We start from the raw sequence: 110,988 nt of genomic DNA, 5'->3' as shown, positions 1-110,988 counted from the left end.
CTCAAAGTGCTATATTAGCTAACGAACTTTTAAAGTGCACTCTGGGCACATATGTCGTCATCTAATTGAAACATTACCATAGGTATGGTGGCATACAAGATCTTCAGCTAATGTAAAGCTGAATCCAGAGTTAGTTATTTTTTTATTACGATGCAGTAGTTATGTATGCGAACCGAAGTGATGCCTGTAAAAATAAAAACAAAAAATATAAATAAAAACATAGTGATAATAGTATTTTTATGATATATGATATTTTATGATATATTATTATGATTTTTTACATATGAATTTTATTTATTATTCATACTTATATATTTTTTTATTATTCATATATTTTTCCTACGGCAGGGCATAACGACGACATTTTTCCATCTGAGTTTATTGTCGATGGTCCTCGAGTTAGGAAATGTTCTTTGAAGGGTTGCACAGGAGCATACCCTTCATCGATCATTTCCTACCGACATACAGGAACGGGAGAAATGGATGTAAGCTGTAATCGTCGGTGAGACTTCAACAGATTTGAAGCAGCTTTATATCTGTGGAAAACATTTTTCCGCCGATATGAAGTACGCTAAAAAACTGAAGAAGGGGACATTGCCAATCTTTTTCACGGGCCGTGAAAAAGAAAAGGAGGACTACGATGGTTCGGGGTTAGGAATTAGTTATGTAGGTGGGAAAAGTGCTATAGGTCGTTACGAGGAATTGCCGCGTTTAAACGTGAAGCGATATCGTGAAGAGGATTTAGATTTAAGACCATCAACGTCAAAGGGAATTCGACACGACGATGACAATTTGGATTACAGACCCTCAACATCGAAAGGAATCCGACGAGAAGATGATGGAGCAAAAATGGAATGGAAGCAGTTGCAAACAGGGAAAATGGAACATCAAGAGGAAAACGATATTATGATCGGTTTTTGGAACGACCATGATTATGCCAATATGCCAAAGACAAATGAAGACCCAAAGGCTGAAAAAGAAGAGTTTGGGTGCTATAACGAAGACGTTATGATGGAAGAAATAGAGCGCCTCAAACAAGAAAACCAGCGACAAAGAGAAGAAATCGAAATTATTTATAAAAATGTTATCGATGCACTACATGCGAGTGAGAGTGCAAAAATATTTAGCAAAGTTATTTTTAGCACCAACCGCAAAATGTTCTCCAAGGAGGAGAAGGAAGTAATACAAAATTTGTATTATGTCTCCCCGAGAGCTTTGGCATACATGAGGGATACTGAACATTTTCATCTTCCAAGCAAAAGTACCCTGCAACGTTGGAAACCTGTAAAAGGATTAAAAGCTGGTCTTAACCCTATCGTTATAAATGGATTGAAGCAGATGGTAGATGGCAGCCATCTACCATCTGTTTGACGAAATGTCAATAAGGACATCATGCGAATACAACACACAGCATGATCTTTTCGATGGGTTGGAGGACGATGGCAGAGGTATGCGAACAAAACACTTTGCCTCAAAGGTGATAGTATTTATGATTAATGGATGCTTCCGGTCATGGAAGTTTGTATTATGCTCTCCTTTGTCCATAGTACTTTATATGGAGAAAAATTTCGTGACATGGTTGTGGATATCATTGAAACTTTGAAGAGGAAATGCGGACTTACGGTGAGATGCCTCATAAGTGACCAAGGTCCGTCAAATGTGAGCCTTTATAATTCATTAGGATATTTTGATAATCAATATTTTATCTTCGACGGCCATAAAATTTATTTGCTATTCTACGTTCCCCACATGTTTAAAGGTGTACGCAACGGATTCCTGGCACATGATATTGAAACCCCAAATGGAATAGCAAAATGGGACGTGATAAGAGAGTTTTATGAAGTAGACAGTTCTTCAAACTCTGTGCGATTGATACCGAAGCTCACGAAAGACCATATAAGTCCATGTCATTATGCAAAAATGCGTGTGTACCTCATGGCGCAAACGTTTAGCTGGACAACAGCCAATGGCATAGAATTTGTCCATGTTTCAGAAGTCCTAAAAAGGAACGAAGGCTATGTTGAGGCAACTATAGATTTCCTCAAAAAACTCAATAATGGGTTCGATTACCTTAACGGTACATCATTTGGGCATAAGAATCCTAATAAACGTCCAATAACGCGAACAAATAAAATGATGGAAAATATTTTGGAATTTGGAAACTATATTAGAAATATAAAAGTTAGCAAAAACAAGAGTTTCCACAATTTGGCAAGATTCGCTGAGGAATTCGTACAGATGGCTGGCGAAATGTTCTCCGAAGACGAAGATCTTGTATTTATTTCTCAAGGAAGATTTAATCAAGATGCCTTGCAGAACCATTTTGGCATGCTAAGATCTCGCGGTGGCAATAATAACAATCCCTCAGCCAGAGAAGTATCAATAATGGAGTCAAACATTTTATCCATGTCATTCGTGAGACAGCATTGCACCCCTTTTACCAACTGCAAGGACGATGGGGATGAATATTTGACATTCGATTGGTCCAAAATAGTTGAAAGCCAAAAAGTTGCCGGTAATGCGAAACCATGCGCAACATACGACTCTGATGATGATAATGAAAAATCAATCACTGAGGGTGCCGCACAGAGATACTTTGGAGGGTATGGCATCAGACGCCTCAAGAACAAAATAAAATGCACGAATTGCGAAAAGTACCTCTCAAAAATTGGCGATATTTCTGATTTGTCCGAAATATTTTTTTCGCTCAAAAATTACACGGAAGAGTTGCGGCTGGCAAATCCCACAGATGAGTTTTACCAAGTTCTCCAGAGCCACTTTAATATTTTTAACGAAATATTTCTTCAGCATTTCCATGAAGCGGGGATTAGAAGGAGAATAATGGAGGAATCAATAAAAGTAAACGCAGAACGTTTTCCAAATTTTTTCCAGGGTGATTGTTCTACACACAGGATGGACATTTTAGAACATCTAACTATTGTTCTTTTGCGGAGGAAAGGGAAATGGATGGTCGAAACGGAGATGACGAGAAAATCGAAAATAAAAATGGAACAAAAATTAAAAAAAAAAACACGTAAAAAATTAATGTTATGACATTTGTGCGGACCCAGGGTTATTCACCTCTAGCTTATTTCGCGTTAACATAAGATAGAATAGGTTTATAACGAAATACGTCTGTGCGGACCCAGAATCTTTTTTATAGTAGATATTGCGTGTCAAATATTTTGGGGGCGATGGTAAGAATAGTATCAACAGGACTTGTTGTGGGGACCCAATGCCAATAGCATATGGAACCAACTGTGCGCACCCAGTATCATCAACAGTACTTTGGCATATGTGCGGACCGATGCCAAAAGGATATGGAACCAACTGTGCGCACTCAGTATCATCAACAGGACTTTGGCATATGTGCGGACCCGATGCCAAAAGGATATGGAACCAACTGTGCGCACCCACTATCATCAACAGGACTTTGGCATATGTGCGGACCCGATGCCAAAAGGATATGGAACCAACTGTGCGCACCCAGTATCAACACTAATTTGGCATGTGTGCGGACCCGATGCCAAAAGGATATGGAAATATCTGTGCGTACCCAGAATAAATAGAACTTTGGCATATGTGCGGACCCAATGCCAAATATTTAACAAAACTTGGCATATGTGCGGACCCAATGCCAAAGACTTCGGAAAATCTGTGCGCACCCAGAATGCAACTTGCTTTCTTGCACAAACCTCTCCTTCTCAAGTCAACCTCACCCTCCGTCACTATGGTCTGGCGGTCCCCGTTTCTACAGACGAGGCTCTGGCGAATATATTAATTTATAACCACATAGAAAAGTTATAAAACACTCAGAGAAGTCACCTTTCGTCCGGTTGAAAATGGGATTTAGCCCGTGGCCCTTTGTATGGGAGACATGCCCGTAATGTGCCAATGTAAGTACATATTTCAATGTCATATATATGTATATTCAACGCCAGTTCTTTTTCTCCACCAGGTACATAAACTACAATAAATACAGGACCACACTCACCGGCTTACTGGGCATACACCAACATCTAGAAGAGATTGCAGCCACGTTCCACAAACATCGATGCTTCCAATTGCTTGTGTCCATCACACATATTTGACAAATTTTTAACTTTGTCCATAGTAAAAGGTAAGATATATTCACACTTAGTATGCAGGTAAACCGAATTATTCCATTTTACTATATTATATTATTTTTTCACTTCTATAGCCGCTATGTTATTTTATTTAAATATTTAAGCAAAGTTTTTCTTCTGATTCTTAGTGACGCTGTTTTCTGTTTTTATTATTATCAAACTTCTAGTGCATTCAGAATAGTGATCCAGCGTTGTTTATAAAAGTGCTAAATCAAAATTAAGAGAAAAAAGTAGCGAATAGTCGTATTTTATACTCCCATTTTCACTACTTATTCCATTCGCTGCTACTGAACATTTGGGTTTGACACATTTCGTTCATCTATAGCAATATAGAGTCTATGGGGTTATCAAAGAAAAGTAATCGTAAAAAATACGATTCTAGCGGCTATACTCGAACTTAATACCAACCTTAAAGATGTAAAAGCTTGTAAAGACCAACATTTGGCGAAGCTTGGTAACTTATGAGACATCTCACCCTAAGTCCACAATTCTTCTCCAAAGTATGGATGATTTCCAGGACCACGTCTACAAATTCTATGCCACTTACTGGGTAGTCGACAAAGGCTTACAAAAAACAAACTTCCATGACAGCGGTTGCCGCTGCAAATAGCATTGCTAAATGTTCTAGCACTCTCACTCGCATGTCTTGCGTCAATAACATTTTTGTAAATATTATCGATTTCCTCCGTTTGTTTCTGATTTATATATTTGTGGCGCTCTATATCTTTCATCAAAACATCTTCGTTATAGCACGCAAAATCTTCTTTTAATGTCTCTTCTTTAAATACGCTATGATGCTCCATCTTCTCTGTTCGCAACCGCTTCCATCCTTTTTGGCCCCATCATCTTCTCGTCGGACTACTTCTGATATTGAGAGTCTGAAATCCAAATTGTCATAATCATCGAATTCCCTTTGGCGTTGATGGTCTTAAATCCAAATCCTCTTCACGATATCGCTTCACGTTTATTCGCAGCAATTCCTCGTATCGACCTATACCATTTTCTCCCCACCTACGTAACTAATTCCTACCCCAGAATTATTGTAATCCTTCCTTCTTCGTCGTTATGCCCTGCGGTAGGAAAAATGTTTATAATAATATACAAAAATTATATAAATTATGAAATAAGTAATATTCATTAACTATTAATAAATCATTATTATTCAGAGACTCAATATCACATAGTTGCGCTACAGATAGCAATAAGAATGACGAGTCGGTAATTCAGTTACAACTCAATGACCTCAACAATCAAACACAAGTACAACAAGATTTACACCTTTGGTGAGTAAATATTAAGATCACTAAGTAAAATGTTTCGACATCCTCTACTAGTACGTCTGCCCAAACTACTGGGTCGGAATCAATAAATTCGCAATATCGCCATAATAGCGCCAACGAACTTACGCAACAATAATTATTTTTTATAACTAAACCTCGTTTCTACTTTACATTAGCTAACGAACTTTTAAACTGTATTATCGACATGTGTGCCATCCTGTCTATAGCAAAACTTTAAGTTAAAAGTTATCTGAAATTTAATTTCTAAATACTGTCAGTTAAAGCCTAACTTAGCTACATGAAAATTGACATAAATAATTATTTATTCTAACAAATTATAAGTGCATATTATACTATAGAAATGTAATTGTCAAAATTATTGATTTTCTTGGCAAATATTTGATACAAGCCACCAACACACAGCGAAAAACACTAACCACTGTAGTGTTTTTCAGACTGAAATATTAGCAATAAAAGTGGTGGCAAATTGGCTGAGAAGTAATGTTCCAAAAAATGTTGGCATTAATGGTCTCTGTGTTCCTTAACTCGAAAACGGCCATTGACTACCGCAAATATCTCAATGAGATGGCTGAGCAGCACAATATTCACCTAATATGAGTGCCTGTCCATAGGAACATACCGGGGGACTACGAAGCGGATGAGTTGGCGAGGCTAGGGACTACCTTATATATTCCAGGGGAACTAGAATCTGCAAGCTCATACTGCGTGAGAAGGCTGTTATGATGGCAAATGTTCGATGGGAGAATTGCAAGGGTTGTAACGACACCAAGCAAATATGGCCCCATTTAAACTTAAACCGCACACTAGATATGCTAGAGTTCTCGAGACGTCAGATATCACTCCCGATATCTGCTATAACGGATCGCTGCCTTATAGGCGATTTTGCAAAAAGTATTGGCGCGAAGTATATTGACTATTGTATGAGCTGTCATGATGCGGAGGAAAAGAAATCAATTAAACACCTCTTGTGTGAGTGTCCTGCATTTTGTGTAAGGCGTAAGCAAATTTTAGGGGCATATAGCTTTAGATTACTGGCGGACCTGGAAAACGTTAACTTTAGCAGTCTGCTAATTTTTTTTGGAACAATCTGGTTGGCTCAACAGAAGAATATAACCGAGAAGGTTCAGCGGTTAAAACTAGAAGTGCCCATATGTAATAGGTACTTTTAGTTAATGTGGTATCACAATGGACTGAATAGTCTAAGTGAGCCTGAATCTTAATAGGGCCACCACTCTAACCTAACCTACGAAAAAAATATCTTTAGCGTTCTACAAATTTCAAGACGGACAAAATTTATGTAAAATTTTATTAATTTCATACACTCGTTATTTTATTTTAAATATTATCTAATGTTAATAAGAGATCAATTTATAGAGTATATACTAAGACTTGCCTGAATAATTCGCCAAATGTGTAGTCCCTTGACTCTCGAATAAAAAATATATTTTAATTTCAATGGAATCCAAGATTATCAAATTTCAAACATGTGAGCATAAAAAATCAAAAATACGTATATATATATATATATATATATATATATATATATATATATATATATATATATATATATATATATATATATATATATATATATATATATATATATATATATATATATATATATATATATCGTTAATTAAGGCTTTATAAAAGCATTTATTTAATGCATAATATGATAAAACTATTCATTTAAAATGTCATTATTATTATTTTATATTGGTTTTGATTTTTTAATAAATGCTAAACAATGTTGATATTTATATATAATCACCACAAATTACATTGTAATTCGTTAAATTGGCCTTTTAAAGTCTTTGCATGTTAAGGTGGGTACTATGTTTGTTGGCACGAAAAAAACTTCACTTAACCATTCTTTCGCGTTGAAAAATGAGAGTATTGACAATACATTTCGAACGAAGAAAACAGCTATTTTGGAGCTATTCCGCGTTTATTTCTCCGCAATTTAATTGACAACATCGCCAAATGTCATACTATTTTTACTTATACATACGCAGCAGCTGATTGTTTACATACACGCATTCATGATAATTGTTTTGAAAAGTGTTTTTCTACCAGTTTTTGGATTGTTTTGCAAAAAAATCTCATACAGCACTGGACACTAATAATTGTTAAGAATAAAGCTCCAGCCGCTCTACTCCTGGTGTCTTACCACATTCTGCAACAGCTTTTACAACATGTGGTACATTGTCTTCTTCAGCTTTTCCAAATGGATACCGTCAATTTGTAACGCACATCAAAAAAAACATATAATTCCGGTGTTATGCTAACTTTTACATCATGCGCAGCAATGGACTCATTCATCAACAAACTTAATTCGTTGGTCTCCACAATATCTACACAATCGCATTGCAATACCATGCTGTTGCCGCCTCACTAGCAATTTCAAATCCAGTGGTCACCACCACGGTTCCCACAAAGGATAATAACGCCATTTCATTTGCCAATGTTGTTACATCGGGGGGAACAACCAACTTAAGCCCATAACTCAAGTTCAAGGGTAGTCCCTAAGCCAAAGTCACTGTTCCCGACTTATATTTCGTCACAAAGGGATGTTAGTGTTCTATACCAGACTCTTCGTTGACTGAAATTAATACATTGAGAAGCAATTGGCTGGTTTACTGAAGGATGTTATACTCTCCCAATGTATAAGTTCCAATAACTATTTCAGTCACGTTATGAAATTCAACCAGTGTTTTGAATTGATAAAATGCAAGAATGCCGCTAACTGAAATTTAAAAGCCACAACGAAATTAAATCGTTTCATTCCAGCCTATCGCAATCATTTTGGACAAATGATGAATACAAGAAAATTATTTTGCTATTTAAATAAAAATTATTTAATTATTTGCTATAAACATTTATTTTGGATATAACTTTGTTCAGAAAAATTTACTAATTTTATATTAAAAAGTATAAAACGTATAAGACCACCCAATTACTTATACCCCGGTATATAAAAATAAAACAAGTTCGATTATAATTTTATTATGATTTTTTATTAATTTGTACATTTATACACTAATTAAAGACCCTAGAACAAAATGTTTTCTTTTCTGGATTATCAGCTTTCTTTCATTAATATTGTTATATTTAAAAATTTTTAATTATCATTTCTCATATTTAGCTTTCATGTAGTTTCCATTAAAAATTAAAATTGCATTAACATTTCTTTTGTTCAGTTCTCATTCATTTACGCCTCTTACACACAAAAAACGAGCTCGCTTAACAAATAGAAAAGGGAGCAATTACGAGGAGCGGAAAAATAAAAAAAAAAATACAATTCATTTCTTTGTAAAAAATGGGTGTTGAAACATTATGTAGCATAACATTAGTCAATTCTAAATTAGCAGGGGATGATGATAAATGGTGGCCTGGTTGTATCTCTACAATATGACGCTGATGGAATGCTATTGTTGCTGATGGCTGAAGCGATGATGGTACTGTTGTAATAGGCGGAGTTTCCAAAGGGCACCGGTCGCCGATTGGAAACTCCTAGAAGACATTCCTTAGGGGTAAAATTTCACCCGGCCACTTCTTCGCCAGCAAAATCCAATTTAACAACATCACCTGGTAAACATTCCTCCACATCAACTTCATTCTCTGCCGTATTTATACGGTTCAATGTCATTGTAATATCTGGACCAGACTTAAGTCCCACGGTAGCTCCTGCTAAAGCCATTGTAGTGGTGGGAACAACAACATTCGATCCAGCTGCTGGTGATACTATTGTGGATGATTGTGAAACCACCATTGCATTAGTATTGCATTTGTATTACTAACGGCAGCAACAGTCGATATTGCATTTGAAGAATTAGTAATAGTGGCTAATATTGGAGTAGTATTTGCTGCCACCCCAATGGGACCACTCACTACTTGGGCGGCCGTTGTATTTGGTTGTTGCAATACAATATTTGCGGTCACAGCCACTGTGGTCGTGGCAGGTGTTGAGGGTGCTATGTTGGAGTTGTTCACTGTAGCTGATGTAGTGGCTGCAATTGTGGGTGTCAGGGATGTGAGGGCAGATGCTACTGTGGCAGAAACGGCTACAGAACCAGATGCTGTTATATATGTTATATACATATAGCACTCCGTTATTTTTATTTCGTCAATCTAATTGCATTTCTAAATAACAACGCGAACCACTTTTGTATTCTAATTTAACACAAATCATTTGAATAAATCAATTATTTCTTAATTCACATTACAAATGGCGCCATGTTTTGAAACTAACTAATCTCAACATATGGAAGGATTTAAAGCCGACCTAATTAGGGACTATGCACTTTATGTCAGTTTTTCAACTCGAAAAAAAACAAAGTACCACAAATGAAAAAATATTTCGGTAGTTTTTCGCATTTTTGGTTTTGTATGGGATTTCGCTTCGGAAACCGAACATAGTACCTACCTTTAAAGCCAAAAAGGTCAACTATTATAATTTTTTATGTATTCACTATTATGTCTCAAAAATTCGTTTAAGAAAGAATTAGTTTTCTTTCTAAATGTAGTAGTATTACGCTATTATCACGCCATATTGACAAAAATAAATAAATATTTTTCTTCAAATACAAAAAAAAAAATTGCGTTGAGGCTTCGAAACCCACTTTTTTTTTCAATTACATCCTACGTTGGAGGAATGGAGATATATCCACTTCCTCATATTGCCATGATGGAGAGAGGGGGGTCATACCAATGAGGGATTATCATCTCCCACCCCTATTCTCTGTCCAACGTTGCGGAGACAGTGACGTTTGCTATGGAGGGATATACTTCTCCGATCGCAGGTCTCCTCAATTTCTCACCAGAAATATAAAACGTTGACATCATGGAATCCTGCAACAATTGTGGTGATAAGCCACGTTTAGCCGCAGATACAACGATGCAACCATTTTATACTGACAGAAATTCTGAAAGAAAAGAATTGATTAAAAGTTATTTCATAAACGTGTTTAGCGTAATATGGAACGAAATCTGCAACATAACCAAAAACCTGAAAAGAAAAAGTAAAAAGCTGAAAAGAAAAAGCAAAAGATAAAAAAATATACAAAACCTAAAAAGTGTAAAAACAAATTACTTTAGCAATTTTATAATGTAATTGCACGAGTTCGACTTTCTTACTGACATTCAAGGCATATTAATTAAAGGTAAAGTCAAGAGCAAGCGTGTGTACCCCCCCCACGATATTAATAATGTCAAACTAAAATGGCAGATCACTTAAGTTGACATTTTGTGTATGTGTAGTGTTGTTGTATTGTTGAATGCATATATAAAGGAGCAAGTAGTTGAAGAGAAAACATCAACATTGTTGGATACTAACAATGATTCTCCATGTAACAAAGAAAGTGCTGGATACGCATCACAGACCAAAAATGCTAAGTAGTAGTGATGGAGAAACATCAAAAAGAAATCAAGAGCCAACAAATGGTGATTCTCAAGTGACCACCACCCAAGTTGGCAACTTGGTTAAAAAGGAACCACAAGGCGATTTGGAAAATACAATGGCACTTATCGATGCACGAACCACAGATGGAACAGAACAAACTGTAACTACGTCAAGACTTAACATTCTACCAATTCAAATATACAAGAACAACCTTGCGCATCGTAAGTAGGAAGATACAATGTGGAAAAATGGAGCGATTCATGGGGTAGATAACCTAGTAGAGCGCTCAATGTTTTAAACGATTCTCGCCTTGGCTCTCGTTCCTGATCCAAATAAACGGCTGATATGAGATCACTAAGACTTGCCAGAGGTCCCACATGATTTATTGCTATTGCATGTCTTACAATCCTTAATGCATCGATTCAGTTTAGCGATACTTTAATTAACATTTATTTGCCTTATGCCATATTGTCATTCTTTGAGCTGTTCCCGAATTGTAATTTTGCGCACTTTGAATTCGGTTTTGTGAACATAGTATATATAAATAAGAGTTTTTTTGAGAAAATTCTTTTATAAAACTAACGCCATACAAATAACACAATGTATATAAAAAGCAATATGTATGTAAACAAAGAATGTACACAAACCTACTAAACGTAAACAAAGCCTTTGACATTATGAATGTCGATATTAGTCATTGCATGACTTTACCTCTTTAATATGCCTTGACTGACATTCTGCAATCCATTCACAGAATTGACATATTGCCTCTACTGTGAATGAAACATTTTTCAAAAATATATATATTTAATTTTCTGACATTTCGTTTTGATTTTTTCGTAAAGAGTCAGTCGTCCGAAACATTAATTTTCGTGCATTTTCTTTTGTGTTGTTCGTGAAGAGCAATGCTGCTCAAAATTAAATTTCGTATTATCGCGGTTTTGGTCACAATTTTTTGTTCAAATATGAACTTTTAATATATTAATTTATTTATAAATCCTCTGCATTATAAACGTTCTAATTTTGTGTAAAATTGGCAAACTACAAAAAGGAAAACGAAAGAGAATGTAAGTGTGCTCTTATTTTTCTCGTTTATTCTTAATATTAGGAACTGTCAAACATAGTTTGACACTCATGGCTCATCTATATGTATTATATTGTCTAAGGGACGGGAGATCTATATTTTTGCTGTCTACTGGTTGCACATACGCTTCTTTTCGGGCAACTACGACAACGCTACTTCTTCTTGTTTAGGTATAATTTTATTGAAATGCGCTCAGAGGAATGAACCCCTATATAATAAAAATGAATGGATGAATCTATATAAAAATTCCTTATAGCTGGCAACCCCATCACATTCACGCCCATAGACAGTAGATAATATAGATTACCCGTCACTCTCACGGATGAACCGCGGATGAACTTACTCGAGAAGCAACGAATAATTTTTGTGACGTTTGCTTTAGTTTCATTCGTAAGAGAAATTAAGAGAATTTTTGACATTCACAGTAGGGAATAGACCCGATAAACACAAACGTTTGAAAAATGCTAAATTTCAACAATTTTTCAAACATTTTTTCAAAGGATTAGGGTAATATTCAAGTTGAGAAATTGTTGAGAAAATCGCGTTCTCAACAAAAAACAGACATTACCCTCAACAGTGAAATTCAACACATTAGCAATAATATCTCAAGTGTTATCCTCAAATTGAAATGCATCGCTACTCAATAATTGGTCAAACAATTTTCGATGCGAGTCAAATTCAAAATTAACATCGTTGCAAATACTTTTCAACCTAAATTTGTATGAATGATATCCCCACTTCAAATTGAAAGTCAAAGCCAAAATTCTATGAATTTTGTATAATTTATTCATTTTCATCAAAATAAAATATATAATAATACACTACACTGCATAATACACTACAATACCAATTGATAAATAATAATCTTATTAAACATATCAATAAATAAGAACAAAAAAAAAACAAACAACAAAACTTTAAATATCTTAAACATTATTAGTAACACTTTTTCATTGATAAGTCGATTTCCTTCTTTTTGGTGTCATAAAACAGCATTAAAATTTATTAACATGGGGGCAATTTGAAATTAGGAACTTACTGGACCGCGTGTTAGAATTGATTTCTAGCAGAAGGAATTCACAAAATATCCATTTTAAACTGATAATAACATATGAATTAAACTGACGATGTGATGCACATTGTCATCCAGAAGTTGTTGATTTCAACAATTTTTTGTTTTTAACAATTTTAATTGGTTGCACTTGTAATGTTTCTGGAAACTTTTTCTTGTCGATAAGCCACTCATTTTTCATTGGTCAGCTTCTTAATGTTTGCAAGAATGTAGCATCCAAAGATTTTAGTTTTCTGCAAAGAGATTTAAATTTAGTGACTTCTCTAAAGTGTTGATTTAATTTTTCATATTGACGTACCAATTATTATAAACTATTTGAAGCAGTTTCAGTTAATTGTCCACCATTTTTCATCGGCCAGCTTTTTAATGTTTTCAAGAACGTAGAATCCATAATTTTAGTTTTCTGCAAAGAGATATACATTTAGTGACTTCCTTAAAGTTTTATTTCATTTCTTATTTTCACTTACCTATTTTTATAAACTATTTGGTTATTTGTCTAAAATTTTTCATTTTTTTTTAATTTCTTGCAATTGACCACGAACTTCGTTGCACAAGTAAGTATTGAAAACCACATGTTTTTTCCTTGCATTTTAGGGTAGTGTTTTGTCAAAGTTTTCTCATATTATCTTCAACACCTTTTCAAAGATTTTGTCAACATTTTGGCAAATTGGAAGTAATACGCAAACAATTTGAAGATGTATTGAAGATGAGCTATTTCAAGTCAAGTTGAATTTATGTTAAAAATTATATTTACCCTCAAACTGAAAAGTTGTTGCATTTGAAAAACGCTCATCCTGTGTTTATTGGGGAATTTTTGAAATTCACAGTAGAGGCAATATGTCAATTCTGTGAATGAATTACAGAATGTCAGAGAGAAAGCCGAACTGTGAAGACGAAATCACGTTTGTTCTAAAATTGGTAAGTAATTTGTTTTTACTATTTTTCTTTTCAGGTTTTGTACATTTTGTATATATTTTTTCATCATTTTGCTTTTTTCTTTACAGGATTTTATTTTTTCTTTACTTTATCTTTGCAGGTTTTCTTCTCTTGTTGTCTCCACGGATTTGGTTATGTTGCAGATTTCGTTCCAAATAACCTGTTTATGAGATAATAATTAATCAATTTTTTTCTTTTTCTTTCAGAATTTCTGCCAATGTAAAATGTTTGCATCGTGGTATCTGCGGCTAAATGTGTCTAATCACCACAATTATTCCAGGTTTCCATGATGCAAACTTTTTATTTTTCTGGTGAGAAATTGAGGAGACTTGGGATGGGAGAAGTATATCCCTCCATTAGCAGACATCCCTCTCTCTGCAACGTTGGACTGGGAATAGGGGTGGGAGATGATAATCCCTCACAGGCATGACCCCCCTTTCTCCATCATGGCAATATGAGGAAGTAGCTTTTTTGCCATTCCTCCAACGTGGGATAATATAATTAAAAAAAGTGCAAAGTTCCATAAAAAAAAGATTTGCGTGGGACTTTGGCGAAAAGGTGGTTTTGAGGCGCCCACAGGGTCAAAAATGCCTCACCTCTGCGAAGCTCCACGCAAAATTTTTTTTTGCATGGAACTTGGGGTGGGGGGGGGTTTATTTCATGCGGAGTTGCGCGCAGTTATTTTGCGTGGAGCTTCGGTTTTTTTTCAGGTTTAATGTGCAATCCAACGTTTTGTTGGATTGCTGCTCATGCGGAGTTCCGCGCAAATTTATTTTGCGTGGAGCTTCGGTTTCTTTTTCAGGTTTAATGTGCAATCCAACGTTTTGTTGGATTGCTGCTCATGCGGAGTACCGCGCAAATTTATTTTGCGTGGAGCTTCGGTTTCTTTTTCAGGTTTAATTTATGTGAATATATTTATGTAAGTATTTAATTTTAAAATAATTATTAAATTTTTTCAAATTTAAATTGGGTTAAAAAAATGAGGGAAGAAAAAGAGGGGATCTTTTGATCAAATTTTAAATTTTTTTTAAAGAGAAAAATCTTTGTAGGTGGATTTCTTAGTTTTTCTGCAAAGAAACTCAAATTTAATTTTAGCGCCAAATGAAAAGTTCCATTTTTTATAAAAGAGAGCGTAATTGTTTTTGCTTTTTTTTAAGTTTTCTGTAAAATTCAATTTTGGCGCAAATTTAAAAAAGAAAAAGAGAGTGAAAGACTTAGTTTTTCTGCAAAGAATTAGAGATTTGAATTTGAAAGAGTAACTGAATTTGATTTTTTTGCTTTTTCTGCAAAGAGTTAAAGAGATTTCCAACCAGATTTCGCGCCAATTAGAAAAAATCTTTAGTCATTGAAAAGACTTCAAACCAATTGGAAGTTTAATAATTTTTCATCCAAAAGGTTTTTTTAAATAAAAGAAAATTATGGAGTGTGTTGTGCATAATTGTCCCGGTCGGAATTCTGGCCAAATAAGGCTATACGGAATTCCGACCGATTTTTTGGACAAATGGTGTTCCAATATTAAATTGAATGTGGATGCAGTAAACTGCTACTCGAAAGTGTGCAGTCGGCACTTCGATGAGCAGTGCTTCTTGGACAAGAAGCTGAAGAGGGGATCAATGCCGACCAAATTACTGGGTAAGTGTAATCATCATAACTTAAAAGTATATACAGCAGTAAGTTCGTCCGGGCCGAATCTTAAATACCCACCACCATGAATCAAACATACTAGTTTCCTTAGAAAATTTCATGGGGGTTTGGAGGCCTTACCAGCGTTGCAACAACGAATTTTTATTTTGGACCAAATTTTTCCAAAATTCGTACTAGTTTTCTAATATAAATTAATATTGTATTTACTGCACAAAAAATTTTCCAAAATTTCTATTGATAATTTTTTCAAATTTTTATACCCTGCGCCACACTGTGGAACAGGGTATTATAAGTTAGTGCATATGTTTGTAACACCCAGAAGGAGACGAGATAGACACATGGTGTCTTTGGAAATAATGCTCAGGGTGGGTCCCTGATTCGATATAACCATGTCCGTATGTCCGTCCGTCTGTCTGTGAACACATTTTTGTGATCAAAGTCTAGGTCGCAATTTAAGTCCAATCGCCTTCAAATTTGGCACATGTTCCTAATTCAGAATAGAACCCTATTGATTTTGGAAGAAATCGGTTCAGATTTAGATATAGCTCCCATATATATCTTTCGCTCGATATGCACTAATATGGACCAAGCAGTCAGAGTTTTATACCGATTTGCTTGAAATTTTGTACAAACATAACAATTAGTCGTATAGTCAAGTGTCCAAAATTTGATTGAAATCGGTTCAGATTTAGATATAGCTCCCATATATATATATCTTTCGCCCGATATGCATTTATATGGACACAGAAGCCAGAGTTTTATCCCGATTAGCTTGAAATTTTGCACTAGGAGTACAATTGGTAGTGTAGTCATGTGTGCCAAATTTGATTGAAATCGGTTCAGATTTTGTTATAGCTTCCATATATATTTTAATTTTTTTTCTGTCTGTCTGTCTGTCTGTCCGTCCGTCTGACTGTCTGTTCATGTATTTTTGTGCGCAAAGTACAGGTCGCAGTTTAAATCCGATCGTCCTCAAATTTGGCATAGGGTCGTTTTTTAGGACAAAGACAATCGCTATTGATTTTGGAAAAAATCGGTTCAGATTTAGATATAGCTGCCATATATATTTATCCCCGATCTGGTCATAATTGGCGTATTTATCAACTGATGTTCTTCAAATTCAGTACATCCGAATATTTTATGAGTCTCGAAAAACTTGCAAAATATCATCTAAATCGGTTCAGATTTAGATATAGCTCCCATATATATCTTTCGTCCGATTTAGACTCATATGACCACAGAGGCCAAATGTTACTACCGATTTTCGTGAAATTTTGCATAAGGAGTAGAATTGACATTCTACCAATGCTTGGTAAATTTGATTGAAATCGGTTCAGATTTTGATATAGCTCCCATATATATCTTTCGTCCGATTTGCACTTATATGGCCTCAAAAGCTAGAGTTTTGCCGTGATTTAGTTCAGATTTTGCACAAGGAGTACGTTTAATAGTATCGATAAGTGTACCAAATTTGGTTTTATTTACTACACAAAAAATTTTCCAAAATTTCTATTGATATTTTTTTCAAAATTTTATTTCTATAGAAAATGTTGTCAAAATTTTATTATTTGTTTGGTCTACGTTTTATTTCTACAGAAAATTTTTTCAAAATTTTGTCTCTATAGAAAATTTAGCAAAATTTTCTTTCTATAGACAAGTTTTTCAAAATTTTATTACTATTGATATTTGTTATAGAAAATTTGATCAACATTTTATTTATATAGAAAAATTTGTCAAAAATTTATTTATGTAGAAAATGTTGTCAAAAATTTATTTCTATAGAAAATTTAGTCAAAATTTTGCTTCTATAGAAAATTTTGCAAAATTTTATTTACTACACAAAAAATTTTTTAAAATTTTCAAAATTTTGCTTCTATTGATAATTTTTTAAAATTTTTTTCTATAGAAAATTGTGCGAAGATTTTGTTACTATAGATTTTTTTATAGAAAATTTTAAAATGTAGTCTAAATTGTCTTTCTGTAGAAAATTTTGCAAAATTGTATTTACTACACAAAATATTTTCCAAACTTTCTATTGATATTTTTTTCAAAATTTAATTCTATAGAAAATTTTGTCAAAATTTTATTACTATATTTTTTTTTTTATAGAAAATTTGGTAAAATTTTTATTTATATAGAAAATTTTGTCAAACATTTATTTATATAGAGAATTTAGTCCAAATTTTGTTTCTATAGAAAATTTTGCAAACTTTTATTTTTCTAAAAAATATTCAAAATAATATTACAATATAATATGAAAATATAAACCTAAATTAACGTTATTATACATACTATTATTTTATAAAAAAAAAATCATGTACATTTGATGAAAACCGAATTTTCTTATCTATTTTGAGCTGGTGATTTCGAAAATAAATTAAAAAAAAAAAATTAAATTAAAAAATGATTTTGAGATATCCCGTTTTTTTTAATTTTCACTAAACACAATATATCTCGAGTTAGAAATGTCCGATTATTGATACTTAAATGAAAGGTTATAAGATAACAAATAAACGTGTCCAATTGGATTTGTGATAAGTTAAGTGGTTCAAAAAATACAAATTCGAAAAATGACATAGTTATAAGCAGAGTACATTTTGAGTGTTAACTAGTGTTATTATATGTTCACATGTTTGATATTTGATAATATTGGATCCCATTGAAATTATTTTATTATTATTCGGGCAAGTTTTAATATATACAAGAGACTACTCTTTTGGCTAATCATTAATTAATGTTAAACAATAAATAAAGACTCAAAGCTAGCTAACTAACTTTTAAACTGCACTCTGGACACATCTGTCGTCATCTAATTGAAACATTACCATAGGTAGGGTGGCACACAAGATCTTCAGCTAATGTAAAGCTGAAACCAGTGTTAGTTATTTTTTGATTGCGTAGTTTAGCCAGGTGTACATGTTAACCGAAGTGATGCCTGTAAAAATAAAAACCAAAAATATAAATAAAAACATAGTGATAATAATTTTTTATGATATATGATAGTTTATGATATGTTATTATGATTTTTTACATATGAATTTTATTTATTATTCATACTTATATATTTTTATTATTCATATATTTTTCCTACGGCAGGGCATAACGACGTCATTTTTCCATCTGAGTTTATTGTCGATGGACCTCGAGTTAGGAAATGTTCTTTGAAGGGTTGCACAGGAGCATACCCTTCATCGATCATTTATTCATTTCCTACCGACATACAAGAACGGGAGAAATGGATGCAAGCTGTAATCGTCGGTGAGACTTCAACAGATTTGAAGCAGCTTTATATCTGCGGAAAACATTTTTCCGCCGATATGAAGTACGCTAAAAAGCTGAAGAAGGGGGCATTGCCAATCTTTTTCACGGGCCGTGAAAAAGAAAAGGAGGACTACGATGGTTCGGGGTTAGGAATTAGTTATGTAGGTGGGAAAAGTGTTATAGGTCGGTACGAGGAATTGCCGCGTTTAAACATGAAGCGATATCGTGAAGAGGATTTAGATTTAAGACCATCAACGTCAAAAGGAATTCGACACGACGATGACGACAATTTGGATTATAGACCCTCAACATCCAAAGCAGTCCGACGAGAAGATGATGGAGCAAAAAAGGAATGGAAGCAGTTGCAAACAGGGGAAATGGAACATCAAGAGGACAACGATATTATGATCGGTTTTTGGAACGATCATAATTATGCCAATATGTCAAAGATAAATGAAGATCCAAAGGCTGAAAAAGAAGAGTTTGGTTGCTATAACGAAGACGTTATGATGGAGGAAATAGAGCGTCTCAAACAAGAAAACCAGCAACAAAAGGAAGAAATCGAAAATATTTATAAAAATGTTATCGATGCACGACATGCGAGTGAGAGTGCAAAAATATTTAGCAAAGTTATTTGTAGCACCAACCGCAAAATGTTCTCCAAGGAGGAGAAGGAAGTAATACAAAATTTGTATTATGTCTCCCCGAGAGCTTTGGCATACATGAGGGATACTGAACATTTTCATCTTCCAAGCAAAAGTACCCTCCAACGTTGGAAACCTGTAAAAGGATTAAAAGCTGGTCTTAACCCTATCGTTATAAATGGATTGAAGCAGATGGTAGATGGAATGGCAGCTAGGGACAAAAACATCATGTTGCTGTTTGACGAAATGTCAATAAGGACATCATGCGAATACAACACTCAGCATGATCTTTTCGATGGGTTGGAGGACGATGGCAGAGGTATGCGGACAAAACACTTTGCTTCAAAGGTGATAGTATTTATGATTAAAGGATGCTTCCGGTCATGGAAGTTTGTATTATGCTACTCCTTTGTCCATAGTACTTTATATGGAGAAAAATTTCGTGACATGGTTGTGGATATCATTAAAACTTTGGAGAGGAAATGCGGACTTACGGTGAGATGCCTCATAAGTGACCAAGCTCCGACAAATGTGAGCCTTTATAATTTATTAGGATATTTTGGTCATCAATATTTTATCTTCAATGGCCATAAAATTTATTTGCTATTCGACGTTCCCCACATGTTTAAAGGTGTACGCAACGGATTCCTGGCACATGATATTGAAACCCCAAATGGAATAGCAAAATGGGACGTGATAAGAGAGTTTTATGAAGTAGACAGTTCTTCAAACTCTGTGCGATTGGCACCGAAACTCACGAAAGACCATATAAGTCCATGTCATTATGCTAAAATGCGTGTGTACATCATGGCGCAAACGTTTAGCTGGACAACAGCTAATGGCATAGAATTTGTCCATGTTGCAGAAGGCCTAAAAAGGAATGAAGGTTATGTTGAGGCAACTATAGATTTCCTCAAAAAACTCAATAATGGGTTCGATTACCTTAACGGTACATCATTTGGGCATAAGAATCCTAATAAACGTCCAATAACGCGAACAAATAAAATGATGGAAAATATTTTGGAATTTGGAAACTATATTGGAAATATAAAAGTTAGCAAAAGCAAAAGTTTCCACAATTTGGCAAGATTCGCTGAGGCATTCGTACAGATGGCTGGCGAAATGTTCTCCGAAGACGAAGATCTTGTATTTATTTCTCAAGGAAGATTTAATCAAGATGCCTTGGAGAACCATTTTGGCATGCTAAGATCTCGCGGTGGCAATAATAACAATCCCTCAGCAAGAGAAGTATCAATAATGGAGTCAAACATTTTATCCATGTCATTCGTGAAACAGCATTGCACCCCTTTTACCAACTGCAAGGACGATGGGGATGAATATTTGACATGCGATTGGTCCCAAATTGTTGAGAACCAAAAAGTTGCCGGTAATGCGAAAACATGCGCAACATACGACTCTGATGATGATTATGAAACATCAATCACTGAGGGTGCCGCACAGAGATACTTTGGAGGGTATGGCATCAGACGCCTCAAGAACAAAATAAAATGCACGAATTGCGAAAAGTACCTCTCAAAAATTGGCGATATTTCTGATTTGTCCGAAATATTTATTTCGCTCAAAAATTACACGGAAGAATTGCGGCTGGCAAATCCCACAGATGAGTTTTACCAAGTTCTCCAGAGCCACTTTAATATTTTTAACGAAATATTTCTTCAGCATTTCCACGAAGCGGGGATTAGAAGGAGAATAATGGAGGAATCAATAAAAGTAAACGCAGAACGTTTCCCAAATTTTTTCCAGGGTGATTGTTCTACACACAGGATGGACATTTTAGAACATCTAACTATTGTTCTCTTGCGGAGGAAAGGGAAATGGATGGTCGAAACGGAGATGACGAGAAAATCGAAAATAAAAATGGAGCAAAAATTTAAAAAAAACACGTAAAAAATTAATGTTATGACATTTGTGCGGACCCAGTGTTATATCACCTCTAGCTTATTTCGCGTTAACATAACATAGAATAGGTTTATAACGAAAGACGTCTGTGCGGACCCAGAATCTTTTTTATAGTAGATATTGCGTGTCAAATATTTTGGGGGCGATGGTAAGAATAGTATCAACAGGACTTTGGCATATGTGCGGACCCATTGCCAAAAGGATATGGAACCAACTGTGCGCACCCAGTATCATCAACAGGACTTTGGCATATGTGCGGACCCAATGCCAAAAGGATATTGAACCAACTGTGCGCACCCAGTATAATCAACAGGACTTTGGCATGTGTGCGGACCCAATGCCAAATATTTAACAAAACTTTGGCATATGTGCGGTCCCAATGCCAAAGACTTCGGAAAATCTGTGCGCACCCAGAAGGGGATTCAAGGGGAAGTGATGCGAATGCAACTTGCACATATAGCCTCTCCTTCTCAAGTCAACCTCACCCTCCGTCACTATGGCCTGGCGGTCCCCGTTTCCACAGACGAGGCTCTGGCGAATATGTTAATTTATAACCACATACACCCAGAAAAAATTGACCCCTTTTTTAAGTTAAAATGAACTCATTGTGAAGAAAGTTGAACTTCGTATAGCGCCAAAGACATTTTTATTTTGTTTGAACGATGAGATTTTCGTAGAAATTGGGTAGAATGCTTTCCATATATTAGTAAACATTTTCCTACATTTATGTACCACTATACTACAAAATGAAAAAATTTGACTGACTTCAATTCATATTTGGAATTATTTTACTGCATTTTTTCCATGCATTTGTACAAATCTTACAAATTTGTGGTAAACCTTTTACTTCAAAATTGAAACTGCCTTCCTTCGTTTCTAAATACAATTATATTTATTTTTATAAGCAAATTTTCTTCAATATTAATATATTAAATATATTTATTAAGTATATTAAATATATTTATATTAAATATATTTATTAAAAATAAACTGGAAATTTCTTTTCGCATTTCTTTCTACTTCTTGTACCTTTTACTTTTAATACGATTGATCCTCCTTTTAAACAAAAGGTTAGCATCATTGAATGTTACCTGATAATTGAAGATTCCAAAATGAAGACGAATGAAGGGGTTGTTATTCTGCTGGTGTTGTCTTTCTTTATACACCCACATGAACATTGATAGACTAATTGTTTGTTATTTGTGTTTAATCATTTTCAGAAAACGAAAATTGTTCTCACTAATTTAAAATAACAAATATTTTATTTGTTATTTTGTTTTGAAAGGATGAACTAAATAAAGGAAGTCAGAATTATCATTTTATAAGAAACTAGCGTAACCCGGCCCGCTTTGCTGCGCCTTCCGAAGCAGGAACAAATTCGAAAAAAATTGAATTCTTTCAAAGAAATCGGACTATCAAGCAAACCGGAGAAGGTTAAATTTTGCTCTATTGTTTAAAAGGGACGTCACTTTTCCCGATGTAATATCGACATACAACGAAGTGAATAGCACACTTAACCTTCCCTGAAATTTCCAAGAAAATCTGGAAACTTTCCTTCAATGGTGGAGCAAGGAGGTTGCCTCCCCGTTCAAATACCCAAATAATTTCATAACTTTAAAAATTTCAAAAAAACTTGAGAATTTTTTTTTTAGTTTTCAAGGAGGTTCTGCCCCGACCAAATATGGAGCAATGATGTTGCGTATCTTGTGTAAACGTCCCAGAAAATATCAAACAAATTATAAGCCCAAAAAACAGATAAAATATCACAAATTGAGGCATCCAATATTAATATCGTAACCTCTCCCCACGTCTTCTGTAAATTTCAAGTAGCTTGAAAAAGTTTATTTGTTTCTCTGTATGTACTTAGGAGAAGCTGATGTCTCTCTATGTCCTTTTATTTTTCTCCGACCAAATATTTAAAACCCTGAAGGAACCTGATATAAATTTCATAACCTCACCCATTTTTCCCGTAAAATTTCAGTCGGAGGAACTTAGTTTCACTGTTTTCACTGTACTTTTAAAAAGTCGAACAAAGGGGAGGTCCACTTTCGCGACCAAATATCGAAAAATAAAGTAGTGGATATTTGTCTAGATGCCAACTCCAACCTTCAATGAAAATTTCAAGCAAATTGGTCAACTTTGGTCCAATTTTCAAAAAGTCGGACAAAGGGGAGGTTCCTCTCCGCGACCATATGTCAAAAAATGAGGTACCCTATTTTCAGCACATTAGTGCCCCCCACGATCTCTGAAAGTTTCAAGTAAATCGGTTCAGCCGTTTCCGCGCCAACCCGGAACATACAAATAAACAAACATAATTAGAATTTTATATATATATATAGATTTTACTCAATTTGAGGAAACTAGGTTTTCGTTCGGATTTTGTTTATTTTTAGGAATGCTTTGTTATCCGTGAATAAAATTGCATAAAATTTCTTTTTTATACCCAGCGATGAAAACAGTATAAGTAAGATCCCATGCCTTATTCTAGTTAATGAACTATTCCTAATTGCTTTCAATTTAGGATGTTTTTACTGAAACAAGTAAACTTTATTATTTCACACAAAAATTTAACGCAGTGGAAATAAAATGACTAAACTAAATTGATGAACATTTTTTCCTTTAAGGTGGGTATTAAGTTCGAGTTTAGCCGCTAAAAACGTCATTTTGTTCACGATTACTTTTCTTTAATAATCCATTTTAAGGAATACAAACTTTGTGAAAATTTGCTTTGGGCTTTCCCCATCAAGTTATAATAAAATTTGCAATAAATATGTATAATTTCATACATTTTCTTACTGATTTAGTTTTCACTTTAGCGATTTTAGCGGCTAAACTCGAACTTAAAACTCACCTTTAGTTTCGAAGGCACTTTTTTCTGGGTGTAGAAAAGTTTTAAAACACTCGCAGAAGTCACCTTTCGTCCGGTTGAAAATGGGATTTAACCCGTGGCCCTTTTTATGGGAGACATGCCCGTAATGTACCAATGTAAGCACATATTTCAATGTCAGTTCTTTTTCTCCACCAGGCACATAAACTACAATAAATACAGGACCACACTCACCGGCTTACTGGGCATACACCAACATCTAGAATATATTGCAGCCACGTTCCACAACATCGAAGACTTGGCTTTGGTATTTTTGGTTGGACTTGATTATTGTAGTCGAGGCTGTTTCTGCTTCCAATTGCAAAACAATTGGAGCACACTCAAAACAAATTGAACTCTCTATTTCACTAAAGCCAATTTAACTTTATGTTTGTTCATGGAATTATTATGTTTGGAGAAAGTTTCCTTTAACTCTAATACTTTTTTGAGTACGATACGATAACAAAAAAACGGGAAAAAATTATATACAAATTAAGCATCAAGATTTAGTAAATTCGTATTTCTCACAACATAGTCCATTATATCTTTAAATTTGTAAATTTTACTAGAAATGCGTTCATCATGAACTTCGTATGTCATGATTTCAATTTTGAACTCCAATTTTTTCCTTCAAACTACAAAATTTTCTTTAACATGTGAAAAAACTTAATTATTATAAATTTTCTTGAACTTGTCGAAAAATATTTACTTATTTTTGTGATATCGGCGTGATGCCAGCGTTTGCAATACTGTTTAGTTAACATTTACTAAAAATATTCAACATTTTCTAAAATTAACCACAAGTTTTCTTCCTGGTGGGTTCACTGTTTTTTCAATGCAAATTTTTTCTTCTTATTTTCTGTTTTTGTTATTATCACACTTCTAGTGCATTCAGAATAGTGATCCAGCGTTGTTTATAAAAGTGCTAAATCAAAATTAAGAGAAAAAAAGTAGCGAATAGTCGTATTTTATACTCCCATTTTCACTACTTATTCCATTCGTTGCTACTGAACATTTGGGTTTGACACATTTCGTTCATCTATAGCAATACAGAGTCTATGTTCACGCCTTTTTCGCTGCTTACTGACAACCCCCCAACACGTCTTACCAATAGACAATCAACGGCCCTTGGGTGTCGATGTTCTTCGTTAGGCCAGACGTATTCGTGATGCGGTGAGAGGGACGATGGAACGCTTTTGAATTTGATTAGAAACATGAATAAGTGTATTGTTTAATTGCCAGCAACTGCAAGTAGACGTCCTGTCGGTGTAAAATTATTTATTTGGCTAAAAACTATGCAAATAAAAGTTTATAACGCTGTACATAAATTATCTTTGCATAAATAAACTAGTGTTAAATGGATATTAGTGTTTGTGTCGAAACAGCAAATGAAATACGAAAACCCTGAAGTAGTGGTGGGGGCATTAAGATAAAATAATCGATCGAAATACGCATACAGCATACACAGTGTAGAATTGCTCCAACTACAATCTGGATTAAAAGAATAAATACCCGATATTATTTAAAGTAGAAAACATGCTGTAAAAATAAATTAACAATTAAGAAAATAATTGTTGGGTGTATTCTATTTTCTTGGATAGGAAAATCTTTTTGATTTTTTCTGTGTACGTGAGAAGTTGTATTTTCATCAACTCCAATCTTGTGTTGTTGGTTACTCGTGTCTTTAGGGGAGGAGTAGGTGAAAAATATAAAAAGTTATGTGATTTTTTTTTATTATTCCATTAAACCAGTCAAGAGAATAATACTACAAAAATGTGAATACCAATAACGACGACAACGTTTATTAAACGAAGAAAATATATGTGTATATATATGAAATAAAAAAACAACAACAACAACAGTAGAAGTGATAACAAATAACCAAGTTAAAAAGAAAAAGTCTTGGAAAAAATATACGGTTGCACCTGATCAGACCATATCGGCTTAGGAAAAGTTTTGATAAATGCGAAATTCCAATTGGTATCTCTTGGCCAGTTAAATACAATTATATTTGGCCTTTGTTAAAAGTGTCTTGCTATGAGAAAGTGGGTGCCACCGCCATTATTTGAAGTATAAGTCATTCACCCGGAGAAAAATTGATTTTCAACATAGTTTATAAAAGGCGACACACAGAAGTTGTTTCTGAAATAAAAGCAAAATAGGTAAGACGAATAACTAGAGTGTAACAATGTCTACTATGTATTTTTGGGCTACTTTCAAATTTATTAGGCGTTGGTCGTCCTTTTTGGCATCAACGAGCATTTCTTCTGTCCTTATTGTCCATAAAATAATGGCTTTTTATGAGGGGGTAACAAAACCTTCAATTTGTCGTAGAGTTATTTTCCGCCACGCCCAGACAAAATTTTCGAATTGATGGAAATATTTTATTAAAACTGTCAATTTGCTAATAAATATTAGGAACATTTATTTGTTAAGAATGCACAGCTTCATTTATTGTACATAACGCAAGTGTACATGTACGTGTGTGTGCGTATGTTTGGTGTTAATTTTTCTTATTATTTTACGAGCGATAGAGTGGGTTTGCAAAAACCTTCATTGCATTGCTAAACGTCATCACAACTTTTGACGTCTGTTTAACTTCTCTCTGTTTGCACTTACTCTACACCCAGCAATCACCGGCTAAGGATTGTAATCTGTATAAAATTGTTGGATATTTCGATTTATTTTTCATTTATTTACGCACATTGACATTTACTAATTGGAAAGCCATAACAATATTTGGTTTTCGCACCGAAATCCTGTTTAATCTTGGAGTTGGTTTTTTTTTCAATCATTTGCAAATATAGAGGAAGACAAAAATGTTCAATGTTCCCTATAAAAAAACTATTTAAAATTGATTGAAGCTAAAAACTTTTTCAATTAAAAATTTAATTGATACAAGTTACTTTTTAATCAAACTAAAACATCAACCCACATATTCATAAAAGTTAACTTTAAACCTACTATTGCTATATAAATTCCTTCGATTAATTACTATGAATATGGGCATAAATCTATGATTGAAGCTTTTGTAAAGTTTTAATTAAAAAATTATTTGATGCAAATAATTTTATAATCAAACTCGGAAGACTAAGTCGGTTAGAAAACAACATGGGTTTTAATTAAAAATGAAACAATAAATTTTTTAATCAAACTAAAAACACAAACTCAGTTAAGAAAGTGATTGATAATAGTTCTGCCCTGGATCATCTTTATGTGGAGACCAAGATCGTCTAATTGCGTAGACATAGTTACATGTTGTGCAAGCAGTATATTGTGGTTTATTATCCCAGTAACCATATTGATCACCATCTTGTGGATAAACAACCACCTCCCAGGAATGGTTCCTCTTTGCTATAGCGCGACATCCAGCGCAACAAAAGTAAGATCGAATGGATGAAACTCTAACCTCTTAGGCCATCAGTCCGTGATAAACTGCAAGTGGGTAAACTACCCGCACAATGTCACATGCAGGAGGGCACTCTTAAAAAGAGCCAAGGTCATACCGTCCATGTTGAAAAGGGACTTACAATCAATTTTTTACCAGATCAGCGATGATAGTGATGAGGGAAAAAGGACAACATTGGCATCCGTCCAAACGGCAGTAGTTCGGGAGGCGATCTCTTCCTACCAATACTATCTAAGCATAGCTGAACTAGTTCAACACAAGATTAATAGAAAGACTTCCCCTATCGCAGTTTGAGGTTGAGCGTTACAAATGAGAGCCTCTATGCCTGACTACGGTAGCAAAGAGGTTTTTGGAATCCCAGATGGGATGGCTATGTCAAAAATAATTTACCTACGCGAATTATTAAAATTAGCAGTTGTTCGAGTCTCTGCTGGATCATACATACCCAGACTAGACATTTTAAAAGATTCAAAGCAGCCCAAACACCAACTAAAACAAGTTCAGGCGGCATTGGATCTGTGTCTTGCTCTTACAACTGTATAACCATGGCATATCCTACTTATAAGGAAAAATTGAGCCAGCGTCAATTTGGACCCTAAAGTCAAACGACCCGGGTGGTGCCCTCAGATAAGGTGTCTTCGCATAACTCCCCTGGATAATCCTCATGTGGAGACTAAACCATCATGAACGGCACTAGACAGGTTTGAATAGGTAAAGGTTACTCCTGGTCTCGTAGCCTCAGCACCGACTATAGCGCCGTCGCTACTATATTACAACATTTTTATTTTATGAATAAAATTAAGAAAAGTTGTATTTTTCGAATTATTAAAAAAGACGAAAGAATGTTTTACAAAAAGTCGGTCTAGAAAAGTTGCCTTTTCCAAATTAGATTTTCAGTATTTATTTAGCTCTTCTTTCGGCTAGAGGGCCTTTAAATAAAAATTCATTTTTATGATTTTTGATTAATTGTTAAATTTTATTCAATATACCGTAAAATAATCGTTAGTCTTCGACAGGAATATAAAAATTTTGTAATCAATAAACAAAAACAATACAGAACGATTTTACGTCTGTTTTTGTTTCATAAGTTATTTATTGACATTTAAATAATTTTAAAATTTAGAAAAAAGAAAGTCGATTTTTTCAAAATATGAGAAAGTCAATTGTTTGGATTGAGATTTCCAGCCCTAGAGTGTGTAAATGTGACCGACAACCATTAGTAATCAAATAAGAAACATAAAAAAATAAAATTATTTAATGTTATGACTAATTTGAAGATCATATAGATGGTGCTAGGGTGTTTGTAATTCATTTCAAACTCAACTGAACTATAAACTTTTTGCTCTTCATACGACATGAGATCAACTTTTCTCTCATTTAAGTGTCAATTTATTTATAGATTGTGACAGCTCATTGTTGTCAACCTTGTTGTTGACTTTTCAAGCGACAACGATGGCTGGTTATGACGATTTGTTTTGTTACTTGAGAATGTGCAAGCAAATAGTCTATGGTTGATTTTTAAAGTTTTTTTTAGTAAATTGGCTTTACGTAAAACGGTCACTTAAGAAAAGAGACTACGATGATGATGTTCCACTATTTAAATTTATTGTTCACATAAATACTACTGAAAATGAACGTAGTATGTGACTTTTTAGTACATGCTCATAAAGTGATACAAGTATTACAGAAGAAATAATAATTTATTGACATTCTGATAGTTAGTCTGTATATAAAAGAGTTTTTTTCTAAAAATTTCAAGTTATTTCTATTCTTGTATAGTTAAAAGTAGAAAATTGATATACTTAACATTGTGTCTAAATATTTGTCGCAAACATACCTTACGGGGTATGTAAGGGGAAATCCGTATATTAATACTCGTTCAGCGCCACCTAGTAACGAGAACAAAATGAATGAAAAATGATTGAAGTTGAAAACTTTTTCAATTATAAAATGAATTGATACTATTAACCTTTTAATCAAACTAGAAACATTAACGGTCATTTTCTTGTAGCTCCGTTTGGCTTTAACTGCCAGTTAACAAACAGTAAATTGCAAATATCTTCTCTCCGGTTAACTTTAACTGAAAATTTTTCGTCAGTTAAATGTCTAACTGGCATGTGGAATATGTAGGCAAGATGACAGATATGTCCATAGTACAGTTTAAAAGTTCGTTAGCTGTCGGAACACTAATGGAGCTTCATGAAAATGGGGGTAAGACAGTTAAAAAATTATGCGATTTTTTTTTTAAATTTTTTAATAATTTTTTTTTGAATCTATAAATTTTGGAATCAAACTAAAAAGGAATAAAATTGGTTATAGAAATTGATTGAAAAATGGTATTGTAATTAAAAATATAAAAATTAATTAATTGAATCAATTAAAAAATTAATTGAAATTTGCTAATGAAATCAATTAATTTTAAGCATAATAAGAAAATTAAACTCGTGTGGATATCAAGTGATATTGGTATTAGTGGTAATACATATGCTGACTCAAAGAAAACAACTACAAACATAAATATTATAACCAAATTAACACTGATTGCAACTCCAGTTTACCCAACAAGCATTAATAAAAAAAGATTCGTGTATTCTCCCGGCTGCGTATGGGACATACCACTACAAACTACCAACGCCTATTGAATAACTCCAACACCTGTGAGAAATGTAATGCCGTGTTGACCGTGTACCATATTCTAACAATCTGTACCCACTTAAATAATCTTAGGAATAAGGACATATAGAAATGCTTAAAATCCCCAGCATTGAAAATATTAACGCAATCTATAACTTCATATTAAAATCCAATACATCTATTTAAACATGCCTAGAATGTACAAATGATTAGCTGATGGCCTCAGTTGCCAATGCTTCATTTTCCTATTCTATACTCGTTCGTTACTATAAATTTATTATTAAATATAAATAAATAAATTAATTTTTTAATCATGTATTTTATTATGCTCAATTATAATTTTCGTGATTGAAGACATTTCAATTAACGTGTGACAAAAAGGTGGCACAAAAATCAAAAAAGGATTAAATTCAGTGGCACAAAATTAAATGGTTCAAAGGAAACATTAGTTATATGGCATACTTTCCACAAAAAAAAAAATTGCATGCTCTTCCAAAATACTAAATTATTTTTTGCAATGAATCCTAGAAATGGTCTCATCAGGGCAAAGATGTTTAAAAAAATACATTAAAAATGTTTCACGAACTCATTTTCTTCCAATACATAATTTCCCCAATTTATTTTCTTCGAAACCAAACGAGCAATGGTGTACAAATTTATTCTTGTACATTTTCAACACAATAAAGTTTTATAGAATATTTTTCTTTCTAAAATATACAATACAAATTATTTTTATTTTATTTTTAAGACTCTACCATAGATACACATAACTTTCGTGCTGCTAAAAGCAACAGAAATCCGTATTCGTCACGCCAGCGATGGATGGCTATTCCCATTGATGCTAACATACCTACATATTTATGTTGTATACATGTGCAACCTTCTTGTACTACATCCATCCACCACTTTGACTTGTACAACTTTCTTTATCTATTCAACTCCCAAATACTCCCCTTTTTTGCCTTCCGGCGGTAGCATAGTACTTTTCCAGCAACAATGCGAAATAATTGTTGCCTAGAAAATGTAAACATTGCGCAAGTTTCTAACTGCTGGCGCTTCTTGGCTATGTTGCATTGCACTTGCTGTGGCGGCTGCAGTTCTTGGTGTGTTGGTCTAGTTGGAGAACATGACTAGGGACGGCGGTTTTATATTTCTTGCTCTTCTTGTCTGGTATATGATTTTGATTTGGTAAATATGCGTTTCCATGCTATTCAAAGTGTATTTTCAAGCGTGAGAAGTGAAAGAAACATACGAATTTTTCATCCTCCTACTGATTTTTATACTTGTATCTGTTCGTTTTTCCTTCCTTTTACTGCTATTCTCTTATTATTATCAAAACTTTTTTGATATTCTTTGTTCTGTCTATGTTTTGCAGATTATTATTAAAGCGTTACATTTTTCTCTACGCAGTCATTCGTAGGTTTCTTTTGTATTTATTCAGTCTGGAAATCTGTTTGCGGTTGATGCTTCTGGGTCGAGCTAAGCACAGTTTTCATAATAGTCATTAGTTTCTATTAAACTGAAGTGGGACAGTTGGTTTTTTGCTTTTGCAATTTGCTTTAGATTTATGTGGATTCCCTTGGCCCAATGTTTGTTATTTAAAGTTACAGAGGTTCACTCTTTCTCTAAGGAAAGAGGTAGTATATCTGTAGAAACTTAATGGTGTGTAAAGGTTCATACCTTAAGATCGTTCGTTTCCATATTGAAAAATTTTAAAATATTTATTTTAAAAATACAGCATTTAATAAGCCCTTCTAGCTCGTTTTGAGACGTCTTCATAGGAAGTGTGACATTGTTCTTCCTCCGTATACTTGTAGATTGAAGATGATGGAATGTATTTAGTATTTTATTAATTGTATAGTTTCACATACATACTTTATAGAGCCGAACGACGATGTATATAGTCCGACATTAATGGTCGGAATGGGTAGGAAAGTGAGCGATGGGACCGTTCGAAAAAAAAATAAGCAATTTTTATTTATTGCCAATATGTGAGACACACATATTTATTCACATATATTGGCCATGATAATAGTATCCCGGTATTGGCAAGTCTTATACTTAATACGGATATAATTTCTTTGAATTATTGTTGTTGTACAAAATCCAACCCAATATTACATCGATTGCTTTTAGAAATATTTTGATCTAGCCTTCCTAGTTCACTATGTGATTGATTCACTTTTATGTCCCTTTGACCTGACACCCTTATTAAGTCGTTTTAAGATCTTATTTTGTTGTTTTACGAATTAAAGCTCTTTAGCTTCTTTACATATTCTCACTTGCATATGTCCTACATAGGCCCATAAAGCTATCATCTGCTGTGGGCTACATACAGCATTGCCAATTTAGCTTTTTTCCCGCTAGATTTGGCTTTTTTTGAAGACGTTTAGCGGGAAAAAAATGCATTTAGCTTTTAGCTTTTTTTCTGGCTTTTTTTCATGACCCTTTTAGCTATTTTTGGCTTTTTTTATTTTCGACATGTTTCTATTGAAATATGGATAAATCGTCGTTTTTATCTAAGCCTTGCTGCAAGTATAAGGGTTTCTACATATTTCAAAGCACAGTTGAAACATTAATAATGAGTCCAGCCATTATGCGGGCATTTTTGTAGCAAATACACCTTGTTGTAAAGTTTTTTCATTATATACAAAAAAGTTATCGTAAACTTTAAATCTACTATTACCATACAAATTTGTTAGATAAACTGTCAGTAAATTATTGGGAATATTATCATTTGACTCGTTTATCCTTTTTATGTTATTATAATATTCTAAAGTTATTACGATATTACTAAATTAATATAGTAGATGTGAATAGCTTTGTGCACTGAAAAATATTGTCGTCTCCTTAAAATACGAACGCGAATTTTGGTTATAATAGCATTTGTGAATTTCTTTTATGTTTTCCTTGTCCAAAAGACGATAAAGTCGTTTTGTCCTTATAATTAAGCGATTCAACTTAAAAATGGGTATGTTTTCATGAAAGAAGGAAGAATTAATGAAATAGTCTTTAAATGTGAGGAGTTTTTGCATCTTAACCACAAACCAAAATAGCGTTCAAAAATAGAATATGTTTTTCAACACTTTATTTTAAAAACGTATATATACAATAATTTCTACTTGAAGTCGAGTCTGAATTTGGAAATTGAAGTTGGCGTTAGCACGTTTTTAAAGCACTTTGATAGCTCATGAAGAAAAGGAAAATGTTTTTACTGGGAAATGTAAACTATAGGTATTTTCTACAATTTAAATAAAAGTAATGTATTTCGAATTTTTCACAATTTCAAATCCAAACTAAAATTTTATTTAAAAAAATGACAAATCATTTTTTTACCAAATCCAAAGCAGGCTTAGATCATTTACTATTTTAAAATAACAAGTAAATAAAATAGAGGTGTTGGGAAGGTAGCTCCCACAAAACGAAGGACTTCCAGTAAAAAATTTGTGATAGTAATCAAAATGTATCGAATACGCAAACAGAGCTAATATGCCTTAGATATTGTTACAGTCTCACAGAAGTGGAACTAAAATGAAAATAATATGCATTGTAAGTGAAATAAAGCCTTTAAGTTTGTTAAATTTCAATCAAAAATGTGACTTTTGATACAAAAAAATTTAGCTTTTTTTCTAGCTATTTTTTAGCATTTTTTAGCTTTTTTTAGCTATTTTTTTGGGCAAATCTAGCGGTTTTTGGTGAAACAATTCTGGCAACGCTGGCTACATACATCAGTCGTTTGGTGCTATTGTTCTATGATGCCATTGCAATTTAATCTAGTTTGTTTTTGCACAGATTCTGCCGCTGGTTGTTTTGTGTGCCTCAATGGTTCGAGGGTTTGTCATTCCTTTTGATGATTGTAATAGGAGGTCTGTCGTCACTTTTATCCGTGTTTCTGTACATTTTCTGTGATACCGGAAGACCCAATTGAGTTCTTTTTTATGTATGTAAAAAGGGGTTGGTAGTTGCAATAGCATAGAAAATTATCATTATGATTTAAAATGACATAAATATTGTAAAGCGTTTATAATTTATATATAGTTTTCACTTTATTTATTTAAAATTAAATTTTGTGGTTTTGTTATGATCAAAAACAAAATGTATCGTTTAGTGTACACCCAAAGAAATTTGTTAGTAGGGACAGCAGAAAAGTCTGCTAAAACAGCAGAAAGTCTGCTGAAAAAGGGACAGCAGTCACTGTTTGCTGAAATAGCAAACATTTCCTGCTATTTTTGAAACTAGATTACACTTAAACCTGTTTTATTTTGGCTAAAACAAATAAAAATGTCAACTTAGGAGCTATCCTAACATAATAAAAACAATATTTTATGAATATCTATAGTATTTGACCAAAAATCTGAATATTTATAAAATTGAGGCATAACAGCAAACAAAATGTTTGCTGATCGTATTTAGGAGCTTGTAAGTATATTACAGTGCAAAAATACAACAAAAACTACTTTTGGTTCTTAAATATGCTTTGGGGAAAAATTTATAACCTAAAAATTTTATAAATTGTTGTTCATTAGGCCCTGAAGTACAGAAATATAACAGCAGACATCGACTGCTGTTTTTAGCAGACTTTTTTCTATGAGTGTATGCATAATACTTGGCCTTGAAAATAACGTTTTATAAATTTCTGTTTTTTTTCTAAGCCACACAAAAATGATTGCATCTTTTGTGTTTAATGTTCAACATTTTATTTAATAATACAAATTTGTGCTCAGTCCAAATTTTGACCATATAAAAAATATGCGAAACTTTTTTTGTTTTTTAAGATTGCAGTTTTGCTACGAGAATCTAGCGGTCTTATATCCGAACTTTTTTTTAATATTGATATGTGCCATTATGGTATCAGTATAGTTTTTTCACACTCCTACTTAGTTCTTGTTGTACTCCTATTACCATTAATAAAAGCTCAATTTGTGGGTTAAACAAAATAGCTACAAACTTTTATTTCACAAGAAAGTAAAAACTAAAAAACTCGCGCTTCGGCGGGAAGAAACTTATATCCAAAAAGAGATAGAGAAAAAAACAAAAATTGTGTATATGCATCCTTGTCATATACGGCGATGCCAGATCAGTGTGAAGTAGTGTTGCCCCCAACATCTCCCTGTTTAAGTCCTGTGTGGTGACCTGGATAGGGGTTCCACAGGATGTCTCCTAGAGGTAATTCGTTGAGGAGCAAAATGAGGTGATGATGGAGGTGTTTCAAACTCCTCATTGGAGGGCGTTGTAATTTGGAATTCTTCGAGTAGGACATCTAATGGAATTCTTGCCTCAGATCTTGGGTTGTCCTGGTGAGTTTCTCTAGATCGCAGCTGATCCGCATGAGCTCGCACAAGAATGTTCCTGTCCTCAACTTGAATTAGGGTGTTGTACGTTACATTTCCAATTTTCTCGATAATTTCCCCTGGCACCCAGTAAAATTTATTTCCTTTAAAATGTTTGGCGAATACCAGTTCTCCGTGTTTGAAACGTCTATTACGTGTGCCATGTTTACGGTTATATTGTTCCTCCATTCGTACATCTCTCTCCTGGCTGGCGACTTGAGGCTTCAGAATGAGATCGAACACTGTTCTCATTTTTCTACCCAAGAATGCTTCAGCCGGTGATAGTCCGTTGGGTGAATTTGGATTGGGGGTGGAGCGATAAACCTCCAGAAAGGTTTGAAGAGCCTCTGGTGCCTTCTCTTCCCCTTCTGCCTTTTTCAATGCACGTTTGAGTGTATCTACAAACCTCTCCGCTTGACCATTGGAGCTGGGGTGATAACGGACGGTTCTGGTATGTTCAATACCCCTGTGGTTGCACCAATCCTCAAACTGTGTCGAGCAGAATTGCGTCCCATTGTCCGATACTATTTGCGATGGGTTTCCAAATAGTGCGCAAAAATTCGTTAACAATTTCAATGTTGCTGTTGTCGATATTGATGAAGTCTCTAGAATAGCTGGGTATTTAGAGTGTGCGTCTATTATGATGAGGTAGTATACACCATTTACTGGTCCAGCATAATCAATATGGACACGTTCAAGAACTCTGGTTGTGGTAGGCCAAGGACAGAGATTTGTTTTTATTGGGCTCTTGGCTGCGAGTTGACAGTTGCCACATTTCCTACTGTTTTCCTCAATGTCCTTATCGACGTTTGGCCAATAAACGTAACTACGAGCGATGGATTTACTCCGTTCAGCTGCAATGTGTCCACGGTGAAGTTGTTTAATAACTCGTTTTCTATATATTTCAGGGATGATTACTCGAGAATTCAGCATCAGGCAGCCATCGACGTTAGAAATTGATTCCATACGGTTAAAATACGGAATTATAGAAGAATCAATGTCCTTTTTGTTATGTGGCCACCCGTTTTCCACGTAGTCTGCAACGATTCTTAGAATTGAGTCCTTTTTTGTAGCTTCAACTATCATATTGAAATTCACGGGAAGTGTACAAACAGCTTCGTTTATGTCGTAGCGAATGTCGCTTTCTTGAGTGATGGATGCTATAATATACTCATCCGATGGTTTCTCGTGTGTACTAATCAATCTTGACAAAACGTCGGCATGACCGAATTCATTAGTACTTGTGTACTTTATATCAAAGTCGTACGTTAGGAGAATCAAAGCCCATCTTTGTAGACGATTAGCTGTGTACACGGGAATACCTTTCTTAGAACCAAAAATCGTAAGCAAAGGCTTGTGGTCCGTGTAAAGCGTAAACTTACGACCAAAGACCATTTTGTGAAAACGCTGGACTGCAAACACTAAAGCTAACCCTTCTTTTTCGATTTGGCTATAGTTCCTTTCCGTAGGTGTTAGTGATCTTGATACATGCTGAATGGCTTTGATAGAGTTGTCCGGATATTTGTGGTATATGACTGCACCAATACCATGCGATGATGCGTCTGCGGCGATGTGTATCGGCAGGTTCGGATCGTAATGCGTCAAAAGTAGATCGGATGTTAAAATTCGTTTAAATTCATCGAGAGACCTCTGACACTCCGTCGTCCATGAGAATTTGCTATCCTTTTTCAAAAGATCGTCGATTGGCTTCCGAAGTTTTCTCATGTTGGCCACGTATTTTCCGTAGTGGTTAATGGAACCTAATAGTGACCTGGCTTCCGAAACGTTTTGTGGAATTCTGAGATCTTGAATTGCTCGGATTTTCTCTGGGTCTGGGCGAATGCCTTCTTTGTCAACAATCTGACCAAGATATTTGATCGATGTCTTGAAGAATTGACATTTTTCGAATTTAAGACGAAAGCCAAAATCTTGAATTTGTTGTAATAATAAATTCAAATTATCTTTGTGTTCCTCTAATGATCTACTTGCCAGAACAATATCATCTATATAAGCCTTAGCTCCTTCAATACCTGTGCACAGCTGGTCCATAATACGCTGGAAAGCTCCAGGGGCGGATTTTATTCCCGGTGTGAGGCGATTGAATCTGTACAAGCCTTTGTGAGTATTTATCGTCAATAAATCTTTGCTCTCATCATCCACTTCTACTTGCAGATAGGCATCTGAAAGATCCAAGTGGCTAAATATGATGCAGCCGTGACAGTCAGCGAGAATTTCTTCAGGTGTTGGCAGTGGGTATTGGTTTGGCTCAATTGAATTGTTTAGACCAGTGGAATAGTCCGCACATATACGAATCTTACCATTCCTCCTACTGACCACTATCGGCGCGGCGAATTTTGAAGAATTTACTGGTGTGATTATACCCGCATTCTCGAGTCTGTCCAACTCCGTCTCAATTTCAGTTCTCACAGCGTAAGGAACTGGACGCTTAGCCACGTATGTCTCCTTTGCGCCTGGAAGCAGTTTTATATGGACCTTTATCTTGGTGCAGAGTCCAAGAGAGCTGTTGTCAAACACACATCCGAATTTTTCTTTCATGGTGGTGATGTAATCATCGTTAGTAATTTTGCGACACCAGGCAGATATTGGTTTGTCCCACAGTTGGAAATGTTCAATCCAATCGATGCCCAGTATGTTGAGATTGTCGATTTCCGTTATATAGCATTGCAGGCATAAGGTCGTGTCAGCCACTGTGACGTTGCACTCGCATTTTCCAATGATATTTATGCTATTGCTGTTGACATCAGTAGCAGTGTCGTTAGTCTTGTATATATTTGGCTTACCAATCGAATTCCAGGTAGAACGAGATATAATGGAGACGTCGGATGCAGTGTCAATCTGCAACGTTACAGCTGTTCCGTTGATTTCAATGCTGATATATTTTCTCAAATTTTTAACCTGCATCCTCTTTGAAGAGAAGACAGCTCTCGCATTGAATTTCGTTTTCTCTGACTTTGGCGTGACTTTCGATGGGTTTCCTCGTTTGGCACTGGCACAATAATTATCCTTATGGCCTATTTGTTGACACTTTGAGCACTTGTGAGATAGAAATGGGCAAAACTTAGCGTAGTGCATTTCACCGCAAAGCCAGCAGGGTGTTTTTGGAGTTTTATTGGACTGCTTCTGTTTCTTGCATGACTTACTAACAGCACAAATGCTTTTTGTCTGATGTTCAATAAGCGTGTTGTCCATTTTCAAATCCAAAATTCTTTGCGTCTCGTCCACCAGTGTGTCAAGCGTTGTTGAATCTTTGGCCTCGTCTAACAACTTGAGTAATCGTAGGCGGATGTCATTATCGCGACTGGATTTTAGGCCTAAGACGTATATTAAGCATTTGAATTGATCAACATGCATTTCCCTTAGCTTGAAGAGTTCGCATTGTAAATTAACTCTGCCTGCGTATTCTTTAAAATCCTCACTTTCTTGCTTGGTCATCTGCAAGCATTTGTAGCGTTGTGATACCTCGGTTTCCACTTTACCAAAGAGTTTGTTCAGTCTCTCTATGGTGTCTTTCAGTGACATATCTGCTGGATTCTTAGGCAATACGTAATTCCTGAATCTCTCGTGCACGGTGTTAGACATTTTCCTCCACAACAAGGCAACTTTGTCGTGTTCCTCCAAAGTGAGTGCTTCTTTTTCAAAAACATGTACATAGCGATTGTACCATGCCTGAAAAATTAGTCCACTTTCCGGCTCATAGACAAAGTCCGACATGGAATGTGCGAGAGATTCCATTAGTGCCGCTTTTGAAGTGCTGGGACTTGGTATATTTCCATCAGATCTAGTAGTACCTTGCAATTTGAGAAGTTCGGTCAATTGTTGCAGGAGTTGTGTTTGCATGCTCATTGCCGCTTGTTGCTCAGTTAACAATTTTTCGATTTTCTCGTCCGACATGTTCACTTGCTTATTGATGTTTGCTATTTGATGTTTTGTAGATTATTCGTTCACCGTCCTCGTCGCCAGTTGTTGTACTCCTATTACCATTAATAAAAGCTCAATTTGTGGGTTAAACAAAATAGCTACAAACTTTTATTTCACAAGAAAGTAAAAACTAAAAAACTCGCGCTTCGGCGGGAAGAAACTTATATCCAAAAAGAGATAGAGAAAAAAACAAAAATTGTGTATATGCATCCTTGTCATATACGGCGATGCCAGATCAGTGTGAAGTAGTGTTGCCCCCAACAGTTCTAAATGTCCATTCTTATCAAGGACAACTTTTTGGTGGATAGTTTATGTAACATATTAAAGAGTCCAATAGTTGTGTAATTTAAAAGTAAAATTTTCATCGCAAAAGTCAATCAAAATCCAATTATATAAACATTTTAAAGAGTCAACCATTGTAAAAGTCGAATGTTATAGAATTAAAAAAAGTTACCTTTGAGAAAGTCATTATTCCTAGTACCATACAAGGGTTGTCTTCAATATTTAGGGTTTTCACAACCCTATTGTTGCAATCCGTCAACTGGCAGGCTATCGTAGGTTGGGTTAAATATAGTGAAAACCCGACATTTCAGGCTCACTTACACGATTTAGTCCACTGTGATATCATCGTGGTGAACTTCTCTCTATCGCAAATGTTGACATTTTTAAGGCTATAGGTACTCTGAACATTTTGACATACGAGCTTTATTTGTGTTATGTACAGTAACTTAAAAGATTCATCTCGCCAAAAAAATGGAATTAAATCGTGACAATTTTCGTGCGATTTTTTACAACTTTCTACACATAAAAAGTTTTTTGTTGATTCAATAACGAAACTAATTGATCAAATTAATTTTTTAAATGAAATGTCTTCTATATTTATTTATGAATTATGTAATTTCACATACCACAAGATTTTAAAATTAAAAAATTAATTGATTTCATTAGCAAATTTCAATTATTTTTTTAATTGATACAATGAAAAATTTAATTGATGTTGATTGCAAAACTATTATTTTTTATTTAAAAAAAGGTAACAAATGTTGATTCAAGCGTTTATTAATGAATGAAAAACGAACAGACTAAATAAAAAGGATGAAGCTTACAAGTAATGGTAAAGAAAAATGCAGTGTTGCAAAACGAACAAAAAACTAGAAGTAAGAGGAAGAATGTGCAGGGTTGTATCGAAACAAAAAAAAAAAACTAATTCAACACTCTCTCTCAACTCTGCATATCCTTGAATCTTATTAAAAATAATATTATTAAAAAATCTTAATAATAAAAATAAACAAACAAATTCAAATTTAATTAACTTAATCCTAGACATTCAATGAATTTCAAATGCTTAGATTTACATAAATTCTTAGTAAATACATCTGCAGTATTTTCCATGGATGAAACATAACGTATCTCAATTTCCTTTGAGCTCACGACCTCTCTGATGTGTTGATACTTAACATCAATATGCTTCGACCTTCCATGGAAAACCGGATTCTTCGCCAAGTGATGTGCACCAAGATTGTCGCCATATATTATAAGGGGTTGGTTGTCATTGTAACAATCTATTTCTTTAAGCAAACGTCTTAAATAAACAGCCTCTTTTGCAGCCATGGACAAGGCAATGAATTCTGCCTCAGTACTACTAAGGGCTATGTTATGTTGTTTTTTGCATTCCCAGCTGAATGCACTTCCTCCCAGGAAGAAAGCGTGACCGGAGTATGATCTTCGATCCTCTGAACAACTCGCCCAATCCGCATCGACATATCCCTCTGGAGGTTGATTTGTTTTCCTGTATCGCAATTTCAAGTCTTTTGTGGCTGATAAATACCGAAGTATATGTTTCGCGGCTTGATCATGTTCTTTGTGGGGATCCTTATTTCTCTGGGCTAGTTTGTTAACGGAATGTAATATATCCGGTCGAGTGCTTATGGCCAAATAAGTCAAAGAACCTATAAGCGATTGGTATCTTTGAGCATTAACTTTATCGCATTCTTGTTTATTGCAGGAGATTTGGAAACCTGGATCAAGTGGCGTGGACGCTGGTCGGCAGTTCTGCATCTGGTAGTCTTGCAGCATATTCTCTATATATACTCTATGACCGATTCGCAATTCACCTGTTGGTTCATTTCTCTCTATTTCCATACCCAGAAATTGTTTGACATTACCATTGTCCACCAAATTGAATTTTGTTGAAATTTGTGTCTTAATAATCTCGACGTCGGCCAAATCTGAGCATGCAATCAGCAAGTCGTCCACGTACACAGCAATCAAATTATACTTTCCATTTAGATTGCGGCTATACAAGCAAGGTTCATTTTTGGATCGCGTGAACCCAATGTCTCTAATTGCTGTATCAAGTGTTGAATTCCACGCTCTCCCAGATTGTTTGAGCCCATATATAGCTTTTTTTAATAGAAGTACCTTGTTTGGAAATTCTTCATCAACAAATCCATCGGGTTGCTTCATATAGACTTCCTCATCTAATTCGCTATTAAGGTACGCTGTCAGAATGTCTATGTGATGAAGATGCAAATTCTTTTCTGCTGCCAAAGCGCATACCATACGAATGGTCGAGTAGCGAACAACAGGAGAAAACGTATCGCTGTAATTTATTCCGTATTGTTGACCACATCCCTTGGCAACTAGTCGGGCTTTCAACTTCTTTATGTTGCCCTTTTCGTCCTGCTTCGTGTTAAAGACCCACTTGCAACCGATAGCCTTCTTGCCTTTAGGGATGTCAACTAACGACCATGTTTTGTTTCTCATCAACGCGCCGTATTCCTCCGCCATGGCATTTTTCCACATGCTTGCTTGATCACTGGAATTAACATCTTTCATTGTTCGTGGTATATGAATGTCTTTTGGAGCAATACCAGCAAACCCGAGATTGTTTTGAACCGGTTGGTTTTCAGAAATTTCCTCATCTTGATCATCAAATCCCTGAAAGTCATCGTCAGAACTCGAATCACTTTCTACAACTTCATTTTCTTCGTCTGGTATTTGTTCATAATGGCCACTCGATGTGATGTCATACGTATTATATGATGTGATAACTGATTCAGGTGTTACGGGATTGTCGGCAGAATGTTCTTCATTTTTTATCAAACTTTTCTCGCAGAATATGACATCTCTTTTTTCCACTATCTTTCTCTCCCTCACATCATATAATCGATATGCCTTGGCTGTTGAGGAATATCCCACAAAAATATATTCCTTACCTTTTGGAGAAAATTTCTTCGTCTGTGTCTTATCAAGGGCGACGACCGGTGAACCAAAAATTCTAAAATGACGGACGGATGGTTTCTTTCCACACCATACTTCATGTGGTGTCTCTTCCTTAAGTGCCTTGGTAAGTGTCCTGTTGCGTATGTAAACAGAAGTATTAACTGCTTCAGCCCACAATGCTTCATTGACGTTTGAATGGATAATCATGCTTCGAGCCATCTCAACGATAGTCCTATTGGCCCGCTCAGCAACACCATTCTGTTGCGGCGTATGTGGAACAGTAAGCTGGTGATGAATACCATTCGCTTCCAAAAATGTATTAAAGCTCTTATTGACATATTCCCCTCCGTTGTCACTTCTTACGGCTTTAATGGTTTTTCCGGTTTGCTTTTCGACAAATGCCTTAAAAATCTTGAATCTCTCAAAGACATCACTCTTATTCTTCACAAAGTAAACAAATATCATTCTGGAGTGGTCGTCTATAAACGTTACAAAATAACGCGATCCACCAATAGAAGCCTTGCTCATTGGCCCGCATACGTCTGTATGGATGATGTCAAGTAAATTCAAGGATCTGTTATGGCTCTGTGGGAAAGGCTGTGCTGTAATTTTAGACTTTTTACATGTGATGCAATCTATATCCTTGGGAATCTTGACCAAATCGAGACCCACAACAGCGTTCTTACTCACCAAATCCAACAGGACTTTATAATTGAGATGACCGTACCTGTTGTGCCACTGGACAGCTTTATCACTTGCCATACAAAAATTCTTATTCGATTTCTCTGTGTAAGAGTATAAGTCCATTTGTTTCATTGCCAAAAGAATACACTGGCCTGTCGCATCCTTTATTTTTGCACATTTGTCATCGAATTGTACCAAACAGCCATTCTCTGTCGCTTTACTAACGGATATAAAATTGCCAACCATTCCGGGAACATACAAAACATCACGAAGCGTTATTTCGAAATTTTCAGTTTTAATTTGTACATCTCCTTTGCCTTGCGCTTCAACTGACTCATCGCATGCTAACATTATTTTTTCCTTATGTTCGTTGAGCTTCGAAAATGCTGCTTGGTTACAACACATATGCGCAGTCGCGCCGCTGTCGATACACCAAACGTTTTTGCTGAAACCGTTGTTGCTCGCTGCAAGCATTGAGAAAGCACGCTGTTGCTCTTTTCTAACGGTTGTTTCGCTTCTACATTCCTTTGCAAAATGCCCTCTCTTTCCACAATTGTAGCATTTTATCTTTTTCTTATTGCCGTTATTGCTTTCGTTTTTCTGTTGAGATTTCGTTCGTGCAACAAATGCTTGTTTTGCGCACGACGCTTCTTCATTTTGTTGGACTCTACGGTTGCCTTCTTCTAACAATTTCACCTTCAGCATGTCCAACGTTGGCAGGGAATCTCTAGTCTCCATTGCGATGACGAAGTTTTCATATTCTTTTGGTAAACTCGACAGCAAAATTATAACCAGGAGCTCTTCACCAAGACGAATGCCAATCTCGCCCAATTTATCTGTGGTCTCCATAAATTCATTTAGGTATTCTGACATGGAATTCTCGCCCATTCGCAAATTCAGCAATTTCTTGTACAAAGAAACTTTACGAATTGGACCACTTGGCTTATAAATACTCTCTAGTTTTTTCCAGGCTTCATTGGCAGTAGTGCAATTTTTCATATGACTTATCTGAGAACTTTTCACTAAGAGCGTAATTGTAGCCAAAGCCTTTTGATCTATTTTTTCCCACTTTGCGGCCTCTGCTTCTGCTGTCGGCTTTTCTTGTTTACCATTTACAATATTCCACATGTCGGAATGCACGAGAACGCATTGCATTTGAACTCTCCATGTATCGTAATTTTCATTGTCCAACTTGTCTATTTGATACATTGAAGAACTCATCTTGAATGTCTAACTAAATTTGGACGATGATTTAAATGATTTCACAATTTTTTTTTTTTTTTTTTTTATAGAGCAACACAGCTCTACTCTTTTTCACAAATTCTAACTTATGAGCTCTCTGGGCCCATAACCTGTTGATTCAAGCGTTTATTAATGAATGAAAAACGAACAGACTAAATAAAAAGGATGAAGCTTACAAGTAATGGTAAAGAAAAATGCAGTGTTGCAAAACGAACAAAAAACTAGAAGTAAGAGGAAGAATGTGCAGGGTTGTATCGAAACAAAAAAAAAAAACTAATTCAACAACAAATACTTTCTGAATTGGCTTAGAGTTTTTAGTTTGATTAACAATTGATTGTTTGAAATAATTTTTTAATTTAAAATTAAAAAAAAAAATATCCATTACTTTTTGTAACTGACTTAGTCTTCCGCGTTTGATTAAAAAGTCAATTGTATCAATTAATTTTTTAATTAAAATTTTTAAAATTTTCAATGATTGACTTAATATTTAGTCAAACAGTACATCGATGAATTTAATACAATTTTTGGCAATGAAACTCTACCAATGACCAGTGAGATTGAGACAACAAGTGGAACCAGTACACATTCAATATTGCATGAGCATTTGACCTGCAAACAAATTGTTCGCGTTGGATGCCACACAAAAAAGGCTTGTATCGATTGCTCGAAAGAAATGCTCAAAAAATACGATTTCGGTGCAAATCCAATAAAAGTTGCTCGCGCACGAAGCACTTCCAAACAAATGACCGCCTGTTTTTGTGTGAAAAAAACTCACATGTCGCCACTAGAACAACACAACAGTCAATACTGAGTGCTACACAAACATTTGTTTCCAAGAAATCAGGGAAACCAATCGCCGAAGACGAATCAATCTTCTCCACGACAAAGCGAGCTCTCATACATCGGTTCAAAAAACTGCCTTTTTTGGAGAACTCAAAACCAAATGGCTTCTTTTTATTCGCGTACATAAGAAATAATATAAGAGTTCATCGCTTTTGGACACCTGGAGAAGTGGTTGATGGGTTCATAATAAATGTTCTGGTGATACCTCAATCAGAGTGGCAAAAGTGCTTCGACAATTGGTTTAAACGTATGCAAAAGTTTATAGATCTTAATGGGGGAAATATTGTGAAAAACAATAAAGCGATTTTCGATGATTAATATTTGTTTTTGTTATCTTATCGCAATATATTAAAGACAATCCTCGTATACAATTATAGGACACTAACCAATATTCGGCATTTCACAGCGATGGCACTGGAATTTATTTTCTAGATGATAAACTGTTGGCCAAACTTATTTCCGGAAAGTACACACTACAGTTGAATCAATAAATTTTTTGTACCCAAAGATATAGGTCTTTTGAACTTGTAACACTTTGGCTCAGCTATCCTTTATTTGTGGAGGCATATCGGCAGATTTTTCGTAGTGACACGATTTTCAAAAGCAAAAATTTGTAATCCATACTATTCAATTTAATTATTTTGAATGATCTCATCGTGTGCATAGTTCCATGAAATCTTCATATTGATTCATTCAATCTTAGTTTGGCAAAAATCTTGGGTTAATCAACGGTGATTAATTATCTACCCTATCAACCCAGCTAATTATTCGAAAAACATTAGCCAATTTCTCTTTTTTATTGTTCATCTATGATTTCTCTTTAAAAATCAACAAGTATTTGTATTCATATATACCCCATTCTCAATTATGAGTAAAGTACATTTTGGGTAAATTGTCATCGTATGTTACGTCAAAAACATGTAATGGCAAATTGCAATTTTGGTTCTCGTTTACTGATGATTTGGGGGTTGACTGACGCGGTAACCCACAAAATTCAAGGTGAAACATAATACTTGCAACATTTACACACTACGTTTTGAATTTCTATGATAAATTGGGCTGGTGTATAAAGCGATAAGAAAGACTACCCATAACGTTTAAAGCAATAAAAGTAATACTATGTGCCAATACCCCTGGGCGATGGGTGGGGGGAAATATAATAAAAATTAACACAATATATGTATACATTTCGACATATCTCTCGACTCATTTAACTTGAATTTTTTTACTTTTGGCCATTCATTCATTCTAAGCGTTGGACGAGCAAGTTATTCCATTAGGGGGGAGTTCATTGGAAATCTTATCTCGTTTTACTTTTTAATGCTAATCATTAGATAAGTCATATTTCTAAAAACGCTAAATTGGAAACGATACGATTGTAAGAATTGACGAATTAATTTTATTTTGATAGTTTATTGTTATTATAAACTTTTTTCAATTTATAGATATACATACCTTACCCACATACACTGATTGAAAGACTTTTATTCTCATTTGTGTTTTTCTACTATACTATTTTATTCATAGATAAATTAATAACTATTTCTAATCCAATCGATATTATTCTTATCTTAAGCATTTGATTGAGTAGCCATTCATCGTTCTTATGCCATCAAATGAATTCAAGTCAATTGAGGAATCAATATAACAACTTTTTAACACGCACAATACCTACATATACTAGTATAGTATAGTGCAGTGACAAATTTTAGTAAAAAGTGGATACTATATAGGGTATTTGGCTCGGCTTTGGGAACTGGTAAAGTTGTATAAACTATTTCAATTAAACTATGGGTTTTATTAAAATCCTTTCAAGCATGGAAAATAAACTGTTTAGGAAAAATAAATTACTAAATAAATATTCTTTTCGGCGCCATCTATATGTGAAAAAGAATATATACGAATACACAAGAAATTGTATTCGTAAGGATTAGCATAAATTGCGGATGAGATGAAAAAGCAAAATTATACTGAACTGAACTTTCGGTGGGAGTAAAAAACATTTGACAATAATTTTTGGAATCGCAGTAAAACATCATACACGCAGAGAAGGAATTTGATCACGCCAAACTTGTTTTAAGAGCAAAATGTTATTTTTGGACGGTGAACATGGAAGCTACGTGAAAAATTCTAAGACGATATAGCCATGTCCGTCTGTCTGTGGTAATCACGCTACTTTCCTCAAAAATGGTGCTATCGTCCTGAAAATTGGCATTCGTTTTTTTTTGTTTTCACGCAGGCCAAGTTCGAAGATGGGTTATATCGATCGATTTTGATATAGCCCCCATATAAACCGATTTCCCGATTTGACTTCTTCTGCTTTTTTACAACATAATTTTTGTCCGATTTGCTTGAAACTAAAAATCTAGAAGTTTTTTAGGTCCACAAGTAGGTGTTCCAAATATCGTGTAGATCGTTCCATGCTTTGATATAGCCTCCCATATAGACCGATCTCCCGGTTTGACTACTTGGACTTCTCCATGCCACAATTTTTATCCAATTTGCTTGATTGCTGGAAATTTAGAGGCATTTCAGGAATACCTATAGAGTGCATTAATCCCGGGTGACAGCCCAACTACAAATTGTATACAGATGATTTGATATTTTGGACTCTTTTTTTGTGGCGAATAATGTATATACTTACTCAATTTCGTTTATTTTTTCTACTTTATAAACCGATTTTTTTAAATTTATTTGATTTAAAAAAATTACACATTAAATTGATTAGTTTTACCTGCTTGTTAAATTGATATACATATTGTATTATTATATATTTTTATTAAATTAAATCAAATTTGTAAAATGTATCACTACAGTGGTTTTCGCGAAATTTTGGTGACCCATTTAGTAATTTTTATTTTTTTATTTATTTATTTATTTTATTTTATTCATTCACATACTACAAGATATACAAAATCTTTTAAATTACAGTATGTGATTAATGTTGGTACGATTTACAATTTCGAATCATTTAAAGTTACAATTACAAATCAACAATTATAATTACAAATCACAGCAAATATAGAAATATTTTATCATAATCATTAAAAAAAAATGAAAACAAAAAACTCTATACCAATTTAGGGGTTTTTTTTTTCTTAAGATTTGGGGGGAAGATTCAAAAATGACCTGGCAACACTGCGTACTAGTATGAATTAAACCCTGATTTTTTCGTGAGCGTGATTTTGCAGAAATTTTATTTACGCACATTCACGAACCGATTTTATTTCTCACGCACGTTTACGCACGACATATTTACTTTAGTCCCATTCACGCACATTCACGAGAGTTGCTTTGGATTTTGTTCACAACTCACGTGATTCACGCGTGAATTTCAAATCATATAAAAGGCGTTATTTCTTCGGATTTTCTTGTACGCTTAGGGGACAAAAAATTAAATACATTAGCATTTGAATTAATCAACTTGGGAACAGAGATGGTCTGTATCAAACTTTTTTAGGTTTGCGACTGCCGCAAAGTTGTAAACGTTACATACGCGTCGTAAATGTAGAAAAAAATGATGATATTATTGGCGAAGAAAATTCAATTCTGAGGAATGTTCAAAAAATTATTAACGAGTTTAAAAAATTTGAGAATAGAGTTATTTCCATTGGAGACTCCAAGCCAAAATCACAATGAACTACTCGATGGTGCAGTAAACGTGACGGTTAATTAACTTTTCACAAATTTCTGCAGAAACGGGAAGTAAGGAAAACTACTTAAGTATTGCATAAGCGAATTGCTGTTTAGAGAGAATTTTATAAAATCAATTTTTGACTTATTAGAGCCTATTTGCGTACACCCAGAAAAAAGTGACCCCTTCTTTAAGTTAAAATGAACTAATTGTGAAGAAAGTTGAACTTCGTATAGCGCCAAAGACATTTTTGTTTTTTTGAACGATGTGATTTTCGTTGAAATTAGGTAGAATGCATTCCATATATTAGTTAACATTTTCCTATATTTATGTACCACTATACTACAGAATGAAAATTTAACTGAATTGAATTCATATATGGAATGATTTTATTGACCTTTTTCATTCATTTGGACAAAATCTTACATATTTGTGGTAAACCTTTTACTTCAAATTTAGAACTGCTTACCTTCGTTTTTAAATACAATTTTATGTATTTATATACGCAATTTTTTCTTCAATAAAATACACTGTTTATTAATATATTAAATATATTTATTAAGAATCAACAGCATCGACTGGCCTTGAAATATTAGTTTATGATTCCACTATTTCCAATTTCCATGTAATGTCATCAACTGTGAAACGCATTTTTCCTTCTTCTTGTACCTTTCACTTTTAATAAGTTGCTGCGTAACGAGTTTGTACTCCTTTTACAATTTCAATACCTACAAATAAAAAAAAATAATAAACCAATTTTTTCACAAAAGGTTAGCGTCACTGAATGTTACCTGTTAATTGAAGATTCCAAAATGAAGACGAATGAAGGGGTTGTTATTCTGTTTTCTTTCTTTATACACCGTCATGAACATAGTTTTTTCTCACTAATTTAAAATAACAAATATTTTATATATTTTATTTATTATATTATTTTACTATATTATTTTTTAACAATCCCTCCGAATACCATAACAACGCGATTCCAACTAAAAAAAAACAACCCACGCACAAACATACCGATTACATCGATGACAGTTATCGATTACAGGTAGATAAAAGAAATATAGGAAAATGTCCTATATTCTAACAAGTGTGTCTCCTTAAGTTTTAAAAGGATTGAATACTTCTTAGTACGAATGAACAAAAATATTTTTCTATGCCAAGTGTTATTCGTATGTATGATAAGCTTTCTATAATAAAGGAAGTCATTTTATAAGAAATTTTACTAAATTTGAGGAAACTGGGTTTTAGTTCATATTTAGCTTATTTTTATGAATGCTTTGTTATCAGTGAATAAAATTTTCTTATTCAGTAGTAAATTCATATACATAGCGAAGAAAACAGTATTTGTAAAATTCCACGCCTTATTCTAGTTAATGAACTATTCCTAACTGCTTTAAGTTTAGGATTTTTTACTGAAGCAAGTAAATTTTATTATTTTAAACAAAAATTTAACTTAATGGAAATAAATTGACTAAACTAAATTGATGAACATTTTTTCCTTTAGTTCCGAAGGCACTTTTTTCTTGGTGTACTAATTAAAAAAAAAAAAACAAAATTGTAGCTAGTCATTCGTTAATTAAATTTTGAAGTTGCAAACGAGAGATGTAAAACTAAATAGTAGATTTTTGAATAAATAAAATTAAAAAATATTCACAATTTCTTTAACTCAAAATTAGGGTTTCTACATTAAGTTTACGACTTTTGAGACATATACGTATTCTAGCGTTGTAAACGTATGTCGCAAAAGTCACCGTTTTCGACATGCCAACCCTACTTGGGAGATTATCTGTCATGAAAACTACCCGAAATTCTATATATTTCAAGTAATCGCTACTGCAAAGAGTTTTCAAATGAACCTTTTATATTTGATTCATGGTGGTGGGTATTTAAGATTCGGCCCGGCCGAACTTAAGTACGCATATACTTGTTAATTATCAGTGGTTTTTCTACGAGTGTAGAATTTATGAATCCATGAATTATATTTTGAATTTGAAAAAAAACGTATATATCAAACATCTCCCATAAAGAATCTATATAATTGTTAAAGAGTGGGATGAAATGAATATCCTAACCGCCTTATTTAATAATATTTGCAGTGATCTGTATTCCTTACTACAACAAAATATCATACCCAATGTACACACTCTTTCCAAAATATCGATGGAAAAGAAGGATGTTAAAGCCTGCTTATTTGATTACGTCTGACACCACCCAACCGGCATTATATTGTTGTTATTGTGGTTTTTCTACGAGTGTAGAAGATACATTTTGAATCCATGAATTATATTTGGAAATTGACAAAAAAAAAAACGTATATATCAAACATCTCCCATAAAGAATCTATATAATTGTTAAGAGCTTTGTGGTGGGATGAGATGGATATCCTAACCGTCTTATTTAATAATATTTGCAGTGATCTGTATTCATTACTACAACAAAATATCACACCCAATGTACACACTCTTTCGTCTGACACCACCCAACCGGCATTATATTGTTGTTATTTTCATTATCGTCTTCTATTGTTATTTCTACATTTCTTTTGTTGTTGTCTTCCGTCGGATCTCCGGTGCCTACCATCAGTATAGCATATGGATGCGAAGTGGGAGCTGATAACGCATTCTTTCCAATTGCCTACTGTGCCTATAACAAGAAAGTAGTTGCCAATTCTGTTTCGAGTTTTGTATTGTGTTACTATAGTCATTCAGTTTTTATCCATTTGGTGGTGAGTCAAAATGTTGTTTTCATTAAAAGAAATGGGTGTGATTGTCGGTTTAGTTTTGAATATTATTCATGTTCAGAGCACTTGTTGTAAATATTGCTATTATCGTAGATTTGTGTTAGTTCAATGTGTCATGTATTTATATAAAACATATTTTTTGTTTTTTGGGTATATTCTTAATGTGGGTGTATGAATGATGTCCATCAATAACAATGCCTAATTTGTATAGATTGAATGTTGAAAAATTTTTTGAGAAAGCGTAGTTTTATGTAGAGTAGGATTACTAAAGTACTCACTCATTTTGATATTGATATTTAAAGAGTCGTCATTTTTAGAACTAGAACCGCTAGATCCCTTTTCCAACAATGTTATCCGGATTTAAAATTAGCAGTTGCATTTGGCTCGAAATCTAGTAAAAGTGGACTTAAAAGTGGACTTTTTATAAGTCAAATGATGGTTGAAATCTAGTTAAAGTGATTTTGGAAGTGTAATGTGAATGAGGTATTGAGAAATAAAGGGTGATTTGTTAAGAGCTTGATAACTTTTTAAAAAAAAAAAAACGCATAAAATTTGCAAAATCTCATCGGTTCTTTATTTGAAACGTTAGATTGGTCCATGACATTTACTTTTTGAAGATAATTTCATTTAAATGTTGACCGCGGCTGCGTCTTAGGTGGTCCATTCGGAAAGTCCAATTTTGGGCAACTTTTTCGAGCATTTCGGCCGGAATAGCCCGAATTTCTTCGGAAATGTTGTCTTCCAAAGCTGGAATAGTTGCTGGCTTATTTCTGTAGACTTTAGACTTGACGTAGCCCCACAAAAAATAGTCTAAAGGCGTCAAATCGCATGATCTTGGTGGCCAACTTACCGGTCCATTTCTTGAGATGAATTGTTCTCCGAAGTTTTCCCTCAAAATGGCCATAGAATCGCGAGCTGTGTGGCATGTAGCGCCATCTTGTTGAAACCACATGTCAACCAAGTTCAGTTCTTCCATTTTTGGCAACAAAAAGTTTGTTAGCATCGAACGATAGCGATCGCCATTCACCGTAACGTTGCGTCCAACAGCATCTTTGAAAAAATACGGTCCAATGATTCCACCAGCGTACAAACCACACCAAACAGTGCATTTTTCGGGATGCATGGGCAGTTCTTGAACGGCTTCTGGTTGCTCTTCACTCCAAATGCGGCAATTTTGCTTATTTACGTAGCCATTCAACCAGAAATGAGCCTCATCGATGAACAAAATTTGTCGATAAAAAAGCGGATTTTCTGCCAACTTTTCTAGGGCCCATTCACTGAAAATTCGACGTTGTGGCAGATCGTTCGGCTATTCATGATGAAATGTCAAAGCATACTGAGCATCTTTCTCTTTGACACCATGTCTGAAATCCCACGTGATCTGTCAAATACTAATGCATGAAAATCCTAACCTCAAAAGAATCACCCTTTATGTTTGTTTAGTTTTGGAATTCGTATATGGCTTTGCGGCTTGGATTCGCCAAGAAAAAATAAATAAATAAATAAAATAAATAAATTCAATTTTAGGTGTAAATCCATGATCTGATATCATCCTTATTTAAACATTTATTCGTATTTGACTTTTTTTTGACAGGATACTTTTTATTTCAATCTTTCGATATGGGGGAGAAGATCGCGAGACGGTTGATATGGATCTACATAAACACCGATAGTAAGCATCTTCTCAACATAAATTTCATAAATTGCAGGCAAATCGTAAACAATCGATTTCTATGGTATCTACGATTATCTCCAAAGAACGACAGCTCTGTTAGTTAAGCCGGTAACGTATTAGAAGCGAATGAAAGAGAAAAACACGGACGGACCGAAAGGTGTAAACATGTAGAGAAGCAATCATGGTGACTTATTACGAGGGTTCCTTTTTATATTTCAGGATAAGAGAACAAAAACAAATATTAATAATCGAAAAAATTTTCAAAATATTCCCCATTGAGATCTATGCGTTTTTGCATGCGTTTAACCAATTGCTGAAGCCATTTTGACATTCTGATTAAGATATCTCCAAAAATAGAGGTGTGCGCGTGACTGAAATTTCACTCACACTCATGCACATTCACGAAATGAAAACCAGTACTCACGCACGAACTACTTTCAAAGACTCACGCTCAGGCACGATTCACGACAATTCACGACAAATTCACGAGACTCACGATATTTTCCAAACGGAAATCAGCAAAGGTAACAAAATTCAAAAAAAGAATATAGTTCGAGAGCTAAATTAATTTCAGTTAACATACGGGTATGAATTAAATCTTGATTTTTTCGTGAGCGCGATTTTGTAGAAATTTTATTCATGCACATTCACGAACCGATTTTATTACTCATGTACGCTCACGCACATTCACGAGAGATGCTTTGGATTTTGTTCACGTTTCACGTGATTCACGCGTGTCACGAGAATTCTTGTCACGCGCACACCTCTACTCCAAAACATGCATTCTTAACGCGTTCCGTGCCAAGTAAGGTCCATACGGTGGATGTCCCATCAAATTGATGTTTTGAGTGCTCAAAAATGGGAAAGCTCGCATTGTCGTTGTGATGAGTGATCCGTCTTCGACAGTTGATTTTCCTGATGGCTTGCGATCATTTGCTTGGGAATGCTTCGTGCGTGAACAGCTTGATTTGGTTCAACTTGAAACACCCATACAGACGAAAAGCAGTCGTCTGGGCTATATCGTTAAAACCACGATTCATCACTTGTCACGATGTCATAGACATGTTCCGAAGCACCGCTGTGATCGTTTTTTATAGTATTTCTTTTGACCAATCGACAGGAGACGATTGAAAATTTTTTTTGACGGTCAAGTATTCAAGCAATATTGAATGTATTCTGGACCCACTAATGCCTAAGGTTGTCTCAATCTCACGATAAGTCATATGACGTTCATGCAATAGCAGTTGGCGCACAACACCAATGGTTTGCGGAATAACAGCTGATTTTGGACGATCTTTACGAAATTCGTCTTGGAGTGAACTACGATCTCGGTTGAATTCGCCATACCATCGATAGACACTGGTCCTTGACGTAGCTTTATCGCCAAAAATTTAATTCGAAAGTCCAAAAAAATAATCGCACGAAAAATCTTCACGATTTAATTCCATTTTTTGGGCAAGATGAATCTTTTTAAGTAGCTGTAAACGATCTGCGTACGTATAAGCACAAAATTGTCATGTTTTGCGATAGAGCTTCCAGATTGCAACACTAGGGTGGCAAAATCCCGAAATATAAAAGGCCACCTCGTATTTCTAAAGCCATAATCTTGTACATATATCTTATTTAAAACGATCGCCAGATTTAATGCTTGTGTGTTCTGAAGGCTAAGTTTTCATATCTTGCTCTTGAAATTTTGAATGTAGAACTTAATGATTATGACTCAGATAGTACAAAATGAATTGACTTTATTGTGCGAGCTACAAAGGGTACGATATATTCGACCCGCCTGTATTTCCTTGTTTACTAAGCTTTTTGCTTTGTTGTCACAGCTGGTAATAGTTATTACGCCAATTTATAAAAAGTACCGCATCTTATCGACGATCCGTAAATGCTATGTGGAATGAATAAAACATTTCAAGGTTTGGGTTTAGCAAAGGGTTTGTCACGTTTTTTCAAATTCTATCAAACAAATTTCAATATAATCTCAACACAATACCGTCATAATTCCAATAAATTAAGGCAGAACGGTTAAAATAGAAGACTATTGTAAAAGTTTTATGTAAAAGTTATTTTTGGGAAGATATCTATAATGCGTTTTTCTCTCCTAAAATACAGTGGAATCTCTCTCAAAAGGGGCACCTACTGTCAACTAAATTTTTTCCACATTTGGGAGGTTACCATCCACATATTATATAAAACGTCACACACGAACAATGTTTACTTTTAAGAAGTGTCCGCTTTTCATAGATTCCATGTTTGAGTGGTTTCACTCTATTTGAGTATATAAAATAATAATAATCAAAGAAGATATTTTCAAGCACGAAAAAAGCCAAAATAAACCCTTTGAATATGCCCTTAAAACTGAAAAAATGCATTAAAAATAAACAAAATAAAAGGTTTTCAAGTTCGTGAAATATAGGTTTTTTTAATTCAAATTCTCATCGTTTTTACTATAACAACAAATTATTAGATGGTGTTTCAAGTTGTTAAAAGATTTTTTTCCTTTTTTCTGTCAATATACTTCCATATCCTGAAAAACTTCTTTCAACGTCTGCAGACGATACGGCGCAGTATGAAAAAATCTTCAGCACTGTAGGCGAAGTTTTTTTGACTGACATATGGATCCTTGGAATCTATACCAAAACGTAAAATTTGATTAATTTTTTTTAAGAGGTTCGAACCTCTTATTTCTTCGGGGAATGGCATTGAGTTTTAACGAGTAATCTTTGTTTTCCAAAGAAGATACAGAAGCTCGAATTTTTTCTACAATATGAATAGATTCTTTAAGATCTAATGCTTGAGTCTCAAAGTTTACAATTGTGTTCGTCAGGCTCGAGAAATTTTGTAAGCGAGATCAGAAACCAAACAGCCTGAGTCAGAGAGAATAAAAACAGAAGAGAATGAAACTGTGAAACTGTGTCAGTAAAGAAATAGAATTTAAACCCTACTTTGTAGTAACAAATGTTCTTTTTTATAAATGTTTTCATTCCATTAAAATTTTTGGCAGACAATTTGAAATTATAACTGCCGATGCCTTTATATTAACAAATGTTCTTTTTTTAAAAATGTTTTCATTCCATTAAATTTTTTGGCAGACAATTTGAAATTATAACTGCCGATGCCTTTATAAACAATTTATCAAAACAGCGCTTCGACCGCAACGTCGGTAATACCAAAGCTGCAGGCATTGCGCAAAATTTTCGTCCTCTTGTGTTTTTATTCTTTCTGCCTGAGTGTTAAAAATCGTTGCCAGATTTTTTTTGTTTCCAATATTAGTACAATTTTTGTAGAAAATTTTGAGATGTTTCCTTTTATTTTTGGAAAAACCCAAATACATGATTTTATAAGCAAGAAAGTGCAAAATTTGCGTTAACGTGCCAAATATGCAGAATGCAATATGCATTTTCAAGCATATATTTTCTCTGATAATAATGAAATGATATTTATAAAGGTCAAATAAAAAGAGAACTAATATAGTTAAAATTATAATATCATGCTGTCTCTTTCTTTTGCAGGTTAATTCATGTTTGAACATTATTGAATGTTCCTCTAAAAACCACACACTCAGACGCCGCCTCAGCATTGAGATTCAATCAACAAAATGCCACTGCCCAAACGTTCTATTGAGCCGGTGCATGTGGCCCGTTCTGTCTATCAACAAGATGAATTACAATCAGTGGAATTGGAAACAGTGACAAATACCACACTCACCAATATTATACGTCAGCTGTCGTCCCTATCCAAACATGCTGAGGATGTTTTTGGAGAATTGGCTCGTGATGTGGGCAATATAGGCGATCGTGCCAATTCATTGCAAGCTCGCATCGATCGATTAGCCATTAAGGTCACACAACTGGATAGTACTGTAGAAGAGGTGCCCCTCACCGACATCACAAGGAAGAAAGCTTTTAAATCTGCCAAAAATTTCGATCAACAAATTTTCTCGCGAGCCACCATGCCCGCCCCTATGCTCGAAACCTATGCACAATGTGATAAACCACCACCGTTGGATAAACTCAATGTCTACCGAGATGATGGTAAAGATGGTCTTAAATTCTATACAGATCCGAATTATTTCTTTGAGCTGTGGCGTCAGGAAATGCTTAAGGATACGGAACGCGTTATGCACGATAAAGGCAAGAAAATGCATAGGCCACGACAGGATGGTGGTGCTAGTGGCCGAGGCCACAAGAAACGAGTACGAACTCCACATAATACAAGAGAAAAACAACGACAAATTGCTATTGGACATGGTGAAACTTTAATGCCAAATAATGTTATTTATCGTACACCAAATTCAGTGGTTAATGAGGAAGCTGGTTATGGCAGTAAGTACATATTTTTAATTTTTATATAGTCTCTGGTGACACAACTACATTCAATAATTTTGTAGCAACGTTTATAGGTTGTGGGTAGATTAATTTATTATATTATGTTAATTAATTAATTATGGTTTGTGTTTTTTTTTGGTGAACTCTTAAATATATATGTAAAATTTTTTGTTAATGCGAAAGGGCGTTGTCATCAACAAGCCAGAAGCCCTAGGGACACCAAACAATGTGTTAGAGGTATTCATGTACTTATTACGTGTAATAGTGCCAAGCATGTGTTGCCGGTGTTGTAAATTATCTATGTATTTAGCAGTTTGGGTGTTTGTTAAATACCCTTATATATCACGCAAAAATTATTCTTGGCCTAAATAAAGCCAAGTTGATGTAGATAACTGGAGGTAACGTTCAATTCTTGCCAACATATATATTCTGTTTTGAAAAGCTATGGAAATCTTGGACAATTTTAATGACGGTGATTGGGAATTTTCGTCAATACAAGATACAAAACCAAAGAAGGTAAAAAAACGAAAATTTATTATTAAAAATTCTTAGCTTTCAAAAGAAGCGATTTAAGAAGTTTTTCATGAAATATGTTTATAAGCTTCGATTCTCAATCATGAGGATATGATATCTAGACGCCTTCACATAATGTATATGAATCGATCAAATCTGGACCGAATTCTAATAACAAGATATTTGAAACTACGTTGCCCTATTTGACTGCTAGTCCTGCATTTCTCATAAAGTATGATAAAATTCTGAATTTGGTCAAAGAAATGGTTGCGGTGCAGTTACTTTGAACAACAATGGGCTCTGCCACTATAACCAACCCAACCTATGATAAGAAACAAGTGCCGGAGTTATTGATATCGGTGCATTTTTATATAACACAATTCTGAATTTACCTTTTCGCTATATACCTTGGGAATATGAATTTATTGTTCTTGAGGATCAAATACGATCAAGTCATCAGATTTTGCGCAAATCCTGGCACAAATCCTTTAATGTAAAATGGAACTGTATACGTATATTGAATGTCGTCGGCAGGTATTGCTGATATAACACAATATAAATATTCTCAAATTTTAATTCCGAGATTTAGCCAATTTCATAAAAATTAGTTGGGAGTCAAAATAAGACAAATTTTAAATGTTAGGCAAATTGGATAAACTCGAATTCAACTTGTCACCAGTGAAAAATTATCTGTCGCATCAATGAGTGTACCTCATTATGATCTCTACCAAACAGTGGTTAAGCACCAACTACGAGGGACTGAAAACTACAAATATAAGATATATTCTTATGTTAAAGTGTGGTATTGAACTTGCGGACAACGTCAAATGCGATAATCTTGAAAATATTCGGAAATACCATATTCTGTACCTATTTAAATAAATGTACAGATTTATGCGTATTTTTCGTGATATAAATAAATTGGACCTAATTTTCATTTGATTTTAATAAAGTCACAATAAATAAAATGATTATGTATTGGTCCATATTTAGGTTTGAGCGTCCTGAAGGTATATTCTTTATCCCATTGGATAGGGTTCGTGGCATTAATAACAGGTGTAAAATGGTCCGTTTTAACCACAGCTAAAAAATAAAGTTTCATTGAAATGGTTCGTGGAATTGATTTCTACGCCCTAGCATGGTTTGTCCGACCACATTTATTTATTTTTTAAGTTTTAACCACAGCTAAAAAAATAGAAAGGTTTAGTTAATATTTTTACCCAAAAGTCGTGGAGAGGGTGCGAATTCATTTCCTGCGAACTGTGTTTTGTTAAGGGGTCTCATCTCCTCAACATACATACGCTCTCCCGAACATCCTATTTCAACTGCATAAAAACGCTATTTTTTCTGATGCACCCTCTATGTTGCCTATCCACTTCATTAAAATTTTTTATTTTAAAAAGTCTACCAAGAAGGAGATTCCTTCCGTACAAATATCAAAAACCTTCCTCCAAATTAAAAAAAATATCTGTTTTCAAAAACCTCCCCGACCAGATATTGAAAAATCACGTACACCATATTCTCCCAAGTAAATCGCAGAAGTTTAGTTTTTTTTCACTATTTCAAAGGGGATATCCTCTTCTCCGGCCAGATAACGAACAATCGTGTACACTGCATTCATATATTTACCTTCTTAAACGTCACTAGACATTGCTCTATTATTTTAAAAAGGGACGTCCCCTTTCTCGACAAAATATAGAAAAATAATGTAAGATATTTTCATTGAGAGACCACCCTCAACATGCCTGAAAATCGGAGAACTTCTCTTCAAGTTTCAATATGCCGCGCAAGGAGAGGATCATAATTTCACAATCTTCTGTTAATTTGAAGTAAAGAGAAGTTTAGTTTTTTTCACTATATTTTATATGGGAAGGTACCCCTGCCCGATCAAATTTCGAAAAAAAGTGGCGGATCTAGAATGCTGATTCTGAGATTTGCAATATAATTCAAACTACAAAATTTTGCTCTTCTATGATACCATGCTTACGGGCAATGATATAATTTAGAATGAAGTTTTAAATAAATTGTCGGATCAGTTTTTGGAAATATAAAATTTGTCCTTTTTGCGAACTCATAAACCAGAGCAGGACGAATGTAAATCGACCGAGTCAACATAGGATTTGCCTCGGTCAATTTACATGCTTATTCCTTGGAAATGCATATTGTTCCAGCTTTAGTATATCAAATTTCACTTACCTTCTCATTTCCGACTACAAATAGCATTGTGGCTAATCTACATGAAATGTGGCAATAAATCACTTTGACGATAATTGGTTGTTCGTGCAGCTTTTGGATTTTGAGGTGTTATTTGCGGCCAAAAACAAAATGAATATGTAGTCGACTTATGAACGTGGTTATTAACTTGCTTCAATGATTTACAAGAATATTGTTTTAATTTTAAAATCCGGTATACAGATTTGCTACTGTTAATCTAATGCATCCGTATTTTTATGCCAGTTATGGATCGTTCAAAATCTATAAGTTGACAAGAGATCATTTTGATGAAATTTTTTTGTTTGGGTAATGTGGTGGTAAAAAGGCTTGTCTTCAACCTGTTTTTCTACTACCATACTAATTATCTTCTTCATCCGGATGAAGTTTGTTAGCATGTGATACGTTCAGCTTCTATTAAAAACAACGATAGATAATTTACAACACTTGGACAGTAGAGCTAATAGCATTAGCAGCACATGCGTTATGACGACAAATAAAGTGTAAACTTTCCCCGTTTTTAAAAGATTTTGTTTTATTGTTTTTTAATTAAGTACTAACGATTTTTGTTGTGTTGTTTTTTTTTCACTTCAATGCAATTTTTTTTTATTGAAACTACAACAACAATAACCATCTGAACTGAACACAACAACAACATATATACGTATGATATGTTGGGTTTTTTCCCCCAATACAATAATTACTAGATACTTTAGCACAACTTGTTGAAATCAAAACCACAACAATTGATAGTGAGAGTATAACACAAGCAAACCAACAACAACAACAACTCGATGAAGATCCACAACTACATCAACTTCTACTACTGATGCAAAAAGAAGAAGAAATTGAAGGTGGTGGTGATGGAGCTGGTGGTGGTACATTTTTATTAAATCGCAATAACAGACAATATTTTGTGGTCAATTCAAGTGACAGCAACAACTTTGATGAATTTACATGTAGGTACGACAACGCATCGACAGCGTTCTCAAAACCAAAATGCCAATGAAAAAAAAAAAAAAAAACAAAAAAAACCAATCATCAAATTTCAAATCATTTTAATACAAATTTTCCAACGCTGATGCAGCAGCAAATAAAAGAAATTCGAACAAAGGCCTAATTGGAAAAATATTGAGATATCGAAAGTAGTTCGTAGTCAGTAGGACTACTCTCCTTAATCTCTTGTTCTTCCTGTTAATGTTATGACTCCCATCATTGTATTTGCATTGCGTGCATTAGTTTTGTATTTTTCTTCGTTTGTTATTATTTTGTGCACAGCAGAAAATCAATATTGACCAGATGGAATCCTTTTAACATAAATTTGGATTTAAGTTCTTCAGCCATATCATATTCAGCAATGTCTAATACCATTCCACCATTTTCGTGCATCTATAGATATGTATATGATTGCGTTATCACCACCCAGCAAAGCAAATCCATCAAAGCTTTTCAGCCAAACAAATGAAGTGCAGAGCAGCCAATCGTACCTTCATCGTCGTTGTTATGAATATTTTTATATAGATTCGGAGATGTATGAAATATGAGGGAATCTTGGGAGTTCGGACTTGTCATTGGTATTTTATAGTAGGTTACTTTTTGCATTTTCTATGGGATTAAAGGCATAACATTTTGTAAGCAATATAGTTTTGTTGTATCAACAATTTTTCCGGTTTACTAAACCTGTAAAATATTAAAAATGCTTCAGAGAAATCAAAATTTCCAAATGTACCAAAGAGAACAAAAAGTGTACTTTTTGGTTTAAAATTGTACCAACTTCAGAAAATAATTCCGTCGAAATTTTGGTAATTTAGGTATTTACATGTCCTCCGTAACAAAATTAAAACATTCCGAAATTTACATCTTGATTTTACTTTTCTATACGCACCAACAGAAGGTCAATATCATAATTTTTTTTTATTGTATGTAGTTGTCTACATACCGATCTAAACTGGAAGTTACATTTTTTATTTATTTTTTATTTATTTTGTCCGAACTAAGTATTAGTATTTTCTGTTGCTGTGAGTTATAAAGCAATGAATGTTTGTACCAAGTAGCTCATTGGGTTCTTGCATGTGGAATGTACCCAAATTTAGTACAATTGTACCATCTTTTGCATCCCTGTTTCATATATGACCGATTATCACACACTATGATAAAGGACCGTTTTCGTGTTACTGAATTCGTATGATTCGGTTACAGGTAGTGAGTGCTACATTTTTGCATTCTTGGATCAATAATAAAAGACACATGGTGTCTTTGGCAATAATGCTCAGGTTTGTCCTTGAATCGATCTACACATGTCCGTCTGTCTGTGAACACATTTTTGTGATCCAAGTCTAGGTCGCAGTTTTACCATAATCGACTTCAAATTTGGTACAAGTATGTGTTTTGGGTCAGAATAGAACCTTATTGATTTTGGAAGAAATCGGTTCAGATTTAGATATCGCTCACACATATATCTTTCGTCCGATAAGTACTTATATGCCCCCAGAGGCCAGAGTTTTACTCCGATGTACATTGGACTGAATAGTCTAAGTGAGTCTGAAACTAAATTTGGCTGCAAGTTTAACCTACCCTAACCTTTACTCCGATGTACGTGAAATTTGCACATGTTAAAAATATATATATAAAATCTATTACTATTTAGATATAACTCGCGTATATATTTTTCGCCCGATTTGCACTCATATGACCACAGAGACAAAATTCCGATCGAAAATTTGTTAACATAAATCAAATTTTCTTATATTTGTAATATATATCTATCGTCCGATAAACCATAAATTCACTTTTGCGAGGTTACCAAAAAATTGCTTTAGATTTAAATATTTGCCATATTTTTATACTAATATTGTGTTTCACCCCAGGACGTTAACCAACTTAATTTTATAGATTTTGTAGAAGTCTCAGAAATTTTGTCCAGATCGGGTCAGATTTAAATATATGTACATGGGAACACCCATGTACACAACAAATTTTAAAACTTTGCGATGGTATCGAAAATGTAGATTTACATAGTGGTGCAGGGTATATTATTTTATTTATTTATTTATTTATTTATTTTTTCTTGGCGAATCCAAGCCGCAAAGCCATATACGGATTCCAAAACTACACAAACATAGCAATAATAACAAATTATAAAAATTATGCGCTTAAAAACTAGTATCAATAAGTGACTAAACTGAATTTGAAACAAACAAATACACAATAATTAAAACAATTAACAAAATTAAGAAAAAACTATTAAAAAAAAAATAAATAAAATTATCAATTTAAAAAAATTAAAAAATAAGAACAATAAAAAAATAAAAAAGTTAAAAAAAACATGAATATGTGAGTAAGACAGCAATACTAACATAAAAAGCTAGTAAAGAGACTCAATAAAATAAATAAAAATTTATATAACATAATACAAACTAAATAAAAAAAAACTAAAAACTAAATAAAAAATATATATATATAAAAAATAAATAAAAATTAAACAAATTAATTAAAGAATTTACAGCTACTCAGTAACTACTCAACATCTGCTAACACAACGTTAGGAATGAGACAATACATGCAGCATAAAAATTAAATTAACATTTAACATAACAAAAAAAAAAGAAAAAAATAATAATAAAAATAAAATTAAAATTAAAATTATTATCTGACATAAATTGTATAAGACTTAGTACTTATCACACATTTGACTCATGAATTAGAAAAATGAACATGTAGTCTTTTACGAAATGTAGTTGAGGAACAATTAAATATCTTGAGAGAAATAGGTAATGCATTGAAAATGCGAGCAACGCGGACAAAATAAGACTTTTCTAATGGAGTCGTTAACCTAGGTATAAATATTTGTGGGTTACGAACCGACCTGCAGAAGGTAAACAATTCCGCAACGTACCTATGCGTCTGTGTCCTATATACCTTATGGAAATGCAACAAAACACGAATATCTACAAATTTGCAAAATTCACATCCCAAAAAGTCAATGACACATGGTGTCACATGCTGACGAACATTGAGAGCATAAACAAATCTAATTATTCTATTAAAAATCAGCTGAATTCTCTTGAAGACAAATCCTAACGTCCCAGAAAACACCTCTAAACAATACAAAATGACAGGCATCAACAGGGAATGAGCTACTCTCTTCCTAATCACAAACGGCATATGTAATTCAACATTGTACAACTTACTTAAAAGAAAATTAATCCTAGAACATATTGCACTGATATGAGGTTGAAATGATAAGTCAGAATCCAAGACAACACCAAGACACTTGACGCGATCAACAAAGGCGATTGGCACATTCCCAAAATTCACAGACACATCCCCATGATTAGTGAACCTAATCGCCTTAGTTTTGTCAGTATTAACAGAAAGACCATTTGTACACATCCAGTCACATAAAATTCTTGACGTATCATCAATAACACTTTGCAGGACATCAGGGAAATCAGACTGACTTTTAAAAAGAAGTTGTATATCATCAGCAAACGCAAATGGTAAACAATTCGGACTAGCTACTAAATCAAACAGATCATTAATGAACATAATGAATAAAAGCGACCCAAGCACAGACCCCTGTGGAACACCACTAACTACACCACTAACTATTATAGTTGGCCCAGGCGACTTCAAACTTTCCCTACTTGTTTAAACTATATGGTTTAAACAGTGTACGGACAATTGTTTGAGATTATTGTCAGTACACCAAACTGTTAAAGCGTTATTTCATTGTATCCCAAAAAATTTATTGCGGATTCGTTTCAAGTAAATTGTATTTTAAAGATCAAGCTTGAATAATTATTTTCTATCTGATACCAAAAAGATAGAATAAAATCCAATTATCTAGTTTCTGAGATACGATGAAATATATTTTCAATAGTTTGGGCATTTGTTAGAAGGTATAATTATGTGTACGTTTCTTTAAGTTTACAATTTTTTTACGAATTCAAAGGATTCTGCTGCAATAAAAAAAACTTTCAAATTCAGGTAATAATGCCAATGTCAAGGTTATTCCCAAGATTCTTGGTAAAATAGGTTCCCGAATTTATGGTTTCTTTTACATTTACGTTATAATTTTATTATATGTTTGTTTTCTTTTTTAACTCATTTCCAATTATTTGTTCTTTTTTATTTGATCATCAAGATATGTTTATAAAAATTGTTTTTAAATTATCGAATCACATTATTTATAAAATCTCATCATATCATTTCATATCAATAAAATCAATCACATCATTTGTATATGTTCCAGGCAGCAATGTAAAACCATACAATATGCTTTCTCATCTGGAAAATAATAGTAATCTAACGAAGCAAACCGCTGTTGCCATTGCAGGTCAGAGTTAAATAAAAACAAAATCTCAAACTGCATCGGTGTTCATAAAAAAAAAACAAATAATAATTTAATTATATATATAAACAAATATATCGCATATTATATATTATTTCGTTTGTTTTCTTAGAAAACTAAACTAGCCTCCACTTTACTTTACATTTTTGGCACATAACTTACCCATTTGCCCTAATCATACTTACTATCTAACACATCATTTATTGTTTAATGTAAATTTGTTACTATAGGCAAACTGATACGTTTTGTAGTTATCGAAATGTGTCGCACTTGTAGATTAACTATGAATAACTCGGTTAAAGTTTTTATTAAAAAAATTTCGAACGAAAATTTGAAGAAAAAGAGTCAATAAAATTTCCTAGTCGATTTGGATATTTAATTCGACTTTCTATCGGTGAAATAGAGTCGTGAATTGTCCCAGTAGGCTGAATGATAAAATATTAGTTCACAAAATAAAAGACTAATGATTTCAAATATTAATCGTTAAATATATTTTTAGTCATTTGAGGGTTGGGTAATATAATCTTATAATCATTTCTGCAGGAGTTCACCTTTTGGTCCTTGTATTCCATGATCAACATTTTAAGTTGACAATGATCTTATTATGGCACATGTATTTATGTGATGGAATGCTCCTCCACTGTCTAGAAAAGACACAATTGAATATTACACGACAGATACTGCACATTCAATATAAAAAGCACTCTGCAGATTGATATCTCTATAGAGCTTCCCAAGCAAATTTGCTTAGCGCCCCTGCAAAAACTCCCTCCTCCCATTTGGATAGCGCTGCTGTAGAATATACTTTCAAGCAATCATCTCGATACAATTAATACAGTGCACTCGCGGTAACGTGAACTATTTAAAACCAAGAGAGTTTACGTTAGCGAACTTTCAATTTAAGAACAAACCATAGCCTTCAGTAGTTTTACACGTTCTAGCGTAATAGTCTTTTATTTTTGTTATTAGTAATATTACTTATAAAGCTATTGAAATTAATAATTAATATAATCACAAAGAATCCATAGGTGTATTTGAAATTGTATTTGATAATGGGAATCTGCCTTTAACGTCAAATTTGTTCACATTACGGAATAGTTAGTATAACAAAACATGTGTTTAGTTTATGCGGTGTTCACGTTACCGCGAGTGCATTTTATATGTATTTGTATGCTCTATTATTTGAATCTCAATATTCGTTCAAATCATACATAACTAATTCCATTAACTTTTTACATTCCTCAATTCAAAGCACACCAGAATAGTTGAGCTGACATCTATCGCCCTCAAGAGTCAATTAATTAAATAAATCGATATTTATATACATAAATTATTTTTATATTCTATTTCATTGATGTAATTTTGTATATTCTTTTATCTTCGAACTTTTTAAATGTGTTCAGTCATTCACATTTATTCGAATAAATCTATACACTCACCACAGAAAAAAATACAGACCGTATCTTATATTGACCTAATGAACAATAGAACATCACTTTAATTTTGTGTACTCCAAGCGTCAAATGTTCGCAAAGATTACAAAGGCGAAAGACAAAGATTTGTTTACTATTAGGTTTCAATTTTAGAAAACTTCATATTATTATATTGATATCTGCAGGTCTCTAGATTATAGTTTTGTTCCAGTCGAATTAAAAATAGCTAAGGATCAACTGAGTTTGACAATTAACGGAAAATGTTTACTTTTTTTAATACAACGGCTCATATATTTTATTCGGTACAATTTGTTTTTTGGTTTGACATTTTTTTTTTTGTTACATGTACTACAATTTTGTTTGAATGTATCAACCATTTCTCCTTGTCGTATTATTTTATAATTATAGTGATTAAAAAAACAGATTAGCGAGAAAAGGCCAAATTGGCAACGACGATGTGGTGTGTTTAAACGACGGTGTCCAAAACCGATACCGGTTAATCGGATTCAATTCCATAAACCGAAACCGGATAGTGAAAAGAATTTTAATTTTCGGTTAATCGCAAAAACCGGGATTTGACCGTCGGTTAACCGGTTTTCAGAATTTCAATTAAATTTCTATCTGCTTTGTCATATGTCTTTTCAGAAAGTTGAACTTTTTGTAAAGAGGTACTGAAGATAAGGAACAACTGACGACTTACAACATGTTCTCACTACATAGCACGAACTAATCTCTTACTACACCACGAATTCGCATTCTTCGATAAAACTGAAGAGATAAATTGTGTGGCTTGCAAAAAAGCATAATCCAGCAATGATTCACACACAAAGTACAATGTTATCTCCCCATGATTGATGGTAGATTTTTATTTCCTTATTTGTTTTTGTTTCGCTTTCAACGGGTAATAGGTTCAAATCTTGACTATATACTATTCAAATGAACTTCAGCAATTTTAGACAAATCAGCTGTGTTGGCGGTAAAAGGTGGTTAAAATTTCAAGGGCCGATGTTGATTTTGAATAAAACACAAACTATTTAGGAAATTATTGTAATTTTATTTTATTATGATATATTGGTATTATTCAATTATGTATGGAACAAAATATCGGCCAAATGGGCGCCGCGACCTCGGTGGTACACCTTCATCCGATGGTCCAAATTTTCGATGACGCTGAGGCATAATGGAGGTTCTATGCCGTTAATTTACCGAATTATCTCATCTTTTAGCTATTGAATTGTTGCTGGCTTATCGACGTACACCTTTTCCTTCAAATAACCCCAAAGAAAGAAGTCCAACGGTGTCAAATCACATGATCTTGGCGGCCAATTGACATCGCCATTCGGTGAGATAACACGGCCATTGAATTTGTTGCGCAAAAGAGCCATTGTTTCGTTAGCTGTGTGGCAAGTGGTACCGTCCTGCTGAAACCACATATCGTCCATATCTTCCAATTCGGGCCATAAAAAGTTCGTTATCATCTCACCATAGCGAACACCATTCACAGTAACTGCCTGACCGGCCTAATTTTGGAAAAAAATACGGCCCGATGATGCCGCCAGCCCATAAACCGCACCAAACAGTCACACTTTGTGGGTGCATTGGTTTTTCGATTTTTGGATTCTCATTCGCCCAAATGCGGCAATTCTGTTTATTGACGAATCCACTGAGGTGAAAATGTGCCTCATCACTGAAGATGATTTTCTTCGAAAATTGATCATCCACTGTTGCCATTTCTTGGAACCATTTAACACGTTGTTGGATTGTGTATCTCTCCATGGTTCAAATTGAGTAAGTCTTAAATAGAGAAATGTCAAATAAAATTCGGAAAAAAACTCGGCGTTTAGGTGTGGTTCACATTCAACATCGGTCCTTACAATTTAACCACCCGTTATTACTGAGTAATAATTTACAATATGATTATTAACCCACAGATAAACATACACATCGTTGACTTGATCCCCTAATTTGTTTATATGTACGCATAAGCTTTTTAATGCAAAGGGTAATAGATTCAAGCCCATACTATATAGCATTGATGTAAATGGAATTAGGGCGTTTTACCACGCCAATTAGGCCCATGATGTTTGTGAATTATTCAGCAATGTTACAGTCAAAATGTCATCTTTAACGCATTTGATGTAAAATGAGTAAAAATATCTCTTTTTTAATTATTTTTTTGGGACAAAATTATAAAACTAATTCGAAATAATACAGAATTGTCCAAAAGAAGTTTTAATATCGAACGTAAAAAGAATTTGCGCACATTATGGTTAAAATTTAAGTGGTTAGCACCGTGACCTAAAATGTATTAACTTGCTTTTAAAATCTTGAACGGTGTATTTGAAATAGGAATAAAATACATTAAAAAGCAATTATCATCCATTTTAACATTTCTCATAATTCATTTCATTTATACATCCTTTTAATATTTTTTATCTCTAATAATTCAATGTTAATATAATTTCATAATTTTTTTTATTGCAACAACAATCAAGTAAAGTTGTTGGTAATATTTGGATTGCTTTTTTTATTCTATACTTTTTTATAGCCTTAGATAAATTACATCTTCTCGCTCCAACGATCTCCACTTTTCTATCAGTCTGTCTGCTGTTTCATTTCGTTATAGTACATCAAACTCCTTCTTCTACTAAAATCCTTCTCTCTTCTCTAAAACCACACCCCTAATAAATGTTCTGTACGTCATTCTGTTCAATAGGCAAACGCAAACTTATCATTGTGCAGCTGTTTTACGAATTGGCTTAAAGTGATATAAAAATTGGCTAAATAACTTTTCTAACGCAAAAGCTCAAATTAATTATAGTCGTACAGTTCATACTAAAATTATATAAATAAAAAGATCCTCTAAAATTAAGCAAGTCAATGTTATTGTTACTATTTTGTTCATGAGTTTGAGTTGTTCATAATTTTTATATATATTTTTTTCATTTTTGTTTGTCTTTAAGATTAAAATTCACTTTTCTTGTGAATAGTCTCTGTTTTTTGTACCTTTGTTCCATGTTAACTTTATTCTTTAGAAATATTCAATTATTACATATGTATATGTGTGTTTCATAAATGTTAAATTTGTCATTTGCTCTTAACGTTTATACTAATTTTGGTTTTTCCTTTTTTTCTCTACAAAGGCATGGGCATTTACGATACACGACCTCCACGGCCAAACTCTATCGAGTTACGACGCAGTTATCAATCGGAGCAAATTGATGGTGTTTATGGTCCCCTGTCACCACAGACGGCTGGCCAAATGATGACGAATGCCCAGGGAGGCGGTAGTCAGTATGCCAGCACGGCATATGCTGCCAATGGCATGCATCCGTCGCAGCAAATGCTTCAACACGGTGGAATGCAACAACAGTCACAGCAAATGTATGAAGATGCTCTTTACCATCAGTCACATGGCCTATATGGTCAGACGGGACAAGGTGGTCCAATGTCACCAGAACCGATTTACGCTCCAGGTACACCGTCAAGGACTAAGCCACGTCCTTCGGTACCACCGCCAGCACCGCCATCAAATGGCAGTGGTGGCGGTACACCGACAGCATCCAATGCAAACACACCAACAAGGGGACGCAGTATGTCGACCAGTCGTGATGCATTGCCTCCACCTCCACCCATACCAGATGGTATGGTCAACACCAATTCACCATCGCAAATGTTGGCGGCAATGAATGGCGTTCCAGGCGGAAGTGGCCATATTGCGGCGAAATTATTGGGACGTACCAATAGCACATCGAGAGCTGGCTCTCCACAATTGGCACCTAGTAATAGTGTGCAAGACGCTAATGCCTTGGTAATGGCACAATTGAATAATACCATCAACAGTTTTAATACCCTGAGTATGGGTGGTGGTATGTCACAGCATCAACAATTGAATTCACTTAGTGATTTGCCTCCACCGCCGCCGGTGCCAGATCAGGTAATATTAATAATTGAAAAAAAATCTACAACAACATGTTTAACTTAAATCTTTATCTATATTTGTCAAGGAGATAATGGGTTTTAGGATTGTTTTTAATTTCCACTAAATGCATCATTTAGTTTTTCCACATCTCCATATCTATTCTCTACATAACTTAAGTAAGGCAATGTTAAGAATTTCAATTTCAAAAATTTGTACCAAATCGATATTAAACATGTGAAAAACGAAAAATGACCTTTAGAAGCATTTAATTTCGATTTAAATGACAAGAAAGACAATTTTCGACCTTCTCAACAATAAGTCAAACGTCGAATTCCGGCTTAAGTATTGTAATTAGAATCAAACAGTTGACTTTTCAACTTTCTCAGAAATTGTAGAAGTAGACTTTTTCGACTTATTCAAGGTATGAGAAAAGCCAATTTTCGACTTATATTAATACGACTTTTTAAAATTTCTTACTTTATCCAAAGATAGAAAAATCGAATTTTTTTAAATTTTTATCGATTTTCGACTCTAAACTTCTTGTTAGCATAAAAAAGTTTGTTAGTTAAATTTGAAGATTATAAAAAGTCGACTTCAAATTTAATTCAACAAAAGGTCAAGTATTCAAAATGTCGATTTCTATAATTTTATCACGTTCCTGCAAGGACAGCAACTCATTTTTGGCGTGTAGTTTTTATTTTCCTCGGTTTTTACGACCACTATAGTTTTTTGGTGCGATACACAAACATTTTGTTCAGTTTGAGCTCGTCAACCATCACTGTAAATATCTTAAAAACTCATCTTTACAATCTATGCACAATGTGTTATGTGCCTGAAGAACTTTCTGATTATTGAAAACTAGTATATATAAATTTTATTAAGAGCAAGTTGATTGGAATTCGAGTGATTGTTTCTTTCGCATGGGCATTTGTAAGATTTACAGGAGTATGGCATAACTTTTTGGACATTGTATCGATGCCCTCATTCCAGAGTACGCAAAGTCGACTTATGGGAGCCACCGTGGTTCAATGGTTAGCATGCCCGCCTTGCATACACAAAGTCGAGAGTTCGATTCCTGCTTCGACCGAAAACCAAAAAGTTTTTCAGCGGTGGATTATCCCACCTCAGTAATGCTGGTGACATTTCTGAGAGTTTCAAAGCTTCTCTAAGTGGTTTCACTGCAAGGTGGAACGCCGTTCGGACTCGGCTATAAAAAGGATTTCTGAGAGTTTCAAAGCTTCTCTAAGTGGTTTCACTGCAGGGTGGAACGCCGTTCGGACTCGGCTATAAAAAGGAGGTCCCTTGTCATTGAGCTTAACATGGAATCGGGCAGCACTCAGTGATAAGAGAGAAGTTCACCAATGTGGTATCACAATGGACTGAATAGTCTAAGTGAGCCTGATACATCGGGCTGCCACCTAACCCAAGTCGACTTAGCATGTTTAGATGGAGTTCGCTGTTTTTTATTCGGATTGATGTGAACTGCATCCTGTCAAAAGTTCGAATTTATTGGACATTTCTATCAATAGTTATGGTTAATATTGTACTTAGCCTGCGTCTAAAGTTTTAAAAAATGTCCAATCCAAAAAGGGCAAAAAACTTTGTTCGATCTAAAGTGGTCTGTCATATTTAGCCATGTTCTATTATCACTATTTTGAGTTCGTATATACTAAAAAAAATATAAAAAATATGATTTTAAGACCGAAAATAAGGGAATTTCTATCTTATACGGGTTTTGAGAAATTTCAAAAAACAAAACATGTTTCTTGTTTCCGTTGTTTTTGATCTCAGCTTAAAACCATGCATTGACTAAACTACAAGTGTAGCTTAACCAACAGAGGAAAGTATGCTTGTCAAATTTATTTGGGCAAAGCCCTATGGACTGCAAGATGGTTGGATGTACAGCTGTTTCGGAATTACCACATTCCTCATCAGCATCCTCTACTTGCAGCAAAACTATCAACCAATTATCAGAATAAATTCGGGTAATTCACTCAACCCAAAGTGAACTACACTTGAACCTCCCGAAAAAGGGTTTGATAGTCGGCTACTGCCTAAACAAATTTGCCAGCATATCTCTTTTCCTTTGCCAAACTCAAATCATCGATTTGAATGTATTTGGCTGGGTTTGTTTTTGAGCGTGCTTCCTCTATCTTCATTCGTTTTGTTTGTTATTGTTGGCTTCTCTTCAATCGTTATTGTTGTTTTTGATCTCAGCTTAAAGCCATGCATTGACTAAACTACAAGTGTAGCTTAACCAACAGAGGAAAGTATGCTTGTCAAATTTATTTGGGCAAAGCCCTATAGACTGCAAGATGGTTGGATGTACAGCTGTTTCGGAATTACCACATTCCTCATCAGCATCCTCTACTTGCAGCAAAACTATCAACCAATTATCAGAATAAATTCGGGTAATTCACTCAACCCAAAGTGAACTACACTTGAACCTCCCCAAAAGTGTAGTTCACAGCTGTACATCCAACCATCTTGCAGTCTATAGGGCGTTGCCCAAATAAATTTGACAAGCATACTTTCCTCTGTTGGTTAAGCTACACTTGTAGTTTAGTCAATGCATGGCTTTAAGCTGAGATCAAAAACAACAATAACGATTGAAGAGAAGCCAACAATAACAAACAAAACGAATGAAGATAGAGGAAGCACGCTCAAAAACAAACCCAGCCAAATACATTCAAATCGATAATTTGAGTTTGGCAAAGGAAAATAGATATGCTAGCAAATTTGTTTAGGCAGTAGCCGACTATCAAACCCTTTTTCGGGAGGTTCAAGTGTAGTTCACTTTGGGTTGAGTGAATTACCCGAATTTATTCTGATAATTGGTTGATAGTTTTGCTGCAAGTAGAGGATGCTGATGAGGAATGTGGTAATTCCGAAACAGCTGTACATCCAACCATCTTGCAGTCTATAGGGCTTTGCCCAAATAAATTTGACAAGCATACTTTCCTCTGTTGGTTAAGCTACACTTGTAGTTTAGTCAATGCATGGCTTTAAGCTGAGATCAAAAACAACAATAACGATTGAAGAGAAACCAACAATAACAAACAAAACGAATTTCTTGTTTCCTGTAAAATTCACTTTTTAGACTTAGCGCACTTTGGAATGTAGACATCGATATATACTCGTATAATTTATACTCCGAAAAGATTAGTAAGCATATATTTAGGTTTTCTCTATTCTTGTACCTGTCGTTTATTTCAACCATTTACTAATGCTTAATTTTTTCTTTTATTTCCTCTTTAATCTTCAACTATCTTCTGCCAATCAGGGATACTATGGTTCAAAGGTACAATTATTTTTTAAAGAATTATATTTTTTAATTAGTAATTCTTCGAAATTATTCTATATAGCCCAATTGAATTGAATATTGAATATTGGTAGTTAATTTGTTAAATGTAGAAATTTATTATTTTCATGTAATAGTAAATGAATTATGTAGTATTGTTAATTTCTTAGTAACATTTTATTGGTTATTATTTGGTACTAAATTATTTTCTTTTGTTTTTCATGTCCACAGCATGAACCAAAGTTATCGCCACCAAATGCGGCGCCACCGCCACCTCCTCCACCACCACCATTGGATGAAAATGGTACCTCGCCAATGCAATCCCAAGCACCACATCAAATTATGCCAAAACCTTTGCCCAATGGTGATATACAATCAAATGGTCTTAAGCATATTCCCAAGAAGATATTGCCACCATTCCACGATACACGATCGGATTTAATGAAATCTATAAGAGACGGTAAGTTCCTATATGTATGTATGTGAATAGGATAAAGTCATTCTGAATGGAACCCACTTTTATCCATGTATATTTTTTTGTTATTATGACCGTTTTAGTTGAGGTATTAATAAAAAAACCCGTATAGTTTTATTTACTACTTATTTTTAATTAAAATTTAAATTAGTATTGGCCGGGTCCAAGTTTATATAACAAGTTCAACTTGTCCGACTGTAAAAAAATCGTCCGTTTTAAGATAGGGTTATAGAAGTGTGGTCTTCGAAATAGGTTGCTTGCTACCTATTTGGAATATCACCCACATATCGATATATGTAGTGAGGTATTGAGATGAGTATCAAAATGTCGGCTATTTCAAAGTTGGGAATGTTCTTGTTTTTGTTTTAAGTCGATAAATAGATTTTGGTCACAAGCTAAAGTCGATTAGTCGATTTTGGCCAGCATACAAATTCGAATAGTCGTTTGAATCGATTTTCAATATGAAAAAAGTCGATAATCAAATTCTGAAGATTATTTGATATAGGGACTATGCTAGAATTGTATGTGTAATATGCCTTTTAATTTAATTAATTAAAATCGAGAGCGTTATTAAACTCCTAACATCATATGTACACATAACAAAAAATTCAATAAAATTGGGCCAACAAAAATGTTTCATTGATATAACGAGACAATAAAAATATTCGTTTATAGTACGAACATTTCGTTGATGAACAGAGATTTCATTATAATAGCAAAAAAATCATAATATCAACGAATTTTTTCATTGGTTCAATTTTAACGAAATTATTGTCGTGGCTCAGGCACAACATTTCGGTTAGTTAATCACGCTTACGTACACTCACGCTGTTGTCAAATTCGGATTCACGACAATTTCACGACTATACCTTTCTGTACTAGATCGATTTCACGCTAAATAGACGAAGAAACGAGTCGCTTTTCCAAGAAACAAGACTGAGACTTTTTATGCGTTTCAGAAGTTAAAAAAACTACTCGCTGGGTATAAAAATCGAGTGAAAAGTTTATAAACTCCATGAAGGCCCATTTTTCAGTCTTTCACTTAAAAAAGTTGGTATATCAAACAAGTTAATTGAGACTATGTTGTCAGAACTTTCTCAAAATGCTTGTTCAGTTTTTTTGCTAGTACACATAGACATGTACTAGCAAAAAAAAACTGAACAAGCATTTTGAGAATGTTCTGACCATGTTGGAATTTGATATGTCGACATAGAAATATATTTTAGAATTTATGGATTATCTTGTCACTTAATAATTATAATTAATACGTTATTGTTTTATTTCAGGCATTACATTACGTAAAGTGGAAAAATCAGAACAAAAAGAAATTGAACGCAACACGGGACTGCATGATGTTGCTTCTATATTGGCTAGACGAGTGGCAATTGAATTATCCGAATCGGAAGATTCTGATTCAGATGACGACAGTGAAGGTTGGATGGAACCAAATGAAACCTCTGCTTGATCCCTTATGTCTTCTTTAATACCTGAAAAAATCAAAAAGAAAAAGTAAACGACGTAATTATCGATGTCATGTGGTTTAAACCCACACATACACACACACACGCCAACAAATACACAAATTCTCACGCTATTAGTGAAACGATTTCAGCACACTATCTTTCTTCCAAGCCTATCTGCTTATACAGTCACAAATATAAGTTTACCATTATTTGTGAGCTAAGAAATTTTCTTTCAAAAAGTGAAAGTTTTGGAATATGAATGTGCAAAAACTAATGCCACAAAAGTAACAAGATTGATATTTTATATTTTCGCTCAAAACCAACAATTGCATTCTTTAAGAAAATGAAGGATAGAAACGAAATAAATCCGAACGCAACGTTAAGCAAAAAATCAAACATAATTTTCTTTAACGACATAATAATAACAATAATAAGAATATGAAAACTTATTAATAATAAAAACCCTTTTTTGTATATATGTATTAGCAACTATAATAAAAACAAATGGTTATTTTTTTTACAAACAAACATAAAACAATAAAAATAACTTATTATACCATAATAATGAAAATCCATTGAACCATATATTTTTCTTCATATGCTGATTTTGATGGAGAGATACAAGTCCTACAGATTTTCAAGTTAAGCTAACTATATATTTAGTAAAAAATGGTCCCCAGAAATTTAGAGAATTCATTTGTTGATATGATATGTTGATATGTAGTGCATATTAAGACATAAACCTTAACCCAATGATCATCTATGTACATAATTTGACAGAGCTCAATGACGTTATAGGGTTTCAATATTTTTGTTGTCAACTAGATGACCACAATGGGCATTTTTTTGTAATGCTGTTTACATGACTACTACTCTATTTGATATCGTTCTTGAGTAGCACGTAGTCGGAGGAGGTTTCTTTAAAAAGTTTCAGTCTCGTTTGCTAAAACTACTGCTGCTTTGCGGTTGCGAAAACAATGATGCAAATGTGTTCTGTTACTGTAAAAACTAAATAACATAAATAAAAGCAACATTGAAAATGTGATGGATTTATATTAAAATTCGATCGTTTTGGCAAAAATACCATGAGACAACAACGACAATATACGGAAAAATAGTAAGATGATGGCCGTTAGAACCATGAGAAGTTTGACATCGTACATGACGGCGAATATGAATGACATACGAATGACACCAAAGGGATGACTTGTTTCTAACATATTCAAAATCTAAAAATATGACTTCTTGAATCTGCTGACAATTTCATACTTTTGTGGGTGTAGATATGTTGTAACGGAATGTTGTATTGACATTTTGCAATATCACTGATAAAATATAATTCCAAATTCTATTAATGTCATAACATCCATCGTAACGAGGCTAAAGGAAAAAAAAGACATGTGATCGCTTAAACGTTTTCATAGAAGCTTTTTGATAAAACAATTTTCGGATTAATTGAGAAATTCTTGTTAACATGGGTACCATGTACTATGCAAGAAGATAATATTTTTATGAAATCTTAACAAATGATGGATGGAGAAGTCTTAACCCTCTAATGCCCAATCCTGCCTTTAGGCGGGCTTCATTAAATCAGGAAACTTTTAGTAAAACACATCTTAAGACAACAAAAAGAAAAGAAAACTTAGTTAAAACTGCTCAAGAGGCTTTGCAGCATATACTGAATTTTTCTTTAGTTGTTTAGTTTTCTTGCTTTTTTGTCGTTAACATTGAATACTTAATCATCTGGCAAAAAATTGGGGCATTAAAGGGTTAAAGCATAGATTGCATAAGATTTTGTCTTATGAATTTATTTGACTAAGAAAACTAACCGTGGAAAGAAGCTGGTTTTCGGCGCGGAAAACAAACACAAAACCTCACTTTTCTTGACTCTGGCTTTCATTTTTTCCATCATCTGTTCAAAATATCCTATCCAAAATATCCTACTTATTAATTTATTCCCGTATCAGTGATGCTGCATTAATTTCAAAGCTGCACAGACACATTTTCAGCTATGAAAACGAACCAGGCACCAGTCATAGATAAGGGAGAAGTTCACCATCCATGGTTTAACACTAGACTTTAAGGTCATGTCCGAGGCTATAACACTCGGTGTTGTTTCTAAACTAAAATAATCTTTAATTTTTACAGATTTGTTCTTTCCATTTCCGTTTACTTCGTTATGTGGTATCGAACATTTTAGTTGGAATCAGCAAAGAATGTTTTCTTGTTACAAAAGGTAGATAAAGCCGTTATATAGGAATTTTTTATGTCAAAATGACCAAGGAAATTTTGAGGCTCCAACTACTCGGTATTGTTTTCAAACTAAAATTATTTATTGGTTACATATTTGTTCTTTCACTTTTCGTTTCCTTCTTTATGTGGTACCAAATTTTACTAGAATTTAACGAAGAATGTTTTGCCTGTTACAAAAGGTCGATAAAGCCGCTTTCAGAAATTTTCGGTAGATACTCAAAAATCGATGTCTATAATCTTTTTCGTTAGGGTAGGTACTATGTTCGGTTTTCGAGTTGAAAACAACTTTATTTTCGCGATTACTTCTCCTTAAATAACAAAAATTATAAATGAAAACAAACTTATTCCTGTAAAGTCTTGCCGAAATCTAGAGGAACAAGAAACTACGCATCAATTGAGTTAATTTGTCTGCTTTATATTGAACTGTTTTAATAAAGTAACCACGAAAATTTCAACGCGAAAAGCGAACAGAGTACTTACCTTTATTTGCAAATTCGTGTTCTAAAGATTAGCAACCGAAAATATATAAAGATTTTACCAAAACATTCAAAATTTTTGGAGGATTATTTAAAATATCTACAAAAGTCTCTCTCGGTCTCTGAAGCCATTCCATCAAACTATTGGTTTGATAAAATAAATCTTTGTTTCTAGGTTAAAGTCGTTGCTCATAACTAGTATGCTAGCCAAATTGCTCAAAAAAAAAAATGCTCGTAAAAATCGAAAAGGTGACTTTATTTGTGGCTAATAATCAGTAGTTCACATAACTCACCGAAATGACACGCGCATGTCAGTACATTCAACGTTTCAATAAATGCATAAGGCAAAAAGTCGATTTTTTCTAAAGTAGTCTTTGGAAGTCGATTTGTTTTTTTTTTAATTTGTAAACGTCAAAGGATCAGGTTTTGATTGTGAGTACAATACCTATCAATGGGTGGTAAACCAAGCACATCCAGTAAAAATTTGTAATGACACTAGATGTAGCATGCATGTTACTACAGGTCCATATAGTCTTTTTAAATTGATACATTTCAAATTTCCCATATTGAAATTAAAAAACTCCCATTTGAAAATTTGAAATGATGTAGTGAAAGTATTCATCCTAAAACTCAAAAGCGGTTTAACTACCATGTGGAGAATACCAAGTGCAAATAGAGTCAGCAAATCATTTTGATTTTGAATTTATTTCCTTTATTTTAATATATCCATGAGTGATATTCTATCTCCATCATTTATATATACATTCATATGCTAATGATATATAATTTAAAAAAAAATATGAATGGTGTAAGAGTACACCATAGAATTAAACAAAACAGAAACTAAATATTAACAAGAATTAATAAAAATCGTTTTTATATGAAATTTGCTAAAAGCTTTGTCTCCAATAAAAACACAATATACTGAAGTATTTATAAATAAAAAATGAAGAAAAAACTACATACATATATACAAATTCAAGCAAATGATGATAAATTTTTAATATATTTACTCATCATCTAGTTAAAATTAAAATTCTTCTTGAAAGATAGAAAAAAGAACAATACAACAAGTCTAATTTTAAAGGGCAATGAGTTATTATTGTAACAATTACGTCAAGGTCCGACAATGAATTGAATTTAAACAGACTGCAATGGAAAACGATATATATTCGATCTTTATTATCCTCATTGACTTGAAAATACTTTCCATAATCCACAGCCAAGTAGTTAGTTACATAATTGCGAATGACAAAAAAAAAACACATAATTATTGTCATAATCGTATATAAATTATGCCCATTATAGAGTAGAAAATATTCGAACGACATTTAATCACATATTAAAATCGAATATTAAGAAAATATTTCTCCACATAAAAAAATTAAAAAAAAAAAATATTAAAGAAAATAATGAGAAAGGCTAAATATAAAACTCGATTCAATTCTATTTATAGAAATAATGTTTTGAAGTTACGATAGACAATGAATAATGACAATGTTGGTATTATATTCTATGTATTATTTCTATCCTAATTTTAATAACTACTCATTTTGATAATTCCATAAACGTTGGAGGAATCCATAATATATTTAACGTTAATGACAATATGTATATTTGCTACTGTATTGATATTAATTTGAATGATAACATTAAGCACATTTTCTTTGCAATTCATAGGTGGGAAAACCCCGTTATTGAAGGCTCGAAAATAACGTCTCCCATTGTCATTGAGCTTAACATGGAATCGGGCAGCACTCAGTGATAAGAGAGAAGTTCACCAATGTGGCATCACAATGGACTGAACAGTCTAAGTGAGTCTGATACATCGGGCTGCCACCTAACCTAACCTAACGTCTCCCAATAGAGCACACCCAAAAAAATGTTTGCTGAAAAATATAATTGTAATGTAACAAGCATTTGATAATTGAAACAGCCAACATTTTTCTCTGCTGAAATAGCAAACAAATACTGATAAATTTGTAAGTGTGATTGCTAAAAGTTTTTGAAAAACGTCACTGCTGAATTGAAATAGCACACTGCATTAGTTGAAATAGCTGACATTTTTGTCAGAGGCAATGAAAGTACTCTGCAGACATAAGAAGTGGAATTCAATGTATGTATACTAATGCGATAGATCTTTTGTTTGTTTCACCCAAACTAAGCCATGCTCTAATGTAAATCGGTTCAAGAAATAGCAGACTGCTATCTATTCCAACAAACACTGACTGCATTCTCTTTTTCAGTAGGTGTCTTGCTGTTTTATCGATATTAGCTGCGTCTACTAACAAATTTCTTTGGGTGTACACAGACCACAACTGTGTAAGCTAACAAGTCATACGAATTTGGGTTATTTAGTATAGAAACAACCATTTGGAAGTATGGAAACCTGCAAATCATTTTATTTGGAAGCTCTGCGTATGATGCCTCTTTCCAGTAAACATATACTACTCTTTTAATAGATTTTATTTGCTATTGTCATTACAAATTTCTTCAAAGCGTTTTTTTAAGCTGAATGTCTTCTATTAAGATATCGCAATATACTCGTTTCTAGCAAATAGAACAGCTTTTTGTCTGCAGAAAATAAGCAATTAATGTTTGCTAATATGAGAGTGGTTTGAATCTGTATTTAATCATATAAATAAGTCTTCAAATAACATCGCTTGCAAGGTTCATATTGATGGCAATCTTATTACTCAGTAGTTTCCTGTTCTTGAATTCGGGTTCGAGTTTGTCCATACTTTCGCCCTTCTAACCATTACGGGTTTCCATAGTCATATATGTGCATCGATCGCCAATATTTCCCACTCAATACGCTTGGTCTCTATCGATCTGTGTTTGTCTCCTTTAGACTATAGCCTACAGAACTGTACTATGGCACTTAGAATATCCTCGGATATCTCGATCCACATTCAGATCATTCTCAATCTAGTCACCTTCAAGACGTCATCGGTTTTGATCTGTATCGCTATAGGTCTTATAAACCTGAATCATAATGTCTCCAAGACAAAATTTTTGCTGGATCCGTTCCAATATTTTCCATTGATTATGGACGTATATGATTTTGGCTTTGGATTCCGGTCCCATTTCTGCGCAGTCATCAGCAGTTTCAATCCTCCCCATGACGTGACATTTCCAATGCAGTTTTTTTAACCTTACCTTGTAAGATACATGAACAAGTAAACTTTATTCGAATGCAAGGTAATCTTGATCTTTCTCCGTGTTGGCAGACAAATACTGCTGAAACAAATAACGTATTTGCCGTTATTTATATCTTTCAAGCATAATAATTGAGAGACTGCGCAGACAAAACACGAATCTGTATTAATTGCATTACGCCAAAAACATTATTGAAGGATGTTGCTGGGATAGATAACCGGATATCCCGATGAAGAGTATATGCATTGTATGATGGTAATGGGATATTCAAATGTTCAGTCGTCCATATTTTGATCCGTATTAAAATTTCCATTGAGATTGCGGATTGTTGAAACTTGTGGCATCGATTTGAATATTAATTCAAGGCGTACATATAAATCAATTCAAAGTTAGTTTCGAATTGGGGACAATTTCAAATTTTAAATAAATTCCATATACCATTTAACCCCATGTTCATGAAACTCCGATAGTGCTACGTTAGCTAACGAACTTTTAAACCGTAGTAATGATATGACAGTCATCTCGCCTATATATTCCATACGCCAGTTAGGAACTTATCTGCTAAACATTTTTCACCTAATGTTAACTGGGAACAAGATAGCATATTTGCAAGTTACTTTCTGTTAACTGGCTGTTAAAGCCTAACGGGGCTACACGAAAATGGCCGTTAAATAAATTTGAGCTTCAATAGAAAATGTGCCACATTCAAATAAATTGGACATCTTGTAATTTGTGTAGGAGTGTATATTATTTTAATTCAAAGGATTATTGAAAGTTATAAAATCTTTTTGTATATATTAATTTTTAAAATTTGATAACAAAATCCATTACAAAGAAAAAAACCTATTTTCTCAATAATATTCAATAACAAAATAAATTAAGAAGAAAAGATTTATATATAACGAAATAAATTTATGCTGCATTGTATTTATTAGTTCAAACACTACTTTTTGTTGGATTGTTTTTCTCTTTTTTGTAAATGTAATTGTAAAAGGAAAACTGATACTACGAAACGCTATATATATATATATATATATGAAAAAATAACTATTATTGAAATATAAACGTTTTTTTGCCTTAAGGCCCATGTTTTATTTGTGTGTACTTGTTTGTTTATTTTTTATAGTATTTTTTTCTTTGCATTTTTATGTATAATATTATTTAATGTTTAAATAAATAAAAACAAATTATAAACTATTAAAAAATAAAATGTTTAATTCTTCAATATTCATTAGGTTTTTGTCCGCATTTTAGAAAACCAGTAGGCTTGTGTTTTCGTCTTTCGCCTTCTTTTGTTCCTTATTCTACCTAATTTAGAAAAAATTATGAACATACATTATTTAAATATATAAGGAACAACTTTGTTTACTATTAGTTTTTAAATGATAATGGAAAATTGATTTAAGAAGTTTACAATTAAATTTAATAAATAAAATTGATATAATATAACCATATTGAGTTTTCTATTAATGTGTCGAAATTTTAGACACGAAATTTTCTTTGATGCCAAAAAAAAATTTATAGCAAACAAAAATATTTGAACACAATCGTTGTGTCGATTTTCATAAATTTATTTATTTGCACTTTAAGAATATATAATACATTTACCGATTATTTAGTCATCGCCGATAAGTCGTATCGATCCGACACACTGTAAGATTCTTTACAAACACCGATATTCCGTCCGGAATAACTGATAGTCTGTAAAGCGCATAAGATGCCCTGCCCTGCCAGTATTTCAAAGTTCCATTTCATCCATATTGCTATCACAGACTCGAAAGTGACACTACAACTATCGCCAACTGTGATTACAAAAGCCATGTTATATTTTGTGAAACGCCAAGCGCAACTAGCTTAACAGGTTGGCTGATAAGTCCCCGGTCTGACACATAGATAGCGTCGCTAGCATAAAATGCATATTATTTTTTATTAGTACCAACCTTCAAATGATTCGTGTCAAAATTTGACGTCTGTAAATCAATTAGTTTGTGAGATAGAGCTCTGTTGTGAAGCAACTTTTGTTATTGTGAAAAAAAGGAAAAAAAAAGGAATTTCGTGTTTTGATAAAATACTGTTTTCTGAAGTGAAAAATACGGGGGAAGCAAAAACTTGGCTTGATAATGAGTTTCCGGACTCTACCCCATGGAAATCAACAATAATTGAGTGGTATGCAAAATTCAAGCGTGGTGAAATGAGCACGGAGGACGGTGAACGCAGTGGACGCCCGAAAGAGGTGGTTACAGACGAAAACATCAAAAAATCCACAAAATGATTTTGAATGACCGTAAAATGAAGTTGATCGAGATAGCAGAGGCCTTAAAGATATCAAAGGAACGTGTTGGTCATATCATTCATCAATATTTGGATATGCGGAAGCTCTGTGCTAAATGGGTGCCGCGCGAGCTCACATTTGACCAAAAACAACAACGTGTTGATGATTCTGAGCGGTGTTTGCAGCTGTTAACTCGTAATACACCCGAGTTTTTCCGTCGATATGTGACAATGGATGAAACATGGCGAGTAAAGTGATAGTTTTTCAGATATTTTCCAGACACGCTGCCTCCATAGAGAATAAACAAAATGACTGATATATGCTGCAATATATAACTTGTTACTTGTAACTCAATATCATTCTATTATTAATGCAAAAAATGATGTTCAATGTGAAGTGATAGTCTATAAATGTTACATTTATAAGAATTTATAAATATTTAATAATAAAATAAAATAAACATAAACAATCGTTTTTTACTTGACCACAATGATTCTTTTACAACTATCTTAAAATGCACTTTTTCTGATAATTTGAAGGGGCTCTTTTGGCGTCGTTCTAAATTTATCTAAAAGGGCACCTAATAATTGAACTCATGCGATGCTTTTTTGTAGGAACTTGGGGTGGTACAACTTCTCAATAGTGACGGCGCTTTTCCGACGTATTTTGGATATCGTATACGACTGTTTTCGACGTGGTGGGGATTCTCCGAAGCGCCGTAAAATTCAAAAAATGTTGCAAGGATGGGTATTAAGTTCGAGTTTAGCCGCTAAAATCGTAATTTTTTCACGATTACTTTTCTTTAATAATCCATTTTAAGGAATACAAACTTTGTAAAAATTTGCTTCGGGCTATTCGCCATCAAGTTATAATAAAATTTGCAACAAATATGTATAATTTTATGCCTTTTTTACCGATTTAGTCTTCACTTTAGCGGCTAAACTCGAACTTAGTACTCACCTTTATTATGGGTAACGGATTTTCGTTCGGGGAAATTGGCTACGCATTTTATGGGTACCAGAAATTTCTCTATACACCCTCACAAAAAATCGCTTCTGTAACATATACTCCCAAATATATTTTGCTTCAACCATATACATTTTTGGGTATTGCCCAAACATTTATATGTTTGATCTCTACCAATATATAATATGTTTGAAAGCATATTGGTCTAAACAATATATGTTTGGGTAGTCTAAGTTCCAAACATTTTGTATTTTTGCATCCAAATTCAATAATGTTGTCTTCCAAAAAACAATATGTTATTATGTGACCATATAATATGTTTGGAAGCATTTTGCACCCAAAAATATTATATGCTTAAAAAAATTCTCCCAAACAATATTGTGCTCAAAATTTTATTTATTTATTTATATATTTACAATCATAATGAATTATGAAAATAAACAGGTAATACAGGTGCTAACAACATAGGTTTTCGACCTGAATGCTCAAAATTTTGTTTCTGCCCAATTGTATATTCCCCGACATCTTTCTTACTTCCACGAGATTTTTTAGTTCTTAGCACCTTTTTCTGTAATACAAACATTGTATTCAATTTTATGATTTTTTTTATACCCTCCATCATAGGATGGGGGTATATTAACTTTGTCATTCCGTTTGTAACACATCGAAATATTGCTCTAAGACCCCATAAAGTATATATATTCTGGGTCGTGGTGAAATTCTGAGTCGATCTAAGCATGTCCGTCCGTCCGTCCGTCTGTTGAAATCACGCTAACTTCCGAACGAAACAAGCTATCGACTTGAAACTTGGCACAAGTCGTTGTTATCGATGTAGGTCGGATGGTATTGAAAATGGGCCATATCGGTCCACTTTTACGTATAGCCCCCATATAAAGGGACCCTCAGATTTGGCTTGTGGAGCCTCTAACAGAAGCATATTTCATCCGATCCGGCTGAAATTTGGTACATGGTGTTGGTACATGGTCTCTAACAACCATGTAAAAATTGGTCCACATCGGTCCATAATTATATATAGCCCCCACCATAAGCGTAGGAAGGCCTCTGGGGAGGGGGCTTAGACCCCCCCAGAAAAATTTTAGCCCCCCAGAATTTGAAAACCTATTTACGATTTTCCATTTTTATAAAAAATAAACAAACCCAGCCAAAAAAGCGTCGCCAAAAAAGTAATGAAAATGATCTTTTTGGATCCGGAAGTGGCGAAGAAGCGATGAATTTAACATGGGCTTGTCATAGGACGGAAGTCCTCCATTTCAACAGCCGTTGCACTGAATTTGCATCACTTATTTAGGTGTGATCCGAATTCAATGTTTTGAATGTAAATTAAAAAATTCTGTTATATTTTGTCAAATAAATAATTTTTATAATTTTTCATGGATTCTAATGCTTGTCAGAAACGTTTGACATCAAATATTTTCAAAAATTTACAAATTTTTCAGATTGGATTTAGAATTTTTTTCGATAAAATTTAAATTATTTGTACCATTTTATGAATTCTTACTTCGTTTTTAAGGTATTTGAAACAAAAAAGTTAAAATTTCCCATTAAAAGTATGAAAAAACCAAGTTATAAAAAATTGAATTTAAAGAACTTCCTGAGTAGTTAAAATAAAGAACATCATTGGGAGTACATCTTCTGGAAGTGCTTTTAAAGTTGTGCCTTTGGAAGAATTTCCAAATTTTTTTGCTGGGAAATGTGTGGAACTACTTTTACTTGCTTTATTATAAATTAATTTTCGAGTTATTTTGATGTCTAATTTTTTTATTAATTTTTATGAAATAAAACATTAATTGAAATATAAATAAATGAAATATAAATTTTTAGCTAGGGGGGCTATAGCCCCCCCTAGGAAAATTGTCTAGCTACGCTAATGGCCCCCACATAAACCGATCACCAGATTTGGCTTGCGAAGCCTCAAAGAGAAGAAAATTTCATCCGATCCGGCTGAAATTTGGTACATGATGTTGGTATATGGTCTCTAAAAACCATGCAAAAATTGGTCCACATCGGTCCATAATTATATATAGACCCCATATAAACCGATCTCCAGATTTGGCTTGCGAAGCCTCAAAGAGAAGCAAATTTCATCCAATCCGGTTATAATTTGGAACATGGTGTTAGTATATGATCTTTAACAACCGTGCCAGAATTGGTCCATATCGGTCCATAATTATATATAGCCCCCATATAAAACGTTCTCCAGATTTGGCCTCCGGAACCTCTTGGAGGAGCAAAATTCATCAGACCCGGTTCAAATTAGGAACGTGGTGTTAGTATATGGTCGCTAACAACCATACCAAAATTGGTCCAATCACACAAAAATTGGTCCATATCCGTTCATAATCATGGTTGCCACTAGAGCCAAAAATAGTCTACCAAAATTTTATTTCTATAGAAAATTTTGTCAAAATTTTATTTCTATAGAAAATTTTGTCAAAATTTTATTTCTAGAGAAAATTTTGTTAAAATTTTATTCGGTTCATAATAAAATTTTCATCATTGTCAAAATTTTATTTCTATAGAAAATTTTGTTCAAATTGTATTCGGTTCATAATCATGGTTGCCACTCGAGCCAAGATTTTATTTCTATAGAAAATTTTGTCAAAAATTTATTTCTATAGAAAATTTTATGAAAATTTTATTTCTATAGAAAATGTTGTTAAAATTTTATTTCTGTAGAAAATTTTGTCAAAAATTTTTTTGTCAAACTGAATTATATACGTATTGGATCGATCTTTTTTGATTTAATATATACCACGTATGGACTTACATACAATTTAGAAGATGGTGTTAGGAGGTTTTAAGATACCTTGCCATCGGCAAGCGTTACCGCAACTTAAGTAATTCGATTGTGGATGGCAGTGTTTAGAAGAAGTTTCTACGCAATCCATGATGGAGGGTACATAAGCTTCGGCCTGGCCGAACTTACGGCCGTATATACTTGTTTTATTTTAATTTTACCTTTTGCCGGACGGGGATTCGAACAGCGGACCACACAGTTTGTAAGGATCAAAGAAGTAGCTGATCAATTGCCCAAGGAAAAATAAAATGTAATTTTGTAATAACAAGCAACAACCACCAACTTAATTCAATATCGCTCCCTGTTAAATAGCGCTCCAAGCTACTAAACACATATATGTTTATAGGCTATTTCTAAATTAATATATGTTTGCATTCAAGCATATTATATTTACAAACATTTTATGTCCCAAACATAATATGTTCTAACATATTAACATATATGTCCCAAACATGTTATGCTAGTTTATGAACATTATATTCTTGCACTCAATAATATTGTGTTTAAAAATGTGTGTTCCAAACATATAATGTTTATAGCCAAACATATGAAAAACAGTCTTTTTCATCCGTGTAGATGGCAAAACGAAATTTTCGCCGGCATTGAACAATGAATTTAAGCAACTGATTTTGACTAGCTAAAAATTTCTATCCAAATCTTTTGGCATGCAAAGATTTTACTAGAGGTCCTTGGCGTAACTAAGTAGAAATTTTTCTTTGGCAATTTATCTAGTCGCCATGAATTCTTCGTGGGTAGCAAAAACATTGATCGTCGGGACCACTTGGTAAAAACGCAAAAGGTCGATAAAGAACTTTCAGCGAATCAAGCAAAATGAAGCACGTAAACTAAATTGCGTTTGATCCTATTTAGCACATCTTCCACATCCAAAAAGAACATTGGAAAAGAACAAGCGAAATTTGCACTATATGTGCATACTGCGTTTGAGAAACGCATGGCAGAACGGCGGTAAAGGAATGAAACAAGAAATATAAGAAATAGACATTTCCGCCACCAATAAAAAATGTTGACAAATTCACATAAAAAATATCCTATTTTAAATGATTACAAGTATTTCCACAATGTGTATGGTAGAAAAAGGATCATGAAGGATCTTGGAGTATACGTAGACTAAAGACTTTTATTTATTCCCCAAATTGACTACATAATAAGCACAGCTAATTCTCAATTAGGATTTGTAAAAAGAAACACCAAAGACTTTAACGATTCATTTACACTTAAAGTTTTGTATTATGCTTTTGTTAGATCACAATTGGAATATTGTGATATTGTTTGGGGCCCATGCTATAAAATTCATAGGGTTCATATTGAAAGAATCCAAAAGAGACTTTCTAAATTTGCTCTAAGTAGTTTATATGAGTATGATAACATGTCTACACCCTCAAAAAATCGCTTCTGTAAAATATGCCCCAAACACATTAGGATTGGTCAAAACAAAATATTGTTTGTATTGTTCTAACATATTATGTTTTACCTTAGTCATACACTGGTAGAAAAAAATTCAATGAAATTTTCTTTGTGTAACATATATACATTCTTAAGGCGCAAATTGTTTACTTCCATTATTTTACTTGCAGCATACTCTCTAGGTCTGTTTTTCTAAACACATATATGTTTGTAGTCTATTTCTAAATAAATATATATATATATATTTGCATCGAAGCATATTATATTTACAAACATTTTATGTCCCAAACATAATATGTTCTAACATATTAACATATATGTCTCAAAAATGTTATGCTAGTTTATGGACATTATATGCTTGCACTTAAAAATATTGTGTTCCTTCCAAACATATAATTTTTAAATCCAAACATATTAAAAACTGTATTTTTCGTCCGTGTACTTATGATGTTCGTTGTATGAGGTTCGGCATAAACAGCCTCGAACAACGTAGATTTGGTCATAATATCATGTTCATTGAAGATATCATTGATAATAAAATAAATTCACCCGAACTGTTGCAAGAATTTCCATTTTATGTTCATTATATGACAACTGAGAAGTCATTGCATGTTTAATGAACAAATTCACACATATAATTACGGTTTGAATGAATTTCTAACTCGATGTTTAGCACTAAGTACAGAGTTTGCAATCAATTCGACTTTTCTATGAGTCGATTCCTTTTTAAGAAACCCCTCTTTCAAAATACTATTTTAGATTTAAGTACACATACATAGATCTGTAAGTGCATAGTCCAATAGATTGAAATAAATGTTTGCTACCAAAAATGCAGTGGACCGGTTTTATCGATTGCATCTATTTCTTCCATCCATAAGGATCCATGGACACTAACGAAATATACATTATGACGATGTTATCGATTTGTACATTTTATCTTATATGTATCATATGACTGCATTATCGACAGTATTGTGTACCTATTGGTATTTGGACACATGATTTTGACTAGCAAAAATTTCTATACAAGGGTTGCAAGCATTTTCCTAGAGATCCTTGGCGTAACTAAGTCGAAATTATTCTCTGGTAATTTATCTAGCTAGAAAAGTGGTCATGAAATATTCGTGGACCTAGCAAAAAAATTGGAAGTTGTTCTAAAGACACAACTTTAAAATCACTTCCAAAAATGCCCTCCCAAAGATGTTCTTTATTTTAACTACACCGAAAAAAAGTGAACTGTTTTATAGGAATAATGAACTACCTCGCACGAAAATTGAACTAAATTTTACTCCACATTTTGAGATTTCCACAAAGCATTGTTAAAATTTTAATGCCCTGTTGTACTTTTTAACTGCAATTCACAAAATTACATCATCTCATAGAAGAAACAATTAACTAAAAGTAAAGAAGAAAATCATTGGCGCCAAATCATGGCCATTTTAACCATACAGTAGTAGTTCATTCTTACTATTTTTGGGAATCGTACGAAAATCTTCTTTTGCTATGTATGAACTAATACTGAACTTATGTGTACGGCCATTGAACTTTCTACTCACGTTTAGTTCATAAAATTTTTGAGACATACTTAAAAAATGTAAGATTTCATTAAGCTGTGGAAAATTTCGATAAAAATAATAAAATTTAACTACAAGCAAATAAATTTTTTCCAATAGAAATAAGTGAAATTTAGCGTTAGTTTAACTACGGAAGCTTTTTTCTGTGTATGCAGAAAGTTCTTCCAATTCAATTGTTTATAACCCGCTTTTTTCATATTTTTAGTGGGTAATTTTAACTTTTTTTGTTTAAAATATGTAACAGATTAAGAATTAATAAAATGGTACAAGTTATTTAAATTTTATCGAAATAAAGCTAAATCCGTTCTAAAAAAGTTGCGAATTTTTGAAAATATTTTAGGTAAAACGTTTCAGACAAGCGATAAAAATTTTGTATTTCACATCCAAAACAGTGTATTCGGCTCTTGAAATTCGTCCTAAATTCATTGCTTCTGCACTAATTTTCCACCACTTTCGAATCCAAAAAGAACATTTTCACTTCATTTTTGGCCACGCTTTGTTTGCTGGAAATAACAAAAAATTGATAGATTTGATAAACACTTAGCAAAATACGGACTGTTTTCCAGGATAATCCTTTAGGAATTATTAAGTTTTCATATTGATAAAACTGTGCTATAGAAAACGTAAACGGTCGATAACGGAGTTTTCAGCAATTTGAAAGCAATCGTTTGCAAACAACAACTACAATTTCCTTGACGCGCGATATCGATAGAGAGACAGATTTTTCTCGATGGCGATCAAAACTTAAGCAACATTTATTTTAAAACATCTATTGTTTTATTTTAAGAAATTCATTAACAATTTACAGGAATCAGAAAAATTCAAATCAAACGGAAAATTGTTTATTATTTAAGTGGTGTACCATCAGGGCGGTAATGATGACCATCTTCTTTGTATTCCTTGTTGACCTTTAATGAATGATCAATAGTGCTGCTGCCGCCAGGAATGCCGGGAAAACCTTGAGGTCCTTGAGTGGGAGAAGGAGGTCCTTGGCCAGGAGTTGGGATAGGACCTGGAGCTTGTTGTGGTGGATAATATCCTTGAGGTGGTGGTGGGTAATATCCTTGAGTTGGTGGTGGATAATATCCTTGTGCTTGTGGTGGTGGGGGTTGATTAAAATATCCCCCATAGGGATAAGGTTGTGGTGGCGGCTGATAGCCATAGTAATAAGGTTGATATGGATATGGAGCAGGGGCTGGTTGTGGCACATATGCCGGTTGATTATATGGATATGGATGTGGCACAGGTGCAGGTGGTACTGGAGGAGCATATTTACCCTTATGGTGTTTACCATGTTTTCCACTCTCATTGCTCTCGGAACTGCCACTATCACTGTCACTGCCACTATCGCTATCACTATCGGCCCGACTTCCCATGAAAAGGCCCATAATTAGGAGCACACTTAGTAGCCATTGAAATCGATTCATTTTCGTTGTCTTGTTATGTTTTTCGTTTTTGTTTTGTTCTTTTATTGTAGCGTCTGTATCACTCAACAATTTCTTTTAAACTGACCATGAAGATGGCGCCTAATCATAAGCTAAGCATTTTTTTTGGAAATTTAGACAAATCAATTCCAATATACACTGATAAATAGAAGTCAACTATATGAGAGGGCATAAATTCGTCCCATGATGATTATAAACCATGAGCAAAAATAATCTTCGGATCGTTAGTCAAAATAATTATCACTATGTTAGTGTATGGTTGATTTTAAAAAGAGTATAAGTGATTTTTGCAAAAAAAAGTGTGTTAATAGCCACTGAAGAAATCTAGTCTGGTCGGTAAATCTACTACAAAGACATATTATTAATATATTTAATGAAATCTTACTTTTTTTAAGTATGTCTCAAACATTTTATGAACTAAACGTGGTTATAAAGTTCAATGACCGTACACTTATGTTCGATATTAACTAAAGCAAAAGAACATTTTCGTACGATTCCCAAAAATAGTAAGAATAAACTATTGAATGGTTAAAATGATCATTATTTGGCGCCTATGATTTTTTCTTTACTTTTAGTTAATTTTTTCTTCTATGAGAGGAAGTAATTTCGTGAACTGCTGTTAAAAAGTACAACCGGGCATTACATTTTCCTGGTTTTAACAACGTTTTGTGGAAATATCAAAATGTGGAGTATTATTTGCGCGCGGGGAAGCTCAATCTTCCTATAAAACAGTTTAGTTTTTTTTTTTTTTGGTGTATATTACTCCAAATTTTAGAATATTTCTAATAGAACATAATTCAATTTAACAAGCCGCAAAACAGAGTTAAGCCAGTTATGGAATAAATCGTCTTTGTGGTTTGTCTATGTTTGAGTGACTCTTTCAATTGTTGAAATAACAATGACAAGATGTATAACAATATTCGAGGGTACTTATATGTAAGCTAAAGTAAAGTTATATTAATTTTGACATATATATAAAATAAAAAACATATATATAAAATAAAAAAATATAAAATAATGATGTACTTTAACCTACGTGGGCTTTAAGAACATCCTTTCTTTGTATGTCCTTTGTGGTGTTACAAAGTTTGAGAGGACATTACTACAGTATGGTGCATTGTTTACGTTGTGCTCCCATTAAAAAAATCGTATCCGCTAAATTTTATCATCATAATATCTTTTTTATAACATGATTTTTCGTATGCCGGTAAGACAGTTCCTGTATGTACATCTTATAGCCGCATATGAAAATCATTCTTACGCAGAGAAGAAACACGACTGTCGTTATCATTTTCGACTATATAACATTTTCCTACCCTCAAAAAAAATTGTGGTATTGATAGGTTAGGTTAGGTTATGTGGCAGCCCGATGTATCAGGCTCACTTAGACTATTCAGTCCATTGTGATACCACATTGGTGAACTTCTCTCTTATCACTGAGTGCTGCCCGATTCCATGTTAAGCTCAATGATAAGGGACCTCCTTTTTATAGCCGAGTCCGAACGGCGTTCCACATTGCAGTGAAACCACTTAGAGAAGCTTTGAAACCCTCAGAAATGTCACCAGCATTACTGAGGTGGGATAATCCACCGCTGAAAAACTTTTTGGTGTTCGGTCGAAGCAGGAATCGATCCCACGACCTTGTGTATGCAAGGCGGGCATGCTAACCATTGCACCACGGTGGTATTGATTCCGAGCGGCTTCTTTAAAATAAAGAATTTTTTAGCGACCTACACAGAAAAAAATTTCCGTAGTTTAACTAACGCTAAATTTAACTTATTTTTATTGGGAAAAAAATTATTTGCTTGTAGTTAAATTTTATTATTTTTATCGAAATTTTCCACAGCGTAATGAAATCTTACTTTTTTTAAGTATGCCTAAAAAATTTTATGAACTAAACGTGAGTATAAAATTCAATGACCGTACACATAAGTTCAATATGAACTAAAACAAATGAAAATTTTCGTACGATTCCCAAAAATAGTAAGAATGAACTACTGTATGGTTAAAATGGTCATGATTTGGCGCCAATGAGTTTCTTCTTAACTTTTAGTTAATTTTTTCTTCTATGAGATGATGTAATTTCGTGAACTGCAGTTAAAAAGTACAACAGGGCCTTCAAATTTCCTGGTTTTAATAACGCTTTGTGGAAATCTCAAAATGTGGAGTAAAATTTAGTTCAATTTTCGTGCGTGGTAGTTCATTCTTACTATAAAACAGTTCACTTTTTTTCGGTGTATCTGGCTTTAAATCTAGGTTCAATAAAATTAAAATTACGATACATATTTCATTTATCGAATTTTCATTCTCTTTTCGGGGTATATTAATAAAGCTATTCACGTACAAACAAATGCCAGTTTAAAATCCAAATTATAACAGATACTTCAGAGTAAAAACTGTTTCCTAATTAAAAAAAAAAAAACAAAAAGCTACACTTGTAGTTTAGTCAATGTATGGTTTTAAGCTGAAATCAAAAAAACAACAACAATAAAAAAACTTTAAACCGAAGATGGTAAATTCTCATAAGTCTTAGCCTATATTTGAAATCTAAAGATTCCATATTTCAGTGAATGGTTCTTAATTTTAAGGAAATTTGCCTCAGTTTCAAGACATACGACTTTAACGGAGGGACGCAAAGTTAAAATTTTGGATCCTAAATTTAATAAAAAAAATTTGAAGCTAAGATTATAAACTTTATTTTAATAAAATTTTTATTATTTTAAAGAATTGTGTCTTTAATATTTTGTAAATTGCGCATCAAAAATTTAGGTTGCGTAATCATTAATATCACGTAAATATTTTTTTCCAGTGTATTAAACGTATTTAAAGCAAATAAAAATAATCTGATCATTATCTTAAATGTTATGTTATCTCACTTAAAGGAGTTTTCTCTAAACTTAAGGAATGTAATCACCATCCATTATATTAGGATTTCGCTAAAAAAACTGTTTTCGTCGCCGAAAAATTACATTTTCATTCTTTTCGAGATTTGTTTTACAATTTTCAATTTTATAATTTTCATTTTCAAGTTTCGACACAATATTTAAATATTCGTAAAATTATCTGTAATCTCTGCCATACACAAGGTTACCGGCGAATTTTGGTTTTGAACTGATAAATATTTCCCATTCATTGAATATCATCTAATGTGCGAATTCTTGGAATTCAAAAAAAGCTATATTTTAATGAACACAAGAGTTTAAGCATCAGCTCGATCCAATCGCAAAGGAATATCAACTGCGCATTTATGAAATATTTTAATGTATTATTTATAATATAACGCTATACAAGTGAAAAGATGTGATGTTAGTGAATTAAACTATGGTTTTTTTTTTACTAAAATTGTCGCAAACATTTTCTTATCAATACACTGAAAGAATATTTTTCATTTCCGGGGAACGAAATTTTAGATACTCGAAGATTTCATAACGATTAAAATGTTCTTTAAAGACAAATGAAAAGTTAGATACAATCGTTGCAACAATTTTTATCTTGAAGAAAATAGGTTAGGTTAGGTTAGGTTAGGTGGCAGCCCGATATATCAGGCTCACTTAGACTATTCAGTCCATTGTGATACCACATTGGTAAACTTCTCTCTTATCACTCAGTGCTGCCCGATTCAATGTAAGCTCAATGACAAGGGACCTCCTTTTTATAGCCGAGTCCGAACGGCGTTCCACATTGCAGTGAAACCACTTAGAGAAGCTTTGTAACCCTCAGAAGTGTCACCAGCATTACTGAGGTAGGATAATCCACCGCTGAAAAACTTTTGGTGTTCGGTCGAAGCAGTAATCGAACCCACGACCTTGTGTATGCAAGGCGGGCATGCTAACCATTGCACCACGGTGGCTCCCGAAGAAGAAAATACTTTTTAAGAAAATTTCGTTTGTTTAAAATTTCGTTACAGAGGGATGTAGTTTTTCTTTGGGTGATGTGTTAAGAAGACATCGACCAACTGAGCCTAAGCCGTTTTTACTCAAATTATTGAAAGCAATGATTTACTGGCTTTAGCCATAATACATCAAAAAGGCCTCACTAATTGCATCAGACATTCATTCCATGGATATGCTGCACTCAATCTTTGACTCAACTATGTCAGACGACAAGATTTTTATGTTTGTAAATTTAACAATGGTTTGGTGCTGCAATGTTAATAATATCTTGCGTCATATTCTAAAGATTGTTTTTTTTTTTAATCTGTGCGTATAATTTGGAAAAAATGGTGACTGAAATAAAAGGAAATGAAGTTTCCACACTGAAAGATTAGTTTACATTTCTGAGAAAATAAAAATTTGGACACAAAAAGAATTCCTTAAATGAAAGAAAAAAATTAAAGGCAATCGATGCATATTTACGATAAATTCGGGTTTATTTTTATCGTAAATATAATCCTGTATAACAAAGAGAAATTGCGTTTAAACAAAAACACATTGCCTTCAAGCCGTGAATAATAATAAACACTGTGCTCACCCTTTTAGTAGTAGTTTAATTTACTAAGTTAATTTATAATCATGATTTCCTGGTAAATATTATTCCATAATTTTTTCGCTTTAATTTTAAATCGAAATAACAAATTCTGATAAATTTTCTCGTTTCCTCCTTTTAACCTCCACCATAAATGGGAGGTAAACTAACTTTGTTATTCCGTTTGTAACACATCGATGTATTGGACTCTGACTCTTTAAAGTATATATATTCTTGGTCGTGGTGAAATTCTAAACCAATGTATGTCCGTCCGTTGAAATCACGCTAACTTCGTCTTGGAAGAGCAAATTTCACCTGATTTTGGTACACACCCTCTAACAATCATGCAAAATGTGTCCATATCGGCCTGAATTATATACACGGAAGAAAAGGCTGTTTTTCATATGTTTGGGTGTAAAAATTATATTTTTGGAACTCAAATTTTTTAACACAATATTTTTAAGTGCAAGCATACAATGTTCATAAACTAGCATAACATGTTTGGGACATATATGTTAATATGTTGCAACATATTATGTTTGGGACATAAAATGTTTGTAAATATAATATGCTTGGATGCAAACATATATTAATTTAGAAAATTGCCTATAAACATATATGTTTAGAAAGAGAGACCTAGAGAGTATGCTGCAAGTAAAATAATGGAAGTAACCTATTGGCGCATTAAAAATATATCCACACAAAGAAAATTTCATTAAATTTTTTTCTACCCGTGTATGCCTAAGGTGAAAAATAATATGTTTGAACAATACAAACAGTATTTTATTTGGACTAATCCTGAAAATATATATGCTTGAAGCAAAATGTGTTTGGGGTATATGTTACAGAAGCGATTTTTTTTGAGGGTGTATATCACACGATTTATATAAATCGATCACACGATTTGACCGCAGCCTCTTGGAGGAGCAAATTTCATGCGATTAGTTTGACGTTTTGAACGTGTTGTCTTTATATGCGTTATAATAATCAAGCAAAAATTAGTTTACATCGATTCATAATTGTATATATAAACCCCATATAAACCGACTCTCTAGAATTTGACTTCTTATGGAGGAACAAATTTCATCCGATTTGGTTAAAATTTGGCCCTCTAATCAACATGTTAAAATTGGTTCTTCTCGGATCATAATTATTTGTAGAGTCCTCTACACAGAAAAAATATCAAAATATTCCCAATTAAAAAGTTGATTGAAGTTGAAAACTTTTTCAAGTAAAAAATTAATTGATACTATTAACCTTTTAATTAAACTAGAAACATAAAGTCAAATAATGATAGAAATTTTTTAAATTTTCAATTAAAAAATTAATCGATACAATTAACTTTTTAATCGAACTTGAAAGAGTAAGTCAGTTAAAACAATTATATATGGCCGTAAGTTCGTCCAGGCCGGATCTCATGTACCCTCCACTATGTAAAGCGAAGAAACTTCTACGAAAGACTGTCATCCACAATCGAATTACTTAGGTTGTGGTATCTTAAATCGTTTTCTAAATTGTGAGTTAGTCCATACATGGTATATATTAGACAAAAAAGGTATGTGTAGGTAAGTCTACAAATAATTACGAATCGATATGGACTTATGCACGGTACGTAGGGAGCCAGAATTGAAATATGGGGATCGCTTATATGGGTGCTATATACAATTATGAACTAGATATGGACCAATTTTTGTGTGATTGGGGATCGATTTATCTGAGGGCCATATATAACTATAGACCGATATGGACCTAGTTAGGCATGGTTGTTAACGGCCATATACTAGCATAATGTACCAAATTTCAACTGACTCGGATGAAATTTGCTCCTCCAAGAGGCTCCAAAACCAAATCTCGGGATCGGTTTTTATGGGGGCTATATATGATTATGGACTGATATGGACCACTTTTGGCATGGTTGTTAAATATCATATACTACCAGATCGAATATCATTCAACCAGCTCGAATGAATTTTGCTTCTCAAAAAGTTACCGGAGGTCAAATCTGGGGATTGGTTTATATGGGGGTTATATATAATTATAGACTGATATGAACCAATTCCTGCATGGTTGTTGGATACCATATACTAACATCACGTACCAGATTTCAACCGAATCGGATGAATTTTGCTCTTCCAAGAGGCTTCGGAGGTCAAATTTGGGGATCGGTCTATATGGGGGCTATATATAATTATGGACCGATTTCGACTAATTTTTGCATGGGTGTTTGAGGCCATATATTAACACCACGTACCAAATTTCAGCCGGATCGGATGAAATTTGCTTCTCTTAGAGGCTCCGCAAGCCAAATCGGGGGATTGGTTTATATGGGGGCTATATCTAATTATTGACTGATGTGGACCAATTTTTGCATGGTCATTAGAGACTATATACTAACACCATGTACCAAATTTCAGCCGGATCTGATGAAATTTGCTTCTCGTAGAGAGTCTGCAAGCCAAATTTGGGGGTCCGTAAAAGTGGACCGATATGGCCCATTTGCAATACCATCCGACCTACATCAATAACAACTACTTGTGCCAAGTTTCAAGTCGACAGCTTGTTTCGTTCGGAAGTTAGCGTGATTTCAACAGACGGACGGACATGCTCAGATCGACTCAGAATTTCACCACGACCCAGAATATATATACTTTATGGGGTCTTAGAGCATATTTCGATGTGTTACAAACGGAACGACAAAGTTAATATACCCCCATCCTATGGTGGAGGGTATAAAAATACATTTTTTTTAACTTTTAATTATTTTTTTTTTTAACAATTAATTTTTGAATCAAACTAAAAAGGATTAATAATAATTATAGAAAGTGATTGAAATATAGTATAGTGATTAAAAATAGTTTCGTTTTTAATTAAAAATTAATTGAGTTTTGAATCAACATCAATTAAAAATTTAATTGAACCAATTAAAATATTAATTGAAATTTGCTAATGCAATCAATTAATTTTTTAATCAAGTATCTTTTTTTGATGCCCAATTAAAACTGTGATTGATACTAGAGGTCTGCACAATTCTATTTGTAAATGCAGAGTACACGTGTACTTGCTACATGAGTACATCTATTTGAGAGAGTCGCAAAACAATTGGTACACATTTTGATGAACACCAAAAGCCACGAGTAACTTCTTGTTGCTACTCTGATGTCTTCACTACCAACAAACACATATTCCTCTTTTTCTCTTATAGAAGTGTACTCAGAGTGATCACGTCGAGTATGTTGCGAGAACAAAACTTCATAGAGTACTCCATGTACCATATGCAGTTTCAGAAATACAAAAAAACAGTTACTCTCCATAATATATGTTTTCGGATTGATATAAAGAACGGCAAACGTTAAGGTAAGTGTGTGACATACATAAATATATGAAATATGTGATATACATACATATCTATGATTAATAATAATGGAAAGTTTTACTTCGCACATAACTGAGAAATACTTGTGGTACCACGTGAAGTGAAGAGAATCGATGTTGTACTTTTTCTCAAGTACTTAAATTTTTATTGTTCCTTTTTTTCGGAACACATATTGTTTCGGATAAGTACTTGGTGGTATTTGACAAGCAAGTGTTCTCTTCACTTCACTACTTGCGCTCTGAGAGAAAGACAGTGTATGTACTATATTCGACAGCGAATTGCACACATGTAGTGAAAAGTTATTCGATGCAGACCTCTAATTGATACTATCATTTTCGTGATTGAAGACATTTCAATTAAAAATTAATTGGATCAATTAATTTGTGATTGAATCAGAAAAAAAAATTTGTGTGTATATAAACCGATCAAGAATTTTCATTCCTTTATCTTACATAAGAAGATGTAAAATAAAGAAATGTGTTAAGATGTCTTGCAATCGGCTATTTTTACTACAATTCGATTGTGAATGCCAGTCTTTAGTAGAACATTGTAAGCAATCTATGGTGGAGGGTACAAAAGATTCGGCATGATCGAAATTTCGGCCATATATACTTATTTTGAAAAATTTTCCTGCAATAAATCCAACATTTTGTTAATCTTGTATTGACGATAAGGATACGAAAACAAAAATCAAATAAATGAATAACTGAAGTTGACTTCTTATCAGAGAGGTGCATTGTACCCTATGGAACGTTACTATTTATAATTCCATCGAAGAATAATAAATGTACATATATTCACAATAATAACACTATGGACCACAAGGAAATGAGTTGAATCACCCAGAACAACGAGATTTTTTTGTATGTATATTCATACAGTGGAGAATTATGGCATATCCATTGTGATGCCTGCAATTGTACCAAATTTGTGTTCTAGAGTTTGTGTATTTGCAAGAAAGTTATCCATTGTAAGCTAAATTAACCCTAGACAGCTTATCTATGTCTGAGAGACGTATGCGTTTTTTAGTTTTTCGCTCTCCCTCGTGAATATGAGTACCGAAAATGTGATTTTTTTGTTACACAATAAATAAACGTTTAGCAAAAAACGTGTTTAACCCTTGTGCCCTCTTTGGATAAGTGCGTGTTAATCGTGTTTTTAAATATAACGGATTATCGAAATATTTTATTTTTGTTATTATCTTCTAAAAGCATACATTTCGTCCCTGTAATGAATAAATAAAAGTTTCAGATAAATATCCAATAACTAAAGGAATAAAAATTGTGTTTTAAAATCAAAGTTGGGTCAAGTTGACCCAAGAAGTGCACAAGGGTTAAATGATAAGGATTTGTATACAGAGTCGGTGTAATTATAATAATTAAAAAAAATCCACGAATTTTGTCCACATGATGACAAAATATGATACTTCCCACAGACTTAACTTATCCATGACTTTCAGTAGGTTAATTTTTCTAGGGTTAAAGACACTTCGAACAGTTGTGATATTAATTGTACAATCAATCGCTCAATCTAATTTGTCCTTAAGAGGCCAGTTAGATGGACAGATATTTTATGAGCTCTATAGCTGTCGTTTTCCTTACGTAATTAAACTGTTAATTGTTCTGTCGCCAATAAATAATTATAAATTACTTAAAAGCTGAAAAGATTTTCAAATTTTCCCAAAAAATATAATCTTTCACCCAAACAAATTCTATACTACGACTTTATAATAATTTAGCAAAAATTATGCCCAGCAGATATGAATAAAATTAGAGAATGAAGAGCCTACACAGAAAAAAAGTGTCTTGTAAATTTAAGGACCATTTTGACTTCCACATAGTTCAACAAATTTACTGTAATATAGTTCATTTTTCGTAACCACAACGAAAATTAACTTAGCTAAAGCAAAACTTATAAAAATTCAGTAAATGTTTTTTAGTTCACTAACTACGAAATGGGAAGGATTTTTCCTTAAATAAATTTCCAACACAGTAGTTAATGCATCGTTGATTCTATTATAAAAATACATGGGCAATATAAAAATCTTACTACGAAATGTGGACAATTTACTAAGACAAAATTTTGTATGGAAAAAAAAATTTTGTAGTAAAAATTAACTTAACGACATTACCGATTCGTACGATGACTACCTACAGATTATTTCCCTTTTTATTATATGTTGGAGTGTTTTTACTCACATTGAAAATTTTAGTTAAAATAGAATAAAAATTAGTTAATATAATCCTTGACAGGTGTATTTAATTTTTATAGATTCCTCATAGATTTGGTATATATTTTACCTTAACTTATAGATAGAATTCCTACTAATCAATAAACGTGCTACTGGAAAATGTGAGTGCATCATGCGAGGGAGTTTTTAGAGACATTTTGTGTATATCTCGTATGATTGTTTGTGTTTGTTATTGCGTCATTTATGCTGTTGTTGGTTGTTTTGATTCTAGAGACAATGGAATGTTCCTTGTGTGTTGTTGGTATCTTTTGTGGTGAGAGTTGTTTTTTTGCAATAGCAAGATCAGAAAGGGAACGTGTGTGTGTGTGGAGTTGTTTTTCTTTACGGCAGGTATGTATCCCTTATGACTATTTGTGTCTTTCAGTTTTATTGTTGCATTCAGTTATGTTGATGCATTTATGAAGTGCACACGTGGATTTAATTTTGCAAAATTGTACGTGCAGTATTGGTGTTTATTAATGAAAATACATTTATTTCGAAACATTTTAGAAACTGAGAAGTGTATGATGTGATGTTAGAGGAATCAAAAACGCTTTTTATTGATAAAAAACAAATAACAGATTAAGGAATGTATATTTCTGTTAATATGTTAGTTTAAAATTAGTGCGGATTTTAAATTGATTTACATAAAAAATATACAACATGAGTGGTAATAGGATGATTTATATTTATTCTACATCTGGATCACAGGTTGAGAAGCAACCATTTTTTTGAATCTATATTTTTTATGTTACAGCAATTCCTACAGGTGAGTACTAAGTTCGAGTTTAGCCGCTAAAATTAAAAATAAATCACTAAGCAAAGTATAAAATTATACGTCTTCGATACAAATTTAAATATAACTTGATGGAGAATAGCCCAAATCAAGTTTTTTATAAAGATTATTTTTTATAATGGATTATTAAAGAAAACTTATCATGGAAATTGCAATTTTAGCCGCTAAACTCGAACTTAATATCCACCTTAAATACTAAATGCTATACTGACAAGTGGAAATTATGTCTAATTTTATAATATTTTTTATTGCAATTATATTCTGAGAATAATTTCAATAACGTCCCATTTGTCCATGGATATGATTCCAATAATGTACCTACTGGATGGATTTTTCAATGTGGCAAGTTTTTCTGTAAACGGTATTTTGTCCGTTTTTAATAAAACCAAAATTTCAATTTATTAAAAATTATTTTTTTCACTTGCAGGTAGACAGGTCTCGTAATGGTAATTTTTTGAATATTCTTACTGTTTAATACTAATTAAGCTAATATCCTTATTGGCTCTAGGAAATACTCTTGAAAACCGTAAGTTAAAGATCAATATGAACGATAGAATTAATTAATTAATAATATTTTTCTTATATTTTGTATAACTTCAGATGCCTCTAAGCCAAATCCGCCCAACAAAAGTTAGCCAAAATCGATGAAATTGGACAATTCAATTGAATATAGCAACTTATGCCACATATATCTTTCATATGGATAGAAAACATGGACATTTAAATTAATTAGTTTAGTCCTAATAACATAGAATATTACTCTTTTGAAGAAGCAATTACTAACTACCGACAAGTAAATGCGTCGAACGTACTAATAAAAATATTTCCTTTATTGTATATCATAAGCCATAGTTTTGTGTAATATAATAATAATTCTTTGAAATAAAGTACTGGTGGTTATAGAAAATTGACTTGTTTTGTACGAAAAATTTCTTAGTTGTATACAGGCTTTTTGTACTTTTGATTCCTCAATTTCTCTACTTTTTTGAAAATTATACCGACAAACAGTTTATTTCAAACCAATTTCTTAATACATGTTTCCCAAAAAATTTTTAATTTTTCCGGATAGCAGGAATATTTTGAATGAGTTTAACTATATTCTTCCCACAGCATAGTAATAATGAACTAAAATACGATGTAATACATGAACTAATTTATAAGAAAATCATGAACTCATCTAGATGAAAAAAATCTTTGGCGCCAAATCATGGTCATTCTTACTATGGGTTAGTTCATTTTTCATAAAAAATAGTAAACTTTTTTTTCGGTGTATAAAAATGGGTAAGCTTCACTAACTCCTTTTAATCGGTGGGAAAAGCATTGAAAATATTATGGAATGACCCAAACAAGCAAAGAACTTGGGAACTACTAAAAGAGGGTAGGATGGCGGGGGAATCAGAGTTGAGGGTATACACAGAAAAAATATCACCAAAACTTTTCCAATTAAAAAGTTGATTGAAATTGAACATTTTTTCAATTAATAAATTAATTGATACAATTAACTTTTTAATAAAACTCGGAATACTAAGTCAATTAAACAAAAAAATTATGTATTTTTTTTAAATTTTAACTAAAAACTTATTTATATCTTAACAGGTTGGCTTATAAGTCCCCGGTCTAACAAAGAAAAACACATTTTTTTTGTCAAAATTCGTTTTTATTATTCAACGTAGTTCCCTTCAAGATCGATACAACGATTATGACGACGTTCCAGTTTTTTGATACCATTTTGGTAGTACTCCTTCGGTTTTGCCTCAAAATTGGCCTCAGCTTCGGCGATCACCTCTTCATTGCAGCCAAATTTTTTCCCTGTGAACATCCTTTTGAGGTCTGAGAACAAGAAAAAGTCGCTGGAGGCCAGGTCTGGAGAATGCGGTGTGTGGGGAAGCAATTCGAAGCCCAATTCACCAACACCAACAGAATCATCAACACGTTGTTGTTTTGGTCAAATGTGAGCTCGCGCGACACCCATTTTGCACAGAGCTTCCGCATATTCAAATATTGATGAATGATATGACCAACACGTTCGTTTTATATCTTTACGACCTCTGCTATCTCGATCAACTACATTTTACGGTCATTCAAAATCATTTTGTGGATTTTTTTGATGTTTTCGTCGGTAACCATCTCTTTCGGGCGTCCACTGCGTTCACCGTCCTCCGTGCTCATTTCACCACGCTTGAATTTTGCATACCAATCAATTATTGTTGATTTCCCTGGAACAGAGTCAGTATTTTATCAAAACACGAAATTCCCTTTTTTCACAATAACAAAAGTTGCTTCACAAAAGACGCTCTATCTCACAAACTAATTGACTTACAGACGTCAAATTTTGACACGAATCATCTGAAGGTTGGTACTATATAAAAATAAATAAAAATGTCAGACCGGGGACTTATCAGCCAACCTGTTCTATCTGTCACCTTGTCTATATATTCCATATGTCAGAAGAAAGAAGATATTTCTTTTTTTCTTTCTGCTAAGTAGGAGTCAGTTGAGAAAGTAATTGAAAATACGATAGTGTTAATATCCAATTAAAACTATAATTTTCGTGATTGAAGGCATTTCAATTAAAAAATTATTTGGATCAATTAATATCGTGATTGAATCAGAAAAAAAATGTTGTGCAAGAAGGGATGTGGAAGTTAATGTATTTATGACGTTTTGTGAAGATAAGGGGACGTTTGAGTACCAATTCAGGTCTTGATCGGTTTATATAGGGGTATCTATAAATAATAATATGAATATGAATCAATTTTCTCACGGTAATTACAACCGAATCGGATGTAATTTGTTCCTTCATGAGGCTCCAGAAGGCAAATTCGGTAGTCAGTTTATATGGGGACTATATATATTAGTATGTGGAGCCCGGTTTATATAAGGGCTATACTTAAAAGTGGTCCGGTATGACCCATTTGTAATACCACCCGAATAACAATAGCAATATCAATCACTTGTTTCAAGTTGATAGCATCTTAGCGTGATTTCAACAGATGGACGGACGGACGTCGCAAGATCGACTCACAATTTCACCACGATGCAGAATATATATACACAGAAAAAAGTAAATTTATTTATAGCAAGAATGAATGACCTCGTGCGAAAGTAAAACTAAATTGTACACCACATTTTGAGAGTTTCACAAAGCGTTGTTAAAAACAGGAAGATTTAATGCCCTCGTGTACTTTTTAACTACACTTCTCTAATTTACACCCTCCAAGGGAAGAAAAAATGAACTAAAAGTAAAGAAAAATCATTGGCGCCAAATCATGGCAAACAATTCTGTAGTTTATTCTTACTATTTTTGGGAAAATGTTTTTTAAGTTCATATTGAACTTATGTGTAGGGTCATTGAACTTTATACCCACGTTTAGTTCATAAAATATTTGAAACCAAAGACAATGGACTTTAGGAAGATGGGAAATTGACTACTGAGGAGATCAAACCATTTACGGTGTTAGTTTCATACTTTTCGTTTATCGAACCAAACGCGTATACGACAAGTATTGACATAGCATTAAAATGCAAATAAAAAGAAATTAAGTGCACGAAATAAATTCCCATAAAGGTGGGTATTAAGTTCGAGTTTAGCCGCTTAAATCGCTAAAGTGAAAACTAAATCAGTAAAAAAAGGCATAAAATTATACATATTTGTTACAAATTTTATTATAACTTGATGGGGAATACCCCAAAGTAAATTTTCACAAAGTTTGTATTCCTTAAGGTGGATTAATTAAGAAAAGTAATCGTGAAAAAATTGCGATTTTAGCGGATAAACTCGAACTTAATTCCCACCTAAAGGGGAAAATGTAATTTTTTTGTTGTTGCCTAAAATTTAACATTGTTTTATTAAGAAAATTAAGTTTTTCATTTAAAAAATAAAAACGAAAAACAAATAAAAAATTACAAACATATATGGAACAAACATGGTAAATGCAACATTTGGTATGACGCAAGCCAATTTCCTATCTTCCTAAAGTTTATTGTCTTTGTTTGAAACATTCTTAAAAAAGGAAAATTTAATTGGGATGTGGACAATTAAAAAAAAAAATAATAATAATAAAATTTAACTACAAACAAATATTTTTTTCCAATAAAAATAATTTAAATTTAGCGCTAGATTAAGTGTCCGTTTTTTCGGTGTATCTGAGATCAATATTTCGATGTATTACAGACGAAATGACAAATTAATATACTCCTATTCTATGGTGGATGGAATAAATAGCATCCTGGTGTCCCTGCATCAAGTTGGATGCCATAACCACTCTTCGGCTTGCTTTATGGTTTGTCTCGTTCTTTTCATCGCAATCTTCTCATATTCTATGAATTTCGAGTGAATTCCCCAATTTTTCCAGGAATCAACTCTGTAGGTTAACTCTGTGAATTAGGGGTGTGCTGGTGACACGCGTGAATCACGTGAGTTGTGATCAAAATCCAAAGCAACTGTCGTGAATGGGACTAAAATAAATATGTCGTGCGTGAGAAATAAAATCGGTTCGTGAATGTGCGTGAATAAAATTTCTGCAAAATCACGCTCACGAAAAAATCAAGATTTAATTCATACTCGTATGTTAGCTAAAATTAATTTAACTCTCGAACTATATTCTATTTTTGACTTTTGTTACATTTCCTGATTTACGTTTGGAAAATGTCGTGTCTTTAAAAGTAGTCCCAAACATAATATGTTCTAACATATTAACATATATGTCCCAAACATGTTATGCTAGTTTATGAACATTAAATGCTTTCACTTAAAAATATTGTGTTAAAAAATTTGAGTTTCAAACATATAATTTTTACACCCAAACATATGTAAAACTGTCTTTTTCGTTCGTGTACTGTAAACTTATTCGTTTTGCCCTTAAAGTTATTATATTTTTTTTTTAATTTCCCCACAGTGCAACATTGATTTGGTTGCGATTTGTATTAACTTCTACCTATCATATGTAAGTTATCCATAGAGTTGTGAAATATTCACTCTCAGCAAATGATGGAGTTTCATAGATACAGTGACTCACACGTCTAACCGAACGCTACCAACGTTAGGTTTAATTTGATCAAATCTATGTGAAAAATATAGATTTATGGGTATAAACGGCCACTCTTAATATATAAATTATAAAAACGTAACAAAACATATGGAATTCATTCCACACATGTAACCGGATTATTCAAAAAGGGTATTATTAATATTTCGTCGCATATCCTTTAACATATATTACGGCTTCTAGTCACTTTGGTATTGAAGGCACAACATTTTTGCAAATTTGATCTTTGCTTCCAAAATAGATGACTTGGGCTCCTGACATTGGAATGCCTCTTTTGGTAAATTTTTCGTCCAATTTCGTGCCAAACGTGCTCGATAATATTGAGATTGTGTATAATAATAAATTATCTATATTTTTCATATAAATATCACAAATTGTAATTTGAAGTTGCGGGCGTACGGTTAGACGTGTGAGTCACTATATCTCTCGCAAAGAAAGAGAATGTCAAACAACACCAACTAACCTACCAGTCATTTTGCATTCAAAAATTATACTAAATCAAGCTAAACACTCTTTACTGTTGTTAGACCTAACATCTGTTAGATTACCCCTTTTCCGAAACCCTACCTCGTTGCACAATTAACTTCGATGCTTTTGTTTTCGAAAGATCATCGGAGAGTAGTAGTATATCAGATGTAAACATTGGTTCCGCTGCAGTTGAATTGTGCCTGGCACGAAACGTGCGATTTTCAATCGCATGCCGCTGCTTCTATGACGATTGCGCCCATGGTCTGACTTGTTTTTTATTTTTTTAATGTCTCTGCTCTGCTTTTGTTATTGAAGTAAATATTTAAAGAGAATTAATTGGCGCTACTTTTAAAAGAATGGGTAAAATTTTATGGGATTTGGAATAGCATAGGAGTAAAATGTTTCCTGATAATCATTACTTACTTCTCTACTTCTCGAAAAGTTGAACTATACTTTATCCAAATTACATCTTATATGTCATAAAGAACAACCAAATAGATTAGGTTAGGTTATTCTAAAAATAGAGCATAAAGGCCTATGGCGACCAAATTAGGCAATGAACTTAACGATATTCCTACTGTGTATTTTTTGTACGTTTAATCTATCCTCTTATAGGTCCTTAAATGTATTACTGGTAAAAAATACAAACAATAATGCCCTTAAAGATGAAAATATTACGGGGTGCTAGGTAGTTGCAAATGTTTTGAAAAAGTCGGAATATACGATTCTTTACCTTTCGGGAAATATCAATATTCTATAACAGCCCATTCAATTTTCCAATAAGAATTTGGAAATACCACTCCATAAAGATAATTTTTTAAGTGAAACCTAAACAAGAAAGTTATTATTATGGGGGATATACATACATAGATTAAGTTCATGGTAGGACTAGTTGCAAATGTTTTGAACAGCACTGTATATTGGGTGTGATAATTCACTTGGTGGGAATATTAGTTCTTAGCGGTTCTCTAAACACAAAAAAAATATAATTCAATCATGAAATTATTGATCTAATTAATTTTTTAATTGAAATGTGTTAACTCACGAAAATGATTATCATTATTGAAAATGAGTATCAATTGAAAAGTAATCATTAAAAACAAATAATTTTTTATTGATTCAATCAAAAATTTTATTGATGTTGATTGATTCAATCAAAAATTTAATTGATGTCTTGATGATTGGAAAACTCAATCTTAATTGATACATATAATTAATTAAACTTCAATCCAATTTCCAATTAACCTTTTAATTAAATCAGCAAAACAAGTATTTGAGGTTTGCAATCGACATCGATTAAATTGTTTGATTAAATTGTCAATTGAAACTATTAATTGTTAAATAAAATCCGCCAAAAATTTCACTCATTTTCTTAACTAACTCTGTGTTCTTAGTTGGAATAAAACAATGATTGTATCAATTAATTTTTTAATTAGAGGCGTAACTATTGTGCATCAAACACATCTTTGTGTATTTATTTTGATTAAAAATTTATTGCATCAATTAATTGTTTTATTAAAAATTACAAAAATTCAATAATTTTTTAACTGAAGTTTATCAAGATAGAAACATTAAGTTAATTAATGATTGAAAATTTTTAATTAA

The 110,988-nt window shown here is 33.3% G+C and overlaps 2 protein-coding genes and 3 long non-coding RNA genes across 12 annotated transcripts; 2 read left to right on the top strand and 3 right to left on the bottom strand.

Moving 5' to 3' along the window:
* Positions 1 to 12,760: 12,760 nt before the first annotated feature.
* On the bottom strand, positions 12,761 to 13,679 carry LOC142223960 (uncharacterized). The gene is made up of 3 exons (XR_012718981.1): positions 13,453 to 13,679; positions 13,284 to 13,388; positions 12,761 to 13,218 (listed from the first exon to the last, which is right to left on the bottom strand). It is a non-coding gene; the product is annotated as an uncharacterized LOC142223960 (long non-coding RNA).
* Positions 13,680 to 17,817: 4,138 nt separating this feature from the next.
* LOC142226207 (uncharacterized) lies at positions 17,818 to 25,233 on the bottom strand. Of its 2 annotated transcripts, none has more exons than XR_012719628.1 (3): positions 24,966 to 25,233; positions 24,452 to 24,903; positions 17,818 to 18,500 (listed from the first exon to the last, which is right to left on the bottom strand). It is a non-coding gene; the product is annotated as an uncharacterized LOC142226207 (long non-coding RNA). The 2 variants fall into 2 exon arrangements; XR_012719627.1 differs by having other exon boundaries at positions 17,825 to 18,500; positions 24,452 to 24,696; positions 24,966 to 25,207.
* A 208-nt stretch (positions 25,234 to 25,441) lies between these two features.
* SCAR (wiskott-Aldrich syndrome protein family member 3 SCAR) lies at positions 25,442 to 77,192 on the top strand. Of its 7 annotated transcripts, none has more exons than XM_075296093.1 (8): positions 25,442 to 25,671; positions 26,008 to 26,418; positions 57,130 to 57,942; positions 61,377 to 61,628; positions 70,599 to 71,392; positions 74,661 to 74,678; positions 74,910 to 75,138; positions 76,440 to 77,192. In XM_075296093.1, exons 3-8 carry the CDS (start codon positions 57,216 to 57,218, stop codon positions 76,616 to 76,618), a joined length of 2,199 nt encoding a protein of 732 aa, XP_075152208.1. In that variant the 5' UTR covers positions 25,442 to 25,671; positions 26,008 to 26,418; positions 57,130 to 57,215; the 3' UTR covers positions 76,619 to 77,192. The 7 variants fall into 7 exon arrangements, with proteins under 7 accessions (XP_075152208.1, XP_075152207.1, XP_075152206.1 ...); XM_075296092.1 differs by having other exon boundaries at positions 25,442 to 25,881; XM_075296094.1 differs by having other exon boundaries at positions 25,502 to 25,518.
* A 15,121-nt stretch (positions 77,193 to 92,313) lies between these two features.
* LOC142223959 (uncharacterized) lies at positions 92,314 to 93,132 on the bottom strand. The gene has a single exon (XM_075293761.1). The coding sequence runs from the start codon at positions 92,984 to 92,986 to the stop codon at positions 92,405 to 92,407; it is 582 nt and encodes a 193-aa protein (XP_075149876.1). The 5' UTR covers positions 92,987 to 93,132; the 3' UTR covers positions 92,314 to 92,404.
* An 11,161-nt stretch (positions 93,133 to 104,293) lies between these two features.
* LOC142223958 (uncharacterized) lies at positions 104,294 to 104,774 on the top strand. Its single transcript, XR_012718980.1, has 2 exons — positions 104,294 to 104,393; positions 104,468 to 104,774. It is a non-coding gene; the product is annotated as an uncharacterized LOC142223958 (long non-coding RNA).
* Positions 104,775 to 110,988: the final 6,214 nt, after the last annotated feature.

This window comes from Haematobia irritans, chromosome 2, assembly GCF_050003625.1.
Source record: "Haematobia irritans isolate KBUSLIRL chromosome 2, ASM5000362v1, whole genome shotgun sequence".
NCBI lineage: Eukaryota > Metazoa > Arthropoda > Insecta > Diptera > Muscidae > Haematobia > Haematobia irritans.
The sequence above is the reverse complement of the archived record's forward strand: the minus strand, read 5'-3'. Positions and strand labels throughout refer to the sequence as shown.

What these genes read in the sequence shown, in the direction of transcription:
- SCAR (XM_075296093.1), top strand. Translation starts at nt 57,216, where the DNA reads ATGCCACTGCCCAAACGTTCTATTGAGCCGGTGCATGTGGCCCGTTCT. An exon ending in TGAGGAAGCTGGTTATGGCA is followed by an intron (nt 57,943 to 61,376) that starts GTAAGTACATAT and finishes AATAATTACTAG; the next exon opens with ATACTTTAGCACAACTTGTT. An exon ending in CAACTTTGATGAATTTACAT is followed by an intron (nt 61,629 to 70,598) that starts GTAGGTACGACA and finishes TTCTCTACAAAG; the next exon opens with GCATGGGCATTTACGATACA.
- LOC142223959 (XM_075293761.1), bottom strand. Translation starts at nt 92,986, where the DNA reads ATGAATCGATTTCAATGGCTACTAAGTGTGCTCCTAATTATGGGCCTT.